The 123,648-nt window shown below is 38.3% G+C and overlaps 1 protein-coding gene, 1 long non-coding RNA gene and 1 pseudogene across 25 annotated transcripts; 1 reads left to right on the forward strand and 2 right to left on the reverse strand.

Annotated features, from left to right (window-relative positions):
* Nucleotides 1–3,970: 3,970 nt before the first annotated feature.
* Nucleotides 3,971–94,339, reverse strand: LOC115770197 (RNA binding protein fox-1 homolog 1). Of its 24 annotated transcripts, none has more exons than XM_030715363.1 (17): nt 82,979–83,007; nt 80,689–81,047; nt 26,853–27,152; nt 23,480–23,710; nt 20,037–20,798; nt 19,921–19,974; nt 19,230–19,322; nt 18,133–18,187; nt 17,315–17,356; nt 14,757–14,777; nt 10,038–10,719; nt 8,140–8,200; nt 7,907–7,960; nt 6,638–6,709; nt 5,924–6,084; nt 4,430–4,493; nt 3,971–4,306 (listed from the first exon to the last, which is right to left on the reverse strand). In XM_030715363.1, the coding sequence occupies exons 2-17, from the start codon at nt 80,698–80,700 to the stop codon at nt 4,262–4,264; spliced, it is 2,709 nt and encodes a 902-aa protein (XP_030571223.1). In that variant the 5' UTR covers nt 80,701–81,047; nt 82,979–83,007; the 3' UTR covers nt 3,971–4,261. The 24 variants fall into 24 exon arrangements, with proteins under 24 accessions (XP_030571223.1, XP_030571224.1, XP_030571221.1 ...); XM_030715364.1 differs by lacking the exon at nt 82,979–83,007 and adding an exon at nt 82,885–82,934; XM_030715361.1 differs by lacking the exons at nt 80,689–81,047; nt 82,979–83,007 and adding an exon at nt 94,275–94,339.
* A 15,009-nt stretch (nt 94,340–109,348) lies between these two features.
* Nucleotides 109,349–109,904, forward strand: LOC115770259. Its single transcript, XR_004018827.1, has 3 exons — nt 109,349–109,587; nt 109,651–109,703; nt 109,761–109,904. It is a non-coding gene; the product is annotated as an uncharacterized LOC115770259 (long non-coding RNA).
* Nucleotides 109,905–111,970: 2,066 nt separating this feature from the next.
* Nucleotides 111,971–113,958, reverse strand: LOC115770169 (annotated as a pseudogene).
* Nucleotides 113,959–123,648: the final 9,690 nt, after the last annotated feature.

The raw sequence follows: 123,648 nt of genomic DNA on the forward strand, positions 1-123,648 counted from the left end.
CAGGAGCTGGGGCATAGGCGTTCACTTCCTGTGGTCGGCTGGTTTGTCATGGCCCATTTAAAAACAGCGTACATGTGGGAGTTCGTGTTTATTTGTGTGGGTGTGTGGGGTCAAACTCTTGAAACAAATGTGAAGCTTTGAATAATTAGAGGCCCATTGCGAACTCGCAGCGTGCTCCAGTTGATTTAATCGGGTTAATAGCCTTTGCATGTCGCGCACTGTGGACTTCGGAGGTGTTAAATGTTTGTAATGACCGCACATCAACTTTAATAGCCATGGGTTGAAATAATGAAGAAAAAGTGCCACTGGAAACGGACGAATTTGTGACTGATCAGCTTTTGTTATCCACGTGTGTGTCTTTGTGTGAGTACGTCGTTGTCAAACATCAAAAGGTTTCCGTTTTGCAACACACGAGACTTGAATAATTTTTATTGTGTTTGCTCTCAGCTGGCATGTCTAATACGCCCCGTTTTAACTTCCAATTTTTGTATGAAAATTTGCGTTTGAAAATGTGAAAAATCGTGTTAAACATGCAAAAAAATTCAAATCAATTCCAATTGCTCCGCGTTAGCTCCACTTTGAAATATTCCAATTGCTCCGCGTCAGCTCCATTTTGAAATAACAAATGCCAGTTTTAAATATATTTTATATTTTTAAAAGTTATTTTTATTGCATTTTTTTCCTTTTATTTTCGATTGTATTCATCTCAAATATTCCTTTCTTTTGTTTTGTTTTGCTTTAGTTTTATATGTGTTTTTTGCGCTATTTTATTTGCCATGCGCATGTATTATTACATTTTCTGCAAATTTTTAAAGATTTTCCATTTTGAGTTTATTTTTAATGCTTGTTTACAATTTGTCACAACCTTACAAATTGAAAATTGATATAAACCAATATATAGTTTTTGTTCAATTAAATTTGTATCTTGTTTATAGCCATTTAAGTTTTGTATCTGTGTGCGTGTGTATTAAATGAGTCAATGTAGAGGGGAAAGTGTGCGGGAACACAAGTATTGCAGAACGTTTTGTCTTCTGGGAGAGGGGGGCAAGCTGCTGTGTGTGATTGTTGCGGGAGTCCGCTAATATAATACTATTCGTCTAGTTTTGTATCTGTTATCAATTTTGTTTGTAAGGAAGCGTCTAGGGACGCTAAACTTCCTACTCTGGTCTCTATACACATTGCTAAATTTAAAAAATATTTTCCATCATCATTTAAGTGTTGAAATATCTAAACAATGTTTTTATTCATCTTGGGGATGGGTAAATCTGTTCACGAGGTTTTAATTCATATATATATATTTTTTTTATTTTTGTTTTTATTTTAATTTCGCGTTTTGCATTTGTTTGCTTTGTCCATTCATAAAAACAAATGGTACAACTTACAATTTGGCACATCTTTAAAGATAAGTGTTTTTTTTTTGTTTGTTTTTTCATATAATATATATTTATATATATATAGTTTATATTTATACTTTATATAACGCCTATGCGTATGCTCTATGTGAAAGTGAACAAAAGCGGCGCTGGCTTATGGTTAGACTACACAGATTAAAGATTACAGCTTAAAGATTCGTAATTCTCATTCTTGCTCTTGTACTGGGTGTTAAAATTGGGTGTGTGTAAGAGGGATGGGCGCACAGATAATTAAGTGTTAAATAAAAACTAAAATATCTTTTATAAGAATTTGATTGAGTTGCATTTGCATTTTACATATTTAGACTTAGGTTGACTTTAGTACATACCTTGCTTAAGACTGTGTTTTGTTTTTTTATTAAAAAATTGCGGTGGAAGTTGAGTTTATAATTTTTCATTTGTATGTATTATATTATGTTTAATTTTTAATAACTACTTGGTTTATTTCGCCTTGTATATCAAACCCAAAAGTATTTGTTTTTTATTTAATTATTTATGTGTGTGCTGCCAAAAAGTGTGATATACATTAAGTTTTTCTAGTTGTTGTTAATATGTATTTATTTCTGTGCTATTTTAAACGATTTTCTTTTATTTTTGTTACTTTAATTAAGTGTCTATTCACTTGAAAGCTACATTTAATTTGGCAATTGTTGGGTTTGAAATGATTTGTTTCATTTAGTATTATTTTATTTTTGTGTCTGTCATCGGCATAAAAACTAAATCTAACTAAAAATCATTTTTAAATATAAACTTTGGCTTGAAAAATGTCAACGTACTTATACATAAAATGTTTTTTTTTTTTTTTTTATTTTATTCATATTTGTATAATGATATTTAAAGAAACATTTAAAATCTGAGTATGACATAAATTGCTTCAAGTTGCCGTTGTATGTCTGTGCAAATGTATGTGAGCATAAGAAAATTCAAAGTAATTATTTACAATCTCAGACAACGATTTGTTTAGTAGCAAACACAATATTGCAGAATTCTCACCAGGCTACAATTAAATATCGCATGGAGTGCAATCAATGAAGAGTAAATATTTTTGGATTTCGATCAAAAGGATAAATTCGAAGGATCAATTGCACAGTTACATATACAGGAAAACGAATCAAAGGTATATGGTTTATATTATTTATAAACAACTAGTATAAATTTTGCGACAGTAACTGTCTAAGAATCGAAATAGAGAACGAGGTCAAATTACTTCTTGAGCATTTTCTTTTTTTTTTTTTATATAATTATTTACTTATATATTTCTTTTTTTGTTTTGTTATTTCTTTGGATTTGTTTTTCCAACATACATTTCAAAATACACAACTGTAAAAGTGAATTGTGTGCATTAGACTTTATAGAGTATGTGTAAAATAAATTCTTAGCTTGCTTAGGGAAGTTTTGTGGTCTAGACCCAAAATGAACAACACTGAAACGATGTGAAGTTATTTTTTATATAATTGTTTTTGAAAAATGTTCATATCTGATTTTGCTTCTTTTTTGTTTAGCTTTTTGGTTTTTTTTTTTTACACAACACACAAAGAAAGTGCTACATAGTAAGAGCTAATAATTTACTTTATTTTAATGCTTACTACACAATTTTCACGTTTCCGTTTCTGAGCTTTCTTTCTATCTTTCTGTCACTGGAAGCTTGAAGTTAAAAACTATTATGCATTAATATTTTAATTTTATACTCATTATTTATATTATTATTTTTATTTATTTATTTTTTTTTTTTTTTGTGTTTTTGCTGCTACGGCCGCATTAAAGTAATTATTATTGTATGTTCCAAGGATATGTCTACGTGTTGATCTGTTGCATTTACTTATGCACTACAAGTTGAGCAATATCATGTTCATTGAGTTGACTATGCATTTTAGCTGCCGAAAAAAGTTTCTAGGAACAATAATAAGCAAAGCAGATTACAAAACGTTTTTAAAATATAATTGTTGACGATAATAAAATGAGTATTCTTTGGAGACTTAAAAATGTATAAAGAAATTAAGGAAAAATGTTCTCATATGTCTGTTCTAATAAAATGTTTTTGTTTGGCAACTTCTTTTTGTGTTTTTTGTTTGTTAATATTGTATATATAAAAATATAATATACAATTCAATGTCTGGCGATTGGGTTTGTTTCTTGTTGCTTCCTACGGACTACACTGATATACAAATACATGAAACAGAAAATAATCAAATTAGTAAATATATATAAAGATATAAAGCTAACTTAATGAACAAAACTATTGAACAAAAAATAAATGTTCTTTTTTCGGTTGTTAATTTTTGAATTGGCAAATACATTAAAATTGCTCTTCTTTTTGATATACAAATACAATATCTATCGGTATAATAATAATAATAATTATATATCCTGTTGGTATATATATATATATATTTATATAAATTCTGCCGCACAAAATTTCAGCTTTTGGTTTTGGTAAAAATCTACGCATGAAGCACGTTTTGCAAACTAATTGCCATTTAAATATTTTGTGTATACTGCATTTGTTGCTGTTTTCTTCTTTTTTTTTTTTTTGTTTTTATGGACGACATTGATTTTTTTTGTTTAAAAAATTTAAGTGTTTTTTTTTTTTTTTTAATTTTATTTTGCTTAATTTGCCACAGGTTTGTAGCTGCTTTTAGCTTTGATTTTCATCTCTCCATATTTTGAGTGGGGTTTCTTTTGTTTTTGTTTTTTGTTTTTCGATCATCTTTGAGCATCTGTTTTTGCGTTAGATTTAACTTCTACTTACTGCACTGTAGAGGAGGAGTATTTACGTCTAATTTTTGTTCATACATTGAGCATTTTCGAGAGTAGTTCAAGTGCGTTATTTGGCTGACTTATGAAGCTTTCTAATATGGCGTAAAACGATTGAAGCCACCGCGATACAGGGTTGCCTTTAGAAGAGATAGTGGAGTAGATTGCGAAAGGTTGATATAAGTAATATAATAGATAATAAAATATAATATGTACCCTATGGATTTGTCAAGAATTGATTGAAAGTTATTTAGGACACTTACCCCATAGCCTGGCACGGGTCCAATTCCATGTCCTAGATAAGGATCCGCATACTCGCGCGCGTAACTAGAAATATTTCGTTTGCGATTTATTAGATAAATACTTGATGAAAATAAGTTGTTATAAATATGATTTAGGAATGCGATAGTTTCTTGATGTCTCCACTTTTAGGATTGTTTAATTTGTGTGATTTTTGTTAGTTCTTGCTCTTGGCATAGGGTGAAACCTTTGATTCTTCTTCAAATGTCACTTCTTTATTACTTTTCGACTCAACTCGATTCTTCAAACTGTTAGTCTTTAATTAATTATCTTTCATAAATGTCATCTCTTGCTTAGCCAATGATTTCTTCTATTTCCCAGTTTCTTTTGACTTAGTTTAGTAAAAATGGTTTAGTTTCGATATAGTGTTGCAAAAATGTTCAATGGTTAGTTGTAAGTCATCAATTTTCGGTGTTAGGCTTTTCCTACTCTTGTACAAAAAAGAATCAAATCAAACAGATTAGTTAAGGGTTAAGTAATTATTAAACAAAATTGCATATAAATCATGAAATATTGAAATAAAATATATAATAAAATAATAAGAAATACAAACTGATATATTAACTTGAAGAAATAAATACTGTTAAATAAAGATTGACTACAGAAATACAATATTCTGAATAAAATATAAGATGTTTATCTTCTTAAGCAATAAAAATTATCTTCGGGTGCCGAGGAGTAAAATTATTGCGGACATATTGTAGATTTGCACTATTATCGAAATTTTTGAATATATCTTCCACAAACGGTGTAAGAGCGGATTATAATTATACACGAAACTGAGAAACTAAGTCCCAACTTGTATTTTCAGACAACGGGGCTATTACAGATAATTATTTGCTATACGAGAATTAATAGTCACGATTGGCTGACTTTTGTAGAATTTCTGAAACGAACCGACGGAATTACGGACAGATATGGCTGGATTAACTCGGCTGTTTTTGCAAATGAGATATAATGGATATAATAATATAATATATAAATGATAAAATAATATAAAAAGTTGACAACACAATAAAAGCAAATTCAGTTATAATTTTAAATCAAGTTAAAAGATACATTATTCAAATAAGTTCCGATTCATATAACACTACTTGTAAAACACCTTACCTGAAGCTTTTAATAAAATAGAAAAAATAAATCTATTATGACTAAAAAGAAATTAGTTTTTAATAATCCTAAATTCAAAATACATTCTCTTGACCCAACTACATGAATTGACGCAGTTTTAAGATTCAAGGTTAACACGCGGTGAAAGCCAATTTTAGTGAGTTCATTTAAATTAGTTCATGTTTTTATTATTTTAAATTATGTTAAGATGTGTTGAATATGACAGAATATGTTGAGTTAATGGTAGGTTTAGTAAAATGTTTCGTGGACAATTTGTGAATGTGGAGCAGCTCAACTTTGGCTGAGGCAGCAAGTGGCGCACATGGAAAATTTTGATGAAAACTTACCCCGCTACGGTGGCATAGCCAGCGAGTGCTGGTTGGGCGGCTGCTGCTGCAGCGGCGCCATAGGCGGCCCGGGCAGCGACCGCCGTGTAGGTGGTGGCCGCCGTGGCGTACGCCTGCTGCTGGGCCTGAGACAGGGGTGTCTTTAACAGCGGAGCAGTGGCCTGGAATAATTTGAAGCAAATTGTGTGTTAAAGGTGGGGCACAAATCGAACAAATGCAACGGCAACGACAAAACTAGCGACAGGTGATAGAGAGCAAAATGGCAAAAGGAGTTAAGAACCTAAACCATAACAAAAAAAAAAAAAAGAAGAGGAGTGCAAACAAATCATATCAGTGCGATTTTTTGGTTTTAATATATAAATAGATATAAATCTAATATTTAAGGTGGTGATCAGCGAATTCAAGCTATAAGCCCAAGATGCCAAAAAATCTTATGAATATACGTAGTATTTAAATGCTACAAACAAAGCGCCAAAAGTGCAGGGAATACAAAGAACTTATAGCATATTGATTATGGCTAGTATTCAGATCATAACTTAGGTGTGGGGGCAAGACATAAAGCGCAGTCCCATGAAAAACAGAAAAAAACAACAATACACATACATATAATCAAAACTCAAAATTGGGCACAACAAACAATAATTCTCTAATGGATTTGAATAAATTATTTGATTGGAATGTTCAAATTTGCTAGCTAAAAATGATTATTTTTACCAAAACATTCTGTGGTACCGGAATGCGGTTGATCGTATGTGGGGTACTGTTTAGCGTAGTCACAGTGCGGCGCTGTAAGTTTTTCGATATATTTGGTATAATTTTTGGTATAAATTTTGGTTTTGATAATGTTGTAACGATATTTGATGCAGTTGTTGTTGTTGTTGTTATTGTTGTTGTTGTTGCGTATGTTGTAACAGTCGTGAAAAAAGTAACCAAAAAAGAATACATACTTAGTAATTACGAAAATGTTCACAGCATTGAGGAATATTTATTTATATGCTACTTAAGTTTAGATTTAATTGAAGATATGAGTCTAATATATATATATATATAAATTTATATATATAGATTGTAAAAGCAAAATTCAAATCAAACCATAACTTGCGTGAGATATGTTGATCGAAATGTAATAAAAAACAAGAGAAAATAATATTTGAAGTTTTTTCGTTTTCAAATCATAATTTAAACAAAGTGACAGAGACAGAGAGAGAGAGAGAGACAGATAGATAGAAAGAGGTAGAGCGGCATGCAGCCTGAAAGTATGCTATGCGTCTTTAAGTGGCCGCTAATTAAAGCATTTGTTGTTTGTTTGTATTTCTCTTGGAGACTACGCGTGTAGTTTGAATATACTTAGATAGTTATAAAAATGTGTTAGCAAAATCAATTAAGGATGCAAATATGTAATCGCTTTATAAGTAGAAATAGACGTAAGTGTTCAAACACAATGGTAATATACATATTTAAATACATAAAAGCAATTATTTATGTATGAAAATTTGTTAATGACGCTCAGCACTGGGCCCTAATTCGAATTTATAATATATATATTTCATGTTTGTAGTGTTGTGAATTATATGTAGTATACACGCTTTTATATATGCCAAAATTTTACAGACTTAGTTGCACGACCAGTTACCAAAGAAAACTAAACAATAGAAAAACACCAATCCCAATGTGTGGGTACGTAAAGAAAGAAGTGTGTCTCCAAACGCGTCGTTAGTGTTTTATGCAATAATAATATGAAACGGAAAAATAATAACAAAAGGAGCGAAAAATAATTGTACAAACATATGTATATGTATATAGGAATGTTCTGTTCAAAAACCAAGTCAAATATTGGTGTCTTTCACAAGTTCAATTGAAAGTTAATGTGTAAATAAATGTGTATGTACGAGTGTATAATAAATATAATAGTTGAGATAACGTTCTCAAAACGATTTTTTTATGCTTTACGGTTAGCGTATCAATTTGAATAGATTTCATTACATTTAATATGGCGGCTGGCTGTGCGGCTGGAACTTCAGTGACCGGTTTGGCTGCCTGTAAAATTTATATATAATATATATATGTATATATATTTTAAAAACGAAGGTTTTTTAGTTTAGCTAGCCAGCTTTAAATTAGTTCTTAACATAGCTTAACGTATATTACACATAATCCTATATCTAAATGATAGTCTTAACAAAAAATATTATAGTGTACAATTTTGATAGACTTACCTGGAAGCGTAGATTTGGATCAGCGGAAGCAGCGGCTGCTAAGAAGGGATCATAGTATACGCTGTGTGTGTTTAAGAAGAAGGATAAGACAGATTTCAAGATTAATAACTCACTTGGACACTCTTTACAATTGGTTTCAATGTCAGCCGAGCCGGATCAACACTAGAACATTTCCAATAAATATTGTTCTTCATTTTATCTGACTCAACTTTCATTTGAATAGCACTTAAAAGCAAAATTCAAAAATGTTTATACATATTATATTATTATTTTTCTTTTTATATTTTTATTAATTTTTTAACGCACTTGTGTGTGGGTTTTTGTTTGGGCGTTATGGGCAGAAGGTAATTACATAGTTTTGGCGCTTCATACATCACTGTATGATATATTTTTTAATTTATTGCGAAAACTTTGCCTTTACCTTTGTCTGTTTACTTTTTCTTTTGTACCGGGTGCATTGGGTATAATGGCTGAAACTAAAGGTATAACTGAAAAGGTAATTAAGCCCTATTCGTATCCTCACAGAAACCAAGTTCCCACCTATAATCCTAACACCTAGCAATAAACCTTATATTCTGTACTCTTTGTTTGCTTTATCCTAATTGATGACGAGGTGATTTTTAGGTTATGCATATGCATTTGTAAATTATAAGTAGAACACTAGCAAGGATAATCAACCATATATGGTAGGTACGAGTACACATTACAATTGCCCGATACTACAAAAAACACTTGTTGTTCGACCTCTGCATTTTAATAGACAGAACAGACATTCATGCACCTAGCTAATTAGTTGGGTAGAATTCATATATAATGGTATAGCATTATCATTGTTCATCATTCATACGCTATTATTTAGTTTATTAGAACAGCAGCCACAAAAAGAATAAAAAAAAAATAGAACGGGTGTATTTAGAAATAATAATATTAACAATTATTGAGATATAGTGGAAACATGCGCGGCAGCAGCAGCAGACGCATCAAAAACATTTGTAATTCAATTCAATTTCAATTTCATCATACGCCTAGTGGTACACAATATACAATTACGTAGTTCCCTTTAACCAAGATAATCAAATAATTATACGAATATATTAAACGATGCCAAAAAACTTCTCTCAGTCAAGAATATATAGTTGTATATCTAAATATGTATATATATATATATATATTTGTTATATATATATATATATATGTTTTATTTTAAATAGTTTATGTAATAGTTGGCGTGCGTTAATTGGTTGCTGCTTTTGTAGCTGTTGTTGTTTTAGTTGACTTTATACAAGAGACAAGTCTAAACTTGCGGTTGAATTAGATGGTACATTAGGCAAATGTGGCGCTATGCATATATATTTTTTTGAATATACTTATAAAAACGTTACACACACAAGGTAGCTAAATATTTAATGAAAATCACCGCATAGACCAAAAATTGAGAGACAAAAAACAACGTTAAAGCTATAAACAATTTGCGCTCGAAGTTGGAGGTGGCTGGGATTTGGGATAAGGTTAATATTATGGGGATTTGGGAGAAGTTAAGTTTTGTAAAATGATGATAGATCGTGTCTAACAGTAACACCATCAGCAGCAGCTGGCACAACGTGGCGTATGCGTAATATTTTGTTGCATGCAATTCTGTGAGCCGGTTGTTCTTGCTGCTGCTGTTGCTGCAGTTGGTGATTTGAGTAAGCGTTTGAGATTGAGCGTAGACACCACATAAACAAAAAGTAAGTGCGCTAAAACTACATTCAATATATAAGAGATTATTTAACTAAATAAAAAAAAATAAGGAAAACAAGATACAACTAGAGCTACATGGAAGTATTTTTTTCTTTTCTTTAATGGCGACTTTTGCGACGGCGACGATTTTGGGGCAACGTGGAGTGAACTCTACTTACGGCGCAAATCCATGCAAAGCGCTGTTGGCCGCATTAGCCGACGCTGCCATGGAAGCAGCAGCCGCAGCAGCAGCGGCCGGCGTTTGGGAAGCCGTGGCAGCGGAGAGCCGTGCCGCATACGCAGCGGCGGCAGCAGCGTTCGCATTGCCTGCCACGCCCGAATTTTGTGCAGCTGCGGCAGCTGCCAGCGATTGCTGCAGCGCCGAGTGTTGCTGAGCGGCAGCAGCCGCAGCACTACCAGCGGCAGTGGGCACGGCGACCGCCTGGAGCGTCGGCTGCAGCTGGGTTAGCTGGGGGGCGAGAGCATGCGCATGTGCATGCGGATGTGCGTGAGCGGCGGCGGCGGCGGCGGCAGCGGCGTGTTGTGAGTGCTGGGCAGCGGCGGCAGCGGCTACTGCCGCATGTTGTTGCTGTTGTTGCTGCTGTTGTTGTTGTTGCTGTTGTTGTTGCTGCTGCTGCTGATGCTGCTGTTGCTGTTGTTGCTGATGCTGCTGCTGTTGGGCGGCTGCTGCGGCCACGGCAGCGGCGGCCACTTGACGTTGCTGTTGCTGCTGGGCGGCGGCAACCAGCGCCTGATGATGGTGCGGATGATGGGGATGATGGAAGGGTGTGGCACCGACCACGCCCACGTGTCCACGTTGTATGGCAACTCCACGCATGGCAGCGGCGGCGGCTACGGCGGCTGTGAGGCGGCCAAACGATTTTTTGTTTTTGGATTTTGATTTTTGATTGATATTTTTGCAACGATTTGTACACAACATTTTTACCAGTGTGTGTGTGTGTGGGTGTGGGTGTGTGTGTGTGTGTGTGTGTGTGTTATGTGTGGGTGTTTGAACACACGCATTACATTTTATATATGTTTCGTGTGTATTTGTGTGTTTGTTCGTTTGTTTGTGTTCGTGTGCAAAAAGTAGAAAAAAGGAAAAGAAAAGAACATAAAATGCATGCGGTTAGTTTCTCTCTCTTTATATAAGTAAATTTATATAATTTTATATATATATATATAGTAAATAGCATATAGTATATGTTTAGCAAATACTAGGCAATATGTAGTAACGGTTTGGATGTATATAGTTTAGGTATCGATTGAGTATTGAAATGATTTTGGTATATACATATAACAATACATAAGACATACGTGAAGTCAGTCATTTAAAGGGGGATTCAGTTTGAAACATACTTAACATTATAACATTGAATTACCAAGAAATGCTACGCAGTTGTTTTTTTTTTTTTTTTTTTTTTTTTGGTTGTGGTGTTCGTATTATATATATATACGGTTTAATATGACCATTCATTAACAATACCAAAACATTTGACCGTTCTGCAGTTTGGATTAAAAACATATATAAAATTTGTATATACGTGTGTATGCGGCAAGACATTTTGTTTTGTTACAACTTATTGCATTTAATTTTGGTCAAAGTATTTTTAGAGGTTTTCGTTTACAAAGCATAAGAAAATATATATTTATAACGTTTATATAGAAAGTGGTACGATTTAACTAACGTTGGTATATTTAAGCCCTTCAACCTTAGAATAAAATCAAAACTATTAAAACACATTTACTAAAAACTATATAAATAGAACAAAGTTTACAGATAACAAACAAATATATGATCCTTGCGATCATATGCGATCTTTTGCAACGGCAATTACTGTGCTCAGATAATCTAGAGTAAAAACGTTGTCTTTAACAAGCTCTACATTAAAGTAAAACACAAGCAGCTTGAAATGCTTTAAAATCTGTTAAAATTTATAATACGTGAAACATCGATGGATGCCATTGAGGCTTGGCACGCAATTAAAAATACATTTGTTACTCATTTTAAACGATTGGCCAGTCCGGCCGCAATAACCAGGACAAAAGCGAACATAATTGGAGACCTCAGCTGCAATTGCGGCAACTTTTGTACAGTTCTCTTTGAAAATCCAACGCATCTATTATTATTAATGCAATTTATAAGCCCAAAAACAAATTACAAATTTATTTTGCTATTTAATTCGATTTGACTATTCGAATGCAAATTAAAAGCTTGACAGAGCACAAATTATTTAGATTTTCAACAATGTAAATGCAATTTTTAATTTCAATTATCAAAGTTAATTTCGATTTTTGCTATTTACAAATAAAAAAGCATTAGAGCCAAGCAATTAAAGTGTATAACTTCTGGCCTTATCTTTTTGTAGCATGCAAAAAACTGTAGAATCGTATCGTCTTCTCAACTTGACAATAATTCATTATTGAGGCAATCTTATTTTACTTATTTTCATTATCCATTTCCATTTAATTTTTAAAAAATTTGCATTTTTTGCGATGAAAACACAAAAAGTAAAACGTGCACAATTGCAAAGTAAGTAAAAACATATCAAGAGTATAAACAGAGAGATATGAAACAATAGAGAAAGATTGAAACAGTGAGAGATAAAGAGTACAAGAGTTGCTAAAAACTAATAATCTAGAAAAAATGCCTTTTTAAAATGCTTGCTGCGCAAAAATTGTCTACCGTCACACGATATAGGGTACGTTATAAATTACGATATATAGTAGGTACACTATGGTTAAAGCTAAGAACCTTTCCATACTTAATTGCTAATTACAGTTGTCATGTGAGGTTGCCACTAGTTGGTTGATTGACTGATTGATTGATTGATTGACTGATTGGTTGGTTCTTGGGTTCGTGGACTTGTGTTTGCTTGTGTGTGCCTAGCCGTAGAACAATGCAATCTCAAGGGCGCCAAAAGGTATGCAATATATAGTACTTGGCATACAGTCAAACCCAAATGCGTAACCAAATTAACAAGACAACAAATATATATGTGTACATATGTATGTATAGTAAGTATATGGTACAGATCTCAAAACTAAGAGTTTGTCACTTGTTGTTGCCTTTGTAGTTATGCCTTTGTGTATGTGTGTGTGTGTGTATGGGTGTGCCTCTCTGTGTATCTGTATGTGTTGGTCTGTCTTTTGTGTGAGTCAGCGAGTTTACTTAATTTTTGAATTCTGCTTTTTTTGGCGCATACACTCAAACAAATTCGATCCAGAATTTTCAATGTACCTCCGCCGTGTCGTTGCTGCTGCAGTTTGTGCCGTCACACTTGTTGGCATTGCACTGTGTGCTGGATGGCGTTGCGCTAACACAATGGGCGTGGCTGTTGGAGTAGCTGTGGGCGTGGCTGCGCTGTGCGCCGCTGGTGCCACTGAGGCCGCTTGTGCCACCTGCAGTGGCATCTGCAGCGTCATCGGTGTCAGCGTCGGCGCTCCGGCCCCAACTGGCGCACCCAAAAATGGCCACGCAGCGGCCATGGGCAGCCGATAACCTTAAGGTTCATATTTTTGTTCATAAATTTTGTTAAAATTGTTTGTATCATTCGATGGATCAGTGGATGAGCTGATGTGTCTGTCTGTGTGTATGTATATATATAGATATATATACGGGTCTGCGTATGGCTGTGTTTTGTATTTACATATCGAATTCTGGGATGCAGTGATTGACGTTCTCTTGGTTCGGCTTGGTTTGGTTTTTGTGGTATAGCTTAGGTCTAGTGCTAAGTTAAGCTGCTTGGAACGCGACGAGAGTTAACATTTACATACATTCGTGTTTGTAGTTGCGTGGGAATGTGTCTGTGTGTGTGTGTGTGTGTGTGTGTGTGTGTGTGTTGGTGTCTGTGTGTTGACTTAAGTAATAAGTAATTATGCTAAGGAGCATTTCCGACAATGTTCAGATCAAAGAACCAGACCAAAATATATAAAACGTAAAACGAACTCAGGACATAAAAACAAAACGCACATACAACAAAACTGGTTAAAATAAATGTGTTAAACAAAATAATATGGATTGTTCATATGTATATAGATATATAGTAAATATATATATTTATATATTTATTAAGAGTATATTTATATATAGTAGTTAAGTAGTATGCATAAGACAACACAGCCGCAATATGCTAAAATTCATAACCATTATTAGATGATCACAGGATCATCAGCATCATTAAGACTAGAAAGAAAATGGTGACGCGCCTGATTCTGAATGGGTTTGCGAGCGGTAAGTAACGATATTTTTGTTTTTGTTTTTTTTTTATGCTTCAAATTTTGTTTTTAATTTTCATTCGTGTTTTGTTTTCTATTTTTTGGTTCAATTCTTTTTTCCAAGTTTGGGTTATATGCAAAAGTAAATGACTCATTAAAAAAAAAAATAGAGTACAATTACAAACAGTCATCAAATATTTAGTATTGCAAAAAGTATGTAGGTTTACGAATATAATATATGCATACAGTTTAACGCGGAGCCTAACAATAAAAATGAAAAATCTATTAAGTTTTTAGTTAGGTAAAAATTGAATAATGAGCATTTCAAATGATTTCTCGTACTGTCAAAAATCCCAGCGTTTACATATATATATGCTTCACATGTCGAGCTGCCTAACATAGTTTTCTTATGGGTTGTCATTTAGTTATGTATGTATTTATGTTTTTTGTCGCTTACACTCTAAAAAATATGCCACGGCTTATACTTATGTTAAAAACTGAACGGGTCTCTCTCGTATACATTAAAGATAACTTATTTTTACTGTATATTTGTGTGTGTGTGTGTGTCTGTTCAAATTGTTTGTGTAATTTTAGACTTTATAACAAAATACGGCAAGCAATAAATACAAAATACAAATACAGCAAAAAATAGTACAAATAAAACGTGACGGAACGCTTACCTTCAGGCCATTGAACGCAAACTGCAGCCAGTTGATTTATATAAATTGGTGTAGTTTTTTTTATAGTCGCAGCAATTTTTGTATTTTTGTTTTTGTGGAGCATGGAAAAATGAAGAGAAAATTTTGAATTAGTTTTATATTAAAATTGTGATTTTATTTATATAAATAAAACTTTTGATTTTATATACATGACACGCAGCTCAATTACATTTACAAGTTTGGGCCGTGCTAATGCAGTTGCGGTGTAGTTGAAATATTTCTTCAATTTATTTTTGTATACTGGTTGGGGTTTGTTGCAGCATAAACATGCACTTTTATTTGAATTTAACAAACATTTATTTATTTGCATATTTTATATTATTTTACTATAGTAAAAAAACGCTTTCAGCAGCAATTTAAACGAAACTAGGCGAAATTCGCAGTTCAAGCCAATTGGTTTAACCAAATTTAGTTATATTTGTTTTGATTCAACATCGTTTTGAGTTTGTTTTAGAGCATTGCATGCTGTTTTGTTTTTGTCGCAAATAAACTGACATTTTTTGTCTCAATGCTGTATTATGCATTTAAGATGCTCACAAATGATGCAATTGAAAATGTGAAACGTTTCACAATGAAGCAAATTGCTAGCGAAATAACAAATAAGCTCAAATGCTGACTAAACAATCGACTTTAAGCAAATACAAAGGGAGGGATATACAACTAGCGACAAATCGAAAAATGCAGTAAAATAAATGTCAAATAGACGAGCAGGCAGTCAGAAATGTTGTTCCTGCTGGTTGGGCGCATTAAGTTTTACATGTCAAAGGATCAACGAAAAATAAAACAGAAAGAAACATATTTACATATATGCATAACATATGTACATGTATGTGAGGGAAGTCAACATACAAAGTAGATGGCAAACTTTCTTTAAAATGTGTGCGAATGGAAGACATTTGCATAAGACACAACCAAAGGATCAAAACTAAAATGGTTTTGCAACGGCCAAAGGACGTACCAGGCAACAGGAGTTGGAGGAGAGTTTTTCATTTTTTGCTACTGCAATTTATGTGTGTGCCGCAACATGCTTGCAACATTGTGGGTTTTTTTTGTAATTATCCTGACCGCCCGCCTCGCCTGCATGCACCGTAACGAGCTCCTGCTCTCGTTCTTGTTGGTGCTAATGCTGCCAGCCGTTTGCCTAGCAAGTGAAGCCAGTTCGAAACGTGATAAAGTAAGTGGCTCCTGCCACTTGTCTTTACTCTTCCGTCTGACCAAGTACCTTTTGGTCTGTCTGTCTATTTCTATAATATGCTAGCAGCCGCATAAATAGCTGGGTGTCCCAGCAGACACACAGCTCGCATTTAGTGCAACGCAAATGAAGCGCATTACGTGCACGTGGCGAGCAGTGCACAGGAGTAGAAATGTTGCCGGGACGGGCAAGGCAGGAAAAGCCAAGCCACGGCAAAGGCAACTAAGGCCAAAGACGCAGCCAGCAGAATCTGCCGCATGTGCAGCATCTGATCTCCTATCTGTACGTTGGTCTGTCGGTTTGTCTGCATCTAAGTTTGTTGGCGATACAAAAGCATTTTGCATGTCCTGTCCACGTGAAGGCAAAAACTCCGTGGGACCAGCTGCTGGCTACATTTCAGCTGCTTCCCTTTTTGCTGGCTAAGTTCAGCTCAGTTTTGTTTGCTTGGGTTTGGTTGGGTTTAGGTGGGGTTTAGGTTGGGTTTGGGCTGGTAAGCGGCTTATCGTATTTGAGCGAAACTAAAGTATAGATTTTGCACTGTGAATACTTTTTAATGGCAGCTTGCATGGAAAGGCGATTTAATCAGCAGCATTATTTATTATACATGGCATGGAAACTTTCTTGCTGCTGTTTTATATTTTCTTCTTCTTCTTCTTTTTTTTTTTTTTTTTTTTTTTTTGGGTAAGAGAGTAAACTTTTAAGCAACCGCAACTTCAAATGAAATTGTGCGCAGTGCAAACGAAACATTAAGCATCTAAGAACTTCTAGCTGACAAAACTTCCCATAAGAAACCACACGACAAGACCAAAGTTTATGTGTTTTACAGATCTAGTCAGCCTACAGATAAACATGAAATATTTTATGAATTTAATGCCTCTCTCTCTCTCTCTCTATACATATTCGATATGTTAAACATATTTTTCACAGTTTTGTGCATACGCAGCTGCAGCTTTATCTAATGAAGTACATACTGAAAGTTTATAATCATAAAAAACATGGATATGGTGGAGAGTATTCATGCTGGGACTATGAGTGTCAATGCATATGCTTAGATTATATCGTTTAACAGTTGATTTAGAGTTATTTAGCCAATATTGGGATTCATATCATGCCACCTTTAGCGTGCAACATGCCAGGACATTGTTGACTATAGAGTTGGGTGCTATAGTTAAGGGTTATGCTGGTACGTTATTAGGTGCCTACGTTTATGGACAACATTGAGTGGGATATTTATTCTAATTATTATTTATATTTTGGCAAGCAAGGCACAACAAGACATATATAACAATTGCAATTTTTCATTTTATTTGTTCTCTGGTTTGCTCACCTAGAGCTGGAGCCGGTAGGGCACCGTCTTTGGTCAGTACAACTGTGTGGTGGTGGTGGTGTGTAAGAGAAAACAAAGTAAATAAAAAAAAATTTTTTTTAATTATCAGAATGTGTGTTCAATCATCAGTAATCGGTTTGTTATAGGAAATTCAAATGCAGACATTGTTAACCATAACTCAAAATAACAGAACAAACAAAGCCGAATTCAGCGAATACTGTGTGTGTGAGTGTGTGCTTTATGGTATACATTGTTTTGTTAGCAGCCGCAATTTTGGTAGAAGTTGTTAGTGCGGCACAACACAGTTAACAAGTTTTTGATTGCCAAACGCCTCGGCATACGCTTTATTAACAAGTTCTTCAAATTAAATCAAAAGCAATAACAAATTTCCAAGACCAAACATTTTCATTAAGAAACATTTCGGTTCAGGAACTAACATTTTAGCAGCAACCGCAGAAGTTTATGTGAAAAGTTCAACGGACAAAAAAAGAAAAGAAAGAATACATTTTAGAAAAAAGAAATCAACGTAAAGTACGGCAACGCCAAACACAACAACGGCAACGGCCAGTCAAATATTATGGCAGTTGTGTTAAAGTTTTTTATTGTTGTTGTTGTTGTAGTTGTTGCTGTTATTTAAGTTGCCGTTTGCGTGCTTCTCATTTCTTATAGTTCTTCTAGGCCAGACGTAATTGCATTTCTTTGTTCAACATTTAAACTTGTTTCGCTACATAGCTTATACATGGGTGTTATATGGGTATATGTGTGTGTGTGTAAGCAGGTGTATATTGTGTTTGTGTGTGTACGTTAGAGCAACTTACCGTTGGGTACTGCTGTCACTTTTTTGGTTTGTACACGTGCAGTGGCGTTATTCACCTTCACAATGGTTATTGGTAACGAGAGAGTTCGAGTAACGAGTAGAGTTGAGTTGCAGCGAGCGTGGTTGGTTTTGGTGATGGTTTTTTATTTTGATTTTAATATAATGTATACATTATATAGAATTATATTTTTTGAAAATTATTGTTTAATCGCATTTCGCATGTACAAGGAACGTGAAAATAAATTATTTGTTAGTAAACAATTATAATTGAATGAGGTGTATGTGTATGTGTGTGTGTGTGTGTGTGTATCTGTGAGAGTGTTAAAGCATCTTTAAAAGCAAGTAAGGCATTAAATTTAAACAGCTAAAACCTGCTTCCTACAAAAATGAGTTTTCCTTCTCAGATCTTTAATATTAATTAACCTATACATATGCAACGCTTTGGCGCATTTCACGTAATTAGCCAGCTTTCGTTATTTTTCGCTTGCGCTGCAAATAAAATGAATTATCACTGCCGTCTTTTGCGGCCTGCAGTTAAATTGTTTAAATATCAGTTGCCACTTTGCACATTTTCAGCATATTTTAAATGCCAATTATTTGCGGCCATCCACTCAACATAAATACAGAAATTGGTAAGCGCTGACAGACATTTGCAAGGAAATGCAAAATGGGAAAAAAGTAATTAATTTTTAATTAAAGGCAAATAAAAAAGGCGGCGAATAATTTTAAAATTAATGAGCGTTCGATTAAAACTCGAAATCAAAATGCGCTGACCATGCGTGAATCCGATTTTAAATACGTTTCGCAGTGCCAAAAGCACAATCAGAGCAATCGGAATTTAAAAATCAGTTTCTGAAACGCGAAAACATGTGAAAAAGTTTCACGACACGCAAGTCGAAAGCCTTTTTCCCTCTAAGGGGATTCTATTCTTAACCAAATTTATTTTTTAGTGGCAAATGAGAAACTTGTTATAGTTTTGCAATTAGTTTTAAATAATAGCTTCCCATGTGAACGGGCCGTATGCAACTATGTATATGTGTGTGTGTGTGTGTGTGTTGATGGTATATGTGGTTTATGGTATTGCTTGCATGCACCCACCTCGATTTTGCGTCCCTCAACCACGGTGCCGTGTAGACGTTCGCGTGCTCGTTCTGCATCGTTGCTGTTAGCGAATGTTACAAAACCGAATCCCTGCCATTCGCAATCAAACATGCAATTAAAAAAACATATAGAGTATATAAGAATATATATGTATATATATATATATATATATATATATATATATACACACATACATATATTTAGGTAGAGTATATAGCATATAAATTACGATAAAACAAGGTCTGTACCAAGTCATAATGCTAAGCTACAATATACACACAAACAGACTGAGCGTTGGGGAGACAGTGAGGGCCATGGACATGCGGGGCTCAGCATCTTGGGACATGCGTCAGCGCCTTAAATTATGCACATTTTTCGTGTCGTATAGCAACAGCGCCCGTTACTATGCAATTATATCAGTGAACGGCGGTTGCCAGGAGAATACTGCAAGGGACATTCTGATTTTATGCTTTAGTTTTTTGTTACTGCTGTTGCTAAACAGGAAAAATACGTCCAAGTGATATTTTTAGCCGGAACACAATGATTCAAGGTAGTTCTGGCAACGTTATGACGTCGCCGTCCCTGGACAAAGGAGTTCACTTGACTTGAGTATGCCCCTCAAGTGCTTGCCCTGTGCATAATTTAAATGAATCGTGCAAGAGGAAAAGGGTACATAATGGGAACTTACCTTGCTGCCACGTTCATTGAAGATGATTTCCACGTCCAAAATGTTGCCAAATTGCTGCAGGCAAATAATAAGTAGGTTAGCATAAGAAATTGTTTCGACTGCTGCAGCGGACCTACCCCAAACATGGCACGCAGATCGGGATCCCGGAAGCGAAACGGTATATTGGAGACGTGTAAGCGTTTCGGTTGACTTTTGGCATCCAACGAGGCAGCGGCGGCTACGGCGGCAGCCACCGATGAGGAGACCGACTGTGCCGGGACTAGAGCGCTGCTTAGACTAGTGACCACATTGGGTGACTGCACGGTCGCTGTCATAATGCCACTGACTGCGTTTAGATGCGCAATCACCTGAGAAGTGCTTGCGGGCACACCACAATTGGCATTACTATCCAGTCCGGCGGTGGGCAGTAGTCCTGTGGACATGCTGCTGCTCGTTGCGGCCAAGGTGCCCGAGGCTATGGAGCTGGCGGTCACTGAAGTTGCTGCTGTGGGACTGCTGCTTAAAATGAGCTGTTGTTGTTGTTGCTGTTGTTGTTGCAGTTGTTGTTGCTGCTGTTGTTGCTGCTGTTGTTGTTGTTGCTGTTGTTGCTGTTGTTGCTGTACTGCTGGTGGCGTTTGCAGCAACGGCTCGCCGCTAGCAATGGGTGATGTGTTGCCTGATACGTTGCCATCGTTGGGGATGCTATTGCTGTTGCTGTTGCCATTGAGTGTGGCTGCTGTCGAGGCGACTGTAACGCTGGACGGTGAGCTACTGAGCGGTGAGCTGGGCATGCCACCGCCGCCGCCGCCACCTCCGGTACCACCACCGCCACCACCAGCATGTGGCAACGCAGAGTTCTGCTGTGCCTCCGCTGCCTCACTGGCAATCAATACTGTGGACTGTGGCAGAAACGAGAAAAAAGAATAGATTGAACAAATTAATTAGTAAATTGCGCCAGGCATTTCGAATATTCTTAAAATAAATCATTTATCTAATGGATTCTCACAAAGATCTTTGAAAATTAAACGGATCGCATGAAAAATGCAAAAGTTGCATTCAACAGTTTTCCACACGTTATCTAAATACGGGTGGAATTTTACTTTTCAATTTAATCACATATGATAAATATAGTTAAATTAGAGCCCGTCTGTTACTATTTATGAATTAAGTATACCTGTATAAAAGGAATTTCTGAACTAGGCACAGGCTTTTTTCTACTAGTCTATGTTGTAGTACAGATAATAAATGAAATATTGGTAAAGAAATATTTAGTTATTAGCCCAATATTCATTTAATTATAACCTTTATGCTCATAACCTTGACCATATTATTACATTAGCTTTTCACTTTTCCCAGCCCATACAACAAAGTCCCAGTATTTTTGTGCTTTATTTATTAATTCCCATCAATTTAATTTTAAAATTTTAATTCGATTGCAAACATTTGTTAACACCTGCTTTGGTAACTGTTGAAATGCTTTAGTAAAAATGCATTATTATAAATTGGTGAAATATAGAAATGTTCGTACTTGTCGATGTTTTTGTGGTTGCTGCAGCTGCCACATTGAAAATCGAATGCGAACAAGTGCCGCAATAAATAAACAATTGAAATGAAAATACAATTTTCAAGTGGTTTGTAGACTGGCAGTCACACACACACACACGTTATGCACTGCAAAGTGCAGCTGTCTGTGTGTGTGTGGGTGACCCAATAAAAAAGTTACAAAGCACACACAGTTCGACAGAAAAGCGGACAGACTGTCGAACCCATGGAATGGCACATTTGTGGCACAGACTTTTGTTGACTTATGCAATAAAACTGTCGCGCAAGTACTGCAATTCCCCTTACTGCAACCAAATCCCAGCGGCGACCCTGCGGATGTGTTTGCATTTGTATTTTTGCATTATTAAAACTGAATATGCACAGTGGCATGTTGTCTATTGGCATTGTTGTCAGCCGACCAGGCTATGCCCAAGCACATCCCACAGAGTCAGCCTCAGGCGCATCCCTGTCTCTGACTCTCTCTCTATCTCTGGGTTTGAATAATTTCATATTATTGTCAATTTACGCACACGATCAAAATGCACTGGCAAATGCAATAATAACAATAGCAAATAAATTCGAACCGCCCATAACACACACGCCCCATAAAGTAGGCAATATAAATGACGCCAACTTAATTTTGGGTTTCGTTTGGCATTCGTATTAAATGCGCATTGTTGACACATAAATCTAAGTAAATTCTTTTTGTAAACACATATGCATATCAGAGCAGGGTATTCTCTGTACGATTCCGATTGCATGTTTAGAGCACATTTTCATTATTTTCCTTGGATCAGATGGCGGTTGGTGGGGTAAAGTGAAATAGCGTGAAAAACTTTAGCCGTATAAATGGCTAACGATAACGTAGGTCGGGCCTGAAAATGGACGGGGGCGTTCAGGTATTACAACTTGGGATTGGGATTGGGTTACCCTAAATGACATTTAACGCTTTTTAGTTTATAAAATGCCTTTGTAAGGCACGCGACGCCAGCAAAAAGGTCGCTCGCATTTTGATGCCGCATCAAACATTTTTGCATACATTACGAAACAGCAAAAGAGACAAGCGAGAACGACTGCAGGATACTCTGTTCATGGGCTCAAAGTGGCTTGAAAAAAAACATGTTTAAACATGAAAGATTTTATGCTCGGCAGAATGTCAAATTAGTGACCTTTAAACTGCGAACCGGAGAATTTTTATTTGACAGCCGAATTTTTGAGCTAACGAATCTTAAATACTTTGCTCACTTAATTAACAGAGTATATCAACTTTTTCCTTCACTCAAAATCAAAGGAATAACATATAAAAGGCAACGGTAAAGGAATTTGAGCTAAATGCTTCAACATGAATGCGAAAGGTGTTGGCATTTTCTTATGCGAGTTGAATTTTTCTAACTTTTACTTTCTGTGGCATCTGGTTGAAGTTCTTCAGTTGGTTAGTAGCATTGGTGTTAAGTTATGAATATTTTATGTACACAAGCTAACTTATGATTAAATAGTAAATACTTTGTTTTGTCGGACATAATCATATTTATGTAACAACCGAAACTTCAAAATAAAAGTGTAAAATCTAACTGCCAGTATTCTATATAAGTTTTAATTTTTTAATGATAATAATTTAGCTGGAAGGCTGCCAAGATTTTTTCATCAACTCAATTGTAAAAATTAAAAAATTTAAAACTAGACAACAAATTCGCCTTGCCAGAGAATTTATGGAGAATTGTTACGCTGCACAACAATATAAAATATGTGCTGGGAATGATAATGCGATAGCTGCAATGAATGTGGACCAACAACGTGGGTTTTCTATGACTAAGTAGCAACGTTTGCCTAATGAAGGAGCTGGTCAGCTCCAAAGGCATCAAAAAATAAAACTTAAGCTGCAGAAACCCAGAGCAAGCATGAAACCGAAACCAAACTCATGGCGTACGTATATTTCAATTGTTTGCATTGCTCTCGAGTTGTCCCTTAGTTTTTTGTTTTCTTGACTGTTTATTTTATTATAATTTTTTTCTGATGCTGCTGTGTTGGCCAAACTCACAATGCTGAGCACATTCTGTGGGGTATGCGGTAGCTGCTGCTGCTGCTGTTGCTGCTGCAGTTGCTCCATGGCGTGTCCATTTGTCAGAGGTGCGGGTGGCTGCTGTTGTTGCGTGACCAGCGTCGTGGCAGTTGTTCCCGTGCCAGTTGCTGGTACTGGGGCTGCGGTTCCATTGCTGATGCTGCCATTGTACTGTGTCTGTTGTGTTTGTTGTTGTGTTGACAGATTTGTCTGTGATAAATTTGCGGGAAACAACAAGGATTTGCGTTTAGTTGCCATCACAGGCGCATACATAGCTGTGCATGTATTTATGTATATATATATATATATATATATATATATATATATATATATATATATATATATATATATATATATATATATATTGGCGTATGTGTGAGTGTGTGAGAGAGTGTAAGTGACACAATGACTACGATAGGCAGACGGTCACGCAATTAACCAAACGACCAACACCAAAAAATTGCTTAGTATATAGGTACATTGCAATATGTATACAAGTTATTAAATATGTATATGTATACATATACATATAACTAATTCATTATCAATTGCATTTCTCATGGTTAAGTTGCATTGTTGTTGTTTAATTTTTGTTTTTGAACATGCCTCGAATACAGCTAGCATATTGTTAATTATAAGTATATTAAAAGAGTGATATAACAAAATGCGAAAAACTAGAATTCATTTAACAGGTTTTTGCTTTTGATATTTTTATACAATCTTACGCTATAATATAATTGTATATATCGATGCGTATGCATTAAATAACATACAATACATGTCCAAGGATTTTATTTAACTAAGTAGCACACATGTGACTCCATCAACCAGTCAATATCAATAACAATTCATCAATCAGTTGAGCAAACTGTCAAACTTAAAGCATTGCTTAACATGGTGGGGGAGGAGGTTATTTATGCTAACAATAAGTGAGAGCCAAATGTATTGTATATAAATACATATATATGTATATACTTTGAGAGAAATAGATAGATAGATAGATAAATGCTCTGTCAATACATCATGCGACCAACACATATTATATTTTTATAAAAAAAAAACGAGAAGTTTAAAAATTATATGGCTGGATTAGTTCAACGGCGGGTCAACAAACAGGGCGTATGCGTGATTTATTATTGTTGTAATTTACATGAGAAGACACGCACCTGAACCTCAGCTACGTTTTTATTAAATAATATTTAGTATTTATTGCAGACCTTGTCCATTATACACGCATCAACCAGACGGAAGCAGATTCAACCAGATTTATTGGTGCTTTGTTTTATGTTACTCTTCCTTTAAGCAAATATCACAGTTCTGTGTCTTGGTTTTGCCTATTTGTTGGTTATGTCTTTGCTATTGCAAGCATTTTGCTTGAAGCAATTCGCAATACATTTGTTCAGCTGTCTTCGTCCTGAGTTAGTTTCGTTTGAGCTCAAGTCTATGGATGATTTGTGTTTTATTTGTGGCAGCAATTTCTTGTTATTGCTGCTCAGTTGGTCAGCTGCTGCAGCTGAGCAATTAATAATGAATTTAAATAATGATAGACTAATTGAATGCTGTAAGACAATATGCATTTGCTACGTAACGAAGTGTTGAAAATCCAGTAAGGATGTTATGACATTTAAATAAAACACAATTGTCAAAATAAGTTTAAGCTACTGGAAAAACAAATCCTAAAGATTGTTTTGGAGTTTATATATTTTTATTATACAATATTATAAGCTGCTTTTATGTTGCAGTGTGTTTACTTTCAGACTTTTAAAAAAATTAAAAATTGTCTAAGCAATGCAACAACATCCTTGGAGTCATTTTAGTAGGCACCAAAGTATACTAAGACCAAATAACGCTAGCTAGTCTTTAAGCCTTAAAGCTTTTTTGCTGAAAATTTAGATAGATTCGACTATTGATGCGGCCAAAACGAACACCTATATGATATAACGCATCGCATTATAGCAAGTTCAGACTACCCTACATGAGGGACAAGCTCCCAATTAGTTGTTACCATAAATACCATAGTAACTTTATATGTGTGTTATTTTAATTGTTCTACATTGAGTAGGCGTAATATAAATGAATGTACAATTGATCCAATGTACACAAAGAATTTCTAAATATATTTATAATTTTTGCCTATTTTCACAGAGTTAAGTTCAACTACATACGACGAACAGTAGCAGAAGAAAAATATCAAAATTAAACAACAGCGACCAATATTATTGGCCATAATTAAATATTTGATTATTTATTGCACATGTGAGGCAAAAGTTCGCCAACAATTAAATGTAAACAATTAAACAACTGCGTGCGTATGCGTGTATGTATCGGCGCGCGCGTGTGTGTGAATGGTTTGTGTTGCATTCAAATTAAATGTTACACAAAAGCTTAGCTGAAAAATGCAAAGCTCAACTGTTAAATTATTCAAATGCACGAATCAAATTTCATAAACAAATAAGTACATGCCGGTCCTCAAATAACAAATGGTGGGCGTGGCCAAGCTGCAAAATTAAATGTCACGCAGATGCAAATAAACGAAATTAAATGTGTGCATATTTTTTTTCTTTTGTGTGTGAACTGATTTTGTAAAAAAGAATTTTGGTATAGTATATAAGCTGAATCAAATGAAATATTTATCGAAAATTAAAATGCTTGAAATGCTTCTCTTAACACATGTGGAGGAGAGACTATTGTGAAAAATCCATGTTCACAAATTGTTTGTCGCTTTGATTTCGAACAACGTTTGCCTTTTTTCTAGCTTTTTTCTTCTTCGTTTTTGTAGTGCGTGTTTTTATTTGTTGTGTTTTTTAATTAGAAAAAAAATGTGAAATTTATGCGAACTCAGTAAACCACAGAGCTGAGCAAAATATCCTCCAGCGTTTGCTGCTGCGCATAGACAATAACCAAAGCGACGTGCTGGGACAGCACCAAAAAGTATGCTATACAAAATATGAATGCTAAATTGTGAGCGCCAGAGAGCTTAGATTGTGCTCTCTGCGTGCTGCTGCTGCTGCTGGTATTTACAGTTATGCTCGCAACGCGTGTGATCAAAAATGTAAAAGCAGCAGCAGCAAACATGGCGCTTGTTGTGTAATCGTGTGTGTGCGTGTGTGTGTGTGTGCGTGAGTTTGTGCATATTTATAGGCACAGCCAACGACTACAAAATGGAATGCAACCAAATTAAGCCAAATCAAAGCAGAGCAAGACCAAACCGAACCCAAAAGCCAAAGCAAAAAATGCTACAAAATACAATTCAAAATACAAACACACTTCCACACGCACACACACACACTTACATACACTAATATAGAGTGTAAGAGTGTAGTTAATGTAGTAGTTGACTGGGCAAACTCACCTTTTGTTGAATATACAACGGCGCATTGACGGCTACACCATCGGCAACACTGGTGGACACTGCTACAGAAGCTGGTGTTGCACCGGTGGCTCCTGTGCTGCCATTGCCCGCTGCTGCAGACTCGGCGGTTGCTTTTAGCTGCATTCCAGGCTCAGTTTTGATTGCGGCTGCTGTCACGGCCAGCGACAAGCTCTCGGCCGCTGTGGGCGCACCAGCAGCGGCTGCAGCGGCCGGTCCGGGCGCGGCGGCATAGCCAGCTGGTGCGCCTGGAAAAGGCGCCACGCCAGCCTGCACCATGTGCTGCAAATGAGAGAGGCAGACAGAGGAGGGTATCGGATTAGTATGGTTATCCTTTTTGGGTTTTTATGTAAATTAAAAAAATAAATAACGAGTATTAGTTTAGATAAAATATATTCAAATGTCCAACTAGGTTTTGCAATCATGATTTTGATAACGTTCTAAAATATGCTATCCTTACTATAAGTTATAGAATGTAGCCATACATTGGCAAAGTGACTTTTCAAATAGCAACTATGGGCTTCGGATAAAAGAATCCTGAGATACGAGCTCGAATTGAAGTACTAATATCTTGTAACCTGGGATTTCAAAGGCCATATCGAGTTAACCTTAAATAAATATTCTTAGTTCCCGAATTTTTTGCATAGGTCGCTCTCAGAACGTTGGACATCAATTTTTTGGAAACTAAAGGAAAATTCTTGTTAGTAGCGTGTGGTTTTTTGCTCTGGCTTGGACTCTTATTTAGATACAAGATTGTTTTCCTGTAGCTCAGTAAGCAACGGCCACTTGAGATGGATATCTAACAGTCTGGCACTGTGTACTGATTGTTAGTTGTATTTATGGTGACGCATTTCGTTTTGGCTGGACTACCAAAAATGTTTGTCCCTCTCTGTGTGTGTGTGTGTGTGTTGCTGTGGTCGCTTTCTGCCATAAAAGTGCAAAATTAAATCCATATAGTTTATATTTGCAGGTAACCCATGACCGGTATCTATGGTAGCCGCTAAGCTCTTGGGTAGACAAAGGCGACTGCGAATTACACACACACACAAACATTTATATACATACACATACACATTCACGAATACGTGGGCGAGTAGCGTTGCCTGCTCTAAATTGCAATTTTGATTTGTATAAATTTAAGCCATTATTTTGCTTGGGTTACCTGGCACCCGCCACCCCACATAGACACACGCACATACACATACAGCGCTACCTGTCAACATCTATGAAATATGCAAAATTTGCAGCTTATTGTAGCTAAATAAAAACCCATCCCATCCCCATAATGCAAAGCCAAACTCCACCTTTCCTACCATTTTGTCGGCAAACTTTTTGTCATTTGAGAGTAGCCGAGCGAGAGGGGCAGTAAAATATAGCGAGAAGGCAAGGCAAGCAATGGAAAAAGGGGGATTATCGTGTGAGTGGCATTTTAATATGTTTTACTGTAAATTTGTTGCCTGCTGTTGTGTTTGTTGGTTACAACGCTTGCCTTGTCTGGCTACCCGCAATGGATATTAATTTTGGGATTTAACAAAACGTTAGAGATATTTGGGGAATTTTAAAACTGACAGAAGCAGCAATCTCTGTCACTTTTGAAATTCTACAAATCTTAATTAGTACAAAATACGCAGCAATATGGTATCAAAATCGTAAAGTTAAATATTTAAAATGGATATGTTTATTTTCAGAACAAGCAGGAAACTATAATGGACAACTTTTTAAAATCAAATTATTGTAGATTGAAGAATTGTAAACTTAAGATTATCAGTTACTATATCTTGCCAATATATTGACTGGCCTATCTTTAAAGATCAAAGTCTGTTTGGAAAGTTTTGTGGATCGTTTTATATTTTCAAAGTATCATAACTTCGCGTTCGAAGACATTTCGCAATACCAATGTACTCTCTTCATTTTGTGAACAGAGTATAAGAAAAGTGTTCCAAAATTAGCCCAAATCACATCAAAGATAAGAAAAATGTTGTACAGAGAAACATTTGCATCCAATAATAAACCATGTCTTATGCATTGGTTGCGGCTCGTATCTCATCTCATTAGGCTACCCAAAGAGCAGGCACTGTGAAGGCACACAAATGTCAGTTTTCATATTTTTGGCACCGCCCAATCTCTTCTGACCACACACGGGCGGCAACTCTGTCGCCCCCACCCCCCGCCCCATTCTTTTCTGATCCTCATGTTGATCTTCTTCTTTTGCATTGCAACGCCCAGCGATTTGTGTTTTAAAAAATTAGCTTGTTAATTAAATGCAAGCCATATGACATGTTGAGATGCTTTTCCACCCTCTTGCGCCTTCATTTTCCCCTTTTGCCCAGTCTGTGATGTAATCCGCCGTGCAAATTGGCGCACACTTTGTGCATTCGCCGTGTTGTGCGGCAAGATATATAAAATACACATAGGTATTACATATATTTATTTATTTTTTGTACGCTTACGTACGCGTAGATATTCTATGCCAGTGATGTTCGCGACTAGAAAGAAAATTGTCATGTTGAATTTACACGAAATTCTTCGAAAATTCATTTCGATGTGCCATGAAAAAACAGTGTGTTCGCTGCAGTCGAACGTAGTCGACTGCTCAATACTCTGTGCACACAGCTGAGCCCAGATAGAAAAAATAAATACTTAATTAATAGTTAAGGAACGTTAGAACGTTTAAAGAGATTATTAATCTACCCGTTTAAAAACATTTTATGTGATTCCGATATTTGTGATTTACTTGCCCCCCAATGGGCATCATCAGAAACTTTCGGGAGTAGAAATGAAGATATAACCGAATTATGTAGTCTCTTTCTTTCTTTATTCGAAAAGTCAGGCAAGCACGGATGTTTTGTGAATTGAGAATTAAATTAAATGTGTCGACATATGTATTCAATTTCATATATAACCAATAAGAAAGTATAACAAGCCACGACGCGGCAAAGTTACTTGTTCCAGCATATAATGCACTAGCTAAAGGTGAAGGTGTGAGGTGGTCTCCACTGGCTGCCATCATATAAGAGCACTTAACGGAAAACGGGTTGTTTTTGTTTTTGTCGCTGTTTCCTTCACAGCACTTAATTTGTCTGTCAGAATGATCTAGTCTGCGCCTGGTGCATACGTTTTTTGAATTGTGCAAACCGAGTGCCACTTAAAACAATGCAGTCACAACACAAACACACACCGACACACACATGTGGACTCTTACTTGCCCCAGATACTGACCGGATGGATGCTTCAAGCTTTACCTAAACCAGTTCAAGCATACGGATAATCCTTATTGTGATTAATGTGAGTTCAACGTGCCTAAGGACACCGAGCAAGCGATATTCTATTCTCCAATCGACTTCGGAAACCATTGTCCTGCAAATGACGGGTGAATAGCTGGCGTTGCCAAAAACGAAGAAGCTGCCTCGATAGTCGGTTGTATACTACTCTACAGTCGTTCTCAATATATATTGTTAAACACGGTGCTTCTGTATGTAACAATTAAGTAAAAAATCAACACATATACTGCATATATTGCGCGCAATTAACATGGCCATTGATTGGGGGCATCACTTTTATAATTTAACTCCAAATTTGCGAACAATTCTTTCATTTTTATGCATTGTTAAATATTTTGCATTTAATTGCACTCGAATGTTCGTCAGAGTGGAGCATTTTTTAAGCCCTATTTGCATGGCAAATGTTTCTCCGTTCCGCGCAGTTTTTATTTTGATTTCAATGCAGCCCATTCAACCCAGTCCCCCGCTTCCAACTGGCGTCAGCTGGTGCTGTTTTATTGACTGCGTCGACGGCGTCTTTTTTGGGCCCACAGTTTGTTTACATTTGTCGGCAGGCATTCTATGTGTTGTTTTAGGAACGTTTTCAACAAAACACTTTACGCTTTTCATTTTTGCAACAATTGCGTCGGCTTTCAAGTGGTATTTGAAGTATTTGTCTTGAGTGTTGGCGCAAAATTTCATCAATGTAGTAGTCCTCATGCAAATATATAAATATATGTAAGTAAACAAGTATTTGCCTCTAACATCAAATTGCAGGCATTTAAGATTAGCAATTTTCATTTAATGCATGCAATATACTCGCTAAAATCTTCGGGTGCCGCACGCTGCGTATACGTAATTATTAAGTATGTCACATACTGACAGCTGATTGATGGCCCAAAATGAAGAAAAATTATGTGAAAAGTATGCCAAAAAATTGTTCACGGCAATGTAACAAGAGACAGCGTGGAAAATTTAAAACAAAAACGTGTGTTAAGCTGTTTCTGAAGATGTCAATATATATAAATGTATATTTCACAAGGCCGATCTGCACCCATGCGGGGAAATATAATGAAAATGTTGTACAAACAAAAAGCGCAGTTGACTATGAACTAAAAATCATGTTATCCACCAAATCAGTCAGGAAAAATGCTTTTAGATCATGTTGTATTATTCTAAATACAATAACAGCTTGCCCCAAATATTTGTATATAGTACAGAAAATATATAGTTCCATTACATCAACCGAATATTAATAAATCATGACGTGAACAGCACACAGTATTTTGTTATGCCAAATTATTTGTGCTTTCCCAGACCGGCGTTGTGCGTCAGCTGCGACTGGCAGCGGACATGTTTCAAGTTTGAACCTGACACAGTGAAAAGCATTTGACCAATTGCTCAATAGTTGCTGCTGATTGCTGCTGACGCAATTGATGTCGACGAGGCGCCCATTTTGGTCAATGCAATGGCAAATTTGGTCCGATGGCGACACTCGTTTAAAAGCCGGGCCAAGAGCCCGACACGATGCGTTGCATGTCAATTAAAACGGGCAGCCAATCGAAATTGAAATTTGTACAACACGCGTCGATTGTTAAACATTTTTCGCCTTTGTTGTTGCTGTTGTTGTTATCTTACCAAATTTGTGACTCAATTGCTCAATGGGTGTGCGCTAGAAAGTTTTCTAGGTCGATGCTAATCACGTCTGCCTTTCAATTTCCATTTGTAAAGGCGCCGTTTGCATATTTGCCTAGAGCATCAGTTAAAAGCCAATTTGCCAAACTGCAATTGGCCGGATGAAGGTCATTTCCTGGCAGCTGTCAATGCAATTAACAAGGCAATATTCCCAAAGTAAGTTCTTATTAGAATATGATAACTACAAAGTTATTTCGAATTAGTTCGGGCAGGCTGGCAGACAGGCAGAGCCAACGCGCAGCTCAGATATGAATAAGCCTGTGTGTGGAATTTCAGTGTGGCTGTTGGCGTACAGGAAATTATAGCAAAAGCGTGTTGAAGTGTAAAAGGATGTGCCTAGCTAGGACCTGCAGGTGTATGAATCATGCATGTCCACATGACATGTAATATGACTACAGCGAATGCTGCCGTTGCCGTTGCTCTGGCTGTGCCACGGGAACTACAGCTGTAGCGTGTAGGTGTCAGATACTAGATACGAGTATGCCCCAGTAATAGGGGTTTCTGTTTTGCAAATCAACGACTGAGCCGGAAATTTATTTTCCAAATACAAAATGTGCCGTGCTTTGCATCAAATGCCGTTACACATCTACAATCCTTAATAAGGTGAACACAACACGAGTCAGCGTCAGATGACTGCAAAATAGTGTCATGAGAAGGTGAAAAACAAAAAAAAAAAACAAGCGCAAATTAGTGGGCATTCCACACACAAACAGTCGATACGGCGTATACGTAATTTTCTGTCTGTGCCCCGCAATGTAATATATGCAATCATTTATTTGAGTTCCCTTTGAGCTGCAAATACCAGAAACAGTAAACACCATCCAAATGAAATAATTGAAATGTTACTGCAGAGTAGCCCAATTAAAATTCTCACATAACAGAACAGCAAAAAACTTCCTAATTAAAGTAAAATTGCAGTAAGTGGAATGATAAATAGAATTGTTTTCAAAGGCCTTTCGCCGCACGTTGTTATCAAAGGGGGGAACAAAAATAAACTGAATTCTTAAAATAATACGGAATATTCCCATTTGCAATAAATATAAATTAAACCTTTGTTTAGGTTAGCAGATAACAGATATGCTAAAGCTTGAAACTTTAAAGACATGTTCTCATTTATATACAGTCTGGGATAGTTAATGCCAAGGAGAGTCGGTAAGGAAAATATATTTTTATTCGATTTTAAATGGTTTCAAAAATATGATTAGATAGATTTTAACAATTTTAAGAGTCGGTTGGATTTCGCCAGAAACTCATATAAATATGATATGAGCTCATTTTAAACTACATTTACCGGCTGTTGGTATTGTAATCTGACTGGGTTTATCGTAAATCTTTATTCGTTTATAGGTAATGTAGGACTTTTTTTGCTTCTGAACAATTTCACATTTCGTGGTTTATTATTCAAACTGCTGCAGCAGCAGTTGTTGTCGTGGCTATAACAGAGATAAACAGCGTTAGAGAACTGAAATTGCGGCTGCTGTAAACGGTAAGCCGAAACGTCAGGTGCAGGTGTGCACAACAGCAGACACAACAACAATAAGAACAACGACAACAACTTAACACAACAGTACGTATAAAGAAGGAAAATAAAAACCAGAGAGCTTGCCCTAAACGGCAAACAGGCCTGTAGCTTGGCTTAGGCCACAAACTGGTCGGCCTAATGGATCGGAGAGCAACCAGCGACGTCTGGCTGTAGGAGGTGGCAAGCTGCGCATCTGCAAAAAATTTTAGCCAAACAGACCAACTGACTAACTGCATTGAATCGGGGGAACCGGCCCAGCATTCAAATGTGGCCTGCATGCTTCTTCGTGCCGTAGATTTCGAGATTTTCCCACTTTTTATTATTTTTGTTTTTATTTTTGTGTTGCAAGTTGCCACTTTTGTGTGTCACTGGGCTGCCCACATTGCGGTGTTTGTTGATATTAATGGCCCAACTAAAGCTGAAGACGACAATGATGATGACGGTGATGATGATGATGCGAGTGGCTTGCCATTTCAATGGAATTTATGCAGCCAAGCCCGGCAAATTCGCCAACCCATCTTCAACTGCAACTCTAGCTGTCGACTAGCTTTGCCTTCAGCTCTGTCTCTAGCTCTCTGACATCAATCGCCTTCAGCTGCTGCAGTTGGCCAAATGAAGCATGCACCAGGGCAAAGCAATGGGCAGCGAGGGCGCAGCGGAGGCAATCAACTAAACCTTAATGCCAATGAAAACGTGAGAATGTCGCCATCGAGTGCGCGCTGAAGATGCACTTTCCGGATTTATATCGCTAAATTTTTGTCGACCTAACGAACGTGAGTGGAAAATTAAATAATTGAAAAGCGTTCGAAAGCCAACCAAGCGCAGAGAGTGTGCGAAAAATTGCCAGAGGTCGTAAAATGCCAGGCCAAAATGGAAGCTGGCAAGACTGCGAACAAAAAATGCATTGTGATTATTCAATGGCTTAGCAAATGAAAATGAAATTGGCCATTGGCCGCTCCCCACGTTTATATATATATATATATTGCCTGATAATATATAGTAAATCAGCTAAAATAGCAGCAGCAGCGACAGCAGCAAAATCAATAAAAATAAATGAAGACAAATATCAAAAGTACACACTACCAACATCTCCACGTTCTTTGCCTTGTCAATAAACGCGCCAATCCAAAGGAAAATAAAAAAACAAGTAAAAACCCAAACATCAAAATAAAACGCGTGCAAATACGAGTACATACAAAAACAGAAAAATTGTTGAAATTTGTATTTAGAAGCAAATGTTTAGCTATGCAAATGGCGTGCCAGTTGTCGGCCAGGCTGACAAGACTTGAATTATGGCAGCCAAAAGATGCGTTGACAGAAGCTGTAGAAGCATTAAGTATAAAAGACAACGAATTATGTGCACATGCTTAAAGGTGCTGTCAATTTATACGGCAATAACATTAAAAGCAAAAAAATTGGTATTTTATATAAAGCTCTTTTGATGCCGTATATAGAAGGAGGTCGTTTTTAAAAATATAGCTTGATATGTATATTTTATAATAAAATAAAGTAGTCAATGCGATGAATAGTATGTTAGATCTTGCAACTAAGGGACATTGTGTTACCATGAATAATCACGTTTAAATACATTTTTTTAGTCAAGAGATTTTATAAAGTTAAACTAAAAGTCGTAAATGCTTTTATGAACAAAGCAAAATTTGTTTTGAAAACTTTATAAAATTTTATATTCTTATAAGAAAAGATTTTTTATTTTATCTTTTTTATTATTTCTTTTCTTTCAGGATCAAAAGATTAAAAATAAGCTTTTCGTAGCTTTACAAGAAATACTCAACTAGCACACAGCATCGGTATTTAAAATGCCTTCAGATGATTTAGTTTAAGAGGGTAAGCAAGAAAATTACTAAAATTCTATTCATTTAATAGGCTTATATACTACTCTATTCTAGAACTTTTGACAGGGCAATTTAAAGTCGAGCATTTCTCAATATTAAAACAGATTTATTTTGTTTTAAAAATTATTCTCTTGCAATTCATGGGCTAATAAAAGCGTGCCCAATACTTCCGAAAGGACTTATGCAGTATATAGCTGCATATGTATATATTTCGCATTCTATTGGCATCACCTTCACCTTGCCCCTTCTGACGTCTCCCCGGCGCTTAAATGGGGCGTGCGGCCACATGGAAAACTTATGAATTGGCGGCATCTTGCGTTGATTTTCGGCCTGATTCATGGCACTTAAAAATATCAAAAAATGTGGCATATTTGCAAAACAGCAAAAAAGTTGTTTTGATGTTGAAAAAATGCATAAATCTTGACTCACATAATTCATGTGTAAAGCATAATTTGACAGCGCGGCAGAAGTGCCCGAGAGCTACGAAATGTATATTAAATTACTCGAAAGTAATTGAAAGTTGGGCGACTGGAATAACCAGTTTCTATTTTGCGATATCATTTGCGATTTAATTTGCCAGACTTGACGCGCTGCAAGTGCAATGAAGCCACAAATATCGCATTACACACAGGGGGTGTGTGTGCTCTAGTTGGTGTGTCTGCGTGGCACTTGAATTACCCGTTAAGCGGCTGCAAATTGAACAACAGTTCAGAGACACAACAGACAGGCAGACAGAGAAATAAATGACGGCGATGATTGCGATTGATATTTTTCCCCATTGCGACAGCAATTGAATGGGGCGGCTGCGATTGCGATTGGGTTGGTAGAAAGCGGTGCTAGCTATCTAGAATTTGCTTCAAGAAATCAGAGTTGCACAGCAGACATTGGCTTCAATCTTGTGATTGATTTGAATGGACATTAAATGCAATCAGCTGGCCACGCCCAACGCGTCATAGCTATAAATCAAGCCCCGCAGCAATCAATAGAAACACCTGAAAGCGCTTAACTTTCAGTGCGATAAGTTCTGCTGTTTTGCTGCATATCGAAATGGGCTAAACACGCAAGGCGCCGAGCTCAGACCAGCTGATTGTTATGGCTTATTAACTGCCCCCACCCACTCACGCCGCGGTGAGGGAAAACATAAACAAAGAACGCCTGAAAGCGGAAGGAACTGACGGCTAAAAACAAAAGCTCACTTCCTGGCGCGCCAGTTATGAAAAGTAAATGAGCTAGTTTTATGTTTTATTGGGTCTGGAGGCGTATTACACGCAACTTATGGATGCGTGGGCGTGACCAGTAACTATATGTACTATGTGAAGTGCCATTAAATGCGCATTAGGGACGCTTTAAAGCGGAGCACGCGACACAGGGTCAAACAGGGCGGGCCAGACTACACGGCGTATGAACGATATTTACACAAACACACACACACACCTACAGCAGGCAATTAACGTAAGCCGGTTTGTATTTAATACATAAGCACACAAACTAAGCTAAAACTAAAATATCCACCTTGCTGCGCATTCTTTGGCATTATTTCTATTTATTTTTCCATTCGTTTTCCTTTTACGGTTTTCATTTCAGCATTATTGTTATGACTGTAGTGTGACCTGCTCTCTGTGCTTTTCACGCTTTTCACACTTGTAAATCAATTAATTTTACAACTTGTTGTTGCCGTTATAGCTGCTCCTGTTTGTTGTACTCGCCACCTGCTGTTAGCCATTTGGCTTAAGCGCCCGGCTAAGCCTGTAACGCTTGACTGGCGCAAGGATTGTGAAGCCCCACTAGTGTGGGAATTATTTCGTTGGGTTTATTTCTGTTCTTGTTGTTGTTGTTGTAGTTGTAGTTGCTATTGTTGTTGGAAAATTGTCGGTTAGTTTGTGTGTAGGCTTTTTGGATTCGCTTGAGCGACTGTTGAATTGTCGGCAATGTAATTAATACTCAGGCTTTGAAGCTACATAAGTGGGTCAATTGCGCGTATGTGTGTGCGTAAAGTAAGTTAAATGGAATATGAAATGCTGTTATTGTTACTTAGTTTGGATTGGATTTGTTTGAAAATAAATACGCCATGTAAGGTTACTAATGGACCCTGTTAAAAGCTTTCAAATTCGGTTCTGACATTTTGCTGTGCATTTGTAAAACTTCAAAATACTTAAATTATTAATTTTGAATAATTTACGCAAACAATTTATGAACTTTTAAAAAACCCTGCTGAAGAAACACTACAGCATTTAGAGAGTATGCATTAAGTCTCGTGGCTGAGGAATGAATTGTGGCATTCAAAGGCCACATCCTTTAGTGGCCTTCAAGTTAAAAGGAATGCAAGTTACTGTTTTTTTTTGTACTTAAAAAGTGGCTGAGATGCATTTGGGATAACCGCTGAGTGGCTGCTGCGGCATGAGGCGGGCTTGGCAATTAACTAAGCACGACGAGCTGAAGGTGGGCGTAATAGCTACAATGTCTAAGTAATTGGTATGTGGGCCAGGCCAGACTCTAAGCTCCAGTTGCAGTTACATTCACAGTTACCTGCTGCTTTTCCTCCGAACAACAATGCTGATGAGCCTTCATTAAAAACTGAGCTTATGTCTGAGTCCGTGTCAGTGTGTGCCTGAGTGTGTGTATGTGTGTGTTTGTGTGTGTTTGTGTGTGTTTGTGTGTGTGTGTGTGTGTGTGTGTGTGTGTGTGTGTGTGTGTGTGTGTGTGTGTGTGTGTGTGTGTGTGTGTGTGTGTGTGTGTGTGTGTGTGTGTGTGTGTGTGTGTGTGTGTGTGTGTGTGTGTGTGTGTGTGTGTGTGTGTGTGTGTGTGTGTGTGTGTGTGTGTGTGTGTGTGTGTGTGTGTGTGTGTGTGTGTGTGTGTGTGTGTGTGTGTTTGTCTCACTGCATGACAGGCTCTCCCACTGGGCTGGCTCTTGGCACATGTAAAGTTTATTAAGTGCTTGTAGAATGCTCACTGGCCTGACAGACTTCATAAAGTGCGTTTACACATACAAGTAGCAGCAGATGAAAAGCTGAAAAGCGAAAGCTCAAGTAAAAGCAGACGCATGCATGTATGTGTGTCTGTGTGCGCTTATAGCCAGCTGACTGGCAATTATCGACGCGACTTTGCTGATTTTCCACTTAAAAGGTTGTCAGCCATTAACCAAACTGCCACTCACAGCGCAGCACATGCGTAATTCGAGACGTTTACCAAATGAAAATGAAAATGGGAAAATGGTATGTCAGGAAATAAAAACATTTTTATTGCATACTGTGCGGCACTTAATAATGATGTGAGTGAGTGGTTAAGTCCTTGAGTTCTACTTGTTAACCTGACCAATTTCGGAAACATGGAAGCTAACCAGACAGCAAGACGAATGAGCTTTGCTTGACGCTTTATCACTCACGCATCGCTGCACAGATTTTTTATTTGACAGTGATAGTCAAAGTTAATGAAGATGATTTAGCTTCCAAAATATATACCACATTTAAGCTTGTTTTATAACAAAGAAAGGTATAACCAGTACGAAAAGTAAATTAAGTTTATTTGTTGATAAGTAACAAGTAACAACAACTATGAACATAATTTTTTTAACATTCTATTTTAGTCAGTTCTTGAGGATGATCTATTATCATTTTAGGATTGTCTTAAGCATACTTTAAGTTACTGTGATTGAGTTATACATATATGGCTAAGCCAAATTTAACAGGCCTGTTGGCACGCGCATAAATTTTGGTGTGTAGTTTGAAAGACAAACAAATCTAAATAAGAAATTCCAAATGCGCAGCAAGTAAGGGAGGGAAAGAGAGAGAGAGAGAGAGAGAGAGAGAGAGAGAAGGCTAGATAGAGAGAGAGAACTGATATGAAAAGCACTCAGCCAGTAAATTAGGTTCATGTCTCAACTAGTTGACCCAAGCTAGCCAAAAATAAACAAACAGTCGAGCAGAAATTGGGCGGGGTTTTGAGGGGTTTGGCTACTCTGAACTGGGCACTTGTTCTGCTCGAGTTGTTGTTAGTGGCTGTTGTTGCTGAGCCAACGGCCGTGAACAGCGAGTAAATCATAGCCATGAAATATGTGCCAGGCTAAGGAAAACCGTAACTGCAACAACAACAACAACAACAACTGCAATCAGCATGTATAGTCATAATAATGAAAATACAAAATAGCCAAAGCGGTTGCTTAAACTTTATGCTACGAGACGCAAATCGTTGTTACCTTTTGTTGTTGCTCTATTGTGTTGTTTGTATGCCCAAATTTACGATGAGCAAACACACATACACACGCACACACCTGGCTAAAGACGTCGTTGGGCAAGAAACGTGACCAGCAAAATATATATAAAAACGAAAGAAAAACTGGCGCTAGTAGCATTATAAAATGCAAGACTTTGCTCATGCGAGCGATAAAATTGTTGATGCCCTATAACCCGTAACGCACTATGCCGCCTCCCTCATCTCCACAGCCCTCTTTCCCGGACCCTGCCATAGACTGCACCCGCAATCACAGCAATAAACTTTAGAATGACTTTGCACTCTGGTCTGCACTCACATAACCTGGATGCCCTAGGAAAGGTGCTTACAATGTTTTCCGCATGATTTAATGCGTAATTTTCAGAACTTTGCAAATTTTTCAGATAATTTATCATTTTTACAGCAACAACATGCATTTCGAAATAAAGGAGGTTGTGGGGTGGCGATAGTTTTTGTCGCAACGACACCTGACGTTTGCTCTTTTTTCGACTACCCCCTGCTCACCTCATTGCGCTCCAACTTCTGGGTTAAGTGCAAGCAAAAATTGTGACCTCAGCTCATTGACTTTTGGGACTTAATGGTTGGGCTGGGCTGCTCAGGGGAGTGCGCCAACCCACACTTCGCCAGCTGCTCCCAAGTGCTGCCTTAATTAAAATTTTGGCTATTGAAATAGGTTTGACCATGCTAGAGAGAGTTGGAGATAGCGAGCGAGAGCGAGAACGATGTCATCCTGGCTATTGCAATAGCTGTTGAGGTGTAAAGTTCGTAGGCCTCTTATGATAAATGTGTGGTCACCGGGTTGGTTTTGCTTAGTTGTAATTAATGGGTTGTAATTTTGCAGGAAATAGAGACAGGGAAATTTAACTAGTTGAAAAAGAAAAACACAGTTTAATTGCTGGAAAGGGAACGTTATATTGATAAGGAAAATGAAATTGAATTAGGAAAGTTAACGATATAGAGCTAATATGGTACTACTTTATGAAGTCAAAGATTTTAAATTTGTATACATTTTCAATTTTCTTTAAAGTACGTTCTTTCGATTTTCTTTGATATATTTAAAACCTTGAATCACTGACTGTAAACTTTTAGGGCTATAATATATTATGTACTGTTTCGTCAGAACACACTCATGCCTTTCCATTTCTGACCTTTTCACATTCATTAACACAGCTGCTGCCCAGCTGATGTATTATGCATATTTTCGCCTTTGAGTTGGCAAAGTGCAAAAATTACAACATTTTTCAACTTTGCACTGACAAACTTCAGCTGCAGGCATCGGAAGTTCTTTTGCTTTCAGTCCGACAGGCGGCATTAATGCATATTTCATGTGATGCCAAATATTTTTGGTATTTATACAAATATTTTTACTATTCAGTGCACCAACAAGCAAGGAGTCAGCCATTGCCGAGAATGCAATTTTAAGAACACGGATGTTTGATATTAATTATACGAAAATCATTTGCATACAAGCTGCCAGCAAACGAAAATCCTGATTATCCTGCTCTATCGGGTATACACGGGCTGCAAAATTCCAAACAATGTCCGTTGGCTGCAAGAGAACGTTTCGTATACAGATCTCATGGAATTAATTGATGGCGAGCTATACGAATCGACTTTAAAATGAATAACATGTAGCTCCAGCTCAGGCAATATTGCATTCCCCGTTTACTGGGCATTGTTGAGCAGACCGCATTGGAATTGATTGATTTGCATGCGGTTTGATATATATCTATGTGTGTCTGCAGCTGCAGGTGGACCGAAGGCATTTTGGGTTGCAATTGTAATTGAAATCGCACCGAATGCAATTTCATGTTGTTCAATGATTTTAGTCATTTTATCGACTCATCTGGCAAGCGTTCTGCTTGCCCCATAAGTCACACACTTTGAAATGCAACACATGGTGAAGGCATCTGATGCAACTCATATACACTGTTGAACAAATTGAAAGCGAGCATATTGACTAATTCGCATATGTCAAAGTTGAATATGTTACACATATATGCATACTGGAGTATATCCACAGCGGACAAAGTATAAACATGCTATAGCCACACCCAGCTGGAAACGAACACAGCCTGCTTCTAGCTATTATTGTATTGTGAATAGTGTGTTTAGCAGTCGGCAGCAGCTGTTCGTAACATTCTGGCTTGTTTCCCTCTGCTCTTACTCAACGCGTTGGCTTTTTTCTCTTTGTCCGTTCGCAGCTATTTGCTACAATATCCTTTTTGACTCGAGTACCGTTTTTTCTCCGGCAACATCTTCTCGGCAAGTAACTGAGTAACTCGGTGAGCAACACGGCGTGTGTGTGTTTGTCTATTTTTATCCCTGCTCCGTTGCTCGTTCATATTATCACCCGGCGCGCATATACCGCACTGGATTTTGTCGTAATTGCGTATGGAGTGCTCGTTGTCAGCCAGTCAGACAGACAGACAGACAGACAGGCAAACGGACGGACGGAGCAGTCGGATCTGGTCTTTAATAAAGTTTTCAGCTCTTTTTGTTTTCTTTCAGTTCTTTGCTACCTCCGCGTGTGTATGTATGTTTTTCTCCCTTCTGTGCTGTTGAGATTTGAGAGCGGTCACCCCATGCTGCGCATATTCGACTGTAGGCTACTGTCTGAGTGCCGACCCCGGACCCGGGCAAGCCGCATTCAGGCTGACAGTCAGGGAACTGGGCAGCCAGTCAGCTATAGCTAAAATTAGACTCCAGACATTCGAGGGACACAGCACGTTGTAGGAGCTCCACTCATTAAGCACCAATGGCAATGGCAACGACATACGGCACAGCATTTTAATTTGTGGCATTAATGCGTAGTAAATAAGGCAGCATGGATATGGCACACAAGACTATACGATTCTATATGTATACAAGCGTATATAGGCCTATATACATACATTTACACATATTCTAGTCTTAAGGCGCTTACAAGAGCGGCAGGTTCTGAAAGAGCGTATAATGAATATATGGGGCTTAAAATAGGCATAATAGCACTTATGACTGAGACCCGGGTACATTAACATATATACAATTGGATTGCAAGGGAAATGAGTGTTGATTTAGTTAAAAGGGGCCTCAGAATACTGCAACACATGTGCAAGCTATACACTTGAATAAATTTATACACTACTTGATACCTCTATTGTGTTGTGCAGTGTTGACATGGTACATACCTGAAAAGAAGAACATGAAAATTATAATTAGTCTTTAGGCTCAATTATTGCAGCTTATGCTGACTTTTTCAGTGGATTTATACAGATAGAATTCAAAATTATAAATTCTAAACAAATTATGATTGTGTTTCGTACAGTATCATAGTTATTAAAACCGACTGCTAAAATATTTCAATGAGAATTTGAGGGTGATCAAAAGTTTTGTCAACTGCAAAATTAGTTGCATTTTTTAGATATTTGACTAATTATTGCCACAGTGTATGGTTTAGACATATGCATAACTAATAACTATTTATAAATACGGCTGATTATGTGCATATTTAGTGGAAATCAAATTAGATGAGATATGAATTTATTTTTTTTTAACCAGCCAAAAACATGAAACATAAGTATATTCGAGTGTACCGAAGATTAAATACCCTACAGCCATTGTTGAACATTATTTCTACAGGAACTATATAATATAGATGTCCGATCTACGCGTCTGGGACATATGTTATGTCAATGGCGTTAAATCTGAGAGACAAGTTCTGAAAGAAACATGCAGATGAACTAATCCAATCCGACCAGTATAAACATTAATCGAATATTAATTTTTTGTACAGGGTATAAAATGGGTATATTTTTAGATTGCATACAAATGAAGCGCCAGGCGTTGTTTCCAAATGATTAAAAACAACCTAAATGTAATTAATGCGTAAAAAAAATTATAGCAATTATTATTAGGCAAATGTTTCAATTACATAAACAAGCGAGAAAATTGTTGACAGAGCAGCTGCTTCCGCTTAGCGCATCGATGCGAGACTTGGAGAAATACAAAGCGAAAAAGAGAGAGCGAGAGAGAGAGAAAGAGAGAGAGAGAGAGAGAGAGAGAGAAAGAGAGTAGCAATCGTTCTGTACTTGAAAAACAAAAAACACATTTTCTGTACTCGCGGCTCTCAGGCCCAGTCTGGCGGTTTAATCAGTCTAAATTGACACTGGGGGTCAAATTCATTAAGATAGAAATATTTCGCTTGTTTTGTTATTGTTTCTGTCATCGCAGCACTCAGAACTGCGTCGCAAGGGCGTTGGCTTCTTACGACCGCATTTCGAAATCATAAATTTCAAAAATAGATAAGCTGCAGGCATTTTCCATTCAACTAAGCATTGGCATTAACACAACCATGCCGAATGCGCCATGTGCTGGTCGCCTACCTATGTCAAGTAATTATCGTTTTCCCGGAAAATGCAATACAGAGACAACAACAGGAAATGCAGAAGTGGCTGTGTATATGACGGCAATGTCTAATACCAGGCAATGCCTAAAAGTAAATTAACAAAGCAGCTGAGATTACAAAGTTATGTTACAAGGCACGCGAAAATTTATAAATAACATTTAAAGTAAATGACAAGCAGGGGGTCGGGTTACGCACCGTCAGGATATGCGTGACTAGCATTGAAATTAAACAAAAAATATATATATTTGAGCGCTCACTGTCAAACGAGGCGATTGCAAACGTGGCAAACCAAAGGCGCCTCCAAGTACGCAGCCAAAGCAAATACATAAATAAATGTAATGGCTTTTCCAGCAGTAGCAACAACAACAACATCAGCAGCAATAACAAGAAAACAACAACTAGAGGGGCGGGTGTGACAAAAAAATCAGTAACATTTATTTTATTTATTTTGATCTTAGCTCAGGGCGTGGCAAAAGCTGTGTATTATTTTGATTTCCAAAGTGCTGACTTAACAGAGATGTATGAGCCAGAGATGTACATCTGTGTGCGTGTGTGTGTGCGTGTGTGAGGGCGCGCGCGTGTGTAGTCGTTGATGAAGTGCACATGAGTTTGTGTATGTACACAGCATGAAGTATAATGGAAACAGATGCTTCTAAGTAAGCAGATGCGGAAATGCGAAGATGCTTTAAATGCTCCAGTTGTTCACAGAAAAATCAGTTTCCCAAAGAGTTTTATATCTTTACTCTGTTCTCTATATTAAGAGAAGTGCATTGATTCTGTGACAAATCGAAAAACGGTTTATAACAAAATAACTTATATTTTTCGTTACCCAAAAAACATTACGTAACCATTGAAATATTAAATTATTAACCTTAATCTGAATTGACAACAAAATACAGTTTAAAAATAAATATGACATTCAGCCTTGACTAAGTTTAACATTAAAAAAAATAAACCGAAATCAACATGAAGTGTATTTTAGCCTACTTTTACTCATGTTACTTATTAAAATGCAAATTTGCCAACCAGATTTCATACAAATTTATTGGCTATTAAAAACATTTAAAAACAAAAACAAAATTTATTATTTAATCCCATTCCGGTCTTGAGCACATTCTGGCTATATTCAGATTATTTTATGAATTTAAAATTTGTTATGTACTGGAATATCTTCATAAATTAACTGGTTAGAAACATTATTTGTATGCTTCCAACAAACCCAATGGCAATTGAAGTTAATATGCAGTTGAATAAATTCTCATAATTGGCATTATAAATTCCATTGTTGCCCTGGCCCCCAGACAGAACAGATATCACAAATTTCCACAGCCCACAGCAAACGATCAACGAGAATTGCCTAAATTGCCCCTTTATTAGTTTTTTCACACACACTAAACAGAAGAAAAAAAAAAACAACTCAACGCGAAAACAAAAATAAAAGAATTTTTCCACGGTGGCAGACAGCAACAAATTTTGCCGGGAGTTGGAAGGCTTGCGTGTTAGCCGGGCATTACATGGCTGCCAGGACACGAGCAGCAAAAACAACAACCTGAAATGAGGCAAAAACTTGGCTACTTTTAGTTTTCGCTTTTGTTTGGAACAATCTACTAAAATAAACTCATACTTGACAGCAGCGCACAGTTCACGTTTTTTGTAGTTTTTGCTGACCAATTTCTTTTTTGTATACCCGACTCATGACTTCTTCTGTGGCTGCTTTAATACTGCCCTCATTATTATTTCGCTTTCGTTTCGCTCACAGATACACACGAACACATGCACGCACACACAAGGAGAAAAGTGGTGCCTATGTAGATATGTGAAATCCTGTGCTGCAGCCCTCATCATCAAATCGTTATTGATTGTGTGGAGCAAGAAAGGCAGCTACCCAAATGAAGCTGAAATTAAGTGCCCTCTTTTAGGCTATCATTAAAGCCTGTATCCTGCGGGCGCGTCTCATAAATATCGCCAGCATACTGATGGCTATCTGGCACGCAACCGATTTCGCAACCACATTAACTTACATTCTTATCTTCAAAGATAATTTGCGAAGTGTTTCGAGTGCCAGCAGGCTGCAGCTACCGTTTGCTTCAATCACATTCAAGGTTGAGGATGCCGCCCAGTCTTTTTTTTTTCTACAAAATCAGCTAAGGTTTTTAATAAGATACCCAAGAACTGAACAAAATGCGATAACAATTGTGTACAACTTCAGTTGGGATCCTAAGGCTTACAAGAACAACTTCAGTTGGTTTCCTGAGGCTTAAAAGTTCTAGTCTCGACAAGAGTTAAAGGGTTATTTCGCTTGAAAATCATCGTTATTTAAAAGATACGTAACCCTATGCTGAAATGAACAGAAAACGGAGTATTTCGCAGTTTATAAGCTCGTCTCGTTAGGCTCACGGATTTAAAACAACACCACGGCAAAATATATTGTCTCAACTAGTTTTCATGCACAGCCCAAAGCCCAAATGGCACACACTTCATTATATAACAGGCCAAAAGTCTTGGTCAGGCAAAGCTGTCAAAACGAGCCTAAAACAAATGACACAAGCGCGTGCGAGTGTGTGAGTATGTATGTGTGTGTGTTATTAGTTGCCATACCATTTGTGCACGCCCCCTGCGTTTTACATCACAGTTGCCCCTGCCCTTAGCCAACAATCGTATTCGTTGCTATCAACGCCAGCGTCATTTGCATGCAGAGAGGCACCCGAAAACAAATGTCAAAATCATAGAATCGACTAGCCAAATGGTGTGCACGGGGCAGGGTAGGCGGGGTGAAGGACAGTGATTCAGCATGTGTGTATAGGCCGCAGTTGCTGCGTTTATTGAATACGCAAAAACATGAAAATGACAATAAAGCATGGCAAAGAAGAAAGAGCACGAGCGAGCATAATTAACATGCAAAACATACACCGATTATTGGATTGCTTTTTGGGCATACGAGCGAGCGAGAGAGTGAGAGGGAGATAGCGAGGTCAGAGCGAACAGGAGTTAGAACAAAGAGGTACTTCCTTGTCTTGCAGCTGTGTTCATCAAAACGTAAATCTTGATGAAATTGTTTACATGGGCCACATGTGGCACAACAATAACAGCCAAAGGCCAATGACAGGGACCCCATTTGATTTAAGATGCGGAATTTAAAGAGCAACAAAAAGTATACGAAACAAAAAACAAGGAGTGTTTATTCGGGAGGACCAGACTAGGAAATACCCTGTACTCAGCGCCGAGAAGCCGTCACAAGCATTCAAAATGACTCTTACAGAAATGTTCACATAAACGCCTCACTCCACGGAAAAAGTATTCTTGTATAACCTAAATGTTAATTGCCCGATATTTTAGAAGTTTTGGACCCTAAGTATGGCAACCAAATGTGTGTATATACCAAAGCGCAACGCTTTACCTGTTAATCTGCTTTTATATTTTTTGTACATATATATATATTGCTAATATGTGAACAATAATTTGGTGTTTCCAGCAGAGTGTTGAGCACCCTAGAAAACGTCATCATACATTCTTACTGATTTCGTGGCAGCCGCGCAAGTTTTCGTTCAAAATAAATTTGATATGCGCATGTCACAGGAGGGCACAATATCCAATTTCAAGCCTCAAGCTGTTTGCAGACAAGACAGACACGGATATATGGACGCGGCTGCTGATGCTGATCAAGAACAAAAGCCATTATACCCATTTTCACCCGTTTTCAATGGGTACAGGGAAAAAAGTAAACAAATTTTTTAAAACTGCAGCACATGCTGCAGCGACAGTGAGAAAGGAGCGCAGAGGGAAGCCCAGAGGTGAGTATTTATGTGCTGCGTGCGGTTTTTACAGAGCTCGCCGAAAAAAGCCAATTTAACGCTTGAATACAATTTTCAATTTAAAGTTTTGCCCTTTCTTATATCGCAGCTCTGCGTCTACCCTCACAGCGTATGCGCCCAGCAACTTGTTACGTTTTTAGTTGTGCTTCTATATGACACGCCCCCACTGGGTGCACAACGGGCAGGATGAGGGCGTGATAGAATGGAAAAAGGATATGAAGCAGGGTAAGAGCTGCCACAAAATCCATCAAGAGCAGAAAAAAGCACCTTAAAAAGCTCGCATAAAAGTTGACTTTGATTAAAGTTCGAACTTAAGGCACAAAGTACACAAGCAGACAAGCACACACGAACACTCAACACACTCAATAATACATCCACAGGATACGCATAAACACTTAGGGGCGCTCAGCAGGCAGCCATCCAGCTATTAAGCCTTGAGATGGGGCCACATTACCAGCCAGAAGCCAAAAGCCAAGTCAATGTTGCTGAGGCTGTAAGTGAGCCAAAGCTGATTGAAATGATTGAGGAGAAATGGCGCGATATCAGCTAGCTGGAGGGAGGCGAAGTGAAAGAGGGAGACGGGTAGGGGCAGGGATGGTTTTGAGCGAAAAGCAGCTAAGTGCGCCCTGCTGTTGCGCGTCAACACAGAAGCGAAGCATCAACTAGATGGCATTTGGAAATTTGCTTTCGAGAGATGAGAAGTAGCTAAAAGTAGATAAAAAGTAAAGTTCCATTATATGAACGATAGATGTTCTGTCCACTTTGGCTTTCAACAAGGCAAAGTTCAATTATCTGGCAAGTCTGTCAACTTTGCGTTGGATTAAACATTTGATACCTAACAAAAAAAAAAACATAAACAAACAAAAAAAAAACTTCAGAAATAATTCAAGTTGAAGTTTGGCGTGATTTTGTATTTGGGAACTGTTTGATAGTTAAATATGAAATTTATTCCTATTGTATAATATGGTTGCTTCAACACAGAAAGAGAAATACTATTAGAGGAGACCTCAGAGAAACTGTATTGCGTATTACTGGAATTAGTCAGTACCTAGAATCGATCCCAGAAATAGCAAGTGTTCATAGGATTGTTAAAGACAGTCAGGACTAACAGTCGAGGTAGATAAGTTGCCTTAGAAATCCATTAGGGCAGCTAAACAACGAAGTTCCAGGTTCGAATTCCAACACAAGATTTGGAACCGAACGTTCAATTGCTTCCAAATAGGTTTCCATTGCATACTTATTCAAAGATACTTATTCGTGAAATCTTCAAACAAAATTTTGTTTACTATGTTTTAGCCCAATAAAACCAAGAATTTATAAGCACCACGCCCACAATAAATAAGACCTGCTGCGGTTGTTATAATCAATTTCTACTTAGCACTGCATCAATCTTTGACATTCCACCAGTTACCAAAGACACTCGGGGGGGCTGTCGTGTTTGATACATACCTGCAAATAGAACCAAGATAAATTGCGTTGAGTAGACGGCATCGATCAAAACATTCAAAATTATGTTGTTTAATCAATTGTGGGATATTTGTACACATATGTACACATGTTGTGGGCAATGTTTAGCCGAAGAATTGAAGATCTCTGAAGAGAGACTCGGGGCAAATATTTAACATTACTGGCACTTTTCTGATTATGGGGAAACAAACGAGGCAAATAAATGAAACTTTTGCTTTTGGCCCAGCACAATGGCAGCAGTTGAAACTCGTTAAGCGCTGCCTCAAATGCGATGAGTTGTTAGTTTTTAATGAGCAGCGAACGTTGATCGCAACACTTATTGCTCAAGTCTATTTAAGTTGAGTCGGGGCCGTATTACGATCTTTTTGGCCACGCATAAGCTGTAAGCAAAAAACAACAAAAAAAAAAAAAAAAACGGCAAAAAGCGGGCATACAATTCAAAAGGGCAGCCGAAAAAACTTGGTAAACGAAATAAGAAACGTGGAAAATGTACGTTGTTGTTTATTTAATAATTATTTTTCACGCGCTTTACTCGCAGCGCACTAATTACAGCCGAGAATCATCAGCGTGGCCCATTTACCAACTACGGCATCAAGTCCAAAACCTCGCAGGCTGAAGGTCACTCCTAATGCAGCTCATCTATCTCAGCTCAGTTGGGGCAACAAAGTTGGTAGTTTCATTACGACGGCAAGCCAAGTGCACGAGAGAGCATGATAAAACTAAGAAATATACAAAAAAAACTATGAAAAATCGTGGCAATCGAGTTTTTCATTTTGCAAATTGTTTTTGCTGCTCTGTCCAAATGAGTTTTCAATATTGTTGCTCAGGCGAGTGTGTATGGAATTCTGCCTGCTATGTGACACGCACAACAGCAAATAGCAAACTACAAACAAAGTTTCACTAGTTTTTTTTTTTTTTTTTTTTTTGCTATTTCCATTCCAAGAGCCAATCAATGCATGGGCTCAAAATTGATTCCCTTTCAAATGTGAGCGATGACGACATTTTCAGAAATGTATTTTCTCTGAAAAGAAAACAGAACAACAAAATAAGACAAAAAAAAAGAAGCTGCTTGTGCCCGGATCTGCTAGCAATTACAATTTACAATCCAATTAAAGTTGCCTTTCACGAAAATTATTTAGCAACGAACATACTCACACACACACACACACACAGGCAGACACACACATTTTGCGATTCTGGGCACGTCTCTGAAGTCGTTTCATTGTTGCAGTTTTTCATAAAATACGCGACATTTTCATTTGAATTTTATGCCCAAGAGCGCACCGCACTCGGCGAGGGTTACAAAAGTAACGCATACGCCTTGCACACACACACACACACACATACGCACACACACACCCTCTTTACACACATCTTGTTTTCATTTCCGTCAGCTACAATTGACGCTGCTCAACTTAACCTCATTCGTCCTGCTGCTGCTGCTGCTTCTGTTTTCTGCTGCTGATATTGTGGCATTTTCATTTGCATATTCAACGGTGTCCTCGCGCAGCAGCACTCGTTTGGGGGTTTTTAACTTTTGCCAGGCCATGGCTCCTTTACTTCTTCTTACCCAGGGGAGGCAGCTCGCACAACACAACACAACTTTCGCATAAGTTTGGCAACGCAGCGAAGAGTGTACACATTGAGAACAGGTTGCACAGTGTAATACTGTGAGCTCCATTTTATTCCATGTTAACTAGAGACTATTCTAAAAAGTTTTACCTAGCGCGTTTATCTTATGGTATGAGCTTTACAAACGTTAAAGTGTAGTTTTGTTAACTTGGTTCATGTTCTGTATAATATACTTGCCGATTATCGAAAGCTTTTATAGAAGTAAAAGCTGGCTTTAATATAGTTTAACAAGAAAAACAAGCTAACAGATATGTTTAATTCATTACTTTACTATCGTTAGTCAGGATAACAAAACAATCTGCTTGGCTTGTAAGAGCATGTCAAATTCGTTGAGTTTTTTATCCCTTTAGACCCTGTTCATTGTAGTCGTTTCTTTTTTGTATCTTTTGGCAGCATTGGGCGAGTCACTTGAAATTAAAAATAATATACGCCATTGCAGCTTTTGCTTTTGGTTTGGCGGCAAGTGGGGTGCACTTGCGTCTTTCCACTTTGCTAACTGACATGATAAAGTGTTGCCTTGGCTTGCTTTCTGCCTGCCTCGCCAGCTGCCAGCTCGGCTGCCAGCCTGCCAACTGCCGTCTGTCTGCATAGTCACGTTTCGGCGCTCTGTGTTGCTGCACTCAGCGGCAGGCCAAAGCCAGGACATGCCCAGGACAGGCCACTTGCTTCTTATCAAATGAAAGTATATAAATTGATGCTGCCCCCTTTTGCCAGCAGGCCTCTGTTTTCACAGCTGCTGCACACAGCTCTTTGCAACGCCATTTTCACAAACAATTTGCAAGCAGAGCTGCTAATTGCAAAGGGAGACACGAAATTTTGAACACATTGCACAGTTTGCTAAAATCTGCCAGCACAGGTGTGAGTTACACACACGCACACACACACACACGCGACACATGCGCGAGATGGCGCGCAGGACACATAATCAACATGGCAGTCGCAGCGCAGCGCATCCATTGCCATTGTCTCTACTGGCGGCTGAAAACGACTTCTTTTGTTTTCACCTGCAAATTTGGCGACTGTTCCGTGTGAGCATAATTATGTGGCAGATGCAAAAGTGTTGCCTGTCAACAGGCTCTCATACATATATAAACTCACTCACACATAGTAACAATTTGCTGCTGCTGCTGCCTGTCTGTGTCTGGCACTTACTGATGACGCATACGTCATGTTGTACGAGTGGAGCTGTTGCAGAGTCGCGACTTCAGCTGACGCTGCAGCTACGTTGGCCGCATATATTTCTTGTAATTAAAATCACATTGAAGCGCAGGCAGCCTGCCTGTATAGGGGAAGTAGGGCCAGACATTGCCTTTGAGGCAAGGCAACAAACTTGTTGACTGCTGTATATAGCATGCATATATACATCTCTCTGTATATATGTGTGTGCCGGAACGCGCGCGTGTGTTTGCCGTAATTAAACTAAATTAAGAGCTCTCTTGGCATTAAAATGAGATTTACGCTTCAGCGCAACGCAACATTGAGAGCAACAAACTTGGGCAACTGTCATTTCAAATGAAAATTTGTACAGCACGCTCCAACCATGCTTAATTAATTTCTAAAGCTCAGGCCAACAAAAAAGGACAAGAAAAAATAAAACAAAATAAAAGGAGAAAAAAAAACAACAAAAACCCGGGTTGGCGTTAACTTCAATGAAAACTTTTCCACCCGTTGTTTTGCTATGACAATTGTGACTCGCAAATTGTATCCGAAAATGGAATCATTTTTGCGCTTGTAAAGGATTTAAAGCTTTGTACCAAAGACAACATTATTAATAAACAAAATATTTTGTTTACATGTTTAGTATAAACTAAATAGTTGGTAAAAATGCAACGATATTATATCCGACTACAGTAGCCAAGAGTCTGATATTTTGTGTGTAATTTCGCTCAAATGAAGTGAAAATATATATATATATATATATAAATTAAAAAAAAAAAAACAATTAAGCATACATAGTTTCTATCTGACAGCTATTTAAACTTCCCTAACTGCCCTCGCCAAATACAAAGAGACGCGCATAGCAATAATGAGAAACCACCAAAACCAGAAAAAAAAATAGTTATACACTTTGTTTTCAATTAAAATACACGCATACACTCAGCAAAGGCACATGGCATTTGTTGTCTGACGAATGGCTAGGCAGAAGTTGGAGCGTCTTTGATAGCCGTGTGGAAAGTTTGGCTAGCTCCCAAAGTCACATGGACTTCCATTCACGTTTACACTTACGAGTTGGCAAATTTGCATATTATTTGCATATGCATGAGGCGAAAAATAAAACGTTTGCTTACAGATTTACAAAATGCCAAGGAACAATTCTCTGTGTTGGCGCTTGGCGTTGCGAGTTTAATGAAAGGCGCAATTATGCAAAGAGCAAGTAATTAGTGAAGAAAGCCACCCAAGGATTCGCCCCACCTCGCCAAATTGGCCCCAAATGTTTCGACGACTTTCAGTCTGCACGAGACGCTACTCGATTCCAGGCTGCCCGCCCCACCTGCCGGCTTCCATCTCTTCTGGCCGGATTTATATTCTTTATTGCATTTTTATGCCTTAATTTTGGAATTAAAATGAGATGCAAGAAAAGGAAACAAAGCAAGAGAAGTCGTTGACGACGACGACGACGTCGACTACTGCGTTGGCAGTGGAAGCTGCGCCAAATGTATATTTTATGCATTTCACAAATGGAAGCAACTACTGGCAAACAGACACTGAGCCTGGGTAAAGAGGAAGCGCTGGCGGATGTGGGCAAAAACCGCAATGTGAATATAAATCTCTTCTTTTTGTTTTTTTTGTTACTTTGGCCAAGGCGCGAATTGTAACAAACGATGATGAAACGGCGCCGGTTTAATCCCAGAACTTCGGCCACTTCAGCATCTCACGGCAATTGTTTAGCCCAAAACGCGCATTTAATTCAGTTTTATGTTGTGCAGTGCTCGCAAATCGAGCGAACAATATAAGCTGAGTGGAAAGAAGAAAGCAACAGCGGAGAGTTGGCATCGGGATAAATGCAAATGCGGCGAGCAGAAAATATTATTATAATATGGTAAATATGGAATGCTGGGATGCGACGTTTTAACTTTTCAACAGAGCGCAAACAAAATTTATGCATTCCAATTATAATCCGTGCAAAAATAAACGTAAAATAAAATGCAGAGCGACGGAAGGAAGGAAGTTCGGGCGCCATTTTGGTGCCCGGATATGCACTCGAAAAAGTTTTGCGTATGAGCAGAAACAAACCAAAAAAATAGTAATATATAATGGGAATTAATTAAATGAGTGGCAAAAACAATCTCTATCCACTCACTTTGATTGCTTGGCCAATACAGAGACACAGGTGCACGCACACACTCACAGACACACACATGCAGACACTCAAAACAAACACACACTCACACACGTGTGACTTTAGGGCTCAATCAATTGCAGCGTTTTTTCGCCTTTCACCTGCTCAAAGTGGTCTGGCAAATACGCAAAGCAAAGGTGAAACTGCAACCGCCGCAGTCAGGATATTGCTGACGCCAAAAAAAACTTTGGCTAGCCTGCCAAATTCTAAACTAAACAAAAACAAATATGCTAAAACCAAAAAGGAACAAGAAAAACTACATATATATTGTAAAAAGCAAATGTCTGTCGAGTTTTCATTTGTTTTGCTTTTTATACGCCGCTTGATTTTTGTAGCTTGATTGAATGGCAGCAGCAGGAAAATACTATTGGACTTTTGTGCCACACACACACACACACACACACACACACACGGAAAATAAATTGCCCTGGCGCTTTGCTGGGGTGTCATATGGCGCCGAAAAATATGCAATAAATAAATTTTTTGTATCCTATGCACAACACACACCCATACACATGCACCCACACATATGTATATAGCTGCTCACTCGCGTAGATACCCTTACATAGTCAGACAACTGTTCTGTCGCATATGTTGAGCAACATTTCCGTTTCCGTCTGCTACACCAAATAAAACATAAACTTTTGCCGGCTTACAAAACTAAAGCGAAAAGAAAATCGAGTGCGAAATGTAACAAAACATAAAATGGAAAAACTCAGAAAAAGATGACAAAGTTTGCGCTTTAACAAGAAAATAATCAAATAAATTATCATAAAATGTTGAGAAACCGTTTTGTTTTGGCCGGAAGTCACGTACTGTCTGCAAGAGCCCAGCCACATATGCAGTGTGTGTGTGTGTGTGTGTGTGCGTGTGTATGTGTGTGTGTGCGTGTGTATGTGTGTGTGTGTGCGTGTGTATGTGTGTGTGTGTGCGTGTGTATGTGTGTGTGTGTGCTGCGAGGTTGGGTAACAGAACGCGGAAATGAAGTGGTAGAAAGAGAACAAAAAGCACCACCGTCTCATGGGCTTTATTAACTTTGCTAAAAGTCGCAGAAAGTGAGGGCGACGCCGCTTTAAATTATTGCCAAGTGGCTAAATTATGAGAATGTCGCGTAAACGTCGGCCCCAAACAGACAGACAAAAGACAAATGATTTTCATGTGTAAATTATAATTGGAAAACAGTCTTTACTAAAGGGAGAATGGGGAATTTACAGCTTCGCGTTAAGGGGTTAAGCGAATGGAAAAGGCGAAGTTTTCAACGGCTGCCTGGTGGAATACACCAAAAGAGTTCATTAAAATGCATAAAAAGCATTACAAATATCAAAAAAATGCATTAAAAAAGTCTTCTACTTAAATCGAATAAAGCCGATGCTTTAAAAAGTCATCTCTCCGTATATCTATTAAGAAACTAAGAAGAAGTAAGCAGAGTCTTCCAATCAGTCGCCATTTTAATATTCTGAAATGAATTGTTCATTTTTTATGGGTTGCAAAAGAAATGTTCAGCTATGTGAGGAATCCCCATGATCGTAACTTAGGGCAGGTAAGGGTGGCATCCAATCACTGGCTAGTTGCTAACAATTTAAGCTTATTCACAATCAACTTAGGACAGACGTTCATTCATGTGTATACGTGCTAGAAAGCCATCAAGCTGACAATCATAACAGGTCCTTAGGCTGCTTCACTTGCCCCGGTACTGGAACATTCAACCAGGCAGGCAGGCAGCTAGGACTGAGCAGGATAGAGCAGTCCGGCCCAGACAATGTTATCGGGGGCAATGTGACGTCCCTGACCAGATAAGGGTGACAAAAATATGTATTAAGTGCAGGAGCGGACTGTCGGACAGTCGGACAGACCGAGCGACTATCAAAAGGTATGAAAAACGAACAAATGATGCCGACAACAACAAAGAAGCAGTACGAAAGAAATGAAATGAAATCCTTTTACACACACCAACAAACATAGGGGTAGACACACAAATAACTGGACGCTACATGCCATCCATATATAGCTAAATAAATATATTTATGTGTGTGTGAGTGTGCGGTTGTAGTTGTGAGGGCGCAAACAAAAGCAGCCATGAACAAAGTGCCAGCAGTGTTGAAGAGCAGCGTAGAAGGGGGCCAAAGGGCATGACAGCACGAGTGCCATAGAGACAACAACAAGTTGACACTTTTATGAGGCACTTAAATGACACAACCCAAAGCAAGCATGACCATATGAGGTCTACGAGAAGGAGGGTTGTATCCAATAGCCACTGCCAACCTGCGCTTCAGATTGGCATGCAAACAATTGTGCACAGAGGGGGGGCCAGCAAGATCAGGGTGCCTTTAGCGAAGCAACAATTGCAATTGTTCAGCTACCAGGCGCGGAGTGGGTAGAACAGAGCTGGCTAATGCCAAAAACAACAACAATGACCCTAACAATGGTCGCCCATTCGTGGCCAGGACACGGCACAAATATTTGAGTTGCATAACAAAAGGCAACTAATTTTTGTTGTTGTAGAGAGCTAAATAAATAATTGAACCGGGCATTTCCGCTTTCTGCTACTGAGTACAGCAGCAGCAACGTCAGCGGCATGTCAGGGCATCCATCAATTGGAACATCAGAGCCCCATTGAGTCAGACCAAACCTGCGCCTTTGTTGCCGTAAATCAGTTGACTGGCGCTTTGCCAAAGAATATTCGAAAAATTGAAAAGTGTAAGCTGTGTGTGAGACCCCGCCGCCGCCTCCGCCCCCGCTGGGAAATTGGAATATTTTCTGACACATTTTTATCGTCGAAATTGTCAAAGAGTTTAAGCATGAGACGATGTCGTTGTCGTCTTTGGCATTTGGCTCAGCCCACTGCATTATTGACAGTTCATATCGATATGTTATAAATGTATGCTCATAAAATATATATATATATATACTTAGACATATATCCAGTGATTTACATACATACATATAATATTTCTGCTCGTTTATTGGATTCAGCTGCGGCACACGGCAAAGCCGAAATTCGAGTCTGGCAAGACAAATTGAAAAGAATTGTCTGTCGATATGGGAAAAATGTGACGCTAACCAAATTGTGGCTGTCAGTGGAGAAACTGCTCGTGTTACGTATTTAAATGTGGAATCTGTTCAAGGAAACAGCCGAAACGCAAAGGTAGGCAGCATAACAGACATATATACATATATTAAAAGCTGGGAAAAATAAATTCAAATAACGCAACATATTTCGCTTTAGAAGTACATGTGAAACGTCTAGACATTTCACATTTTTTTAGTTATTATTTTTAATATTAAACAGCCAAAAAACCAGAACTGAACTGATTTATTATCAGCAGATTAATTTTCTTCATTATTATGTTTTTCCAATAAATCGACATGCTTAAAATGTTCTATAAATTTGGAATTTTGTGCAGTCAAATTAAGTTTCACTAATTTAAATTAAGTTTATTAGTTGCCGTCAAATTAAATTTCAAATAAACACAAACGATTATAAATAACTAACTTGCTGCTGGTAACAGGAAAATTACAAGCCAACTAAGGTATTCGCATCAAGAATACCCTGTACTCAGCTGCTTATATATATATGCATACAAATATTTATTTCTAGATATTTTTGTCGTCTCTTGGAGACCTGCTTAAATCTAACTAGTTCGCTGAACGCATCAAGTCTAGACATGAATATGCTCTCAACTGTCTTTGATTACACTTCAACAAAACGAGTATACCCTTATCAACCCACGAGAACAGGGTAAATAACAAATTTATTTGTTGGCAACCTCTGCGTGTATATCTAGTGAAAAAATAAAAATCAATTTTTGATCATAACATTTTTGACATGCAATTAAACAACTGAAATAATTAGATAATAATTTTGCCAAGTCGAAAATTTGTGTCGTAAGCGTAAAATGCAGATAATTGCCACGTGCTACGTGCACCTAGTTTGATTTATGATATATATATGTATATATATATATTTATATTCATATATTTTACGCACACCAGCTGAATATATTTCAAATTTACATATGTGCAATAGAGCGGCAACAACAAAAATAACAACAAGTGTAGCAACTGGCGCACATTTCGTGCGTTGTTGGCCTTTTAACAATTACCCTCGACATTTTTTCGAACGAGTAACATGGCAATAAAAGCAAGGCAAAGCAGTAAGGGAACCCTAGACGAGAGTGCGCGACGAAGAGATACCCTGTGTCCAGCTTCTGCAACAATTACTTGAACGTCCTTCAATTCACACGAACAGATGGACATGGCTAAATCGGCTCAGTTCGCCGATCTTTGTGTTCCAAAATGTTTCCCTTTGGTAACTCTCGCAAAACTATGATAACCCTTCTTTAAGCGCTTACGGGGTATTAAAACTTGAATATAAAAATGCTGGCAATGCACAAGCTGTACATGAGGGAGGCGTGTCCGCTTTGTGGTTGGCTCTGTTTCGTTTGAAGTGCAACCACTTTTTGGCTGCACTCTCCCTATTTTAAATCAGCGCCAGACACGGCGGCGGCCTTAAATCTTCAACGAATGGAACTGATTTTTTTGTATTTTTGCGAATGCATTGTGCACAAAAAATTAATTAAAATATGGTGCATGAAACCATTAAAGTTGCAACAATGTGCTGCAAGCATAAAAAAATTTGACCTGTCACACGCTGCGTATGCTTAATACATTTTATATTTATTTTTATTTTTGAAGAGCACGCGGGAAGCTTTTATGCGGCTACGCGGCGTATGATCAATTTCCGTTTCCATTGAGCCCTCCAATTAATCCGTTGTATCAAACAAAAGTCCGACGGTGCTTTATATTAATTTATTTTGCTGTATTTTTCAGGTATCACAAGCAATTTGATTAATTTATTTAATTGCTTCATTATGGGCAGCAGCAAAAAGAATTGTGAGTATTTTGCCATAAAAATGCAGCGTTAAATTTCTAAATTGTTTACATTTGCTATTAGGCAACAATAAACAACAGCGACAGCAACAGTAACAACAATGCGGCCCAAGCAATTTGTAGTCACAGCAATCGCAACAACAACAACAATCAATGACTTGGCTTATTAACACACAAGCCCCACTTCGACGCGCCCCTTTGCCACATACAACTCCGCCTTGGGTGCTAAAACTAAACTACAAAATTGCTGGCTCGCGTGTCGGGTCGCATTTTAGTGGCATCCCCCCAACCTCACATCCCCGCATTGCTCTGCCCGATGCCAAACGCCCGCGCTCAAGTCACCGACTGGCTGCATGGAAAAGTTTGCTGCGAGTTTAATCAATAAGTTTTCCAAGGGTCTAGGACGTGCAGTCCTCGTTGCTGCCGAGTGCCCGCAGGAGCAGCAGAGCGTCTGCGATAAGCGTTTTAATAGCTCACTTGATTATGCACACAATTTTTGATCCAAAATTATGCCAAAGTGGATTGTTATCCCATTGGCCAAGGGCCATGCCAAAGCAATTTGCTCAGTTTTCTCTCAATTTTTTTTTTTTAGGATAGGGGGCGGAGCGTACAATTTTCTTGCCTAATACAATGCAATTTAAGCCAGCTGTCAATTAATTTGAGTATGACAGAGCTTCTGCAAAGTGGAAGCGACTAGCTCGAGAGCAATCTGTCTTGTGGGCAGCCACATCGGATTATCCCAGTATTTATCTGTCTAGTCGGTGCAAAAACTATTGTCAGCACTGTGCGAGCGATTTTGGCAGCCAAACGAAACGTTGGTCGAGTGTTGATTTCGCTTGCTTTTAATTAAATTAAAGACCTGAGCAGACGAAAACAATTTTCGTGTTACGAACACAAATAACGGGCAACTAATTAAAGAAACTGAAATGCAACACAATAATTCGCATTTATCAGTTTTGGCCCATTGAACAAAGGACAATCACAGGTGTGTAGAGAAAAGTGGGGGAAAATGCGGAGGCCGCCGTATAAGTGAGCTGTGAATTTTCTTTTACATTGATCGATGGCTTTCAATTGCCATTTTCACGGCCTTGTGGCCTAAATATAGACAACAAATGATTAGGAAGTGATTTATCTGTGGCATACAGATAGCATGCGACAAGTAAAAGATGTGCGGATTGCCATAATAAAAGACTGTGTAAAATTGTGAGACACATTTGTCTTGAGCATTAAATTGTGCGCGAAATTGTCAACAGACTTTGCAGACTGAAGCATTAATTATGAGACTAAGTTCAATTGAATCAAGTGCATTTATGTAAATGCAGCTCTTGACAAATGAGCTGTCCAACCGGGCTAGGCATTCACACAACTGAAACGGATAAGGCTATAGAACTAAAAAGTCTATTATATATTAACTATTTTTAGAATAACAAAAAGCAATCTATTCGTGAGCTAAAAGAAAACATTAACAGTAATCCAAGAGTCTGTTATTTGTGCAAGCAACTGGGAATTTCCTATAATTAGAATGTCCTACAATATGGGAGGAACAATGTCTTTAAAAATAATCCAACTTATAAAATAAAAAAATATTAAATCAAACTTGCTTTCAAAGCTACATATATCAAGCTGATTTTGTCAACAATTTCCGGTCAGTAAGTTTTTCAATTAGTATTTTATTTTAACTTTAGAATTCAGCTTTTGATAAAACTTGACATAACTATTAACTTCTTTATTTTGCTGACTTTCTTTGCAAACATATCTACTTGAATTTGGCTTCCTTTTGTTAACATCAATATCAATACACACTTGGCTGCATTTTCATATCGGATCGACTGCTTCAAAGTTTATCTCGCAAATTGTTGTATGCAGCACTTGGCTTTCCATTCATAAGCCACAAACTTCAAACGAAAACTATCAAATCAAATGCATGCGAGCAACTGCAGAAACAACAACAACAACAACAACTACTACTATTATTTAAGAAATAAACATAAAAGCCATTTAATCTTCAATGCATACAGCAGAGCAGCAACACCACAATTTACACACACACACGCACACACGCGAACGCATTGCCACATTCCACAATTTTACGCGAGTAAATATTTTGGTTAAGTATACGCCATGCGTTACGCGCCCGCTCTCACTTTGTCTTTCTCTTATTTTTGCTGCTTTGCCCCTGGTAACCCTCTCGCCTGTCTCAATGTCTTGTCGATTGCGATTCCACGTTTTGTTTGGCATTCAATAGTTTACATTTCTGTGGCAACAACAGCAAAATACCCCCTCTCCCCTATACCGCTTCCTCTGGCTATTCATTTAAAATTATTTTTATATGCTGCCTGTTGTTTGGCTGTTGTTGCTGATGCTGCAGCTTTTGCTGTTTCACTGTGCTTGGGTTGAGTATTTTGCGGGTATTTTTACTGCATTTCGTTTTTATGCAGTTACAATGACAACTTGTGCTGTTCCTCTTGTTGCACGCTTCGAGGGGCATGAAAAGCGCACAGATAACGATTGAGCAGAAGCTCCACAGAGGGTAGAAGTGGGCGAGAGCAGAGATTTTATGCAACATTTTATGCGACATGACAGTCAACAGCATCAACGTCGTCATCATCAGCATTATCAACAATGCCATATATCTTTTATGTGCATGAGCTTGTCATTTGCATTATTTTCATTACATTTTATTGGACATCTTGTGAATGTGGAGCTTAGTTAGAAGTGCCTGTGCGAGTGTGTATGTGCTGGCATTAAAATTCCAAAATTTTTACTGTAATGCCCTTAAGACCTTCTGCCAGCAACTTGCTAGTCGATGTGCACAACTTTGTGGCACCGTTCGCCAATCTTTTGCGTCTTCAAAATTTCAACTTGTACGACGTTCTAATCTCTGTTAAGCAAAATAAAAATAAAAACAACTGCCAAAACATGTCACATGGAAACGTTGGCGTTCCCCCTAAAACACCGCAGCCCGCCCTCTGCAAATGAACCTTTGCCTTTGACTTGTTTTTCCACACAAAACGCTGTAAATAATTTACACACAGAACAAACTTTTGACTAAGAAAACAAAATGAAAAAAAAACACGTACAAAAAATATATAAAACAAAAATTGCTGCGTCTTGACCAAAAGTGAAACAGAGGCAACCGCAGAGCGCCTTGAGTGCTAAGCTGGGCGTTGAACTGGGCGTGGTTGCGACAGCAACAACAACAACATCAGCAACAACGATAACAACAAAAGGTAAGAAAAGTTATAAAAATGTTATGCCCAGGCAAAAGTGTATAAAATAATCCGTAGAGATTTTTATCTTGTTAAGCATGGAAATGTCCAGTAAAGGCGGCTGCCGCTTCCTCTTCCCCTCCCTGTCCCCCTCTGCCGTTGCCACCCGAAACTGACTGCCACACCCTCCCTTTCTCTATCTCCAATCACTGCCTCTCTCTTTCTGTCCACTTATCTTTGTTGGAAATCTGCGTAGCAGCTGCTGCAGGTTGCTTTTTTTTTATATTTTAAATTTATTTCACAGGTAGCGAAATTGTTTTCTTTTTTTTCTTTTTTGGGGGGATATAAATATTGCAAAGACATTGAAAAGTTTGGCAGACCATTTCTCTCCCTTGGCCATAAGCCGCCTGCTCTAGGCCTCTTTCATCTTTGCTGTTGTCATTAATTCAATTAACTTGCAGCTGAGACCTGGGCTTGTTTAGCTGTTTACCTGGCAGATTTATGGGTTCCGGACAGAGTTTGGCGAGGGGCGTGAAGATTTTTACCTAATTAAAGCCGCTTTGGGTCACTCACATTGACGCAGAGGGGAATATGGGGAAATTACTTTGGGACCCGCTGGGTTTATTGCGCCAACTCGTTGGGTGCTCTTGAACTTACCTGTAATGGAAAAGAACGAAAGAGAAAAAACAAGAATAAGTAATTAGCGAAAATTAGTCAAAATGTTTATGAGAAGTGTGGCTTATGAGAATGGGAAGTTAACCAAACCGTATTTACTACGAGCTGTAAAAGTAACTTAACACTACATTTCTTAACGTAAAATCAAGCTTGGAGAAGCTTCAACCTAGGCCTCTTTAATAGTAAAAGTTTATTTTAGAAAGGGCGAGAGCGAGGAAACTTGGCTACGTTTGAAAATGCGCTTTCTGTCAATTAACATTTGGTTGAGCCAGAGTACGTTAGCACTGCTCTCTGCAAATATTAAAAAAAGAAACGTATTTATTTAGCACCTTCTCCGACATTCTCTTGTTTTGAACTCCAACTATAATTGGGCAGCACAATTAGCAGTTTACAGATCTGTCTTCATTTCGTACTGCCATCTTTTAACAGCCACGGAATCACCGCCTTCTAATCGCTGAATAGCAGCATCAACCATGCCCGCAATCCGACAATCCGGCAATCCTTCTACAGTTTCAATGCAACACATGATGCGGCTGTAGATGGCCATCAATCTCGCCTTGTCAGCGGGCAGTCAAGTTGTTTCCATTGTTGTCGTTGCCATTATTTTGTTTGTTTCCCTTTTTCTTGTGTGTGCCACAAAAGCCGCCTTGATGACGTCGAGTCTCTGTGTGCCGCGGCTGCGTCACACCCACAACAGAAAACCAGTTTTCCATTCCTTCGAACAAAACAGAATTTGGCTTTTTGTATTTCTTCTTTTCGCCTTAAGGCTGAATTCATTGTCAAAGTCAAAAAAGCAGCGCCTACAAAAACTTTTGTCATCAGACAAAAGAGTTGAAAACTTTGGAGCTGCTGCAGTTTTTTCTTCTCCTCTTCTCTCTGCTGCTGCTGCTGCTGCTGTTTCTTCTTACGAAAACGCCCACTGGGGCACGCCCACAGCGGAAAGGCTAGGCGACACAGTGCATTTGTCTTGTGGGAGCACATTGCGAACTCCCTCAATGACTCAATGGACCGCGCCCGCGCTGGCGACCGCACTGCGGGCGCTGTGAATCTCGATGTGGTTGCGCCTCGCCTGCTTGGCTGTGATTGATGATTCTGAATTAGCGACAAGGCGGCGCACCGAGCTAAGCAGGAAAAATGTACGAAAGATCAATCGGCTTGTGTTTTTCGGCTTTGTTTTTGTTAGGGAATAGACACAAAAAATGCGTGCACATAAGTTTTCTGACAACAGAGCAACGACCGTCTGGCTCACACTTGGGATGTGCTCTTAATGATGTGGGCATGTCTATATGATCCACCAGCTTGTCAGCTGGACATGATGCGCAGAGAAGAGCCCAACGTAACAAAGCTTACATAAGCCTGGGCTGTCTCTAGTGTCGAATCATTAAGAACTTGGTCTACCTCTATACGAGTGTCATTCACTATTCCCAATTTGAGAAAGAAGACCTTAAGCTGGCGCTTTTTATCATTAATCCATGGTCAGGGCTTAAGCATAAGTTTGGGATACAAGGTAAATACAAATCATGTTTAACATGTGTGTTCTTACGATTGCTGTAACATGAGATAATTTGTCGTGTCAGGCAACAAGCCCCTTGTGGGTAATAACATTACAACAGGGGGTCGCACATAAAACGAATGTGTTAGCCTAGGATTTTAAGGAATAAAATCAGTTCATTCTGTCCATAAATATAAAACTGTTTGTCCTAAATGATTGATTAGCTAATCTAGGATCAGCGCACAACTCAAATAGGGAGAACCATTAATCAGATAATTTTCTTTAGTTGCTTTATGTCGTTTTTGGAAAAATGCTGGTGCAAGTGTGACAAATTTGTGGTAATTGATTATTGCATTCTCAATGAACTCTCAATGAATATGTAAGCATACTTTACAATTATTACGAAATCGAATTTACATTTCAAATATTACTCGATACTTCTCCAAACAATTACGACTTGCTCATTGTTCAGTTTTAGAGCAGCGATTCACATAAGGAAACAGAATCTATGAATAACTCAGGTTTCACGCTATGTACATACACGTACACATATGTCATTAAAAGATACATTTGGCTTGTATTGGCTGAACATCATCATCAGGTACATGATCATTAACGATAGTTTTAACCGCAGCTGCCTTGTGCTCTTTGTGTCTGTCTGTCGTTACAAATTAGTTTGAGTTCTGGCTATTTTTATTATTGTGTTTTTTTTCCCCTTGTTGCGGTTAAGCGTGTTGTATGCCCCATCAGGTGCCAAAAGGCGAGGCGCTACATTTGCAATTAGCCATGTGCACAATTTTTGATGGCTGCTGAAATGCCAAGAACTGGTCCACATACAAATGAGATAAGCAGCTGTGCCTTAAGATCCTTATACATCTTCTGTAAACAGCATTTACCTTCAGCCTTGCCTATTTATGCATTTTTATGTATATATATATGGCCCTCGTTTCCACTTGAGTCTGCAATTGCGGCATCTATAAGTGACTTTCAGTGTTTCTAGAGCCACTTTTCTGTCTGTGTGGCACTTACTCAACATGCAGCTGTCTATTGTTGCGCGTACTCCCACCGCTTGCCTCAGCCTTCAACTAGACGTCTCTACTCATATCTGGCTTCGTTTTTATTTAATTCTATATTTCATAGCTGTCAAGTGCCGCTTCCTGCCGCAAACGTAGCTACTGTCGCTTCCTGTGCCCACAATGCGTACATTTTTATTAGACTCAGGCTCCCCTCCCGCCAGGGGCAGCGCCTCGAATGATGGCATCATTAGACAATTTAGGTATCGTCGTCGTTGTTGTTGTTGTGGCTTTCTGTCGCTTTGGCGTTGATTGAATAAATTATAGCCGCTCGCGCGTGCATATTCAAACAAGTGACAACTTTTCTTCATTTCATATGTATTTTTTTATATTTTTATTATTTTTGCTGGCCACCTGCATCTTCTGCTGCCATTTCATAAATATATTATTTCTCTTTTGGTTGTCCGCTACCGGAAATTGCTATTTATGCTCGCAACGCAGCCATATTTGCTTCCACCTTCTCCGTATCGCTAATTTTACTTATTTACACATGACACACACAAAATGCCAACGCATTTATCCAGCTGAGCCCACCAAAGTCGTGGTCTCTGCGAGCTCGTTGGTCATTTGGCAGCTGGTGGAGTAAACCACTTTCACTCTCGTTGACCGGGTTTATTGCACTCGCCAATTGCAGTGCGAGTGCAAGCTTTTCCACTGGTTAATCCGGTTCTTCTAATGCGCGCCGGTCTGTGACGAGTGCCTCGTGGCATCGGTGTCATAATCAGTTCAGACACAGACAACACATTCGCGCCCGCCCCTCGTCCGGCTGTCAACTCGTGGACTGGTTGGCTTGGCCAGCGAGACCGCAGCCCAACAGACGCCGATGGCTTTATGTAAGCCACGACGCTGACTTTGAGCTCAAGTGGTTTCTGGGCGATGACTCGAATGACGATGGCGATGACTTCAGCCTCGACTCAAGGACAAATCGCTTGAAGCGTGCAAAATAATTCACAGAAAGCGTACAAATATTCTGTTGTAGATTCTAGCAGTTTTTATATTTCGGGTATTTAAAAGCAAAGCATGGGCCAAAAAGTAACTGCCATTTTAAATACCCTACACCTGAATTGTCAGCGGGCATATCAATTGCTTGGCTTCAAATAGTTATCAAGAATTTTTTTAATATATATATATTTTATAAAATTTTTGTTTATTTTCCCCATGTTCTTCACAACTTTTGATTTTGATTTAAATAAAATTCTTATATTTTCATCTTTTTCAAATATAACCAACAAAAGTTCTTGAAATAAATGCTGAGCAACTAATAGTTGGTTTCCTCCAAGTTGCTTACAAATATTTTGCTGATTAATTATTTTGTCTGCTTTTATGCCATTCCGAAATGAAATCTTTGATGATTGAGTTAATACAAATTGATACGAAATATGCACGAAAAGGAATCAATGGATAATTAATAATCAAAGCGTTTAGCGAGTGTAACTAAAGACATTTGTTGGCCCATTATTAGTTGTTGTTGTTACGGGTTTCGATTTCTGAATTTCGATCTATTTCTTCTGCCGCGTTTGCGTTTCGGTTCAAGATTTAATGATGGGTTCTTTGGGCTGACTTTGACGGCGCACTGACAGCAGGAAGCCTACAGTTATTATTTTAATTAACCTAATGAACTGAACTGAACAGATTTTCGATTTTCTTTTGGTTTGCTTTTTTCTTTCTTGCCACAAACCTGTAGCCAAAGCTGTTTGGCGGATTTTGTGTATTTGATTAGAAAGGGCAAATTGGAAGGCGAATACAAAGATAATCAAGTCAAAAGCGTAACCTAAAGCAAATCTGTGGAAGGGTTAAAAGGATAGACTTTTGGTAAGAAGTAAGTTGAGAACATACAGTGAAAATTCTCCTAAAGGAAAGGAAATTCTCCCATTCGATGGTCGACCCATTTTCTGTCAAACCATACCAATTCCTCCTCTTGAGCGGACAAATACTACCCGTTTGTCGCTGTCGGCACAAGTTTTCATTGTAACATTCAATTATATGCTGTGCCCAATCTCAACTGACTATTCGGCCTTCTTTTTTGACACCTTCACCAGGGCCACACACCTGGCTTAAAAGATCCATCGAGCTAACAAATTTATTTACTTGACTGTCTCCAACGTCATTTGTTGCCTTCACAATTGCATTCACAAGAGTAAAAGAGAAATAAACTCAGCACGCACACGTGTCTCATACCGACATAGCTGCTCTCTCTCTCCCTCTCTCTTTCACTCTAGGCTGCAAAAACATTATTATTATGCAACATCAGGGGCAGAGCCATGTGAGGCATATGTGAAAGATATTCCCAAATGAACGACTGGCAAATTGGAAAATTATGAGCTGTGCACATCATATAAATTATGCCAAAATGTTGTGTGTTGCCAGAAACTTGCCTGCCTCGCCCACTCTCTCTCCCTTTCTCGTACTGTTTCGCCCTCTATCTCTAGTTTTGGCCTAGGCCTGAAGTGCAAATAACATTTCTAAGCTATGCAAGTGCAATTCCGTGCAGTGCAAACAGCTGTGCAAGCGGATGTGACAGAATAGGCAAGGCAAGGCTGCAGAACAATCTGTCCGCTTCGGAAAAGATGCTGCAAAAGATTGAATTAGCTGCTTGTCGTTGGCCACAGCTGCTTATGTGGCCTAACATCTGAGCTGGCAGCCTTTTATGCCGCACACATAACAGAGCCAAATGTGTGTAGAAGGTTTTAGTTTATTTAGTCATGTGCTTTTGCTATTTAAATTTGTTGCATTATCTCTTTGAGGCGACTTAATTTTTCATTCAGCATTTTTCTGCTAACCTAGTTGAAAATTAATTAATCTTCTTTGCCCATGTTGTCCCCAAAAAATTGACATGTAACGTTTTTCGGTCTTTTATTATCAATTTTTTTGGGTTTTTTTTTTTTGCTTGTTTCGCCTGCTTTTTTCCACAAATTTTGTGGCTGTCGTGACGTTAAATAAATTTTCAGGCGAGAGCCTTATCACTTATCCGACCAGCCACGCCTGTCAAATCTGACCGGCGGGCGCTCATCGCGCAGTCTTTAATTAATATTTTATTCATGGCTGTCAGGCAAAACCTTTTCTGGCCGCACACTGTCAGCCAATGTGCATAATTAACAACAGTTTTTCGGTATTTAAAAAATAAATATGTACGCATGACCGGGGAAGGGGCCAAGGCGCTTGGGGCTAGGTTGCCCAGGGTGCGGTTGGAGAGGCTGCGTTGCAAAGTGTTTGCCCACATGACGCAACGAATGCTTGGCAACGTCTACATTTGTTTTTGCGAGTGACACTGTGTCCCCGAGGCAACACAAAGTTTTGCTCATGTGTCGGGAGGGCTTGGCGTAAGGCTTTTGTTGCTGAAGCGTAGCCTGAGCCGGGCTAATGTAAATTTATGTGCACATTCGGACAACACGAAAATTGAATTCATATTTGGCACCAGAGAGAGAGAAGGAGAACAACTTTCGTTCTCAAATGGAATTTTTGGCTTTCAGCATAAAATCTATTGATTACACGTGCACAGATGCAGCTGCCCAATTAAGTTGTCTCCTGTATGTATCTTTAAGATACTTTATGCCTTGTCATGCGTGTGGGCGGGCGGGGGCCACATTTTCGGTGTCTGCTTTGATTGGCAGCCAATAAAAAGGCAAAATCCAGACAAAGCAAACCCCCATAGATACAGACAATGCGCTGAGTTTGGCAGGCAAGTGACAGTAACATACATCAAGATAGGTAACTAAAATTTCGGTTCTGCTAACACAAAAAGTTACCAAACTGCGATACAAAAACCCAAAACAAAATACAACTTTTTTGATTGAAGCTCGCACGCACACACACGCGCGCCTAAAAGTCAAGCATGTTTGTGTGTGGGTGTGCGTGTGCGTGTGTGTGTGTGTGTGTGACAGCTGCCGCCATTTCATTTTGCGACATGCCACAGCCACGCGTGATAAAAAGGGGGTTCCCCCCAAATGCGTGCTGAGTTCTAATTGGTTTAGCCAACAGCTTTGGGCGCTTATCTTATCACTGAGCTAATTGCCATTGGCCGTGGCCAACAGCAACGAGAACAACATTTAAAACAGCTGCCTAACTGACAGTTATCGCCAAAAGTTGCAGCATATTCATATATGTATGTTTATTACGGTTGGGGTGCCCGGAAAATTATATCTCTAATGAGTTAAAGTTGAATGAAATCGTTTTTTTTTTTTTGCGACTGTCGCCATATTTGACGTGCTTTTAATGAACTGCTCGGATACGACAGAGTCAACCTGATGGATGCGGTACGTGCGGCAGCGGCTCATGTGGGTTTTAGTTGCTGGAAATGCGTTAATTAACATTTCGTTAGCTACAAAGACACCAGAGCATACGTGAGAGGCCTTACGACAGGTGGGAGGTTTTCATATCTTTACAATAATTCAGCAATATGAATGCAATTTTATTGTATACTGTAATTGAAAAGTTTTTAATTACAATTATAAGTTTCATTTTTAGCTCTGGTCCTATTAACTCTCTGATATATGATAAAATTGAATTGATATATTTAATAAATGTCGACACTTTGTTATTGGAAGGCACTCGAAATTTTACATAAAGTTCGCATAAGATTTTTGATATGCCTTATAAATCAATTAACTTGCAGTTAAATAAAAAAATTAATTTCAGCATTTTGATTTGTAGATATTAAATTTTAAAAAATTATCGTATTATTTTCGTTTTTAAATTTTTGGTTTTGTGATTTATTCACAGCTCGTATACTTTATGGGGCCGCTCTGTGCCGGCTGGTGTTTACCTTTCATTGACTGCCGAAGCAATGCTCGCCATTATTTATAACCCATATATGCACAGATATATAAACATATATATATATATATATATATATATTCGACATACTAAGTATTTATGGCCGAGAATTTCTGCAGTCTTTGCACAGCTTGCGCCGCATTTTTGTTGCTTCGGCAGTTTATCAATAAAATTTGTGCTCTTATTTTAATTGGAGTGGATTTTCTCAAAATGATTTTAAAACTGAGTTTGGACATCTTTCTTGGCGGATATGGATATTGAATTTCTATTTAAGCTGCCGAGCAAAATGCCTACTTTTTGATTTTCGCCCAATAAATTTGAGTTTTAAGCTGTCGTAAGGCTGTCAATAAAATCCCATAAAAGTAAAGCAAAGCTCAAAGTAAAATAAACTTTTTCATAGAATTAAAATGAAAAGCAAATAAAATTCGAAAACAATATTCAGCCCTGAAGTAAAACGGAAGTCGCTTTATGTGGGCGTGGCGTGGCAGAGAAGCGGGAAATTGTATGCAAATTGTGAATTATGTAATGCGGGAAGAAATAATAGAATTCTTTAACAAAATGTTATGCAAATTAAAAAGCAGGGGGGAGAAGTTTCTTCTTATCTTTGTGTGGCAAATTATAGATAACTTTTTCTGGAGAACATTAATAAGACTAGGGTAATACAAGCAGATGAAATTTAATTAAAACATATTTCTGGTTGTTTTTTTTTTGGCATAATTAAAGCAATTTGTCTTCCTCTTGCCACTTGTGCTCTCTACAAAATGTGTGCATTTTAATGGAGCCATTTTAAAGATGATATCCTGTTGATTTTAGGCATCGTTTAAATATTGATTTTTAATTATTTTAAGCAGCCACCGACGCCACAAAGTATGCAACACTCGGGGGCACACACCCCCGCACACACACACACACTTATACACACACACGCAGATGAAACAGAGCTCCTGAGAGGCCGCACACTGAGAGTCGACTCACACCTTCCTTACTTGAATGGCTCACCGCGAGGGTTGCTGTGGAAATAGCATGGACATGTTCAAGGGTGTGGAGTGGGTAGTTGGGTGCTTCGGTGGGTTGTGCGTGTTTTGTTTTTAGCTCAACACTTTGGCATCAGACCACCTACCACCACCTACCACCCGCAGGCTGCTGGGGCTCTCGAGAGCCTCTTAAATGTCACAATGCTGATGCTCTGGGGTTGGCACTTGGGTCAACCCTCGTGCGCGAGTTCGCCCTCAGCTGCATGCGAGTCGAGTCGAGAAGAGTGGGCTGTGTGTATGTGTGTGTGTGTCAGCTACACACATTTATATACCTATGTAAGTAAATACATGTAATATGTATGAATTTTGTGCCATTATTTTGCACTTGCCACAACTACACGACCCTGACCCCAAGCTGTCGCATTCGAATCTTGTTTGCCTTTGTGTGTATTCATTTCCTACGCCTTCCTGTGCCTTTCATCAGCTACATATGTTTTATTTTTAAATATTTTCCAGGGCAGTTCGCAGCAGAATTTGATTTGTTTTAAGCAGGTCCCACAAATGTGTTCGTGTTCGTGTGCATTTCGCTGGCACTGTGCGTTAAACGTTGCCAAACTTCATACAACGATTGTCGAATCGATGTCGATGTCGATGTCGATTCCACAGCTTGTAACAGATGCTTGCCACGTGTTGGGGCGCGGCCAAGGCATGAGCCGAGAACCAAAAACGGACCGTACAAGCAGGACACCCGTGTTCAGGTCCTGGCAACGGCTGTGTTTCCGTAATTGGATGATGCCCGGGCATCAGGCAAACGCTGCACAGCACAGATATACAAAGCTAAAAACAAATAAACGGCATTCGGTCTGTGAGTGAAATACAAATAGCATTTAATGCGAAAAGGAAATTGTCTATTTTAGACAGTCAGTCAGTCAGTCAGACAGAGCCCGACAGCACTCAATTCCGATTTCGTCTCGGACTTGTAATCAAAGGGAATTAGTTGTGGGCTAACGTAAGAAGCAAAACACATCTTCTATGCTTGTTATTGGTATTCTCTATAGGTTTTTTTTCTCAATTCATACTCGAGATGAGACTCGAGATTCGACCAGAGAATTAAGTGCCTGAGGTGTTGCAAATACAGAAATTAACACACCTTGCATCGTCCTCAAGTGCACTCAGCGCGCGTTAAGGCTTTAACGCAGTTACACACACATGTTAATTGATATTTTATATGTGTATATATGTGTAAAAAATGAAGATGAAACAAGTTTAAACGAGAGAAAAAACAGATAAAATTAATGGTTAAATCGTGCTGCATGCTAAGTTGAAGGTCGTCAGCGGTATGACAATATAAAAGGAAAAAAGCACATACGCAAAAACAATGTAAAACTAAATAAATAAGCAAAAGTCTCTCGGGCATTAAAGTCAACATTAAACATTATTGGCGCGAAAAATAAGCAACACAATTTGCATGCGACAGAAATCAAGAATAATAGTTTATACCTAGCACAAATACCCTGTAGAGTTAGTATACTCAAACATAATTATCAATATGCTTATGCTATATACATATGTCGATAAATATATATTAAAACAAAATTGTTATTAATTTCGATTTAATAAACTAAGGCCTGGACTTCAAGCCAGGTTAATAAAGATTTATACTAATTGAATCACAAAGACATTTGTCGCTGGTTTACAGATCGTCTGAACTGCGTTTAAGTTCAGTTTTCACATGCCGGGTTCAAGTTGTCAGACATTAAATCAAACTAATTTAATTTTAACTCAACGCTTATACGTTGTTTACAAAAACTTGACTTTTACCCTAAACAAACAATGGGTTGATATATTTCACAGGATCTAAGCAATGCTTAAGCTGCGAGGCTGAATGAAAGATATTTGTTGCTTTAACTTAAGTCAAAGCAAGAAAAGTAATAGGAGCTTTACTTATTATGAATAATTATCCATGAATGAGGCACAAAAGCGATCAATCAGCACATTATAAGCTCACTTTTTATTTAAACTATATTGAATAAGTTTAAAAAATGTGCATTACTATAAAAACATTCAACGCCTTGCTTAGAATAGACAATTATATTTATGTTTATCACGTCGCAGTCAGCTTGACACAATCGTCGAATTCATAGAATATTTACCTTATATGCAAACCCAACTTCGTGAGTTCATAAGTTGCATTTAGAATATTGCCTCAGGTTTTAATGCAACGCTTATGCTGTAAAGCTGCAGCATGCCTGATTTAAATTGATTTTTTTTTTGGTTTTTTTGCCTGCCTTCACAATAATTAAAAAGCCATAAAGGGAGCCGAAGGTCGTCGACAAATGTACGTAAAGGTCAAAGTGTCTGCTTGCCGCTGCTGCAGCCAGGTGATGATGTCACCGTTGAGTATGGTCTGTAAGTTGGCAAACAATAGCATGGCGCCTGGGCGAGAGAGCGCATCTTCATGCATCTTTTAATTGCAAGTCGCCTGGTTCACCTTGCGCTTTGCATTGTTGCCGTCGTTAGCTGCCGTCTTATGCTAATTGGCAACAATAAATGCAAAGTAACACACAATTTTACCTAAGCATAGCACAGTGCGCTAACAAATTTGCACATTTTAACTAGGCAATAAATTAAATTCATCGAATAGAAATATGCGCGAACCTCTTTCCCCGTTTTACTTAAATATATTTCGTACTTTGCGAAATTTCAAAATGTACGGCAAAAAATCGTGTAAATATGCAAAGGGCGCCAAATTGTTAGTGCTGCAATTGTTATTATTTTTACAGCGCATTTGCATAGCGCAAATTGTTGTTTCTGTTGTTGCTGCTCGTGTTGGATCAGACAGAGCAATTAATTGCCGTTTAATTAAATTTGCATAAATTACGCATGGATTTCAATTATAATAGAAATTCCTGAGCGCCTCGCTAAATTGTTGAATCAATGAATCAATTTTTTTATTCAACTTTGATAAAGTCAAACGAACATGATTTGGTTTGTTTGAAATTACACTTCCGGTTAGACAGCATGACTCAGACGGTGAAAAGAGAATGGGGAGTGCGGGTGCTCAATCAATTTGTTAGAAATAAGAGGGGGACAGAGAGGGGAGTGGTCTCTCTATGTGTATAGGATAAATGTAATGCCACGCCTTCAGTATCTTATTTGAAAATCGTTCCATTCACTTAGCTTCACTCACTTTGGCACCTTTCATTTTCAGGTACGTATACTACAGCACATATACAATACATATATCTACAAGTATAAATACACCAAAAAAAAAACCATATTATCTATTCATTAAATAATGTCGCCTACGGAAGCATGTCAATATAAGCAAGCAGAATTTATTTTCCGATTTTCTGAAAATTGCGCGTTACTCAATACAAAAATATTTTTATAAGCAGAACAACAAAAATGACAACAGGAAAATACGAGTAAATATAAAATAAATAAATATATACAACATAGAACATACACGCACACACACAGAGAGGGAGACATTTATGACATGCCAATAAAATGTAAATTTAGTGGCCAGCAACAACAAACTGTGCACCGGCAACTAAACAGAAATGCAAATAAACTTAAAACAAGAATGAAACGTTATGTTCGAAAAGCCGAATATTAAATACCCTAGCGAATGCAAAGATATTAATAACTGCATTCAGTTAAAACGTGGTCCGGCTACCATAAATGCACATATACACATATAGAGTCAGAGATGTTGTCTTCAATGCGTTACATACTTCACGACAAAGTTTAAATACCCTGCCGTTGCAAAGGGTATACAAATAAGCCGGCCGCATAAATTAAAAAAACAAAAAAAATGTGTTAAAAAACAAACTGAGGCGACACTAACGGACCGGCAATAAAATGTAATGATGGCGAGGGACGGAATGTGTGAGAATATTGTGGAAGGCACGTGGGCGTGAAATCGAGAGCGAAACGAGCAATGAAACGAAATGGAATGGAACTCAAAGCGAATGCTACTGCAATTACCGTTTCATGTTGCTGCGTTGCTGCTGCCATGCAACAACAATAAAAAAAACAGCAGCAACAGCATTAAGTGCAAAACAAAAAAAAAACCTGTTACAGTTCGGCTGCGTCTGCGCCCGCGTCGCTGCTGCTGCTGAGTCATTGCGCAGGCGTGCGACGCTATGTTAATTGCCAGCAGCAGCGACGACTCGCCGTGTGAGTGACACTAGCGATTAGCTGCGCTGCCGCTGCCGCAGTCTGCGTCTCAGCGTTGAGTTGAACCGAATAATTTGCATGAAGATTTTGCTTAAACGTTGCTCCAAATGCTGTTTTTGTTGTTGTTGTTATTGTTGCTTGCTTGCTGCTGTTGCGGGGGGTCGTTCACATTGCCGTAGGTTGCGATTTGTTTAGCGCTTGCCCCCCCGCCCGTTCCTCCCAGCAGCTTGTGCACTTGTCAGCGATGTGCGAAAACTCGTATTATTTCTCTTTAGCGAATTCCCAAAAATTAATTTATTTGTTTGCACATTTGATTTGAATTGGGCTGCAATTCCAAGCTTACGAATCGTATCACATTCCGTATTGCATATAAAGCAACAGCAAAATTTAATTGCCTGTTTTGGCCAAAAGTCTTTTGGCATATTAATGTGAATTTAATTTAAAATTAAATTGAATTTTATCACTCTGATGCAGGCAATGACTGAAAGGCTTCAGGCATCAGGGTAAACGGGGAGTCCGATCTAATTAAAATAAAATCAAGCGATTCTTATCAGCAGCTCGACAAAAGTGTCGCCTCGCGCGCTTTGAAATGCGAAAGTGCGCCCCATTATCAGGCAGATCTATCGTCAGTGAGCACACGCACACATACATATGTACACATATACGCGTGCGACAGTGAGACGCCATTTTATATTTATGTAAGTGCGAATACATAGAGTACAGTAGTATATAGTGCTTGTAAATAGTATATATACTATATTAGCTATATTACTTTAAACTAAGATGGAAAATACTTTAGTACACATTTTAGATCTGCTATAGAGAACGCTTAAGGTTATATGTAATTTGAAATATTTTATTCATTTGTTATTTATAACTCTTTCATCTTAAAAGCTGAAACTGCATTTGAGAAAATTGTATATGAATCAAGCTAATGTCTTTTTCTAACTAAATCGTGTTACCAGCATAATTTTAATATGTTTTCTTTGGGAAATATTATTTTAAGAAAAAATCGCATTCAATTTACAATTAACAACATTATAACAAGTAAGCATAATTTCGGCACTTCGAAGTTTTCAGATATATGAGAAAAGTGAAGCTCGTAAATGCAGAGCTTGATGAAAATATCTTGGAAAACAGAAAATATCTTGCCATACAAGAACCTGCCGATCGTTCCTATATGGCAGCTATATGATATGGTGTTCTGTTTGGGGTCGGAGAAGTCTTCTTCTTAAATTACCTCCTACATGGGATTAAAAGGGCAATAATTCTGCTTAAAATTATTTTTAGCAAGAAATTCGAACATATTTTTTTTTAGAGAACATTTGAATTTAAAAAGATATATTTACAAAGAGAAAAATTGAATTATATTATTATGCTAATATAATATACTGAACATATAAGAACATTTATGTAACTTGTAACATAACAGTAATATGTAACATAACAGTAACATATATGTAGGGATAGATTTTCCGTCCATCTATCTTTTTATAGTTTAATATCAGGGAACAATGGCTTTTATTCACTTAATAGGTTTATTACTCATTGGTGCATTGATATATTTCTGTTCTTATTGTTGTCAACGAGATCAAACGCGCATCCCTTCGCTTCAGAAGTTCAAACCCTACTATTATCCACTGTTACTCCTCTGTTAAATAATATACTTCTAACATTTTTACGGCCGCTACAGGCTCTCAGCGATAATACGAGTCCTTCATATATATAACATTTGTTAAAACTAATATAGGTTTTTGTAATCAACATTTTCATTTGAAAAATTAAGCCTTTCTTTTGTCTAGAGCTCTAAGCTAGTGTCTAATTATAAATTCATCCGGTTACCTATTAAGCTGCCCCCATTAATAAAGCTGCACACAGATGCGCAGTTCGAGTAAGCCACGAGTTTCTTTCGCTCAACATGCTCTTTATGCTTATTGTGTCTCATCTTGTGCCTCCATTTCCAGCAATCAACGTGCAACTTACGGGGCGGGAGCAACAAAATTTTAAATCAACTTTAATTGAAATAAATTGTCATATCATTTGCGCTCGCGTAGAAAACAGACCCGCTGTCAGCAATTTACAAAAAAATATACACAAAACTGGAAAATATGTGGGCTATGTACTGGCATATCTCTCTGTCACCCCCTCCTGCTGCTCGAGTGCTACTTAAAAATGACCATAAATTAAAGCCATCAATCAAGCAAATTGAAAATATTGAAATATGTTTATGATATGACAGAATTTTCCAAAAATCTCCCCTGACCCACTCTCACTCTCTCTCTCCCTCTCTCTCTCTTTTTAACATTAACTAGACTGATGGCCAATTGGATAAAATGTCGGAAAAAGTAAAAGCCTAAAAGCAGCAGCTGTCTTCCAACTTGATTGAAATGTAACATTATCCAGTTGGCCAAGTGAAAGTAACTTAATGTAAGCATCTAATGGCTTCTTTTTTTTTTGTTAATTTAGATATTTGTGCCAATTGCGTCATCGGCAATAAACAAATAGCATAATGTTTAGTCATAAACCTACGTTAGTTAAGGTCGCTTGTTATCGAGATCCGTTGATCATAAACAAAATAAAAAACTCACCAACTTTGCGGTTAAGTGCGCACGCACAATGGAACCAACTAGTAGCTGCTAGTGCCACCCATCCCCCACCCACTGCATGGTGCCCCGTGCCCCGTTCCCCCGTGCTGGCTGCGTAACAACAATTTACGGCAGCGCAGTTTATGCAATTTATGTGCAATTTTTCAATTGTGGCTCCGACAAACGGCAAACCGGAAGATTTCGTTCGTTTGAACAACTCAGTTTTTATGCAGTAAGGGTATTAAAATACTGTCACGAAATATGTAACACATAAGAGACAACTTGTAAAGAATCGGAAAGCTATATTCTAGAGCAGTCACAGAATAATCCATTGAAAATAAGCTTCTTACAAGAAAGGTTACTTGTTTGGCATTTACTTAATTGAGAATGCTTATATCATTAATTTTGGCTTGATCAGGAAGTTTTATAATATTGTCACGATATATGTAATACAGGAGATATTTCGGGCTTATACATATAAATATATATAAACCGTTTGTCAGAATTTTATCCAAATCGGCAGACTATCATATAATTCTATTGGTAGCATCGGTTGACAAATAAGTTTTTGTATAAAGAGTATTTAATCTTCTTCTTTCTAATGCGTTGCTTTCCCCTCCTTTTGCACAAAGTTGCAATTTTAGTCACATAATGCCAGATTAATGTTACATGCGCGATATGTGAAAATTTAGTTGTTGCTCTGACGTCAACAACTTTTAATCGCAATTAATTAGAATGACATTTGTAATACGTCGAACGACAGATCTGGCTAATGTGATTAGAAATTACTAATAAATCATAGTGCGGAATATCAAATGCAATTAGCATTCGTTTAAACTTTAAACTAGAAACATGTTTACACAAAGTAGAATGTAGTTGCGAGTGCTTCTAAATTATTGAGAAGGAAAGTTTTAAATGGAGTTACTTAGTTAAGGATGAGATCAAACAGAAACAGGTTTTATGTACTCATACTATACGTTGGGGTTGTGAACATGATGGAAGACAATTTTTCAAAGTAAATACATGTAGGGCTGGCATCTCTGCCAGATTGAGAGATAGATGGGAGCCTATTGCCTATGATATGTAACTGGAGGGAATGATAACAGGAGCAGGAATGAGAGTTGGTATAGAGTTTCTCGAGCGATCTCGTTGACTACAATAAGAATAGAAATACATCATTGCACCAGTAAGAAATTCATTTATGAAGTGGATGAAGTTTTTATATTTGTGTTTTCCTGTGGATAACATCCCATTGCTTGATCAGTTTTAGATCGGTTTTAAGCTCTTTAACTAACTTTGAAGTAGTGTAATGTATCTATTATAAGCCATTATATCACTTTGATTAAAACATCTGGCATGGGTTCCAATTTTACGGCCCTGTTTTATCCTATCCTGATAGATAGTCTCTATAGATATCTAACTCTAACTGACAATAAAATTTACCAGTTTCCCATTTTTTTCGCCGAATATCTGATTAAGTAGGCCACCAAAAACTAGACGCACTTCGAACAAATTCGCGTGAAATCAAAACGAACTTCGTTCAATTCGTGACATCATATAAAACTAGACAAACTCATGTCGTTAGATGTTAATCTCTAGATACACACTCACACTCATACACATACACATACACACAAGGCATAGATACAATTCCAGTTTCATTTATCAACATTCAAATCATGGCTGTGTAGTCAACTTCCTTATCAATCATGCAACATTTCTATAAAACCCATACATTTGCATTTAAATGAGAAACGTACCTGCAAAAAGAGAAAAAAAAGAAGCAAATCCAAATAAATTAATAATATGACAAATTGTCGTATCACAATTTGCATAAGATATTATTTTTTGAATATTCTTCGAGCGCATATATTACGTGGGAAAATGTTGAAAGCGAGAAACGGGCGCCAAAAGTTGACACATGAATGTATCAAATGATATGGGGAATGCACAAAATATCACAAAAAATAAATAAATACAAATTCGCTTACGGCACAGCCAAACCGATGAAGTATCAACAAATTAAAGCCGCAAGTCGACCCGCATTTTGAGCTATCAAATTACCAGAGACCGCCCGTTCGCTTTAGATACAGATACAGATACAGATCCCCATGAGAGAGAGAGAGCGAACGTGCTTTGGGTTAGGCGCTTTTGAAACTGAACCGTTTACGCGCACTGACAAAAAGAAGAAGAAATGTTTTGAAGTAGAAGCAAAATCAACAAAGGCAGCGGGGGGAAACGAAACGTTTTCGGCACACGTGTGAATACAATGCTTAACATACATATTTGTTGTTGTCTATGTAAATAGGTAAACAAATCCAAAGCGACCAAGCGAGAGAGGAAGAGGGAGAGACTAAGAGAGAGAGAGAGAGTGAGATAGCGCGGCTTGACTAATAAGCGACAACACAAATACACGCTTAAGAATTTGCCTTTGCCTGCAATTGAGAGTGAAAACAACGGTAGTTTGTTGAAGCAGTAAAAGCTGCTATTAAGCTACGATTAAAAAGTGCACAAGTGAGAGCGAGCGAGAGAGAGAGAGAGAGAGAGAGAGAGAGAGAGAGGGGGACAAACAAAAAACGGCAGCTAGAAAAAACAAACATACAACGGCTTTGAGCTGTCGTTTGTTGCGTTTGTCACAATATTTATAGTGTGCACTGTAATGTGTATGCGGCCGTTGTTGCTTGACCTGTGTACAGTGCCTGTCACCATAATGTCCACTCTTATACGAGATAATGTGTCTTGGTTTGGGTTTAGTTTGTTTGCTTACCGGATAATACATTCCTTGCGGAGGAAGAAAAAATGCCCCGGAGCCCCACAGTTTGACGGCTTTTTGTGTTTACAGTTGCGTCGCAAATTATATGCACAGCTGAGACCAACAAATAACGTGCTGGATTCCTACTGGGAATAGTCTACACTCTGTAAATAGGGGTAGTCACACTTCTTGTTGCACTTTAATTAATACCGAATTTGATTTGACGTCGCATTTGTTGTATTTGATTTAGTTGTTTTATTCATTAATTTTATATATTGAGTATTTGCTTTTACAATATACTTTTTGGCACAATTTACAATTTGAGTGAATTTCACTTGGGAGTTAGTCGCAGTTCACGATTTGATTGAATTGAACTGAAAATACATATTCGAAATGTTTTTGAGGATTAAACGAGAATCCCAGAAATAAGGCAAAATAAAAAAATATATATTCGAACAATTATGAAGATCTTTAAAAACTGAAAAGAAGATGTTCGAATTTCCCAAACAAAAAAAATATCACATCTGGACGAGTTTCAGATCATGTATGTATATGCACTGCCCGAGAACATAAATATATTAAGTCGTTTATATTTTAAGACGATTTTCACAGACGATTCTTTTTTTTTTTTTTTTTTTTTTTTTGCCGAATTTTACGACTTTCACAATTTTGGAATGCCTTCTGCGCAGTTTACTTAATGTATGTAAGTATTTATATTCCGATGTTTTTGAACGTTTTTACGGAATAATATTGTAAAACTAATTGTTGTTTAGGGGTTGCTCTCTCGTCCAACTGGGCAAAGGATGTTGGACGGCGGCTGTGGCTGTGGCTGTGGCAAGCGAAACGAAACGAAAACAGAAAATGCGCAAAAAGACGGAATGAAAACACAGCGCAAACGCGAGACAAAAGAGACCAGGCAAAAGGCATGAGAGACAACCACGCGCTTTTATCGAGGGGCGGGAACAGGGGCAGGGGCAGACGCAGCCTAAGTTTCCAGTTGAATGAAATGATGTGTTTATAAAATAAATATAAAAAAATATATCTATTGCGAATTGCGATGTCACTGTGAACGTTCTTGTTATTGGCTGGTTTATTTAGCGATAAGTCTTCACGTATTTTTTTTATATATTTTTTCCCTTTGCGGCATATCCGAGCAGAAGGCGTCCCACAAAGGCAACGCTTTGTCTGTGGCCATCGGAAAACGGGCGCAAAAACATTTTACATTTTTGTGGCGCATTGTTATTGTTGTTGTTGTTGTTTTTGCTTTGTTGATTTGCAGCCCGATGCAATTTTTGGTAATGCGACGGCAACACATTATTCTCTCTTACGAGGCGACATCATCATCTGGCACACACATTTTATTTTCGTTGATTGAATGGGAAAGACAAAGCGCAGCACCGACAAGCAGCTGAGCGTGTGTTCGTATTGGTGTTGGTGTTGGTGTGACGGTGTGTGCGTGTTTGTGGATGCTGATGCCGCCGCCAACAGAAAGAGCGAGAGAGAGATGTGAAAAATCGAATCAGAAAAAGAGTCATGCGAATATTGGAGCGAATGGCAGTGCGAAAAGGATCAAAGGATAAACAAGGAGGCGCAGCAGCCATGAAACGTAAACGAAGCGCAAAAAGCAGCGAGCGAAAAATGTGCGCAAAATAAATTGCGAAGGGAGCAGAGGAAAGACGGACAAAAACATGTGGCACATTGAATGAATTTTTATATATACACATATATATATATATATATATATATACATATATAGTTTTTTTTTGTATGAGCAATGATGCTGCCAGCGGGCGTACGGCCGAAGAGGGAAGGTAGAACAGACAGGCACAAGAGAAATCACGTCCCTCGCGCCTGTCTGACTATGTGACGTTGCCGCTGCCGCTGCTGCTGCTGCCGCTGCCGAGAGAGATGGCATATATATTTATTTTTAACTTTTCATTTCATTTTGTATCTGTACGTTGTACGTTGCCGATTCCGATTTGTATATATGTATGCTTGAACATAGCTCGTTGTTGCACTGCACTTTTATTTCAAATTTGAAAGCACTTGACGTTGTTTTTCTTCTTATTTTCATTGTATTTTCATCTAAAAACGTATTTGGATTTGGTTTTGTTGCTTGGCACACATGAATTACATGTTTTGTAATTATTCGATTGCGATTGGCAGAGACACAAAAACTTAAACCTAAAGGCGTGCAATTTTTTTTTTCACTTTAAAGCGTCTTCAGCTCCCACGACTTGTTGAGAAGAGCGAGAATAGACAACTACAATTCGTAGGGAAATACGCGCGCAATGCTTAAATTTACCGCAGCAACTATCGAAGACGTCCGCTCGCAACGAGAAATGAAATGCGAATGAGTGATGAAAAAGAAGAGCGCAACTACTGAGGATGCGAGCATAGCTGAGCGCGGCAGAAGGTTTTGTGCGTTGCGCAAATTGAGAGAATGAAGGCGACTCACGGCTCAGAGAGAGTGAGAGAGAGAAAACAAACCTTTATATGTTTTGCAACACTGTTATACATTTGGCGCCTAATTTGAGTTTAGCCAATAAATTGTTGATTGTGTGTTTATGCAATCCGTAAATGTGATGAGTTGACCGACAATTTTTTCAAAAATATTATAGTTATATAATAGTCGGTAAAAAAAAGGGTTGCCTTACCTAGTTTCATATGAAGGCAGGAGCGCTCTTATTGCAGATACTCCAAACAGTAACAGTGCTGTTGAGTTAACAGGCCAGCTTTAACAGCGCTGTTATTCAATTGCACTTATCGATAGCTTGCTTAGCGCGGCAAAATATTATAACACTCGAAATTAAAATCAAGCAAAAACAATTAAATAAATTATGTAATTTTAAAGTGAGTGAATAAAATTAAATAAAATCCAATAAAAAAAATATAGCTGATGCACAACGCATGCGAAACCATTTAAAGAGATGTTCTTTTTGCCGTCTAGCTTCTAGTTTTATTTTCTTTCTGGCCAGAGGATACTTGCCATGCACAGACAATTTCGCACAGAATGTTAATGACATCAAAGAGTGAACTCTCCGCGCCCGATCATGTTGTCATGTGGTTCAACAAACAGAGTCCTGTGTTGCCTCCTCCACTTGCCACATGCGTGTCCAACAAATCAGAAATGCGCCATGACTGCAATAAAACCAAATCAAAAGCGACATGCCTCATTTTCGGCTGCCCAACAACATGACTGACGCGTTGTCAAGATTGCATTAGCCGTGTGTGGACACCAGGCAGGCGGGATGGTCCTCGCTTTGCCAGGACTACAGCTGCCATGGCAAGGCGTGCGAGGCTTATTAAACAGCCGCCCGAGCTGGCGGGCGTCAGAGCAGGAGCCAGATTTAAAATGCAAATAGCCTCACGAGTTAACAGCGCCCCATTCGACTGAGCTGCCGCTGGTGGCAATTTCTCCACTGTGCGTTCAAGTGACTGCATCCGGCCGTATCCTCGAGCTGGCACCGTCAGATACTCGTAGCTCTATCGGCGCGAAGCGACACCCTCTGCCCCCCACGCTGCGTTATGTCGTGTGCTTTTGTTGTTTTGGTTCTCGAGCTGCTTGCAAATATGCAAATGCCGTCAAGCTGGCAACTTTTTAATCCCGGTTGGCCGGCAAATTGTCGCCCCAACAGGGCTCTGCTGTTAAGCGGCTTCGCCTGCAGCAGCTGATAAATGCAGGGTATATAACCCATATAGAAATCACAAATGCAAAAGGCATACTGTATAAAAACCATATGAAAAGAGCCCAAGAGCTCTAGAGAAAGCAAAGAGCTTGTAAGAATGTCCTTTCAGCAATATCTAGTATTTTTGGCTTAACTGCAATGCTAGCTGTTAACAGTTAACAGCTTAACAGTCGCATAACATAAACTGAGCAATTTGGTAACATTTTCTTGAATCTTAAGCTATAGAAAGAGTGCCTAAAGCACGCACACATAATTCATCGTATTTTCTCTTTGATTTTTACATGGTCTTTCGAAAGTAAACTATTTTCATTTAACAGTTGCATAACCTGTGCATTTTTTGCACTGTAAACGGTAAAAAGCCTAGGAACTCACACAGAATCGTCCAGAACAATTTCTTTACTTCATCTTGAAGCTTAAACTATAGAAAGCCTCAGGGCTCACACATAATCCACCATAATTTCGCTTTGTTTTTTAAGATGGCCTTTTGCAACTGAACTATTTTTTGCGTTAAATTCAATCTGTTTTTTTTTTTGTTTTCAGGACTTAAGACAGCGCAGCGAACCGCAGAGACCTGAGAAAACTAACACAGAGTTGTTGCTGCCGCCCCAAAGTGGGAAAACATTGGGAGACAGAGAGTTGATATATGAATGGGTGGCCGGGCTGGCCAGAGGCGGGGCTGGGTCGTTGCGAGTGGCCAACAAACCGCAAACAATAACAAACGATGGCCAAGGCGAAACACAAACAGAAACCGAAACAGACGCTGCCTGCTGATGACGCCTACAAAATGGCTACAAAGGAAAGCAGCACAAGATTCGGTTTAGTGGTCGGCAGCGGGCGACAGGGCTGGGTTAGGCAGGCGCCCTGCACAGGGGGCGTGCTGTGCCATTTGAAAGCAAAAAGGATTTATGATGCTTGTTATCGCACAGCCGGAACGACGCGAAGCGACGCGAGGCAAACGATGACAAAAGGTGGCCAAAGGAAACGAATACACAAAATGGATACACGCACAGGGGGGCTGTAAACGTAGGTGTTCGTGTGCATTAATGTGAGTGTGTGTGTGTGTGTGCGTGTGTGTGTGTGTGTGGCAACAGCTTGGCAATGGCGCGTAACGCAGATAAGATCTACACGCACAGCAAAAGCATTGCATACTTTTCGGCATGCGCTCGTAAAACGCAAGGCAAACATGTGTTCATTCAGTTGTAGCTAAATTATTATTGCTGTTGTCGTTGTTGTTGTTTTTGTTGTTGTTGCTGTTGTTATTGCTGCCTGCCACATGAGTAAACTAATCGCATGAAAACATACACATATATGTATGTATTTGACTGGACTGTAGCTCAGGTGTTACCGCTATTACCTCCCACCTATCCAAGAGAAGCTGCGTGTGTTGGGCATAAAATTTACATTAATTAAATTTCAAAATAGGCTGCCGATAGGTTGCTCCTAATTAAATGGAAAAAAAAGAAAAAAAAAGTTATATATGCATGCATAAAAGCAAAAGTTGCCATTAAGAGCGCCTAAAAGTATCTATTAGGCTGGCAGCGTTGGCTGACGGACGAGGGGTACGGAGGGAGCCTAAATTAGTCAATAAATTAAAGCACGCTGAATGGCAAGGAGCCTGCAGGCAGGAGCCCGGAGCCAGCAGCACTTGGAGCAACCATAACGAGCCAAAAACATTGCATTAAAAAATCCATTCATTAAAATGGCAAAACGTGGCACAAAATTTATGGCCCGGGCAGAAGTCGACGGCGTCGACGGCGTCGACTTCGTTGGGCAGGCGGTCGTCTCAAGTGGCAGCGCATTTACTTCGAGCTTGCCACAAAGAGCAGCTTTCAACAGCAACAACAGCTATACAAGTGGACAGGTAAACATTGCGGCAACAACAGAGAAGACTCTTTAACTCTCTTAAAGTGTTACAGTTCCAAATACCGCAACGACAATAAACATGGTATTAATTCTATTAAAAAACTCAGCAAGAAATTAAGCTTCAATTTAAAGCTTTCATCAGCAATTTTGTAGTTTCTTTATCTATCCTTACCAATAAATTAAAAGCTAAATCATAAAGTTCTAAGCTTTCTTACTCTATCCTCATAAAATATGAGCAAAAGCACATTAAAGCTTCATTGGGTATAAAATGTGTTTAATTTTTAAAATTCTCAAGTTGTACCCATGAAGCTCTACTCGAATCACATTAAATCTTCAAGTAAAATTGATTGAAAGCTCTTTCAAACTGCATATTGTGCTTAGTTAAGGCTTAATTTGTGATAAGTAGTTCCTATGGCAGCTATATGATAAAGTAGTCCGATCCGGTTAGTCCATTATCTAATAGTAATCTATAAAAGTTCCTAATTTTAAGCAAATGTCAACCGGGCATAACGGTTGCTTTTGGGCGTGGCTGATTGCAGGACGCGTCAGTTCAATGCGCTCGTCCTGCACACTCAATTATAATTTGCTTAGACAGACAAACAGCCCCAGAGCCCGGCACAGGGGCCCGGTTTGAGGCCTTCAGGGAGATGCGGCGCACTCGTCGTCGCATTAGTAAAGAGCAACAGCCTCATATATGAATATATTTATGTGCATGTGTGTGTGAATATATAGCTGACTATATATGAGAATGTATGGCGGACTCAACGGAAGGACGCCGAAAAGTGTGCAGCATTTGCAAAAGTTAAAAGCATTTGTCGGTTTATCAGGCCCGCACATCCCACATGACCCCACATCAACCCACAGCCTTAAAACTCTTTTGACTCGAACCGCTTTTTACTCATTTCATTTCACTTCATTCTGTTACGAGTCTATCATTACGTTTCGTATACTAAATGAAATGAGTTACAAAAAGGAGTACGTTTTTTTCACTTCAATCACAATTAGTTGACACCCCTGCACGGCATTTAAAGCATTGATTAAAGAAGTCATGATAAATAAATGAAGACCTGGATGATTTAATATTTGCTTATGTAATTAAAATCTTTAACAATTAGAACAGCCGTAAAGAAAAAAAAAAATTACACTAGCTTTTGCAAGGATTTGGTGGGTGATGTTTTGGTGCTCAAATTAAATTTTCAAGGATCTTTATGGAGAATCATGTGTCACACATTTTGAATTTTTAAGTTTTTTTGTGGGCAATTGTAAATTTTGTCCGAAAAACTTCAAATTTGCTTTCAACGATTACAAGAAACTAAAAACCTTCTTTGATAAGCAAATTGTCAACCACAATGTATTTTTGGACTTGACGATTGTCACCATAAGGCTAACGTAGACAAAGGCAAACTATCAATTTATTATTCGATTGACCTTAAGCATATTTTCTAATAGATTACAGTCTTCACAAGCGGGCACATAGTGAAAAGTTATGTCTGAAATGTTCAACAGAAAACTACCCACGGGCAAGGCCGGGCAATGCCCGCTGGTATATTTTATATTCATATAGTCCCCATAAATGCCAGCCTTTATATATTATGTACAAGAGTGTCGAGACCTCAAGATGTAATAAATACTTACAACTATAATAAACTTGTTAATCAAGGACTTATTTATACGCAATAATTCCCATGCCAAGTGCCAAACACATAATTACCGATGCCAAAGTCAATGAAAGAAAACTCTGTGCCAAAGTTGGGCTAAGAGCCCGCAAACTGCGGCTTCTTGGCAGCATCATAAAAAATGCATTCAAAGTGTGTCCGTGTGTTTTTTTTCTTGTGGCGATGTGGCGATGGCTCGGCTGAAAACGTATTTGACTAATATCCAAAAAAGATGCAATAAAATTCAATTGCAAACTTCGGTGCAGAGCAAATGAAAACAAAATAATGAATATACTTCGTAGCACGCACACACAAGCTTAGAAAGGGACGCCGAGAAACTTGGTAAGTTCTTGCCAAAGACTTTTGGCCATACGAAAACACAACTACAGCGAAGGGGGTCATGGCGGCGAGGAGAGTAGAGGGGAGGGGAGTAGGGAGGGTGCTACCTCCCACTTTACGGTACATTTTTGGGCGCCTGCAGCAAACACATGTCAAATGCGCTTTTTAAAAACAAGTTTTTCCTTCTAGCGTAAAGTTGCAGCAAGGCCAAAAGGCGGGGCGGAGGGGAAAAAGAAAACAAGTCGAAGGAAAATATAAGGAAAACTGCTTATCTCGACAAAAAGCCAAAATGTAAGGCGTGCGGCAGGAGGGCGTGGCAGCTGCACTAATGGTGCCAAGCAACCGGAAATGCCGCCATGCATGTCTGCCCCTAGTTGAACAAAATGGAGGCTGTGTCTTGCAGCGTGATGTGTGTGCGTGTGTGTGTGTTGGGTGTGAAGATCTTGATTGCCTTTTGCTACAGGCGAAATTTATAAGAGATGTTTCTCTTTTATTTTTATGGTTCTTTTTTTGTTTGCTGCCTTGGCTTTCGTTTTTGCTATGATAATTTCCGCAGTTGTTGCATTATATAAAACAAATGCATTCGCCAGTTTGATTTGTTGGCCGACTTTTCTTATACCCGAAACGATAAAGAAACACGCTCGAAGCTGGGAATGTGTTGTGTGCCGCGTACGTCTTACGTATTGGAATTGACATTTTGGCCATTGGCCAATATAATGGTCCACCCAGATGGCAACAGAGGTAGAACGAGGTTCGAACTGCGAGCTACTCATTGCTTGTTATGCAATTGGCCAAAAGGCGCATTGGGCAACCGGACTTTAAATACGCGTGATGATTTAATCGACAAGTATTAAAATATTTTCTATATAGGTATTACGATTAATATATTTCAATATACTTCTAATGAAGGCATTCAAATATCCCAAATATTTAAAACAACAAAAATAAAATATATATTATTTTCATATATACTTTAACAATTGCGGGTGTTTTTTAGATTTTATTTTCTCTTAATATTTCAAATATTAATAGAAATACATAACTTTTTTTACTTTCCCTAATTATCTCTGGTATTAATAGAGATAAATATTTTATTAATTTTTCCCAATTATATCTCATAAAATCATAGATATAATTATCCTAATTGTTTGACTTGTAATATCAACTTAATAAGTTAGTAAGTGCTTATTGGAACACACTAATTGGCTCCGTACGGGAATTTCCCCACTTTCAGTTGCTTTGGTAAGCTCATTAAAATAAATGTTGCATACCGTAAGGCGATGCCAAAAACAATTACAACAAGACCACAAAACATTTTCGGGACGACCGAATGCACTGGCCACGCCCACATGTGGGCATCATGCGGCAACGGCTGCAGCAACAACAACAAACGCAACAACAAACGCAACAACAAAGTGTGAAACGTTGGGAGTTAATTGAATTTTCGACCGCGGCTGAAAACTGCAAAAACCTGCAGTCGAAAGTGTTTCCAGTTAGTTGTTTATGGCTGGCGCTTCTGTGGTTGTTGTAGTTCTTTCATTTTATACACTATTCCAAAAGAGGGAAATGGGTATGTAAGCTTTTTTCAATATCGGTTGGTTGCAGAAGCTAGACTATACAAACCTAATATATATTTTCGTGAAAATAGTACACATTGGTCCATACGATAGTTCGGTATTTTGAGTGGAGAAACAGACTATACCTGACGTTTTTATTTTCTAGATGACTTTATCAATGAAAAGATTGTGCAAATCATAACCTGTTTCAATATCATAACGATCGCGTTATCGATTATAAAAAACAATCTCTTATTGCGAGGGAGCTAGGAGGAACTGTCCATATGCCTCTAGCTATCTAAAGGTTCTCAGATCGACGGGTAAATCGACTCGGCTATTGATGCTGAGTAAGAATATATATATACTCTATGTGGTCGGACATGCCTTCTTTTACGTACACTTGGAAACAATCATTAGTTGCTTTTAACATTCAATTAATATCTATCCCTCTGACAGCCGCTTAAATCGTGAAAAAATCCATATCTCTCCTAAGACATTATAAGTACGGTATATTTAAATTGACACGCCTACATTTTTCGAGCTCTTTTTGTACTAAGCAGGGTATTGTGCAGTCGGAATAGTTGGACTGAAATATTTACTCTTATTGTTGTTGAAATAGCCGAACTGGCATAGTTGTTGCCGTCGTCGATGTTGTTACCGTCGCTGATGCTGTTCTTGTAGTTCTTGTTGTTGTTGTGTTTGTTGTTGTTGCTATTTAGCTAGTGTGTTGGCTAGTTGGCTACTAATACAATTTCAGCTCGTTTGTTCTTTTCTTTTTTGGCTAGCCTTGCGCGGCATTAGCTCAAAAAGTTGACCATTAGTGGCTGCATGGAATTCACTTTGGTTGCGATACATGTTCTATGTGTGTATATATATATGTGTGTGTGGGTGTGTGTGTAGGTGTGTGTGTGTGGGTGCAGGAAAATGTGCTAAATTTTGTTGGACCTGGAGCTAAAGCTGAATATGCTGTTGATTTTGATGCTACTCAGCTGCATGTTTGTATTTGGGTAACCGCTGACGTGGCTGCTGCCGCTGGCAACGCCTAGGCCCCACCCCCACCAACACCCCCACTCTACCCTGCCATAACCTGCTCTCGGGCAACGTTATCTCCGCGGCCCTGCGTTGTGTGATTGCGTAACAGGCAGCGCTCAACGGTTGCCGGCGTTTATGTATGCCCCTACAGAACTTTGCACTTTGCACTTTGCGAATGCGAAAGAGAATGGCAGCCGTCAGCTGCGTACTGCGCCGGAAGTCAATAAAAGTTGGCCTATTCCGCAAAAGGCAACGTCAACATCAGTCACCTTGTCTGAGTCCATTCCGACTGCATGTTAACCAAATTAGCTGGAATTAGTTTATGACTAACATTTTGCTTGACATGATTAAATTTGATATTATTTGAATTGTTGTTGTTTGAAAACCCGAGGCAGATATTCTATATTAAAATTGAAACACTCCTCTAATCATTCTGAAAGATTCTAGGCTATTGACTGGAACACATATAGCTACAGTTTGTAAGTTAAATTTGTTATTTTTTTTATACATTAAGCATGTTTTTGTTGCAGTTGGTTGGATATGCAGTTGGTTGGATTTAGCTTAGCAACCCGATTAAAATCCAACTATTATGAGGCCAAAGCTTAAATATAGTTATATCTTACGCCTGTCGCAGTTAAGAATTGACTAATTCTCTTTTTTTGTTTTTAAAAATTTCTTAGCATGCCTTTAATTTTAAGAAATATTAAAAATAATTATTTATTTTAGGGCTCGAGAGAAGTACTTCAAGATGAAAAATTTCGATGTGGCGCCCTCTGTATTACATAGTTCTAACATAAAGCTGGTTCTCCATAGCAATTGGGCGTGGCAGGATGAGAAAGCTTTCACTAACATAGAAAGGGAATTTCAGACGTTGTCGCCTGCGATTTTAATGTACAGCGCCATCTGTTGTACGAACATTGCAAGCTTTGGTTGTCCTAGCCAGCGCCATCTGACGGCTTAGAGAAAACAAGGATAAGAGAAGTTGGCGCTTGAAAGCACTGGAGCTTGAAAGCTCCAACGAAGCAACAGGCATTGCTGCAATAAAGGCAAGTTGCAACAGACGCCGCAAAAGGAAAAGTAGAACAACTACAGTTAAAACAAAATACGAACCAAACGGAATAAGGATTGAATATGGAAACAGTAAAATAAGAATAACAAAAAACATAAAACGCACCCAAATGTCTTCATTTAATTGCGTCCATTCCACATTTAGTTCCTCGTTCATGATGCAACGGCGATGCAAGAATTTCAAGTCGGTTATTAAGACCTTTGTCTGAACAAAGTCATGACATTTAAACGCCGGAGGCCAACCGTCCTTCTCCATTTGATATAAATTATAAGCACAACACAACTAAATACGTTTTAATTACTTTTTTAAACACAAAATAATGTCAATTTCAATTCAATTAATAAAATATATATATTAAAACAAAATCAAAATGTTAAACTCAAATTACAACTGCATTGATCAAAGGCAAACATGCGACTGAACTATTTCACGAGCCTGGCGCGCAGCATTTGCATGTGTGTGTGCGAATTGAACAGAGTCGCGCAGAGTCCGACTACGTTCTGTCTCGCTCGCACTGCAGCCGACTGCCGACATTTGGTTACACCGTTTGGTTAATGTATGTGTGTGTGTGTGTATGCATGTATGCCTGTAAGTTGAAATTGATTTTATAAATCTTATGCTTTTATAAATCTTATGCGCTGAAACGCATTTCGATACACCGTTTGGTGTATGTACATATGAGTGCGTGGGCGGGTGTCAGTGTGTGTGTGTCTGTGTGTGTGTATGTTATTTATTATTATATGTATGAGTTATATATTATATACATAAATCGTTTCCGCTTGGATACGTCGATCATGGAGACGACTAAAGATAGAGACTTCAAATGCAGAATACAGTGAATACTCTTCATAAGTTAACGCCTATTAGGCGGACAACCCAATTTGCCGTACATTTTCTATCAAATTTACAAATCAAGCCGAAATTGGTAAAATAGCCAACTAGAGACTGAATAAAATTCTTATTTGTGAGTTTGGAGCATCTGTACGCATGTGAAGATGTTTGGAAAATTTGTCAAATTGTGGAAATTGTGGAAAATAATGAAAAAGTTGCGTAGTCATCATTTTAACATTTTGGGAGCTGTCCTGTTATGGGAGTTGTCCGGTTAAGGGAGCTTCCATTTTTAAAACAACAGCATAATACAAGGTACTCCCAACTAGAACGCAAAAATTCTGTTAGTTAATACGATATCAAGTTTGTTTGAGGTATCGATATAGGTATCGATAATTATTTTCGCTAGATCGTTCGCTCTAAATTGTTCTCAAGTGCGCATGTCCGTTTTAAAAAATGGAATCAAACAGCTGTAAACACAATAAGAACGATAATTGCTATCCAAAAAAAAAGAAGAAAGAAAGAAAATCAAATTACAAAATAAAAATAGGTCAGTGCAATATTTCGCAAAATATACAACTAAAGTTAAATATTGCAGGCGCAGTTACAATTAATAAAAATTAAAATTAACTCTCTTTGTCAAAAACTGAGAAATGCAGCTATTTCAGCGGGAGGAAAGCGTCAGAGAAGAGGACAATACGCTGACGTAGAGGAGGCTTATGCAATGTTATATCGGTACGTTATACTTGGAATAGCTAAAGAATTTCTTTGTAAAACTTAACTTTGCAATCTTGTAACTCTTTTACCCAATAGAAACTGACTGTGGGGGTATTAATATTATAAAATTTATCCAAATGCCAAATTTATTTCCCGAACAGGGCTGAGATCTATATACAAAATAGTTAAGGCCATTTCCAAAACTCCACGTTGTTTCGTGAAGGTTCTCCATCCATTTGTCTAACACGTTAACCAAAGGGCTACTTGAAAATTGGGAAAATAATCATTACAAAACTCAATCTGGAAATGATTCATACAAATCTAAATACTTTTCTTTGATGAAGACATAAAACAACACAGCAAAGATATTCAGTTTATGCGAAATTATTTAAGGAAATTCCGTTTGAAAGGACTACGTCAATTTGGACGCAGCTGACATTATTAACAGATCGTAAATAAGTATTTGGAAATGTTGGCAAGGGTGTAAAGCTCTTAATTCAATTTATTAAAGAATATGTTTCCAAAAGTCCATAGTCTGTTGGTCCGCCTCCCCGTATGTCCTTCTGTCCGTATCGATAACAGCTAGACTTGAAATTTTGCAGTACGAGTTTGTTTCCGATAATCAATAGTCTAGCCCGTTCCAAGCAATCGATAAAAATCGATTCTGGTTTTTGAGCAAATCTCTTTGGTTTAAAAGCTTGAGTCCCCAAAAATGACATTAAACTTCTAGAATAGTATACACAGATGAAGTATCTTTAATTTTCTAGCTACAGCAATATGTAGGCAAATAATAAGCCATAATTTAAAGTAAAGCTTCTAAAGCCAATTACTGCTAATTACATCAGTTACTCACCTGTCTCTGATGAAATTCCATCGCCGGCACGTTGCCATTTAGCTCAACGGCAGACATTTGTATAACTGAATATTGTTAATATTTGCGAAAAAATCAAGTATCGTAACTTAATATTGTTTTTGTTTTTTTTTTTTTAGTTTGGCACTCTCATACACACACTAACTTTTACACTTAGACCTTTACAATCTGCTTGTAATTTGACATGTGAAGGATTTCTTGGCCGTTTCTTTTACGTCGCACAGAATATAGAGAGCGACTTTTTCTAGTTGTTTCTTTTGTTGTAACAGTACGTGCCACGACCACAATAAGCAGGTTGCACGGTCGTGATATCCAGAGAAATTTTTAAGACCTTCTTGGAATTTACAAGTAGCTTGTTTATTTGTGGCTTATTCACAGTTGTTGAATGGGTTTTTCATATCTCATTGGCGTTTATTGAACTGAAAGAAACAGAGACAAAATAAGCAAAATGAAAATTCATTTGGTCTTTAATTATAAATTTGTTTCATTTTTTCTTAAAGAAAATCTTCAGATAGAAAACTTTTGCTCTTAATATATACTACGTCTGCATGTTCTTTCTATATGCTGTATCTCAGCTAAGCAATCACAATTTTAAGTGAATTTCAGTTGATTTTATGGATTTTATGCCACGCGTGTGTGTGTGTGTGTGTGTGTGTGTGTGTGTGTGTGTGTGTGTGTGTGTGTGTTTGTGTGGGTGCGGCTGGGTGGCCAAATGGCAGGTGCTATAGCAACGGATGCTACATGTCGCATCGAGTTTTCTGAATTGGAAAAGTTAATAAGAGTAGATTCACATTTAGATGGTTAAAAGCCATTTCTATTGCCCCAAATTCGAGATTGTAATCAAATTCTTTTTGGATGAGTGAAATGGCGAAAATATGGCTCTCAGAAATCAATTTCAATTATGGAAAGCACATGCTGCTGGAATTAGATTCTTGAATATTTAATTGACAAAAACTTGTTTAAAATTTTACCTATTGGCTTTAATATTGTAAGTTATCTACTTGCCGAATCATCTAAACAGTTTACAATATTAGGCCATGTCGTTAATTTCCTTCATAGTATAAAACATTTAAGCTAAGAAACATTGATCTATACTTTATACCACAGACTTTCGCTTGGTATAGATCAGAATATACTGTTCGATTCCAGCGTTTAATAAAACAAATTGACTTCTTAAAAGAAGATCCTAAGTCTCATGAGTTTCCTAAATAGACATTTTACAAATGTAATCATTTATCTTCTTTATATTCCAAGCCGAGTCGATATATGCTGACATTATCAGATTGATATGCTATTCGCCGTTCCATTTCAAATAAATGTGTAATCTATGCAAATCACAACCACTTGTGAATAATCCTCTCATGCCAAATGGCCCCCAGGAAAACTATCTTTTCTGGGTACGTAGGGATAGAAAATAAATGTACAGCATAACTTTGTCTTAGCCAATAGCCATTAGAAGTGCATTTCCATTTTGTAGTTTATGCCACACAAAAGAAGAAGAAGCGAGCTACAAATGGTCCTAATGGTCATTGGTAGCGACTGCTGTTGTTGCCTGTTGGCAGCTGGGGCTGAGTTTCGCTTTGGACTGCTGCCGCTTAGCAAAATGCTGTTGCAATGTCTCCACAACTGTGTTTGTGTGGCAGCTACACACATCTGACTGTGTTTTACACACATTGCCAACAATCTACCCGCCTTCACTCCTTCTTAATTTCTTCAAGGGTGGAAGGGTGGTCGCGTTGTGTGCGAGTACCCGAAATGGCAAACGGAAATTGTGCATATTTCACTTAGCTTCAGCGCTGAAATGGCAAATGGCAAATGGCAGACCAGCTAAGAGGTAAAAAGAGGAAACCAGCTAGCAAATATTTGTAAAATCAAACGGTCGGATTCTCGCTGCGTATCCCAACCACGCCTTCCCTGCACCTCCGCTGCTCTTCCGTTTGGGGCTTATAAAACGTTAAGTGTAAATAAATTATTAGCGGAGCGTCAACCTGTGTGCTTTCCGTGTTAACCCTTGCCTGGAAACCAGCAGCGAGGGTTGTTCGGTGGGCAATCAATTTTATATATTGGAGATATTAATACAATTTTTGGATATTAAAAGAAATGTGTCAATTATATGCATATGCTAAGATGCTAAATACCCTATAAAAACAGACTGAAAATTAGATTAAACTACTTTTGTTTTCTTTAAAAATATTTAATCCTATCGATGATTATCTGAGCTTTATTCTTCTTGGCCTTATTAGCATGTTCCTTGCCTGGACGTTACGATGGTTGTGGAGCTTAGATGCTTGTCTGTTGACAACTTCGCCTATCATTGGAACCTTAAGGTCTCTTGCGATGCGCATGTACAGATATTAAATTAAGATAAGCCTTGAAAAATATATCAATCATCTTCAACATAGATCGAATACATTGCGATATCTGAGGGCTCTCCAGTGTTTAGGTATTTGAAAGTGAATTACGAATCGGCCTTTTGATAAAAAATATGGTCTTTCAACACATAATCTAGTTCCTCAGGCGAAACTAAGAAGAATATTTCATGTAAGGTTTATGTAAGAAGTGGCGCATCTAATGGATTAATAGTAACAATAATGACTACATAACAAGCCCTCGCACAGTGAAGCCTCTGCCTGGGGCATTGCAAAAATGTGCCATGTTTGCCAACAAGCAACGAGAGAAACGAGACAATTACCGCTGGGAACGCCGCCAGAGTCAACTCCCATTGCAGCTGCCGCTGCTGCTGCTGCTGGGCAAACATGCAACTTTGAACAGCTATGCACACACACATGCAGACGCACACACACACACACACACACGTGCACAATGCAACACCAGCGATGAATGTGTGCCAACACAGAAAGGCAAAAACTAAAGCAGACATTTCAGTGCAAAAGTTTACGCTGTTTTCTTTTTGTCTGTGTGCGTGTGTGGGTGTTTGTGTGTTAGTGAGTGCAACGTGACTGTCGCCTGGGGGGCGTGGCACCGTGGCCAATGTCTGCGTAGACAACGTGTTAAGCTTCAGTGGTTCGCCATTGCAAATGGGACACATTAGCAATGTAGCCAGCTGCAGCAAGCGGGGGGAATGGAATTTAAATGTAACCAAACGGAGACATGGACCGAGAGCCGGGGGCTCGCGTGGAGCTATTGAGAAACAAACAGGCAAAAGCCCTGACGCTTGGTTTGAAGCCGTCTGTACGGCATGTGCCAAGTGTGTCAGCAGTGTGGGAGCAGCCGGCTGACTGGCTCGTATGAAACGTTTCATTTTCGAGTCCAGCGACGAGCTCAGCAAATTAGTTGCAATTTTCTCTGCTCCTTGTGTGTGAATTTTTGTGTATTCAATCAAATCAGCTCGAACAGCGAAATGTTAAAATAAATGCAAAACCTGCCTGAAGCATCATTAATGCAAATATAAATCGAATTGACGTCTTTTTGAATTCATCAGCAATAAAAATAGACAGTTCTTTACAGAGCACACAGAAAATGTTCAGATCAAGGTTTCCTTTATGAGTCAAGTTTTGTTAATTAAATTAAGTCAGGTGGGGATATGCGAATATCAATGGGATATTAGAAAAGTGTTATGTAGGCTTATTATACTAAGTATCTTTTTTGTTAGGGCTTAAGTTAATTCAGTCTGATTATTGATGCGCTTATTCACAGGTGTTTTTTTCATTGAAATCGCTTTAAAATATTTAAAGCATACTTTTTGGGACATATACAATTATCAAGCGACACCTAAAATCAGGGCTGCAAAACCAAAATAGATATGTCGTAGGTTCAGATTAAAATTTAAGCTAGCTCCTCGAATAAATGCCAAATCATATTTACAGCATACTCTTTGGAACAATTATCATGCATATGCATCATATATCATAACCCACAATTATCAAACTAAGCCTTTAAAAACTATATCATTCCTTTGGTTCAAAACTCGAAACAGCTCCATAGATATAGGTGAATTTTATCACATAAGCAAACCCAGATTTTGGTTGAAAGCTCAATTTTTCATGTGTCCATTTTTACAAATGTTAACTATTTTCTTTTTTAGCCAAATTGGCAACTACCAAATGTGTCTAGATAAATCAAATGATTGGAGCCCAAGTGAATTTTGTTTTGTTCGTGGATCAATCACGAATTTTTCGTTTGGAGTCAAACCATTTTTTAAGAAAAAGGTCTGGCAATAAATCTTTGCGCAACTAGTCACTCATTTTCCAAATAAATTCTAAAAAGAGCTACCCATAGGAGTTCGCTCTCGAGGGACTTCATTTGCGGCGTTCGCATTTTGCCGCATGATTGCCGCCACGGGCTGAACTTCTGCTGCTTAATGCATTTGGCATTAGCCACACCTTATTGCCCTAATTCACCAGATCCAATAATGCAAAATACTAGAGGGGTATTGAAAGTTCCAAGGACGAAGCATATGCAACGTTTTTTTGGTTTTTTGTTTCTTTATAAACTTTTCTGCCTCCGGCCTCGGCGCTGACGTCGTCTGTCTGTTTATTTTGCGCAAAAAGTTTTTCCCGTTTGTTTGTTTATTTGTTTGTTTTGCTTGAAAACTCTTCAGCAGCGCCCAAGGCAATGCAACAACAACTACAACAACAAAAAACAACGTCAACAACAGCAGCAGCAACAACAATGGCAGCAACAAAAGGTTGCACTGCCACGCGTAAAATATTTCTAAGAGTTTCTCTTATGCTACTGCATTCCGCGTGACTTTAAGCAAACATGTATAATCACACACACCCATACACCCTCACACACACTCCCGCACTATGCTTTTGCTTTTGGCAACAAAAGCGCACTATGAAGTTCAGGCCTCGGCTTGGTTTCCTTGCATTAACCCTGTAACCCAGCTAATAAAGGATATACCAAGCTGTTAAAATGCAAGCAGGAAAATTAATTACATTTTCAAATGAATATATCTTTTGTAGAAGGGTTTTCTCATAATTTTGATACGAGCCAGATCCCGAACGCAAGAGGTATATGTGTTACTGATTGGGACAGACTAGCTGAATCTGGTTAGAACCTTTCATAGAGCTAGCCTCTCAATTTTAAAGCTATCTTGGTTATATATAGAAACTTCTATTTGCAGCAGTAATATGTCAATTATAACTGAATCATACCTCTGTGTTATACAGATAACACAGTATAGATATGTCGAAGATTGAGCTATTGTAAGAAAAGCTTTTGAAATATATATATATATCTGTTGCATCTGCGAAGGTAATTTATGTTCGACAGCTCGTGCAAATCAATTGACTTCAGTGCTCAGCTAATATTTGTTTTCAATTATTATAACAGTTTATTTTATTACTCAAGCTAAGTCATAAGGTAAATGTGTTTCAAACATAATAGGTAGAGAGAGGCATGTTTTCAGAGTAAGTATACGACCTTAAAAAAACTCTTTAGCTAAAGGTTCATTAATATGATAAACTACAGATAATCAATAATTAATAAATGTATTTTTTAAGCTTAATTTACGTTATTAATCATAAAAGTAGTTTTCATTAACGAACCATTAACATAAGTAGCTACCTACTACTAATTAGATAAGTAATAAATTGTTCAAAGTATTACTTAAGTTACATTGCCGTCAAACCGCAAATGTTTAATTAATTTAAACAATGATTACTCTCTTATCTTTATCGCTATGTTCAGAGAGTATCGCATAGTCAAGTTTCATTAACTAATAATTCTCAACTAATTCGCGTTGACTGAACTGTTGTCCTCGGCCTGTTATTGTTGCGATGCTTTATGATTTTTAATATCGCAGCAACAAAGCTCGTACATTTTTGCGGCAAAATTGTTGAGCGTTTTGTTTGTTTGGCTGCTTAAACACACACACACACACAGCGCAAGGCACTCAGTACGGGCCCAGTGCAATTGACAACTAGCCGTGACAGCAACAGAAACAACTTTGGGAACATCACCCACCACCCATTGCCGCCCACACGTTGAGCACCGCTCAGTTGGCAATTTCCCGGCAGCATTTTTCTACACTTTATGAGACATTCCATATATTTCTGAGTGTTCGTGTTGTTGCTTTTGCCTGAACCCATTAAAAATGGGAGGAGAGGGTCTATTGGTTTTGTGCAAGTACATGTCAGAGGCAGACGAAATCATTTTTCATATATAGATTCCTATATATATTCTTACTTATATATATATATATATTCTATCTCAGCCAGATCTAATCTAATTAGGTTTCGAGAGCTAAACCCTAAATTTAGTATGCAGACTTTGATATACATAGAATCAGACAATATTTAATTTGTTCAATAAATAGAATACATCTAGAATATTTCACTTTGTCTGTACCTCTCCCATATCTCTCTTGAACTATGGTGCATAAATACATTTATGTGCCTACAAATTTCATTAAGATCGGACAATATCTTGTTGCATGTATGTGTCTAAGGAAGAAACTTGCATGTTTGCTACGACATCACAGGTCCAGGGAATCTCCAAGCCGGGCACTTCCGACTAGAGAACTCTTAGTTATTTTTCTTGGTTTTGTCTGTATGGCTTTTGATGCTAAACAAGTAAGCGCACGACTACGCGATGCCAAGTTTAAGAAAAAATACATTTATAATTTCTGCTGTTTATAGTATTTCAGACAAGAAAGACATGCCAAGATGAGATTTAAATATGAGCAAATACCTAATCGGGCTTTTCACTTATACGCCTAGACAATAGATTTGGGAATTTTATAGGGTTATATTGTGTATAGAAATATATATATATACATATATAAAATCTCATCAACTTATATGTTATTCGGACAAGAGTGATGAATTAACAAGAAGATATTTTAATATATATAGCATTTGGTCTTTATCAATAAGGTTAATTATATTTTTACTTTTTTGATAAGGCCCACATATTATTCTTGGCACAAGCTTAATTTTTTTGTATATGTACGTATGATGTACAGCTTTTCCAAATCTATATTTTTTAATATGACTTTAAACAGAATAAAACCTCAATAAGTTATTGGGTATTGAAGAAGTTTGGTCGACCATGATTTGGAAACTGTAGTTTAATTGTCAATATGCTGTCAGCTTCTTCTTCTTCTTCTTCTTGATAAGCCTATTGTGCTACTTTTGTTTTGATTAGAAGTTTCGCTGGAGGGAAATCTCTGATTGCCTTTTGTAAAGTTTTTCATTTGTAGTGCTGACCAGAACAAAGGACCGAGAGCAGCAAGCCATGGAAAAGACGCCCAAAAAAGACTAAAAAAAGTTTAGGTCACTCGACTGGCAGTTACCCTGCAAATGTATTTCCTTTTTAAATGTGTTCAAATAAAAAGAAGCAACGAACAAAGAATAGGAGAGTTACATAAAGAACGACATCCATTTTTTCTAAGAAGGTTTTATGGGAAGATATGCATTTAACTTAAACTTTGCTATACCCTCATTAATTAGGCTGCGTATTAAAAACAAAAAGTATATACGCTTGGATAAATATGTGTGTACATGATAAGCATCTTTGCCGCAAGCTCATAGGCTTCATCTATTTAAATTCTCATCATTTGCCATTTGCTAATTACCTGCAATTATTTGCTGTTGAGAACAAATTTCTAACTGCATGAAAGTTTTGTAATCAAACATTTGTTTTTACTGCAAATTAGGCGCGTGGTTAAGCCGAAAAGGCAATACGCTGCGATTTCCAACATCGGCCTCTCCGACTCACCAAAATACACACAAACGGAGAAGCCTTTTCTCTTTTTCTTTCTCTTTTAAAATGTGTCTCTGCTGAGTAACTGCTACAGCCTTAGAATTAGTCGGAGTCAGCAAAATATATCTTGTACCAGATATTTAAAAAAAATCGACCTCAGTTAATTACAAATTGTGCAACTTCTATAATATAACTATAAGAGGAAGGCTTTTAGGTGTAAATAACTCAAACGAGTTTTATGTGCAGCTTTTTAAAATTAGTGCTACAATCTTTGGATACTTACGCATTTAATACCTCAGCAATTGCAAAAACCATTTGTACATTTAGTATACTCCTATAGAAAGTTTTATACTTGTGTCATGCAGTATCCGACTCCATAAAGTATATATTCTAGATCTGTCCATCCGTCTGTCTGTCCGTCTGACTGTTTCTATGCAAACTAGTCTCTCTGTTTTAAGGCTATCAACGTCTTTAATCTATGCATAGGTCCGCCTTACTGTTGCAGGCAGTAAAAATGTCGGAACCGGCTGAATATGACCATTATATTATATAGCTTCCATATGAACGATCGATTGAAAAGTAGGTTTTTGTATAGCAAGATATCCTTTTTGCCAAATTATTCTCTCACATATCTGCAAAACCGTAAGGCAAATGTCTCCAAGGGTCTTTAATCTTCGGCATACCAAAGATATCCTTAGCTTCTCATTTCAAACAAAAAACGATAAACTATCAGTTTCGCGTAAAAAAATTATTAGTGTACCAATGGTAAAAAAAAAATTGCCAATGTACAACACTTTGTACCAAGCGTATAACAGTTTGCAATCGTTACGAATGCGCTCTCTTCGGTAGCAGAGCTCGCTCTTTGCTCTCCACTTTGTTTACATTCACAAACAGCTGCGCGGCACCCAGTTGCCAGGCATTGAAACATGAAATGCACTTTGTGCTGCAGTTTGCAGTTCGCAGTTCAGAGTCGTTGCTGCTGTTGTCTGGGACTAAGAGATATAGTTTGTTGCATAGTTCGTTTTTTATGTCGATTGCTTGACCTTCAGTTGATTTAGATGGAGTCTGACATTGAATGCTGAGTGTTAACCACACTTTGGATACGTCCTGTGGTTTACTCGAGTGTTCAATTAGTGTTCCAACAGCGACTTTTTGATACTGTTGGCCGCAGTTGTCGAGTGCACTTGACAAGCACTTGACAGACAGACTTTTTCAGGTTTATAGCGTTTGGCGGTGATTTATGCACGAAACATCGTTTTTTAGTTTTTCGGCATGCTTGCGTTAGTTATTTTTATGGGTCAAGGGAAGGGCACTATACTCCTCTATCTTGTACCCGGCTTAGAGTAACAGGCCAATGTAGCTACGTCCTATACATGATAGCTGGTTTCTTTAAGAGAACCATAATTTAACAACTTTTATGCAAACATTTTCAATATTATTTTAAAAAATTTTAGTGTACTTCATGCTCATTGAAATTGGGCATAGATAAAATAATATAAGAAGAATAAAGATGAAGATGGGGTTCAGAAAAAGATTCAGGATAAGGATAAGGATCTCGTCATTTCTCTCCGACTGGCTCTTTAACTTCAAAATTGAAATGTTGGTTGTATTTTCCAAAATCGATAACTATCGATCGAGTTTAAGAACCAAAGGCGAAAATTCGGGTTGTAGGTTCTGGAGTTGCAGAACCAAAGGCGAAAATTCGGGTTGTAGGTTCTGGAGTTGCAAAACTTTGCCCTACTATCTTAATAGGTATTGTTCGGCTTATATATTTATGTATGTATTTTAAGACCATGTGCAACTGTAAGTCGAAACTGCATACGTGGTATCTGCCAGTCGGGCACACTCGACTACCGAACTCCTATTTGTTTTTAATGAACCAATTTGTATGCTCATTTGTGTGTGTGACGAATTTCATCTTGACCTTTTGGCCAAGCAACAAGGGTCGCTTGGCACTCCGTGTTGACAAAGGCAAATAATCTAAGTACTTTGCCAGCTACTCTGTGCGGGAATAATTTTGCAAAAATTACATGCGGCTGGCCGTAAAATCAAAAATAACAATAGCATCAAGGATCGGACCAAAAACTGACAAGAGCACATGTCACATTTTTGTGTAAAAACTTTGCTCGACATTTTTGTAAGCTGCGTTTAAAATGGATTTTTGGTTGATGTGGGAACAGTACACAACCACACCCATACACCCACACACATACGCACACAGAAGCAAGGATATACATGGCTTTTATTGTGCTTAACAAGGACAACGTTTGCACAGTGTGTGTGTGCTTGTGTGTGTTGGTGTGTGTGAGCTGCAAAAATATGCAAATACTAAATTTGTGTAGTACCCAAAAGGACATAAGTGACGACAATTTGCCAGCATGAATGGAAACACATACTAAACTACATTAATATATACGTAAATATATAAATTCGTATGTGTAAACTTTGCTGTTGCCGCTCTGCTGATCCATTTCCATTGCCCGCCCAACTGATTTGAATTTAACATTTGCATTTACAGTTGGCATCGGAAATGTCAACTACAAAGTGCACCTGAACCAAGAGGCAGCCATCGATCAATGAGGGCCAGCAAACAACGCCAAACGATTCATTAAAGCCAGGTACACAAGGATGCAGCTCGTCGACCACTTCAAATGCCGTTTTAATTGAGCTGCTGCAGCAAACTTAAGCAGAAAAACGAATGAAAACTGCAGCTCGTTAAAGTTTGTTTGGTTTCTGCATAATGATCCATAGAAAATCCAAAGCAGCGGCGAAAAAGCGAAAATGTTCGCAATAGTTTTCACAATCTGTTCAAGAAGTTAAATCGAGTATATTGGTTTTGTGCAAAAAGCGTCCATTTGTCGATTTGTGTGAGGTCGCAAAATGGAAAGAAATCTCATAAAGGAATCATTTTGGTTCAGTTCAAATCCATTTTGATTCTGTATTAAGCGCACAATCCTCTTGAGTGGACAGAAATTGCCCATAGGTCGCTGTCCGCCCAAGATATGCGAGAGAGGATATGCGCAAATAAAATGTATGTATATATACCCTACTTCCATTTATCAATACCCTACTTCATAACTTCATGGTACCATCATCATGCATATCCGAATTCGGGTCAATCGTGAAAATGGATGCCTTCATCAACCACATCACATTCTCGACTTTCAAATGGAAAATCTGCATCTCATTTAGTTAAAATAACAGTTTGAGCGTCATTGCCCCAGAGTTACAGCTGAAATTTCGCTCATCCTCAATCCAAGCGAGCTCTTTGCAAATGTTTTTAGCTAATATTATACTACCTGCAGTTGTTCTTTGTTCTTAAACATGTTTTCATCTGCAAAAGTTCTCAAACTCTTTACCAGCATATTAAAGTTAACTGCCAAGTCGAAGTCAACTCTGGCATTATCCCATGCCTTCGATAGCTCTTAATTAATCATTTTAATGAACTGTCCGACGCATAAATTGGGCTGGCCAGCACAAGGTGCACAGCATACCTTGAGGCTCAAAAATATGTAAATTCGGGGCCAAAGCTGCTTCGCATTTACGTAAATTTTCAGTTGCTGCAACTAGCATAAATTTGGAAATCCACGTGGCATACTTGGGGACGACCAAGCGCCTGCGGCAGAGGAAAATTATGCGCAGCAGGCTGCGCTGTCGCTCATTTAACTCAGTTACGTGAAAGTTAAAAAAAACCAGCTACTGTCTTGTATTTTATAACCGAATTTAATACATACTCTCTCCGATAATTATATTGACACAATTTGCACAATGGCGGTGGTTGTGCTGTCAACATTAAATACGGGGTGGATATTCTTATCTAGCCGCAAAATAAGGTGCCGGCAGCCACGTGCTCACTAATGAATCCCCCAACAACAACGACAACAGAAGAGCGACGTTAAATGGCACAGCACCCACCAAAAACGCCCCAAGAAATACGCATTGCTATTTACAGCCGTGCGGCTAATTTCCACAACAACAGCAATGCAAAGAAAAGCAAAAAGGAAATGGAGCAGAATGTAAAAGTAGCTGCTTGCGTCACAACACCTTAATGCAGAGTATACACCCCTTGCTGTACACTCAGATACCCTGAATTCTTCGCACTTATTATATATTATATGCGATATAAGGGACTTAAGATCAAGAATAAATGTTTAATATGGTGTTCAAGTGTCGTTGTCACGTGTGCTAACTATTAGCCAAAGCAAGAGAAAGCCCAGATAGGAAAATACTGTTTTACGAAACTTTTCTATAAGACATTGTTTTGCCCAGTCCAGTCTCTTAGTTTTTAAGCTATTTTAAAGTAAATTAGCTTTGATACCTTATTTTTTATTGCCGGCAGGCAAATGTGGGAGACGGACGGATCGGAGCACTATATAATATAGTTGTCGTAAGAAGGATGTCTTATTTTGATAGCAACAAAATAGTTGTATAAACGATAATGCTTTTGTGATGAAATAGTACAATAAAACTCTATTCTAATAAAGATAAAATTAGAAAATTATATTTATTTAATTTTAGTGTTTAATAGTGTTTTGGTCACCTTCAATAGCTTCCCCCTATTACAAAGTTGATTTAAATTGAAAAATGCCGTTCACATGAGTGCAAATTGTTCAGCTGCACGTTCTGGCATCATTCTGTAGATATGCGGACACCTTCAGCCTGACTGTCATCCGTCGGAAGCCAATGCGACGTTTTTTCCGCTGCCTTAAAATGCGACATCCTTATACCAGCAGATTTCAATTATGCAAAAAGATTTGCGGACTTACTGGACGTTTTGATTGCATGAGCCGCGCGGGGCAAATCTGTGGCTTGGCCTCGGAGAGACAGGCTGGCATATTTACTTTTAATTTTCATTATTAATTATGCAATACTTTAGCGTAAGCCTGAGCAAATGTTGACACCACAGGCAAATTATGTTTGGCTATAATGGTGAGCATAAATCAAGCGACTGCTGGCAAGGATTAGCTTCTGCTAGTTTATATTAAAAACTCAGCGTTATTATGCCAATAAGCTAAATTGTTTACGGCCGTCAGGCTGAGCTGGCCAATTGCAAATGGCAGACAAGCATTTTGGGAACGTTAATCATTCGCATGTTTCGTGACTCGACCGGCGAACAAATCGTTATAAAATTCGTGTGCAGTCAAGCTTGGCCAGTTTGGGGTGCCTGAAAGTATGCCACAAACAATGACCAGAAGCTAAACAATGCATGGCTTGCCGAAAACACAAAGACTTGCTAAAAGCTAGGAAAGCCAACCACAATTGATAAATCACAGCGGACACTGTGCTCAGGCCCCACGCATATTGCTAGAATACCAGAAATCAGTTACAGCCGAGCTCTATTATTTACACACAATCAGCATAAAAAGCTGATGTTTTGATAGTGAACAGAACTGAAAATGGAAAAGAAACCCAACAATTGGCGAATCTAATTCGCAGAGGACTGCCAAAGTATTCATAAACTTCGACTGTGGAAAATGGCAAAAGCTAACCTTGCTGAGCGCGGCTGCTCTGGCTTATCGCTGATAGCAAATCAGCTGAAAGCAGTGGAGCAAGAATCAAAATAGTTCCGCATGCCACAAAGCAGAAGTTCAAATAAGTTACAGTGCTCCAGCTGGCGGTGTCCAACTAGGAGATACCCTGAAGCTAGCTCCGAGCTGCTAGTTTAAGCATTTGAAAGGAGGATTTCGGTGAATATAATATTTACCAATTGTGGAAGCGAGTGTATACTCCGTATGTAACTAGCTGCTATTACAATGACTCAATCCTATATTTATCGATGTAATAGAAAAGGAAGGAGCTGTTAAAAAAACAATAATAAACTTGTTCTGTGCCTAATATTTAAGAATATATATTATTAATTTATATGTCTAGCTTCTGTAGTTTCCACGATTCAAGAAACTGACAGACAGACGGGTAGATCAACTCAGCTCGACAAAAATATATTAAAAATGTTTCCTTCTGGCTGTTACATACAAATACCCAAAGGGGTTATACCCTATTAGCACGTTTCCAAGGACCAGGGTAAAGAAAAGCTGAACCAATTGAAATTTTAAGCACAGAAAGGGTCGGAAAAACTTTGCGACAAAAGTGAAAATAGGAGTGCATATGAACAGAGTATCATCGTAGAATGATAGCGCTCAATATGATAAATAACAGATGAGCAAAGAGTGTCAGCAATGTTGAAAGGGGGAGAGTCGGGTTCATTTCTTGTTGAAAGTATGTTAGCGAACAAACATATGCCGAGACTATTCTTTAAAAACAGTGCCAGGCGACAAAGAAGTCAAAAATGCGATAGCACTGTCTCACAATTCCAAAAATTGACTTACAAGTTAAAATATTTAATCTCGATGTCACTTTAAATATTATAAATTATATAAATCACCCTGCGTCACTTCAAACCAATTTCTTGCCCATGGTGCTTTCAATTATATATATAGCTACAATAGCCAAATTTTTACTTTGAATACCCTATATACTCGGCATATATGCCGACATAAGACATGTCGCATGTTGCAGCCATAAGTTAGGCATCACTTTGAGCTCTTCATATTTGTCGCCTGCACAGAGCGCAGCACAGGTCTCTTTCTTTAGCATGTCCCCAGCTGCAGCTCCTGGCAATATTTTGAAAATACATTGACTGTGAGAATGTCATGAATATTAGATTGCGATGATTGCCTTTGGCTATGTGTCGTCATCGTCATACCCTTGTTGTCTTTACCCAACTCGACCAGGTTTTTGTGCTTTTACCTTTACCGTGCTGTGCATTGACAGAGTTTGCTTTGGTTAGTTGCCGTTGATAAGCTTCCTGCGTTGATTCAGTTCGTCACTCGTCGAGCTTAATTAAATGCACGTTAATTAAGTCAAATATTAAACAAAGCTTCTGGCCATGAATGCATGCCTGGAACGTCAAAGCTTGTATATGTGCTTTGGTAGATAAACAAAGGGGAACTGAGACGGTTAAAGAAAAAAGAATCAAAATCAAGTTCAGTCCCCTGTTTGAGACCAAAAGATGCCCTATACTCGGCGTCGAGCTGCCGTACAAAAAAAACAAGTAAGAGGTTCTAGTCGGGAGCTCCCGACTAGGGGATACCCTGAACCCTCTTCTTCCAACATCAAATGCATGTATTTATTCTATTTTAGAAGCTATATGTCAAGTTTGGGGACTCTAGCTCTTATTATTTACCAAAATTGCTGGTTGGTTGATACTCATCAAAATAAAGAATAGAATATATTTGAATATTTCGCAGTTTTGTTCAGCATTGGTTTTTTTTTTTTTTCAAATGTTTATTCAGTTAGAACTAAAAAGTAACTGAGAGATCAACTTTCTGTGTGTTTTTGGTGTCAGGACATTGAATTTGATGTCAGTGAGTTTCAGTTACAAATTATTTGTACACCAAAAACAATATATTTAGCAAAAATAAAAAAACGAAAATTCTAAATTATTTAGTTTTTAGCCATGATTCGAATTTCCAGCTGTTTGCCCGTTGTGCTGAAAAAAATGTACAATTCAAAGATGCGTGAAAAAAAGCGAAAAGTCAATCCAGCCAATTCCGTATATATTTTAGAGCGAATTTTAAAATTCCTTAAGGAGAATCAAATTTATTCGCAAAGTTTTACCAACCAGGTAAGAATTTTGCACATGCACTTTACCAAAAATTCATTCGTTTTTTTTTTTAAAAAAAAACAGATCTTTGATCATAATTGCATTGAATCTAAATAGTATTGAAATCCCGTTATCAGGTAAGAGTATGGTATTATATAATTGGCTTGTTAATTTAAATGCAATTTATTCAACAGGAACACCTGTGATCTTTATTGTGTTAAGAGTATTTCGCGTTTCTTTTGGTTACTTGCAGTGTATTTTTTGATTTTCTTTTACTTTTACATCTAAATCAAACTGTATGTATACATGTAAAAGCAATGGAAAATATTTAAATACAGTCCAGTAAGGGGCACATTGCAAGGATTTGTTTCAAAGATACACTTTTGTTGCAAACGCTTTTTCTCATCACTTTGTGGTATTATATTTTAGGTAAAAAATCCAGATTAATCATTGTTAAGCTCAAGTGAGTGGCAGAGATGCACAAACCGTAGTCGACGAAGAAAACTCAAAATACCTGGCATATAACATTTATTACGTCGGAGGTGCCACGTTCATTGCGTTATATATTTCGTAAATGGAAAATTATAATACCCTTGACAAGGCTTCTATAAAAACAAAGTTTATTCCTCATCCGCCCACGACAGGCCCCCGCAACACACAAGTGTTTCCAGCACAATTCTATGGCTGCTTATTAACCAAAGGGATGTTCTTTGTTCTGTAATAGGCAAAGGCCTTTTCATCTACAGGATGAGCTTTATATACAACACACGCTGAGTAGACATACATATATAAACATTTTGCAAGCTAACTTTTCTTGTGGCTGTTGTAGCTCATAAGCTTTTGAAAGGCGACCTGAAAAGCAACTGTAATTGAATTTTTCATTGTTTACAAACAAATTATTGTTGGCTGACAAAACAGTTAGGCTAACAATATATGGAGCCTATGCCCTTTTGTAGTAGTGACATTTATGTCACATTGCTTTAGACGACAAATAAAAAACGAATGATATAAATAAATGGGCATTATGTATCCCAATTTAAGAATATTTTCTTGTGATAAATAAATGGCATTTATTTAGCTACTTTTATATTATTAAGGTCGAAGTTGCATCTCTTGCCTGGAACTTGCTTGTCATTCACTTTAAAGAGATTAACTCAATTACGTTTATTGCATTAAAAGTGTGTAAATGGATTTTTAAAAAGTCCTTAAATGTACACATGCGCATGCTTTAAATTAAAATGTGGCCAATGTGTGGCAGCGACGGCAGAACGAACTGAATTTAACATAAATGTCACGGCAGGTGTGACACATAACCACCTTGCTGAAGTTGGCTCACAAGCACTGACAGCCGGAAAGCAAATAAAATGCCACGGACAGAATTCTGATACAGTGCAATATAAACTGGAGTCTCAAAAAGAATGCAATTAAAGTCCCATCCAATCAGTTCGTAATAACACATCAGAAATAAAAAGCAAAAGAAGTTAAAAGGACATAACAATCGCACAATTCGGGTTCCGAGATGAATGGCAATTAAGCAAAGCATTAAAATGATTTAAAAATTTAAAAACATTTAAGAATCGCTCTCGTTTTCCCCATATCATTAGTAACAAGTTAAGCTCTAAGCCAGCTGATGTGAGAACCCAGCACAAGTTGGTCATAATTTATGTATAAGGCAAGACTTGAAGTCGGTCACCATTTAATGTTCATCCGCTCAGCGAGAGCAACACGACGATTACCTGCTAAAGACAGTCAGTCAACATTATTGAATTCTAGATACACAAGCACCCACACACAGGCCAACACACACCGAAACACATAAACAGGTACTTCATAACTGGAGGATGGCCAAATACAGCCCCAACCCTGCGCTTAGGCAGCGTGGGAGCACCTGATCCCCTTATGCCATCGTACACCCAGCTACTCACACGCACGTACACATAAGCACAAACACGCACACATAAGCACAAACACGCACACATGGTGACATAAGTGTCATTGCTGTTGCCGTGCTCAGTTATTTATGATAATTCAAAGTAATATCCTGCAGCAATTTCATCAACAAAAGCTGAGAGGCTAAGTCGACGGCAAGTAGATGTGTAAAAGCAAATATCCTTTATGGATACCAAGGACACGCCTCGGGTCTCTGGAAAATGGTCTTGACGTGCGAAACGTGCAAATGCCTGTGTGAAAATTGCAAATTTGTTTTTGTATAATTGGTTGTGGCAGCAACATAAACATCCTCTATTCATGCCACTACCAGCCCGCAAAACCCGCAAGTGCTCGCCAAGTGATTGGCTTTTATTTGCTACATTATATTTGAAGCATTTCAAATCAAATATAAATTGCAATATTCCTGAGCGTTCATTGGTAGACAAAAGGGTACTCAGTTTGTACAAAGAGCAGATCCTTATATATTTTATATTTATTACAAGATACATAAAACATATATTAAATATAATGTGACGACCACCAGCGTGTTGAATGTGTACCGAGCTATGATCGATAGCCTTGCAGGCTTAAAGCAAAATGCATCGTACAATCCTCGTTCATATAAAAACGTATGTAGGACAGTGAATCTGAGGATATAAGCCTCAAATTCGCAAATTGCCCTACAAGTGCAGAAGTACATATATATATATATATACACACGTATGTGCATATAGATCATTTGTTCTCTGGACAAGCCAGTTGGTATAGGAACTGCACCAAGGTACGCGTGGGTCGTCCGGTCATTCGCCAGCTTTTTAGATAGGGTATGAGTCCATAATGGCTGAGCATACCGGAGCCACGCGTATCAATATGCGCCCAATCCGCGCAGGGCACCAATTCGTGGAGAACGGCTGCCGCCAGACAGGAGCTAGCCAGGCCACGACCATCGTTGCTAATATCGTAGCCAAGCTCATCGGTAACTTGCTTTTTGTAATACTGCCACAACGGCAGGCGCCACATTCTATCACCCGTCAGAGAGCCGGCGCGCTGGAACTGCTTCCAGATGTAGTGCGAATTGGAGAAGAGGGCGGAAGCGCCGCCACCGAATGCCTTTTTCGCACCTGTGCCAAGCGTCGCCACATCGACCACCAGCCGAGGCTTGTACGTCTTCTGGCCATAGATCAACGGGTCGGCCATTACAACAACTCCCGCCTTGTCCAGATCTCGTATGGCCAACGACTTGGCATTAAGCAGGGTGCAAACATCGCCTGGCTTTGTAGACATGCCCGAGGGCAGATTCTCGCACAGTGGAACGATAAGAACCACATTAATAGGCAGCGACAGAGCCGCAACGCAGCGCAACATGGCCACACAAGATGCGGCACCAGACATGCCCGCCCGATACTCATCCATGTCTTTGCAGGGTCGCAGATTGATGCCTCCCGAGTTAAATGTGATGCCTTTGCCCAAAAAGAGCACAGGCTTGTCCTCTGGTGCAGTGCCGCAATAGCTAATCTCCATAAGGACCGGCGGCTCGCACGAGCCCTTCGCTATCATGAGAAACGAGTGCATCCGCTGTTGCTCTATCCAGTCCATGGTACGTATCTCCACGGTTATGCCGCAAGGACATAAAGCATCCACGGTGGCCTGAGCGAACAACGTAGGCGTCATGCAGTTGGCAGCCGCATCACTCAAGCGCCGAGCCAGATTTTGCGATTCCGCCTTGAACAAGCCACGCGTCCAGCCGTCTACATCGTTTGAGTCGTACAATTCCAGCTTTGGTACCGTCAATCGATATTCTTTATTCAGCGTTTCCGTATATTGCCAGACCGATAAGACTGAACCCTCAGCCGCTTGCTCCGCATAATCCATGCTATCGACATAGATATCAGTGCATCGAAGCCTTTGCAGGGATTGGGCACCAATGCCAGCAGCAATGCGCACATTCTCCATTCCTTCGTCCAGCATCTCAAGCTCGTTAAAGCCGATACCCTCCAAGCCCACCCCCACCACGGCAACGCTCGTAAATTCTTGATCAATATTGTTGAACACCTTGCCTCGCCCCAGCCGACCATCGATTTTCGTTTCGCATATCAAATCCATCAGCTTGCCATTGATGCGATCGTTAAATTTCTCGGCGCTGTGGGTTAGCTTGGCATCCTTTACACCCTCCTTCTGGTAAATGCCAAGCACTAGACCCTTTGCTCGCTGCTCCTTGCCGCTGCAGGAGAAACGAATGGTAGTAACTATGGGGACTCTATTAAAACTGGTATTGCCGAAAATTCTTCGCGCACACTGCATCTTGAATGGATACGATAATTTCGTTGCACTTGAAATTTACAAGATCTTTTTCAAAAAATTAACAAATTGCCTTTATAAATACACAGAAGAGACAAAAACTAAAATATACACACAATAATTTAGAAAAACACTTTTTTTTTTTTCAAAAATATCACTGAGCAAAACAACAATACAAGAGCAATGTTTACATTAAACTAACAAAAAATCATTAGAAACCAGGCGTGTGACAGTTTAACCATTTGACAATTTTCTGACCGATTGCTGAGTTTTCTAAAATATATATTTCTATTTCTTTCGACTGACTGACTTTTTGTGGATTTTGAACAGCTTACATTTCTGTCTTGTAGGACTCTCAAGCATATATAATGGGCTTTCTTAATTCCGATCTCAAAACATTTATTGTATGTGCTGTAAAATATTCCAATTTTGTGTTGTAGTATGCCACAAAAAATATAGGGATCGGAATAATTAATTTCTGGGTCATCTCCCATTTTGATATAACCTTTCAGTGCAGGAGGTTCTAGAGGTAAAAGCGCTTCTTTTTTTTCTGAGCAAGCAGTCGTTCTTAAATGCCTTCATGGCGACTTTTACCTTTAAATTCTGGGTGTAATATTAGGGATTTCGATTATATGAAGATAAACTTAATTTAGATAAAGGAAATATGCAGTTTTTTCGATTTTTGGGCATACAAGTGGGCGTGTCGACCCTAAAAGAATGATGTGTGTAACATCATTTTTATTATCGTTAGTTTTAAAACTTTTGGAGGCAACGAGTGCCCGATTTATCTACCTCCCGCTGGGCGTGGCCAAAAATCAGAAAAACCATTTTGAATGTTGAAATTTAATACTCTTCATTTCCATATGGTGAGCAGAGTGTAAAATCAACAATTGGTGCCTCAGTTTTTTAATTAAACAGTTAAATATCTATCAATTAAATGGTCTCTAGTTAGTTGGATAATAATAATCTCGGTGGGCGCTAATTAAACGCAACTAATTACTTTAATTAGTGCAAATGAGCTGATAAACAACACACTGATTAAGTGAATTGCATCGATTTCCATGTTAATTGATATTATCAATGACTGTTCCCGTAATAGGCGGCAATTTTAATTAAAGAGCTGAAAATCTCAATTACAATCTCATTTGCAGTGTTCAATTCTTACTTTATTGTACTTGTGTATACAGGCGATTTGTTATCTAAATTATCTACTCAATACTCTACCCATACTCATTTGCATTCCATCGGGCGACTTTATCATATAGCACGGAAAACGTTTTCTGTTTTTCACTATGTAAAAGAGAGGACCACAACAGAAACTAATCCAATTAGAGCCAATCACATGAGAAATATAATATTCCGTTAGCGTACAGACCGTTCCCTTATCTAATAAAGTTAGTTTTACTATACTATGACTATGCAAGTCAAAAGGAGATTTTAAAAAGGCATGTACCATAAACAAATCTTAGCTAAACGTAGCCCATTGAAGATAATGCAGCACTGCATCGTTGAGTGTTATTTACCCAAGCACGCATTCAATTGGCGTCGGATTGTTACAAATGAATTTTTTACACGCATTATCTAAGCGGCTAAACCGCAGTATTATGCTGTGAATGCCAGGCCATTCATAGGATTATTGCAAAACTTGTAGCTAACTCGAAGTTTGTTCTGTACCCGTTCAAGTCTGTCCCCCATCATGATGCGTTTCCAAGTTCTTGCAACTTAACACAGTTTTATGCTGTTTTGGGGCGTAACACTTGAGTCAGATAACTTTCTGGCTTTGCTGAGGTCCTGGAAATTTGCAGAACGTCTGCATGCTCGACATTTGCTGGAACCGTGTCATAAAATGGTGTTTTGTACTCTTGGTGTGAGTGTAAATGTATGTATGTGTGTGTGTGTGTGCTGACAGCATTTGTTGCCAACAATTTCATTACCGCGCATTTAAAGTTTTACCAGCACACATGCACATATAGCAAATGAGACAGTCGGATATACACATTCATTTCTAAGCTTGCCAGAAAAATCTACCCGTCCACCCCAAATAGTAAAATAACCCCTGTACATGTGCACATGGCACTGAGCTCGTTATAAATGGAAAACTTTTGCGACTTGCTCAAGTGGTTTTCTTTTTTTATATTTTCCTCTTTTTCTGTATTTTGCTTTTGTTTTTCGTTGGCTCTTCAGCTGCTGCAGTCGCTGCTGTTCTTATTCGCTTTTGATTTTGCAACTTTTACTTGTTTATTTTACTTTTTAATGAGAACAGACTTTGAGACCTTATGTCCATGGACACAGACACCTGACTGCCGCGCTGTGTGTTGTTCCAGTTGTTTGCTTGACGATTAGCCATATGAAATAGAAGAAGGAAAACTTTACCAACGCGTGCGTCCAATTCAAATGCCCCACAGCCACCACAATGTTCTCTAACAAAGTTTTACTACAAATTTGTCAAGTAATGCTTAAAAGTGCGTGCAACAGTTGATACAGATTGCCTGCAAGCTTGAACAACTTTATAGTTCTAACGCAATGGGATGGATGTCAGATCTCTGTAAAAAATTGATTTGCACAACTTTTTTGTTGCCCTCGTTTTAGCCATTCGGAATCTCTCTTTCAAGTGGCTGGGATAACACACAGTCGAGAGTTTTTAATTTGAACTTTTTCTGGCGCATTCGCATATCAATGACTGGACGAGGCATTCAAGCGTAAGTGGCAAACAGGCGCTGCCACAGACCACAAACCGAACACCACATAGAAATATACGTAGTCTATACGTATTTCTGGCAACTAAACAACTTCTATTGAAAACTTGGCATACAGCTAACCAATTTATTTTCCTGCACTGCAGTGATTTATAAATTTTGATTAAATTCCTAGTGACCTTTTGGCAAAAGATATGAACTTATTCAATAGCATACGCTTCATCAATATTCATCTAGCATTTTTTTTTTTCATTTGTGATTATTTTCGATATTTGCGTCCATTTGAAAGCCATCGCTTTACCATTTGAATATTAAAATATGTAAATTGATCTGTCATGAATAGCATATGAAAAATAAACTAAATATGATTAAATGATAGCTGCAAGTTTGAATACCCTGTACGGTAATAATAGAAAATGAATGTCTAATTGGCAGTGCCCGGCGTTGTTTGGCTCTAATATATGAACGTTAACATGCAAGTGGTTCTAAAGTTATCAGTTTTATACTTGGAATAAAGATAGCTGCCAGTTGTAATGCCCCGTAGCGTAAAGCCATGCCCAGCTTTATTTTGAATTAAAGAATATGTCTGACTCTGTGAAGTACTAGTGAGTATTACCCGGCGTTGTCTGGCTCTTACAGCAAGTTACAGTAGCAGTTATTTTTCGTGTTGTAAGTTTGGGCCAACGTCAGACAAACATATAAGTTTTTAGCTTTAAAAGCGGCAAATTAAATGATCAATACGTAAACCGAGTGTTAATAATAATTACCCGGCTACCACATGGCTTGAGCTACTGAACACCCGTTTGCCAAGCTGACGCTCAGACAGCTAAGCCACGCAGGATCTTCACTGAAAAGGAAGCACTACTCGCTACTCGAGAGCTATGCACAGTTTCTATTTAACTCGCAAATGTGGCTATATAAGTGATTAATTTTCAAATGCTGAACTTTTGCTTGGCTTTTTTGCACGCTTAAAAAAATAAATAGCTGCCATAATCTGCCGGCACTAAGGACACACTCACTCGCAAACAAACACACTCGTGTGTGTGTATGTGAATAGCAAATATGCAGTTCGCGCGTACCCTTCTTCCATGGCTTGTGTTTGGCTTTTGCTGCAGCTACAAATGAAAATGTTAAACTTTCAAGCAAATTTGTACAAGCATCAAAAGCCAGCAGATACGTTCCAACATGGCAAATATTCAAGTATATATGGGTGTGCGTGTGTTGTGGCCAATATAAGCCAGGGCTTAGCTGCTGAGACTGTTTGAAGATTGTGCCGCTCTTAGCATTTTAGCAAAAAGTCGAAGTCTTTTATTGGCCCTCGTAACAAGCGCCAAACAGAACAGACCAATTTTTCAGCTCACATTCGTAACTCAATTGCGCCATTAAGCTAATTGCCAATACGTAAAAGCGTGCCCAGAAAAGTATGCAACGGTTAGCGTTTCTGCAACGTTAAGCCGATTATTGCCACAGATGGAGACGCACAGACAAACAGCCAAGGCACAGACTTTAACTTGCCACAAAACTCTATTCTCGTTTCAAACTTCAAATTTTTCCGCTGCATAAATTGCAAATGTCGCAAATCTGCTTGTCGGCAACTTATCAGAGCAGAAATACGGAAGGGATCGAAAGTGAAAGAGGGTGTTAGATAAAAAGCACGACTAATTAATTTAAAGCGCTTACGCAATCAGCTTTTTGTGCTAGCCATTCTGTCATTCTGCCAGTCTGTCAGTTTGGCATTAAGCAGCCCCGACACTCGCGCAAAAGTATTCAATATTTTGAATACCCTGTGACCATAGCAATCATAGGTAATCAAGGTTTTGTATAGATTTATGTAACATGCATATGAAGACAACTTCTTGGTCAACTTCAGAAGCAATGTTTATGTGTCGGCTGGTCTAAAAACTTCAGATTTTGGAATGTCCTTCTATAGTCCGTGCATTTCATTTTAAATCCATCTATTATACCGCGCAATGATAAATCTTCGGCTTTGGCAATTTTATGCACGAAAATGTTAACAAGGATCGGACCATGAGCACCGAAGACATTTACTACATTTCCTATGGTAATGGGACAGGGTAACTTCCAGTTAGGCACACCCGAGCTCTGTTTGTTTAGGTATCTTACATCCCGCTCACGCATGGCTTTCATCACTGCAACTGAAATGTGACATTTATTAATGTGAACGGAACAGCAACACAAACAACAAGAACAACAACCAGAACAACGACAACAACTGCGAGCAATTGTCAGCTTTATGGGTTGTGGGCGTGGCAGCTTTGGCAACGCAAGTGGAATTAAATACGCATTTGCGCTGTCAGCTTCAGCCATTACTCGGCACAGGAGCCCAGCCAAAGCGCTACAAAGAGATTTAACGTATAACCCCAGTCCAAAGCTCGTCGTTAAACGTGCCATAAAACTTTGCCGAAGAAGTTACTGTTGCTGCAACAGAGAGCCAAAAAGATGTTCAAAGTGCGAAGGTGCTTGAGTCATATTATGAAATTGACATTAAAGCGACGACAGCAGCGATGCGACTCAAGTCAGTTATTAAAGCTTTTGCCGGCAGTATATGGCATTGTCAACGGCATGTGGCAGGGCTAGGTGCGGATTTACTTGCTTCTAAAGTGCGCTGCTTGGACACTTCAGACAGACAGATACTCGACAACTGCTCTTGGCAATGATTGAAACCAATTTCTTTTGAAGGCAACCAAGCTCACTTCAAAACTGAAGATCAGCAGCTATTTTTGAAAATTGCCTTGAGAATTGTATAAAATCACACACTTTAAAGTTATGTATAAAATCAGAATTCAGTAAATAACAAATCAAAGCTTGTAAATAGCTAAGTGTATAGAATATATATACTCAAAATAATTTTTACGCTCAGTTAAACCCTTTTTCTTCTTATATATGTCCGTTGGAAAAGATAAAAGTTGAAATTTCAACTTTTTTACGCGTGTGCGTGGGTCGTTTGGTCGAGTGCCAAAAAAGAAAAACCCATAAATGTGGCATGATTTTTGGTTGCATACAGAAGATGCTTCTCGCACAAATAACCAAATGTAAAAAGAAAAAAAAACGAACAGAAATAATTTAGAGTGCATTGTTGTAACCACAAGAGTTACACAAAGCACACGAGAATTCATGGCAACAGCAGCGAAAGCAGCAGAAGCAGCCTCAGGAGCATCGCCCAAAAGTCTGCAATTATTAAACTGTTATACGGCCAACATAAGCCAGAACAGAGCGCATGACCAAAGAGCACCAGTTGAAAAGAGAGCAGGCTGCTCTAATATGCCAAATGCAGGGGCACACAATGTTCAGAAAAGAAGAAGCAGAGCACTGTAACAACAGCAACAACGACAATGGCAACAGCAACAGCCCCGTACTTAAGGCCGAAAACGTAACAACAGTCTGACCTTCACCATTAGCGCACTTTCTATACCCTGTATCCAATGAAAATGGGTATAGCTGTTGTGTGCCATGCATGGTATGGAATGGCCAATGGCAGTGAAGGGGTCTTTCACTTTTTATCCATGCATCTATTAGTACTGAACATCTGGTATAGGTTGTAGTCTCCCATTCTAAGAGCAAATTCATATATGTCATTTACTTGACTTCAGTTCAAAATTGTTTGAAATCGATGTTAAGCCCTGTCGATTCGAAAAGCTATAACCTCCAAATGAGTAAAGTGGGCTGTCCAGTTTCACACGCAGATAAGTTGTGTACCGAGGTACAGGATATTTGATAGTCAGACGCCTTGAGCAGAGTACTTTACTTGTTTTCATCCGGCTTTTGCTAACAGCATCAAGCAAGCACGTAGTAAAACAAAGATTTTGTAGTATGCGCCACTTTGTACGCATCTATTTGAGGGCGTGGCAGCTTTTACATTGTGTGGGGAGCATCTTACTTGCCCGCCTTAAATGCTTTTCGCTTAATGGAGCAGCAGCAGCAGCAGTAGCTATGTCAGGGATGCCGCTGATAGAAACTGTTCCGTCTAATAAGCCCACTTAAACTATGCGGGGTTGAAAGCATTTGGTTATATTTCAAATCGATTTCACTGAAGAATTACTCACAATTTTACTTCGCCAAAATGAAATTTACATTCTTATCTATCGGGAAATATTAAAATTAAATTACAACTGAATTTTCTTTCAAATCAAGTTAAAGTCAAAGTTAAATATTTATAGTCCAAATTTATTATTTTCCCTTAGAGAAAAACAATTTCGTAACTGACCAGATAAATAAATATTCTTAACGCATTTGAACACACCTTCTTCCGTAAATAGAAAGTATCTAAATGCGCGAAAGTTTAAGAGTAGGACACAAGAAATATGGCTCAAATAATTTTCAAAGATTCAGCCCTTGGCGGCTAGAAATCACATAAATCTAAGTTCCCAAAAGTCGAAGTCTAAAACTCATTGGTTTCGAGTTTGGACTTTTAGCTATAACTAAACCTCAGATCAAAAAGGCTCTATTTTACATATTTTAGTCAATTAAACATGTTATTTAAACAGAGAGTTACACCAGGAAGAAAGAAGTTCGTGCTTTATAATAAACTGGTCCATATGATATATGTGTGTACGCTTTGACTGTTTTTTGGGAATTGTTTTTGCAAGGCAACCCACGTCAATTTGGTGTCTTTATGCCTTTCAAGCAAAAGAAGAAAATCAGTTGACAGTTAATACGCACAGTTGTTGTTTCATTGAGATACCCTAATCCTGATGATGTGCGCTCTTATGTAACCACTTTGCATATATGCATGTGTTTGGGTTCATACCAAGCCAAGTAGCCCATTTACGTGATAAGTATTTAACTAAATGTTTGCTGGTTTGGTTCATTGGCCCGCTTTGGCATTGCTGACATGATTGATGATACACTTGATTGAAATGTGATAAATTGTTGTCTGCTGCGAGAGACAGCAGCAATAGCAACAACGAGAACTGCGAGAAATATCATGCGAAAAACTGCATGTCAAGCGGCCTTTCCCTCCTTATCCTGCCCATTTCTGAATATGTAGAAAACTGTGAGTTGCTGTCGCAAGAGCTTGCAAAGTAATAACGGGTATATTCTACTTTTTCCGGGACCTGACAAATTTACACCTTTACACCCTCCGCTGAAAACCCGCTTAAAGAACTCTTTGCTACCAGCTGAAGTTGTCAAGAAACACTGAACAGAGTATGGCGCAGTCGGTGCAGTGGACTACAACACTCGGATTTGTTTTAGTACGTGATTGACGCAAGTGCCCGAAAGAAAACTTTATTATTTTTTGTTTTGTTGCTCCCTAAGAGGATTTTTCCACGAGCAACATCAGCGGTTGACGCAAGAGCTGCGTTTATTTTTACATGTGGTCGAGAGCAGAAAGTTTTTCTAAATGTGGCAGCAGCACTTGACGAACTCGTAAGTCGCAGTATATTTTCTTACGGGGTTTCTTTTAGCCAGTTTTCGTTCTATGCTAATGCACAAAAAGACAGGTTGAGCATTTAAACAACTTTATGCGGCATAAATAAATGCCAACGCAAAAAAATTGCCATGAAAACGGATTTAAAATCCCATTAGATTTATTAAAAAAAAAAAGAGTCTTAGGGATTAGTCTCAATGTTGCACGAAAGCATTAAGGCAATAGGCGACTGAGTACAGAATATAATGCCCAAAGTGGCTACTACACGCTGTGCCTGCCCATTCAGGCTTGTGAAGGGCATAAAGCGTCTTGTCTTAGACTCTTTTTACGGCCATTCATGAAAGAATATTAAAGTAAACTATTCAAATCTAGATGATGAAATAGTTAATATTATCCATTCCATTTTGATTCGATGCAAGCAGTTTTCTAAGACTTTATACTTCCTTGAGGAACTCATGATTGTTTACATCAAAAACTTATATGAAATAATTTTGAAAAATTAAGCAATTAAGTCGATTTCCTCGACCATTGCCATACAAATAACCCAAACAAATAAGAGGTTTGCAGCCGGGTGTAATTGACCGGTCAATACTCTGCCAAAGAGAGTTTTTTCTTATTCTTTGGAGAAGGCAAAGCTCACTCTATGTTTGGGTACATATTTCTTAAGCTGTGCTTCGCTGTGCTATCAATCCGTATCTTCTGATGTCTGCCAAGCAAGAGACTGTGAACTAAGAGTATAGTTATAATTTTGTAACTTATATGGTATTTACATTGAGGAATATTTACTAGCATAGGATATTTACAATGGAGGGGATGGAGGACCTAAAACTGTAAGGTATTTAAATGACTCGCCTCGTAGGCAGGGCACCTCTCTCTATAACGTCGACAGCTACATAATTGAGCTCTAATAGAAACATTTTATATTGGTACCAGAACTACGTTGACTAGTAATAAAACATAGTAGCAAAAAACAGCTACATATTTGCAAGGGTATATTCCCAAAATCGGACTTTTCATTCTATACTTTTTTATTGCATGCTGTAAAATAAATTTGAAATAATCTACAATATATGTCAGAGCTACACGGCATTTTGACTACTTATACACACACACACACACACACACACACATGCAGTTACACACATGCCTGGAAAACACACTTACACACACAGGACTACCATACATAAATAGCTGCTAATGAAGCTGCTCAAATACAGTTTACTCTAAACTTTTGCTTATCCAAACAGCTCAGGGTTTGAACTTTAAAGTAATTGCTGTTTATGGCACAATATTGTGTTAGTTATATAGTTTACATATTACTTGTGGCTGTCTGTGTGTCTTCTTTTTTATGGTGCATGCACGCCCCACTGATTTATGGCGCGCACATTTTATAGCTTGTCAAAATAAAACTTTTTCGGCGCTACTCAAAACAAAAAAAAACAGCTTTTATTATGTGTGCCACACAGTTTGTTTTTTTTGATGCTGCACTTATTTTTTATACACTTGAAAAAGCGTATTATAATTTAAGCAGAATCTGCGAAACGTATTGCCGGCGACATCTCCACCCTTATAAGATTCTTATATTTTTCATCATATAACTTGGCACGAAACTGTCTGCTTTTGCAGTTAGTATATAAAATATAGACTAAGGCAGAGTAACTAAATCGTGTTGTCTTTTAAATATAATTATATTTCAAATGCTGTTCGCCTTATTAATAATACTTTGTTGTGTTATTTCTCTTCTAGCAGCTAATGTATATGTTAGTTTTA

This window comes from Drosophila novamexicana, unplaced genomic scaffold (genome assembly GCF_003285875.2).
Source record: "Drosophila novamexicana strain 15010-1031.04,08,12 unplaced genomic scaffold, DnovRS2.1 tig00004555-arrow-pilon, whole genome shotgun sequence".
In the NCBI taxonomy this organism is placed as follows: domain Eukaryota; kingdom Metazoa; phylum Arthropoda; class Insecta; order Diptera; family Drosophilidae; genus Drosophila; species Drosophila novamexicana.

What these genes read in the sequence shown, in the direction of transcription:
- LOC115770197 (XM_030715361.1), bottom strand. Translation starts at nt 94,331, where the DNA reads ATGTCTGCCGTTGAGCTAAATGGCAACGTGCCGGCGATGGAATTTCAT. An exon ending in TGGAATTTCATCAGAGACAG is followed by an intron (nt 27,153 to 94,274) that starts GTGAGTAACTGA and finishes TCTCATTTGCAG; the next exon opens with CACATGGTGCAGGCTGGCGT. An exon ending in TTGAGGGACGCAAAATCGAG is followed by an intron (nt 18,188 to 19,229) that starts GTGGGTGCATGC and finishes ACCATTGTGAAG; the next exon opens with GTGAATAACGCCACTGCACG.